The sequence below is a fragment of the Falco peregrinus genome, chromosome 4 (assembly GCF_023634155.1).
Source record: "Falco peregrinus isolate bFalPer1 chromosome 4, bFalPer1.pri, whole genome shotgun sequence".
Taxonomy (NCBI): domain Eukaryota; kingdom Metazoa; phylum Chordata; class Aves; order Falconiformes; family Falconidae; genus Falco; species Falco peregrinus.
The window spans coordinates 90,354,782-90,463,138 of NC_073724.1; the positions used below are offsets into that span (position 1 = coordinate 90,354,782).

At 41.1% G+C, this 108,357-nt stretch overlaps 2 protein-coding genes and 1 long non-coding RNA gene across 14 annotated transcripts; 1 reads left to right on the forward strand and 2 right to left on the reverse strand.

Annotated features, from left to right (window-relative positions):
* Window positions 1-29,908: 29,908 nt before the first annotated feature.
* On the reverse strand, window positions 29,909-79,367 carry ZC3H13 (zinc finger CCCH-type containing 13). Of its 8 annotated transcripts, none has more exons than XM_055801485.1 (20): window positions 79,072-79,295; window positions 72,917-73,039; window positions 72,373-72,482; window positions 66,797-66,908; window positions 60,323-60,431; window positions 58,163-58,302; window positions 57,267-57,418; window positions 55,756-55,953; window positions 54,194-54,367; window positions 50,704-51,014; window positions 49,302-49,766; window positions 48,146-48,328; window positions 44,491-45,040; window positions 43,276-43,379; window positions 41,841-42,872; window positions 40,215-40,724; window positions 36,835-36,984; window positions 35,712-35,912; window positions 32,238-32,401; window positions 29,909-31,624 (listed from the first exon to the last, which is right to left on the reverse strand). In XM_055801485.1, the coding sequence occupies exons 2-20, from the start codon at window positions 73,031-73,033 to the stop codon at window positions 31,454-31,456; spliced, it is 4,953 nt and encodes a 1,650-aa protein (XP_055657460.1). In that variant the 5' UTR covers window positions 73,034-73,039; window positions 79,072-79,295; the 3' UTR covers window positions 29,909-31,453. The 8 variants fall into 8 exon arrangements, with proteins under 8 accessions (XP_055657460.1, XP_055657457.1, XP_055657456.1 ...); XM_055801482.1 differs by having other exon boundaries at window positions 36,829-36,984; XM_055801481.1 differs by having other exon boundaries at window positions 36,829-36,984; window positions 72,917-73,042; window positions 79,072-79,212.
* A 1,023-nt stretch (window positions 79,368-80,390) lies between these two features.
* On the reverse strand, window positions 80,391-98,573 carry CPB2 (carboxypeptidase B2). 2 transcript variants are annotated; one of them, XM_013301434.3, is made up of 11 exons: window positions 98,460-98,572; window positions 94,379-94,454; window positions 91,618-91,742; window positions 91,418-91,526; window positions 90,777-90,878; window positions 90,122-90,226; window positions 87,413-87,529; window positions 86,339-86,429; window positions 82,675-82,877; window positions 80,761-80,845; window positions 80,391-80,640 (listed from the first exon to the last, which is right to left on the reverse strand). In XM_013301434.3, the coding sequence occupies exons 1-11, from the start codon at window positions 98,537-98,539 to the stop codon at window positions 80,456-80,458; spliced, it is 1,278 nt and encodes a 425-aa protein (XP_013156888.2). In that variant the 5' UTR covers window positions 98,540-98,572; the 3' UTR covers window positions 80,391-80,455. The 2 variants fall into 2 exon arrangements, with proteins under 2 accessions (XP_013156888.2, XP_027646481.1); XM_027790680.2 differs by lacking the exon at window positions 90,122-90,226 and having other exon boundaries at window positions 98,460-98,573.
* On the forward strand, window positions 80,526-88,219 carry LOC129784335 (uncharacterized). Of its 4 annotated transcripts, none has more exons than XR_008746926.1 (3): window positions 80,526-80,662; window positions 83,530-84,808; window positions 86,534-88,219. It is a non-coding gene; the product is annotated as an uncharacterized LOC129784335 (long non-coding RNA). The 4 variants fall into 4 exon arrangements; XR_008746925.1 differs by having other exon boundaries at window positions 80,536-80,662; window positions 83,547-84,808; XR_008746924.1 differs by lacking the exon at window positions 80,526-80,662 and adding an exon at window positions 80,852-82,663 and having other exon boundaries at window positions 83,547-84,808.
* Window positions 98,574-108,357: the final 9,784 nt, after the last annotated feature.

Sequence of the window (108,357 nt, forward strand, 5' to 3'; positions counted from 1 at the left end):
AGAGCACTCGGATATCAAAGCTAAATGTAAGGCGTAGGGAAGAAGCCCACCAGTGAAACTGTTAGGAAGTAGCAAAAATAGATTAAGTAGCCTATGTTTTACTGAGAGAGAAAAATCAAATATGCAAAGAGAGTTGCAGTTCCTTGCAGGGGTTAAGCAGAAGTAGAGCTCGCTGTATAAATAGATTCACGTCTGTGCATTTGCAGGCTTTGATTTGGATTTTCACCACTCTGAAGTTTTCTGAATTTTATATTCTGCTACTTCACAAGGGTCCCAGCACACAAATGACATTTTCCCCACCACTAAAAATAGGAGACGTCAGGTGTTGGGTCTGGTGTAACTTGGAGTAACTCCATTTAAAGTCAGAAATATTTTCCTGATTTACACTTGCCAGTGGATCAGGTCCGTTGGACACAAAACATGGTAATTACTGGATGCTGGAACTATGAGAGCATAAAAAGGCACAGAGCATGCTTCTAAAAATAATGAAATACATGATGCATGAGAGCACACACACAGAGAAACTTGCACTGAGGGAAAAGTGGCTTCTAAATCAACAGAATAATTAAACATGCAGAAGGCTTTTGCTTGTCATTCATCTGCATATCGGTGGCCAGGAAATTACGAATTAGCCATTAGATAGTCCTAGGCATTAAAAAGGAATTAGGGAAGTGCAAGGAAAATAACATGCTCTTGCATATTATTACCAGTGCGTATTTCTGTTGGTGGGCAGGGATTCTTCTCGAGCCATTGAGTCTCATTAAACTTGAGTCCCTATAACCAGGTTTTCTGGGAGGTGTCTGCACCGAAGCAGCCGAGGGAATCAGAAAGCACATTCATTTCATGGGACAATCCTGTGTGATATGTTGCTCTGCTTGTTAATAAATCAAAGAGGGTTAATTTAATTAGCTCTCTGCCAGAACTTCCTATCAGGGTACTATTTAGGCTTGCTAGCTAAGTACTCAAATGGCTTATTTAGCCTTGGTAATCCTTTTTCCTTTCAAAGCAGAACAGATAAAAGTAGCTTTTCTTTCTTCCTTTTTTTTTTTTTTTTTTTTTTTTCCTTCTTTTTAAATATGAGCCCCATGCTGGGGGTGAGGCTGCTGCTCTGGGCAGAGCAGCCCCTGTACAGTGCAGGCTTCAGCCTGGGACTGGATTGCCACAACTGCCTCTTCCAAAATCAATACTGCAATACTGGCTTTGCCAGACTGCAGAAAGCCTGTGCGTAAAAACAAAATAAAGAAGCCTGAGTAGATAAGTAAGTGGGAAATTGTGAATGTTGAAACAGCTGACAAAGCAACCCCCCCTGAAAACATTAAAGATGGGAGGCATATGTATCTCTCAGTTCTTAACATTTGCTTGTAAATGACAACAGGAGATAATTTTTGCAGCACTGAGAGACACTTTGAGAATATTTTCAGACAGACTTGAGGACAAGTGAGTGAACTGATTTGCTTAAATGTATCCTTTCCTCCATTCCCAAAGTAAATACAAACATCCAGCTATTTATTATTTATTTCTTCCTGATTTGTAGTTAGTAGCTGCACAAATACTTTATGCCAGCAAATTTCAGTCTGCAAGTTATCAGTGCAAGTATTCTGCCATCAAAGCCCTAAATGAGCAAAAGGTCCTTTCTATTTTATGTTGGTTATTGCCACCTAAATCCCCTGGGATTATTTCTGTTTGACTGATTCACTCAACTGAGTGCCTGGGCTTGGGGAGCATGACCACATCTGTGGGCAGCAGAGATGGCACTTCTCATGCCTGCTATCCAGCCAGCCTCGGGGCTCTGGCAGTGCTGTGGTCCAGCCCACCTGCAACCCAGCTGCCTTCCTGGGGGGGCAGGAGAAGTGTCCCTGATCCCACAGGGGCACAGAGATATCTTCAACCTGAATATACATCCCAGCTTCTGGGCTGGTATATGAAAAGGACTGCCATTTTTGCAAGGAAAAGACCACCTTCAAGGGTGGACAAGGGGACATTTGCAGTGCCTAAATCACCGTATGAATCTGTGCCCATCTCGCATCCTACACGTGACCTTCTGAGGAGCATCTCTGCCAGCAATAGTTGTGGAAATACTGCTCACTGAGCATTCGGTGCATCTGAAGGTAACTCCTGCTCAATGTGCAAGTTCACGTTCATGGCGACACTTTCGGAAAATATTTTATTGCTCGTATTGTTCATGTCCTGAGACCCACGTACAGCAACCCCTTACTGCATTTCAACACACAATTAAAGCCCTGGCTTGACAAGGGACCCTATATCTGCCGAGCTGCGGCAGCTGGCCGCTCACGCAGCTTCGCTTGCAAACAAAAGCTCAGCAGCGTGGTCTGGTGTGTGGGTGTGGATCCAGGTCTTTTGCTTTCATACAGAGCGGCTCTCAACCAGTGTAACTCTCTTAATTTGACTTTGTGGTGGTCTCATCCAGGCTTGAGGATGCAAGGTCTGCTGCCCTACCTGGCCTCAAACCCTGAGGCAGGTCCTCAATGGCATTACTTAGCTGTTCGGATGCAGCCAGAGAGAGGAGGAACAAGTCCACACGCAAGGGGCACTTCATGAATCCCATTTAAATGCTGGCTGGAAATTTCTGGTGACTGTAGCTGTTATTTCCAAGACAGTTGATTCTGTAACATGTAAGTGTGACCTGGCAAAAGGCCATAGGCTAAATCACCGTTAGGATCCAGATTTTGCCAGTTTAGCAACTCTAGTGGCACCCCCGTAATACACATAGGATTATAAAGCTCTAACAGCTCAGCTGCAGGCGCGGCTGTGTCAGGTTAGCACTACAATAGGATCAGCTAGACAAAGAAACTGGCCACAGTCATGCTAGCTTTCCAGTTTTCCCACTTTGCTTTCAGTCCAAGTTGCAGAGGTGAAAGGGAAATGCTCATGAGAAACCACAGGTGTCCAGGCACTGTGGGACTTGGCAGGACAACAACCTGGAAGATGCAACACTCAGTCCAAACCCAACATTAAATCGCAGGGCTTGGGTGTCAATCAGATTTCTTTACCTTTCTGACTGGGCACTTTTGGGGGTGACCTTCCTACAGGCTGCTCTCTCCCCCTTCCTGCCCTTTCAGACGCTGCAGGTGTAGCAAACCCAAGTTCCTTCTCACCCCTGCCTATGCATCCTGCTGATATCCATGGGATGATTCCCATGCAGGTGGCACCAGGCTGCCCTCCATAACTGACAGCCATCAGGGAAACCTAACCTGCCTGAAACACTGGCACTAGTCTTCATCTCAGTGACGGGGATGTGGATGCTGTTCAGGGCATCATGAGTATCCATTCAGCCTGCTTGCACAGCCATGTTTCTGACTGCTGGTAGGATTTCTGGCAGGGCTGGCTGACATGGGACGTCCTCTGGCTCCACTATTTATATTTCCTTGAGGAAGGAGCCAGGCCAAGCTAACCCGTAGCTGCCCTCTAGCAGGGCCAGCCCCCATGAGTGCCTTGGGGCAGGAAGGACACCTTTTCCACCCTTTTACAGTCTTTTACAGCCCTCCCTTCTAGGGATGCTAGCTGGCTTTTTAAATGACTCACTGTCCCCATCTAGCTAGGGTTCAAGTCCATTTTCTGCCTGGCCAGGGGCTGGAGGAGTAGGATCCATGCCAACTAAGCACCTCTCCCGTGACTGTCTACATCTGAGTGCACCAGCCCAGCTCCCTTTATAGTCATGGGAGGAATGGGTCACATTGAGGATGCATCTCCCCTGATCTGGCTGGAATGTCAGGCAGTTTTCTGCATCCTTTGGATGAAAACAATGTGTGAAGTTTCATCTGCTCCTGGGTCTCACAGCAGGTTTTAGGGTGAGGTGTTCACACTGTTGAAAATTAGAATTATAATTTTCCTCTGTTGTCCACCAGATCTTTTAAGCAAGAACATAAGAAACATCTCTCTAGCTCAGTGCAATGGTCTCTCCAGCCTAGCACCCTGTCCCCAGAAATGACTACAGGACATGGCATTTTAAATTGCCTCACAGGCAGGGTCCAGCACCTTGCTGCCCATTCTCCTGGTATTCCCTCAGCACCTACATCTGTTGTATCAGGGCACAGGAGGGCAAGTCCCTAGGGAAGCAGAGCCAGCAGTTTTAAAAACTGGGAGGACAGTTGTAGCCCTCCAACCTGCCCCCTGTAAAGCACATGTGACTTCATACCGACTGCTTTGTGTTTTGTTCGGAATTCATCCTTTCCAAAAAGCCTGGCTTTGATGTTTCCCATGAAGGAGACCAGTGGCACCTACTGGTAAATTCTTCCAAAGGTTATTTGTCTTCACCACTAGTATTTTTTGTCCTATTTCCAGTCTGAATTATTTTTCTGCGTAAGCTCCTGCCTGCAGAAAGTCATTGTGCTTTCCCTTGCTGAGCTGGGGCAGCCTCTGCCATCACAGACCTTCTCCATCCAAAGACACAGCTTTTGCCTGAGATCTACTTTAGCAAACCCAAGAGACAGACAGTGTTTCCTTTGCAAAGCACCTTTCTTGCCCAAGATCAGGTCACTCTTGCAGCTTCTCTACGCATTTTCTTTACCTCCTCCTCCTCTCTTCTTGATCCTGATCTGCTGCTCACCTCTGATGAGTGCAGAAGCAAAATGGCCCATTGGGCTCACGGCATCACAGTGCACGGGTTGCAGATGTGACACGTCCACTCCTTTAGGTCCCCATTCCCACACCTTCTCTTCGTTTGCAGGGCAGATTGACACCACTTCAGCACAGCCACATGGGAGCCAGAGCTGCCTGTGGGCAGGGAGGAGAACCACAAACCTCCCTGGAAAATGCACGGAGGTAATCCCTCCTCTCCTCTTCTCTGTGTCTATGGCAATGAGAGGCAAGCACATCAGCAAATCTTGTTTCCTCTTTTAAAAAGTGATCTATTTTTTTCAAAAGCAAAGTGCTGTCAGAAGCTGTTGACTTTACCAAAGTACTTTATTTGTGGTGAATTATTTTGCCAAATGTGTTTTCAAAAATCCATTTTGGCTCCATGCAGCAATGTAAGCAATAGCTGCACTGGAAATGTACGGATGCTTTAAGAAGAAGCTGATCTTAAACATCTTAACAATTTTCATTTTCTCAAGAGAACAGCTTTTATTGTGCAAGAACTATCAAAAGCAGTCTTGAAAGCGGTTAAATAACATGTCAATTAAGATATCAGTGATAAATGCCACAGATAATCTACAAAACTAGGAAGAAAACAGGATTTGCTGAACTGGAACCTATTTCACAATTCTGAGGCTCTTCACGACATTTCCTCAACACTGACTTTCTCCTCCCTCCGGGGAGCCTGCCTCGAGCTGTGCATGGTCCTCACCCCCAGAGCTATTTTGCAATGCTGCACACCCACCACCACTGCCAGAATAAACGGGGATGCATGCAGCTGTCGTTCACACACTCGGGCCGCCTCTCCCCCATCTGCTACAGGGCAAAAGTCACCTCTGCACCCCCTGGCCACCTGCAGAGGGGCTCGTCAATGCACAGCTGCTGCGCTGGGCTTTCCCTGCTAATCTCCCCTCTGCAGTAACTTACATTTCCCTCTGGTATTGAAGGACACTAGTATGGCAAGAGGTGTTTTTCTTTTATTCCTTTCAAAGCCATCCTTTCCTACACTATTATTAGCAGTACACGAGTTTTCTAGTTGCTGGGTCAAGAGGGGAATTCTTCATTTCTCCTTGGGGGACTTCTGCTGCCTAGGGAAAAAGGTTGCTGCCTCCACCTTCTTAATTTTGTCCCTTCACACCGCTGCATTTGGTATGCTCTCCCTTCCTCTGCTCGCTTATTAACAAGAGAGTTTATGGCAATATCTCATGCCACTTCTCTCTGCAAACGTTATACCCAAGAGAGCATTTCCTTTAACTCTCACCAGCAAGCCAGCAGCTCAATAAAGACACTTTACATTTTCATGCTGTTATTAGATAAAGTAACTGCCATCATTTCCTATTCATAGTGGCTGCCTGGTGCCCACATTACCATAAGGATGTATTGCTTTCAATTGCCAGCCTAATGCAGTGCCCAGCGGAGAGTCCTGCTGCCCCGGGCCATGCCGGCACAGGGGGTGGATGGATCGTAGCCACCTCGATCTCCTTGTGTTGGAGTGAAAAAGCACCAGGAGCCAGCAGTGATGGATGGAGGAGGCTCCTTTTCCTGCCAACAGCCCAGGCAGTGGCTTGTTCAGAGACAGCCTCTAATTTTGAGCAGGTTTTAAAGGCTGGAGAGTTTCTCATTTGCTGGGGAGCCTGCCTGAGAGGCTGTCTCTGGTCATGCTCTGCGGGCTGGCGTTTCGCTCCTAGAGCTGCGCTCAGCCGAGGAAGTGGCAGCCAACAACGCAGACCGGCGGCAGCGCTGCTGTCACCCTCCAGTCTCCTTAGTGCGCTCTCAGCTCCAGAGCTGGTTTGTAATCAGGATGCTGGAGGCCTCCCTAGGAGCCTGCCAGAGTCACGATGGGCTTTTTTTGGGTCCGGCTGCTTTGAAACAGACACAAAGACACATGCACGGAGATGTGCGAAGGACAGACAGGTAGCAGGGCTGAGACAGACTTGATGTGCTCATGTCTAAGTGTGAGCAGCTTCTGGGCATGCAGACGAGCCCTGCTGAACGAGGTCTTGCTGCTCCTGCCTCATCCGCAGAGGAGGAGGGCTTGGGCAATGAAAGGTGGAGGGCTATATGCAAATGACCCAGAAAACAGACGGAAGTCCCTGCTCTTCTGGGTCACAAGAATGATAAATAATTCAGGCTTGCTTCAGAGCTTCGGATCCGATGTTTATCCTGGTCTTGGACTTTTCTGTCTTCAAAATCTGGTTGAGGCAAATGGGAGATTTTCATCAAGGATTTTCCAGCCATCAGAGGTGGCACACATCTTCCTCTAGCAGATGCCTATGCCTGAGTTAGCCAGCCGTGCCTCCTGAGACAGTGGGGAGAAGCGGGTCTGGGGCATCTCAGGTTAAAGGAGATACCTAAAATAGGTTAGATGACTCACCACCTAAAAGTACCAAATCGCCTCCACTGACTGTACACCCGTGACTCCGCAGATGTAGCACCACGCTCCTCTGTAACCAGGTGAGATGAACACCAAGCCCAGAAAGCTGGGCATTGCCACACAAGCAGCAGCTCTAGTACATGACATCCTGCAGCCCCACAGAAACCCCTGCACATCCCACCCAGACAGTGGGTACCATGGCAGGGACTGCTTCAGGGAGGACCTGCTTGCCACCAGCACTGCTTGGCCAGCACTGCAGGAAGGCCAGCCCTGGCCATGACCAGGGTGGGAGTGGGTAGTCTCTGCAAGGGGTCCTGCTTGCTGTGAGGGTATGTGAGCAGCCCATGCTGCTCTCCCTGGACCTGGCATCTCCCTGGCCTGGCCCTAGTGAAAGCCCCAGAGCCCAGGTGACCCCAAATTAGTCTGGGTACACACCAGTGCAGAATTCTTTGTGTCCCCTCTGGTCCCCATCCTGCTTTGGGCAGTGAAGCTCCCCATTGACAGCCATACCCCTTGTTGACATAAACATGGGCAGGGAATGGTTGGACAAGCACCAACTAGGTCCAAGTTTCAGATCCCTTTTCTAAAGTTCTAAACCCTCTTCATGAGAGTTCCTGGGACAGAGCCCAACAGTAGCCTCCCATGTGGCCTCACAGGGGCTGTCACCACTATCTGAAGGTTTCATCAACTCCTGCTATTGAAAGGCTCACAGATCCCACTGTTGCCCACTGGCCAGGTGGGACATGTAACCTCTCCAAATCTGTATTTAGTCATTTGAAAAACATGCCTGCCAATGCTAGTGTTGCTGAGGTATTGCTGTGAAACTCAATTAGCTAATGGCACAGAGATTTGGAGAGCGACATGGATGGGAGGCAGTACTTAGTGCCAAGTGCTGTTAAGATGATTACCATATCCCAGTGTATCACCAGAGGTATCCATCCCTCATGAGCTGAATGTGGCAACAGCTTGCTTGGACCATGCTCTTTCACATCTGTACATGCATCAAAGACATCCTGGCAGCCAGTGGCATTTTTTCAACCCACAGATAGCTAAGGTTGTGCCTACCTAGGTCAGAGCTGGTGCAGGGACTCATCTGCCCAGAAAGTGTGCACAAAAAAAAGATGCTCAACAAGAAGGACCTCATCTAGTGCACCAGATCCCTTCCCACATTCACACGTGGTGCTCCCATAACACCAGTGGCATTTGTAGACAGGTATCTAATGGCTGAATTTCACTCTTAGACTGTTTATTTCACCTTCAGGATTTTCTCAGGAGGAAAATCCAGAGGTGGCTAGTCCTCTCTGAAATGAATTTTTGGGCTGTCCTTCAGCTTAATGTGCTCTTACAATTACGCTGAGGTCAGCAGAGATGCAGACTGATGCCTGCCATCACCAGCTGGCCAGCACAGTGTAAGCTACCCAGCTCCCTCTGGGCTAAGTCCTGCAGTGACCATTTCTTTCTCTGCATCCGGACTAGCGCCCCATGAGCTAGAGACAGGTTGTGATGTCCAGGACCCATCATATCTGTCTTGCCTTGACTAACACGGCAAACACCAAGGCGAGAAATGCTGGGAAAGACTGTCAAAGTATGACCTCTTTTTACCTCCTCTTTGCATCACAAAGTGATGTTGTGCCATGCTTCAGATGTGGCTGGAGTCACGGACAGGGCAAGGGGTGTTGGTAGAGCAGTGGAAAGGCGCAGGGGGAGAGGAGCAGGAGGTAAGAGTTAGGGGGCCAGAACACGTGCCTGTAAATAATCTACCTTCCTTGTGTGGCAGAGGGAGATATATCTGGAGTTATTAACCTTGGTTATAAACCCTTAATTCGTGATTTCCTCGGAGCAAGATGGCACAACTCCCCTTCATACTGGTGGGCATGTCACTCCACTGGGTCCCTCTGGGCAGGTGGCTTCTCACCAGTATAGGTTTTCAACAGTGCTTGAAATAGATTTAAAATATGTAGCACTGGAAATTACAACAAACAAATAAAGGCTTGCAGCCACATGGCACTCTTTGTTTCCCTGGGGAGAGCAGTTTTAATAGTGACAATGTTGCCTCTGTTCTGGGTCACAGCCACAGGACAGACCTTACTGGTTTTATTCCTGCCTTTGTAAATTTAACTAAATTGATTTGATTTATATAGCAAATAAACAGGCACTTCTGTCCCCTGCTCTCAGATGCAATTGTCAAATGGACTGCTCCTGCAGCCACCTCTCCACCAATAATAACAATGTCTTTAAGTAAAAAATAATTATTTAAAGGAACAACTGTCCTAATTGCCTAATGGCTTAATTCTGGGTCTGTGTTCCAGAGAATAAGTAACGTTTTTCATAATAAGATCGGTTATCATCTCTGGGGATACAACCGCCTTCTTCCTGGAATGCTTTTCATGCTGGGGGATGCGCACTGAAACCGAGCGCAGTATCGCCAGTGAAAGTCCCAGCTGATGCTACGTGTTTCTGACCGCGATACAGCTGACTCCCGAGAGGCGAGCAGAGCCTGACCTCAGTGCAGCCAGCAGAGAACAAGGCTGCAAGCTCCCAGCCTGGCTGGGATTTAGCTCTGCTACTTTATGCTGAAGGGAAAACTCCCAGAGCCTGCTCTCCAAGAAGATTTTTCTGGCAAAGCGACTATTTTGAGTTAAATGTCTTGATGTGAAAACATCCCTCTGCTGGCAGTAATAGCTGAGGGAGAGTTCCCAGGGTGATTTGTGTGTAATAGCACTGGGACTAAAACTGCATGCGTTGCTAATCATGGCACATCAAAGAGCCAGGCAGTAATTCAAAGCTTGATTATTTTTTTTTTTCAGGGACTCAGTGTTTCAATTGCTATTTGGCATTTATTACCAAAAAAATCTGCTCCTTCCATAAAACTGAGCATCCAGATAGCTCAACACAAACCCTAAAAGTAGATTGTCGAGACCTTCCTGAATATATCTTGACCCATTACTAGAAAATAAACAACTCCTGTGGACCTTTCGCAACTGATTAGCTAGCAGGCAGCAAACCACTCCTCCCCAAGCCCTTCCACCACTGCCACCCACCCACCCAGCTATTGCCCTCAATCAAGGAAAACCCCACTGAGCAGATGAACCCTGACCTGCGGCCTTGAGGCCATCGTGCTCTGGCTCAGGGCGAGGGGGACGAGACTCCAGAGACTTCCTTGCAGAATGCACACTGGTTTACATTTAAAATGGCAATTTATAAAACCAGGACACAGCTAACACTGAAAACTCAACTTGTTTGAAAGCAATCCCTGTCGCACAGCATGACAATGGCATGCCTCAGGGTTTGCCTTCTTTTTTTTTTTAATGTAAAGATATCAAATGATCAGCAGACTCTCCCAGTGTTATTTCACCTCTCTGTATGAAGCAAGCCCATCAGAGACACTTTTCTTAATTACTCAGCAATCCCACTGAGATTCATTTATCTCCAGGGTTAAAATATGCCAGGCATTTAAAGTGCAAACCAAATGATTGTATTAAAAGTTTGCCAGAAGGACTATCAGCATTTTATGTCTGTAACATCCCTGTTCAGATGATTCAGAAGGTGGCTGTGATATATTCCATTTAATTATTTCTTTTGATGGTTTTATAAATGTGCTCTCTACGATCTACAAGCAGTGTACATCTCGATTATATATGACATGTTTGCTTTTAACTAAAAGCAAATCAATAAAGTGACTCTATTTTTTATTTAATGTTGCTATTGGATGGCTGCTCACGACAGAAAACCCACAAATATTAGTTGAATCATAAAAATCCAAACAGGCTACTTAACAAAACATAAAAAACTAGATGCCAAGTCTTAGTTTTGGAATTAGATTATAAACCATGCCCCTGCATCTGAAATGCAAAGGAGCAGAGCTTGGAGGATAAGGGACAAAGCAGCACCTTTGCCGCTCTGTCTGCTGATGTGGTGGCTTTGAATCAAAGGTCAAAAGGAGCCACTTTGCCTTGGAGAACACTTACCACCCTCCCTGACCCCACAGCCCATCACCAGAATTATATAATCAGAGAAACAGAATAGTTTGGGTTGGAAGGGACCTTAAAAGATCACCTAGTTCTGACTCCTTTGCCATGGGCAGGGACACCTTCCACTACACCAGGTTGCTCAAAGCCCCATCCAGCCTGGCCTTGAGCACTGCCAGGGATGGGGCATCCACAGCTTCTCTGGGCAATCTGTGCCAGCGTCTCACCACCCTCACAGGAAAGAATTTCTTCCTAATGGCTAATGTAAATCCACCCTCTTTCAGTTCAAAGCCATTCCCCCTTGCCCTATCGCTACATGCCCTTGTAAAAGCCCCTCCCCAGCTTCCCTGTAGGCCCCTTCAGGCACTGGCAGGCTGCTATAAGGCCTCGCTGGAGCCTTTTTTTCTCCAGGCTCAACAACCCCAACTCTCTCAGCCTGTCTTCACAGGAGATGTGCTCCAGCCCTCTGATTATCTTGGTGGCCTTCCTCTGGGCTCACTCCAACAGGCCCAAGTCCCTCTTATGCTGGGGGCCCCAGAGCTGAAGGCAGTACTGCAGGTGGGGTCTCATGAGAGAGGGGCAGAGGGGGAGAATCCCCTCCCTTGACCTGCTGGCCATACTTCTTTTGATGCAGCAAGTGCACATTGCCAGGTCATGTTGAGCTTCTCACCAACACTCTCAAATCCTTCTCCTCAGGGCTGCTCTTAATCTGTTCTCTGTCCAGGGTGTACCTGGAGGAGCTGTGACAAATTGCAGTCCAAGGTTCAGATCAGGAAGTTTTTTGCATTTTTTTGGATCCAAACCTCATTCAGCCCCTAATCCAGTGTACAGCTCAGGGGTTGCTGTAGAGGGATGAAGCTGGATTAATGAACATTGATAATATACAGCTGTGGGCTGGCTTCAGGGGCGGTGGGTTGGCTGATGTGGATAAGGTGCAGCTGTGGCTGGTTCCTGCTAAGTAGTTAAATAGCTCTTTAGGACTATATGAAGAGCAGCCAATGAAGAGAGATCTGGAAGATGCAGAGTAAGGAGAGGGACTAGCCTGAAGAAACAGTAGATGGATCTTTGAGACCTCATGGGGGATTGGTGGCCGTGCCAGGGCAAGGTGTGCTAACTACTTATTGAAGTTAACCTGGTATGTGGTGGTAAATGACCTTGATGGAGCTGGCTAGTCTTGAGAGCACTGTGACAGGTTGCCACCTTGTCTGCATGTCTGCTGAGGGTGAGATGCTCCAATGCACAAGTGGGACAAAGCCATGATGGGAGGACCTGACCTCTCTCATGTTCTTGGGTGCTAAACCTGTTTCCCTCTAGCAAAGAAAAAAATGCACGTTTTGATTCCTCTGAAACATCACTGGAGGAGACTTGGCCACCCTGTGTCTCTTGGCCCTTTGATCCCTGGCTGAACCCATATGGGACTGCAGCCCCTCCACAGGAGGGCTTGGGAGTGGCAGCAGCCAGGATGCAGGGCCTGTTCCTGTAGTAAAACTGGGCACAGAGAGAATCTGGGTGCTCCAGGGGAGACAGGGCTGGGGGGAACCCATGGCACCCCAATCTCAGCTGTAGGGGTACTCGCAGCCCAAATGGGTGTCCTCAAGCCCCTTCAGGAGTCTTGCCTTTCCCAGCCCATGCATTTTCCTGACATGGGTTTCAATATCACAGCCCCTTTTACCTCCTGCCACCAGCCTTGGAGCAGTGGTTTCTTGCCTCCTGTAGCATGTCTGGAAATGGTCACATCTGTGGATGAGATGGACTTCTCCACCTCAGATGTCAGGGCAAGTAGAGAGTTAGGGGAGGAAAACCGCATCCAGATGAATTTACATGTAGCGGTTATTGTTAATATTATTGGTTTTCATTACGAAAAAGGTGGGCAAAGAAAAGAATTTAAATGGCTTTTGTTTCTTGTACATCTGATTTTTTTCCACTGTTTGGAGATCCCTTCACTTAATTTCTCCTGGAGAAGAGAAATCCCTTCTAGATCATTTTCCAAGGCTTTGTAATTAATGTAAGCGGAGCCCTGAGGAGTGTTCGATTTGTGTTAGTGTCGCTCTCATTTACGGTTAATTTGGGATGGATCCACTCCACTTTGCTTTGCTGGACTGTAGCACGGAGTCAGATCTGTTTATAAGATGCACTTTATTACCAGCAGAAGTACCCTCAGGGCACTACATCAATTTACAAGTACTTAGTAGTTTCTTTTAACCCTCTGACTACCAGCATATTTGCATTTTGTAAGTTAAATAAACAGTGTTCAGTGACTGAATGGAGTAAATAGCAATTTCTTTAACTAGTGGATCCTAACTAACAAGATAGGAGTAAGGCAGACACCCGTCTCCTAGTAATACTGTCACTGCACCATCATATTTCAGCTGAGGATCCCTGGAGTCTTTATGTGACAGTGAAGGGGACAGAAGGGGCATGGGGATGGGTTGGTAGTGAGTACAAAAGCCTCCCTCTGCAGATGGGCACAGGGGTTAAATGACCCATCACTCCCTGCGCAAAAAGTCTGGGCAGTGCCTGGAAGAGAGCTTAGAAGAAAGCCCTTGAGTCCTGAATTTCACAGCTCTGCTCCCCTTTCTGGCTTCAGCTTTCTCCTGCTTCTTAGAGTCAGAAGTAAATGGGGGATCATTCCAGTGGTTTCACCCTGACACCAGAGCACCCCAAAATCCCACTGGTCTCCTGGATATTTAAAGGATACTGTGAGCGTCCCGTGGGGGCTGAGCTGGGGAGTGCTGACCCTTTGACCATGGCACTGTCCCTGCCAGTGACACTGGGGGAATCTGGGGGAGAGAAGGCAAAATAAACAGAAATCAAACAGTGTAGAAAAGGTGCTCAAGCACAGGGGTGACTTGAGCTGCTAGTGGAGAAGAAAATTGTTCCTGACGTTTTCCAGTGAAAAACAGCTTTTCCACTCAATACACATTTTCAAGAACATGCTACTTTCAATAATTTTTCATGATCTGAAAAGTTTTCGTTGCCAAGAAACTCCCAAATATTTCAGTGGGTTTCTCACGGAGAAACTTGAGAAAACATCAGCATGGACAACAAAAGTCCCTAATTCCATGGGGGGTGGGTGGGAATCCCCATCAATTCTGGCTGCAGTCTAGAAACAGCCCTGCAGACAGGACCCAAGAACAATTTCCCACCCTGTTTGCTCACTTCAGTGGCAAGGAAAACTTTTTCCTTGGTTAGTGCTGCAGAGCAGGCTTTCTCCTACATCCTCATGAGAGGGAGTAATGGTCACACCATGTAGCACAGGGCAGAGGTGATGACTCGGTGTCCTGTGTCAAGGCCAGTCTTCTAGATAATGTGAGAGGAGAGAAATGGATCCCCCGTTGTAGCAGCTTTTGAGCCATTTTTCTGCTCCAATCACACTTCAGTGAAAGTTGGAGCAAGAAAAGCCCAGAGGAGAGTGGCAGTAAAACAGGGATCTGTAAGAAATGATAACAGAGAGAACATGTCAAGAGGGTTTAAACTGACAGCTTACATCAGATGGAGGAGTAAATGTGGTTAACACAAAGCATTTTAAAGCCAATGGTAAATGACAACTATGTTCCTTTGTGTCTTATTATTAAATCGTGTTGGATTAATCTTGCATTAAGTGGTATTTCTGTCTCTCTCCTCTGTCACACAGATGCATCGTTCCTGTGAACACTGGCCATGATATGTTTCACATGAGCTTCAACCAGCAGTGTGGGATCGGCCTGTGTTTGCAGAGGTTAGAAATGGATTCCTCTTCCCTACTGCTCTCATAGACTGTTTTTCTAGATATTAGATGGGGAAAAAAATTTTTGCAAAACTGGGGTGTTGACTGTTCAGATTCAGCTTGGCTGGTTCTGTTCTTCCTAATCAAAATTTTGCTATCTTGGACAAATTGTCTCCTTGTGAAAATTATAGTGTACTGTCACCAAACAAAACTGTGATGTTCCACCTTGGAGAAGACAGTAGTGAAGAGGTCACCCTCCAGGATATATTTTCTCAGGTGCTTTGGGATGTCTTGGGAACTAAGGAGTGATGGGCTTCAGCTACACACCAAAACAACCAGATCCTTCCAGAAAGTCCACTTTTCTTACAGCCACACTGAGTGAAAGGAACAGCCCTGAGAGCTGTGTTGCCTCCTGTGGAAGTGGCCCTAGGTCTGTAAATAAATAGTCATGGGTTCTTTGCAAGATTTTCCGCTGATCTCTCAGGTCATTTGGACAACTTTCAATTATTTTCTTCTGGACCTCAAAGCTGAACTTAAAAAAAAAAAAAAAGTGAAACCAGCAGCAGTTCCTGGAAATTCTCCTGAGCTTTCTGGTATGGTCCTAGTAACATGTATCGGGAAGCAGAGAATGACTGCATAAAGCATTTGGCATTGATTGAATATATAGATTGGTGATGTCTCAACTTCTGTTTTAATCTTTCCATTACCCATGGTATTTTTTACAGGGAAAGCCTTATTATTTAGAAAACAATTTCTATCAGCCTTCAAATAGATGAGAAGCTGCAGCATCTTAATGGAAGGTAAATTACTGGTGCTTTCACAGCCAGAGCCTCTCCCTGGTCTGATGGAAAGGTTAACTGTTTAGCACCTCCTCAGTCTGAACACTGTTTTCCAAGTAAATGAGAATTTGGCAGAATTTGTCACAGTGTATTCATTCAATAGTGGGACAAGCATCTCCACTTTTGCTGCATCTGGCAGGGGAACGACTTGCAGGGACACATGCATCAGCAGGCTGTCCCGTGTACCAGGACCAACGTCCCCAGTCCTGGCGATGACCACTCCTTGGCTACTAGACCGGGGCTTTTGGCCACTGGAGTAGTTCAGGTGATCTGTTCCCACCTCCCTCCCCTGAAGCAAATGAGCAATTTCACTTGAGCACCAAAATCTGATTCCAGCTGAGGTGCCTAGGTGGGGAAGGCAATTGCTTTAATCCATTAAGCTACTTTAGCTCCCCGGCTTTATCTGAAACTCACAGACAGAAAGTGTCAAGGGGAACTTGATGGACTTAACTACTTAGTGCAATCAGCATTCCCGGGTGCAAATTAGGGTTTCTTGGTTACATCGCTTAAAAGGGAAACAGCCAAAAAGAAAAAGCTCTATTACAACCTTGCATGCACCATTTTGGAACCAAATCCTCATCAGATAACCTGGGCCAGCCAAAAAGCGTCTCAGAAGAGGATGGGGACAGAGGCAGTGTGGGGCTTTTGCTTTGAAGATGGCTGCAAGCCTGGAAGTCCATCTGTTTTTAAAAGGCAAGCAAATCCAGCAAAAATGCTAAAAAGCATGGAGCCAGTTAAATCAGTTGGACTGCCAGCAGACACTGGTGTGACATGTTGATTTTCCTGTCTCTCCCTGTTATTTGGTAAACCACAAAGGCTTCCCACACCTCCGTGCTGAATCCAGCTGTCACAGATCCATAGTTCAAGGCATACACTGGCATCACAGCCTTTGGATAACTGCAAGCACACTCAAGTGTGATGGATAATGAAAGTGGCTTTTGGCATCAGGCTTTTAAAGACCACCCCCCCACCCCCACCCCCCCGGCTATTACTGTGTTTAGATTTTGAGAAGAGGGAACTGTTTTGACAAAGGGGAATGCTAAAACCCACCCCCAGCTCTGCCTGTGTGTGGGCAGCAGATGTGAGGCTCAGACGAGTCCCCTCCATCCCGTGTCTTTGTACTGCCTCAGCCCCAGATTTCCATGCAAAAGTCATGGAGGGCCACGGGAGAAATTGGGAAAGCATGTGGAGCTGGCACCAAACGTGGGGGCAGCTCCCCAGGCTCTCAAGTGAAACTGCTGCAGCACCAGGACCCTGTCACCCAGGCCAAGCCCCGGGATGCCTCATCCCCACCGCAGACCCCTTTCTCAAAGACATCTTGAAACCTTGACCAGGTGGCCCAAAGCCCGCATGTCCCACCCCCACCACACCAACCCGCTTAAAACAAAACCTAAAATGCTTCATTACCCTTCATGAGGTTATTAAAGGCAATGAAGTGGGGGACTCTGGGAGGTGAAGGCTACTTCCAGTGTCACTAAATCAGGAGGGGTGTAACAGCTGAACAACGTGCCCTTTTACAAGGGTTTGAAAGTCAAAGTCAGAGGCACCAGGAAGATTTATTTTTATATTGGCCTTTATAATCCGCTCAGGCATTTTCTTCCATAAAGCGTCTCTTCTGAGTTTTGCTCTGACACCCTGACCAGATGCCAGGGTGCCCATTTTTCCCCCTTCACTCCCTGGTCAGGAGCTGACTGATCTCTGGTAGCTTCACCCCTGCCTGTGTTTTACTGGGGAACAGCATTCTGCCCTTATGTCCACTGGGTCCATCTCAAAACAGTGGTCATTACCCAGAATTTCCCTTCATCCATCCCTCCTGACTTCTTTTTCCTTACACACTTTTTCTTCTTACTATTTTTTTGACTCTCAATCTTTTTTCCCCGCAAGTTGCCAATTTCTGGATTTTCTGGCCCTTCTTTCACCTTTAGGGTCAGGGCTTTGTTCTTTCTCTGGGTGACAGTCACCACCTTAGGACCTAGCAGGCTGGCAGAAGAGGCAGACCAGCGGTGCCCTGGCAGGGGGAGATCGTGGCCGCTTGCAGAGCAGTTTCTTCATTTATATAGCCCTCAGTCCAGCTCCAGGCCTGAGGAGAGCACAGCTTTCTCTGTGTTTCTCTCATCACCTCCAAAGAAGGTCTCCAACTGTTTCCTAACCCCATGGCTGTTACAATTGTCCCCCCAAAACTAAGACATACCATGATTTAGAGGGTTTTTATTCCACAATCCAGTCTCTGTTCCCCAGACCCAGGGCGCTGCTGGCTGATGGTTAATGGTAATAGCTGCATGGATGAGAACCAGGAGTAAATTGAAGGCCCCCTTGAAAACAGGGGAAACAGATGTTTGGAAGGCTCACACTCCTCATCATTAACTTGCGAATGTAAATGCCTGCTAATTCTTCATTTTATTGCCCAGCCTCATGCTCAATGTCAAAGAGAACAATCCTGCAGGGATGCTTCATACATCAACTCTGAAGGTCATGGCAGTGGTGGAAATGTACCTAAACAGGAGAGGGGAAAGGGGTTGGGGGGCTGCTGTTGCAGCCGGTGGGCTGTGGCTGGGAACAAAAGGGTCTCCTGAACAGCTGTGAGAAAATGAAATACCAGAGTCCAACAGCAGAGAGGGAGCCCTGTCCTGGGCACGCAGGACTACTGGAGTTGAAGATTATCCTTAGCTGGATTCCTGACTACTTTTGGTGTTCAGATTTTTTTCAGTAAAGAGCCATGACATTTTTTTGCCTGGAAGGAATTTTGTGAAGGACAGATCCCTGAATCCAACATGACTGTGTTGGGAGCTGGGTCTGTCCTGGAGAGTGAAAGATTTTTCTCTGTGTAGAGGGGAGCTTTTGACTAGCTGGTGAACAGAGATTTAACAATATCTCCTCACTCTCTTGCTTCTTTTTCCAGACATTTATTCATACTCTTTTCCCCTGGTTTTCCATTTCAGCTTTCCTTCCCTCTTTTCCTGAACACTGTCACTGCTCAGCGCTAGCTGTCAGGGCTCAGGACCAGAAATGTGGTGGTGAGCTGGCAGGGGACAACAGCATTTTGCACTCTCTGACCCTGTCACTTAGACCTCCACACTGAAGCTCACACTCCATCATGATCTAACTCCTGCACAGAAACAATCCTGCAAGAAAAGCATTCATAAGGAGATTTTACTGAGGTCAACACTTCAACAAGTTTGCAGTGGTGTGTCTAGAAGGTTCTCACCCTTACCGCAGCAGCTCAGCTGGCCTCCACTGCAGCAAGAGGGACGGGGCATTGCTTGTGGGAGAAGGCATACTTCTAGCTGCAAGAGCCTAGAAGACACAGGACATGCAATGAGTCCTCTAACCCACAGCACAAAGGAGTGGTTTACCAGATCTTGATGCACAGCAGGGAGCACTGCTGACAATATTAAAGCTGGATTTACAATGCAAAGGCTTAACTAGCGAGCTGTATTTCCTTGCAAATGGATTTCTGTGAATGCATGTACAGAAAACACAGCAGCATGGATGAGTGGAGCAGAGCTGAGGCAGGCAGGTGCATCCAGCATGAGCACTTTACTGTGTTAGTCGGGAGATCAGTGGAAACTCCTCTCATGTTCTCTTAATGTCTAGAGTTTCGCTTAATAAGCAGAGAAAACATGCATATTTATTCTAACCTTTAACTGTGCATACAAAGCATAGGTCAAATATATATTTGAAGACAGCATGACCACAGCGGTATTCCTTGGGGAATCTGAGTAATAAAAAGGCATCTAAAAGTTTTCCACTTAACCAGCCTCTCTATATCATCATGGACACTTGTCCGCACTTGAAATGTGACAGTTTAATAACTATGAAGCAACTGGAAATAATAATTGAGAAGATGGCTGGCTAGAGCAATATTAATTATCTGTAACAAATACATCAAGCCAATATGCTGTTGTACATGTAAGATTAGCTTCGGCTAGTCCATTAAAAGGTCAGCATGAAACGAGGGGTAGGAAAACAACATCTCTGATTTGTGGACTTACGCTGTAGACAGCCAGGAGTGAGGTAGTCCAGCCCACATCCCAATGTTTATAAAAGCACAGGGGTATGTTTTTCTAATCAATCACTTCCCATTTATGAATACCAGCTCATACTCGCCAAACACAAACTGCGTGCACATGTACAAAGACTATTTTTGATTAGCAGCTAAGACCCACCCCTGAAAAGGCCACAGGCACAGAGGGACACCACAGCTGTGCCTACAACCAGGATAACATCTTGGCTGGGAACAACCCTCCTTTATCTTTGAGGAATAAAAAATGCACAGTAATCAGGCAAGGGAGATATCCAAAGTACAGTTAATTTTGGTGAGGCATATTGATCATTTTGCAGTAGTAATGAAGTGAGGCAATATTTAGAGGTCTCCAAGGGTATGCTAATCAAGGAGGTTTTGCCTTGGTGCTTCAATGTGATGCATTAGAGACAGCATGGACAACAGAGAAACCAGTCAACAGACCACTAAGCGATGATCTGTACTATGACCGCATCCCCTAAGTGCAAGTTTCTCATCAATATTCAAGTGTGCATAGCAAAAGACCATAAAATAAACCTGTTAGATGTCAAAGGCTAGTCACAGAGGAGTCAGGAAAACAGGGACTTCACCTTGTCTAGACACGCCCAGGCTTTTGGTGAGGTGGGGGTGTGCAATATATTAAACCTGAAGCCAGCAAGAATTCAGACAAGATAAAACCCTAACATCAAAAATACGGGTATGCATGAATGCATTTTTGTCACATCACTACTTTCATCTCATACATGCTTTGCCTAGTCTTTTTGAGATTGTTTCATACAAAATAAACGTAATCACACATTGAGTATAATATTCATATCATGGCATGCAGGCATACACAGAGTCAACATCTTCAAGTTGGGTGTAGGGATGGAAGCTGGTCTCATGAAGGACAGGGACTAGTGTGGAAGCAACTGTAGTGACAGAGAGATATCTGCTCTGAATTGCTAACACCAGACACTTAAGCACCAATTACTCCTTTCCAGCCTTTCTTTTTATGGAATCTTTCTCTTCTCCCAAAACATGTAACCTGTATGTTAAAAGGGACTTAAAAGACAGTAGGTAACTTCTTGTGCAAGTTTAATATTAAGTATGAGCACCTTGCTCCGTGGCTAAGACCTGAGCGCTCACTATAAAAATGCCATGAAGCACAAGGACAGTCTGGTCACTGCCTTTTACTGTTTCATCAAATTGTATCAAGCAGAAGGTTTATTAAACTCATTAATATGAAGAGTTTTTTTAAAATTTTGTTTGTCTTTTTAGGATAAGCAGATGACATTAGAGTTTGCTTCAGATTCTGTCTTCCTCATCAGGATAACCTGCTTACTACAGAGAAGTGTGACAAGTTTAAATTATGCTGCAACAGAACAGTGGTGAAAAACGCTGAATCTAAATAAGATTTTTAGTACAGCTTTCTTATCAGAAGTAGAAAGAGCACGGTTACTCATACACGCATGTACGCTCACTCATACACATAGCCAATGAATCTTATGACATTATTAATGAAGATGTTTGGCTTTGTTGTTTTTAATGCCTAAAATATCTACTTTGTTGGATGGCTAACTTTAATGTCATATTGGTCTCAGAGTTCCCCCTGAGGGAACTTGCAATCTGTATTAACAACCCAATTCAACAGAGAGGCCCATTTAACACTCTTATTAGCTCAGTACAAAGATTAATTAAGCAATAATCTCTTCTGAACAGCTCCTCATCAGTGGTTGATAACATGTTAGTTAACTTCCTAAGGCTAGATCTAGGATGGGGAATGTTCTAGTGAGCTGGTTAACTGTTTTAGCAATTATTAACAGTTTTATTGCCAATATAAATTGTACTTCATAATTTGTAACCAGAGCAGTGTTCATAAAGAGTTATCTGCAAAAAAAGCAGATTTAACCATGTAGATAGAAAGCCAGTCATTTAACCAGCAGGGGTCTAAGACTCAATTAGAAAGAAGGCCATGCTGAAGATAACTCTCTCTACAACGGTATCTGCGAAGTTCTTTATAAAGTATTTTTAAATGTGCCTAAGACCTTTGTTGGCTTTTTGAATGTTTTTATTTACAACACCTTTCTATTGCTGTCTAATAACCCTTCCGTGATTCCTTTTCCAGCAAGCCTGTGTGGAGCTGCCAGGCTGCAAACAGCAGCACATGCCCAGCAGTGGAGGGAGGAGCAGGGCAGGAGCAACAGCTAAGAAGTAATTGGGATCAGGCTTTGTATTGCTCTGCCCACTACTAATCCAGGTCAAAAGCTGCATAAAATTTAATTTTTGTAAGGCTGGAAAAAAACTTTCCCAGCTCTTGATTGGGAACGTGTGATGAATTGCAAAGGTACCCAAGCCTTGCAGAAGGGAGAGGGAAAAAACCAGCAATTCAATTTAGTTTAGGGTTACACTGGTGTTTCCTCTATCCCTTTATGAGACAGTGTCAGCATTTATCAAAGTAGGTTACAACATTTCCAGATGAGTGGACCTTGTGCTTTTGTGCCTTGCTTTAAAACAGTGATACCATGTAAATCCTCCTAAAGATGCAGATTGCAAACATTTGGGACGCCCTTGCTTATAGGCAGCCCAAAGCGTGATCAGCCTTGCAGGGTAGTGACCAACATGTTGATGCTCCTCCTCAGCGCTGCCGCCTCTCCTGCGCACAGCTGGAAGCACCATGCTGAGCCCACAGGCCCCACCGAGACCACCGCAGAGGCACCTGACACGCTTCTGCACAACAGCAGAAACTCTGCTGCCTGTGTTCATGCAAGTCTAAGGCAGGTGGCCGCCCACACTCTGCTGTCCTGTGGCCAGAACAACCCCTGGAAACTGTAGGAAAAACATATGTATATATTTCAGCAACAATAAGGGACAAAAGCCAAGGAAACTCCTTTAGCTCTGTACCTAATATTCCTTTTTCAATACACAAACCAATACAACAGCTATCAGGTACTTTTAAAGCAACACAAAATATTTCTAAAGAAAAAAAAAAAAAGCCCCCACCTGACAAATTCTCCTCTACTGTTCTCAGGTGAAGAGCTGAAACCCAATTTCTATGGTACAGAAGCAAGCAGGGAAGGAAAACATCTTTCCAGATATTGGATTTATCACTTTGGTAGTATATCAATTTAATCATGTCATTCTCTTCACAGTTCACATTGGTTTATATAGGTGAAAATTAAGAGTTGAATCTCCCGTACATAAATGTGATTTTTTCTTTCTGTCCAGATGTGCATGGCTGAGCTGAGGCTGGAACTGATACATGCCTGTTGCCAGAAAAAGAAAAAAGAAAGTCTGACTCTGAAATTCTCTATCCAGTCATCTTATTTATTAACTACCCAGCACATTTTATTATAGGCTCCAGTAATTTAATGGAAAATCAGGCCGATTTCTGCTCATATGGTATTTGATCAGTATTAAATTGCTTTTCCTAAAATGCTGCTGAAGTGGGACCCTGATTTGAGTGTTTCCTTATGAATGAGCCTTGTGGTTATGCAGCACTTCTGTGATGACATTAACATGTAGATGGTGATGCCATTGGTCCTGTGTTCCAGGAAAAGGCTCATGTGCCCATTCAAACATGTACACTTAACAGAACAGCTGGTTTCACAGGTTTAGAAACACTTTAAATTAAGCAGGGTTTATCAGTCTTTTTTTTTTTTTTAAGCTTCAGATCTGCTAAGATTCCATGCTTCCACCTGGGTCAGAGGATGCCAAGATTTACACTAAGCTGTCAACAGACAGCACTCTCCATTTTTTATGTATAGTTATGAATGCAGCATTAACTAGATCAAACAACAAGATAGAATCATGCATCACGGACCACACACGCCTTAGAGTCTCCTGATGAATAGGCAAGGCCATCTTTATAATTTGTGCACCGAGAAAGAAAAAAAAAAGGGGGGAGTATAGATTATAGCAATAAAAATGGAAATTAAAGGGATGAATACAGCAACTAGATTATGCTATCATTCCAAAGCAGACAGCGGAGAAGTCACGGTTGTCCATTTACGTTTTGACAGTTCATGCATCAGATGAAATTTGCAAAGAGGGGTACCACTGCTTCAAGAAAGTGGAAAGCAGAATAGTTGCTGCTAAGTGTGAATTTAACAGTGCATTTATTTGGGCAACTTGCTTTTGGATAAGCTGGCAAGAAAGTCTTTTGCATAAAGGAAAAAAAAATATTCAGATTGTGCAGGAAAAATGGCCCAGTCAGGTGTGTTATCTGTTAATTCATCCCTCTCTTACAGTTGTCCTAACCAGACACCTCAAAGTAAAATTCAAAAGCCATCAGATGGGGTCTCCTAATTTCTACCAGTTAGACACAGGCTGATGTAGCCTTCTCACAAGGTCTTACAGTCTCCAAGAGATGAGCCGTTTAAGTCTCACATACATTAAGTCCCACATATATGACATCCTGCAAGATTCAAACACGCCCAGGATGGCTCCGTTTGAATGATTCTGTGACCGAACGTGGCCTGTCCCAGCCTGAACGCTTCGCCACACAAATCCCCTATGTAGTTTGGCAGCTGGGTCAGGGGCTTTTCCCAACAGGCAGCCACCTGATTTCAGGAACCAGGGCAGCTTGCTCATACAGAAGCAAACCGCTGGGTACTAGGAGCTCACAATGCCTGAGAGCCTTCCCCATTGTGTATAAATTAATGTAATATAGGCTGCTATAGATGCAGTCTTGGTTTACTTCCCAGGAACAACTGTGTATATTGGCAGCATGCTCAATCCTTTTGAAAATCTTGCTAAGTTTTTAACTTCTGCAATGTCCTTGAACTCTAAGCCTAATTAGGCACTGTGAGGAAGACAAGAATTTCTGTTCTATTATTCAATTATGCCACTCTTTAATTTTACTGAATTACAGCTGAGCTCTGTCATAAGGAGTAGGTAAAAAAGTATTTTCTGTCCTCCTTTTTCTGGACCACTATTTCATATATTTTAATCTTACCTACTATTACTCCTCTCCTTTCTAAGGACATAGTCCCAATCTTCTATAGAAAGTACAAGATCTTCTGTGCCTTCCTGAGTTCTCCCGTTTTGTCAGTAAACTTTCTTGCATTAGGAGCCTACTCATAGCACAGCTTCTACCTTTGCATACATCATCTTTTTGTGTATTCTTCTGGTTTTGCCTTTACACGTATCTCTCTACAACAGATTGAAATTTTCTGTGAACTGTAGGTTTCCTTCTGGCGCTGATATCGCTAACTTATGGCACTATAAGGTATAGACATTGATTAAATTTCCCTGTGAGTGATACGTCAATGTGTCGGGCTGACCCTGGCAGGACGCAGGTGCCCACCAAAGCGGCTCTACCGCTGCCCTCCTCAGCTGGGCAGGGAGAGAAAATGTAAGGAAAGGCCGGTGGGTCGAGGTGAGGGCAGGGAGAGATCGCTCGGCTAGTGACCCTCACGGCAGGGCAGGCTCCGCTTGGGGGCATTAGTTTGTTACGGATCAAATCAGGTCAAGATATCAGGGCCCTTTCTGAGAAAGGCTTTGTTCATTGTCTGGGTGCCAGGTTGCAGAGTGATGATGTCTTAAAATGTAGTGAGGAAACAACTAACACTACATCTGGCTCTCTGAGCTCCCCCGCAAATCAGTTCTGTGCCCACCCGCCTGCAACGAGGGGCTGCCCAAAGCCTCCCAATGGGGGGTGTGCCCAGAGCCTCCCACAGCTTAAATACTGACCTGGGAAGAGGAGAGCTCCTCAGGTGAGCATGGAGGGAGCAAACAGCTCAGCGGTGTGTGAGCTAGCTGCAAGGGTGCTCTGCTGCATGTAGGCGTATTCCAGGGCAGAACTTGGCTGGGTAAGTGATTGTATATAAGCAGTGCTTATGTATGCAGTGGGGGATCTCACCTGGGGTCCATGCCTTCATATGCCACAGGTAAGATAATGAGAAATATATGCAAATCTTAAAAAAACCTTCCTCCACCCCTCCCTTCTTCCTGAGCTCAACTTCACTCCCAGGGGCCGGGAATGTGGCTGGGGTCAGTCCCTCACAGGCTGCCTCTGCCGCTCCTTCCCCTCAGGGGCGGCTCCTCACACCCCTCCCCTGCCCCAGCCGGGTCCCCCCACGGGTGCCGTCCTTCAGGCACAGCCGGCTCCAGCCTGGGTCCCCCCGGGGTCCCCAGCCCCGCCAGCAAACCTGCCCCAGCCCGGGCTCCTCTCCCCGCGGGGCCACAGGCCCTGCCAGGAGCTGCTCCAGCGTGGGCTGCCCACGGGTCACAGCCTCCCTCGGGCACCCACCTGCTCCGGCGTGGGGCCTCCAGGGGCTGCCGGTGGGGATCTGCTCCTCCGTGGGCCTCCCCGGGCTGAGGGGGACAGCCTGCCTCAGCGTGGGCTTCACCGCGGGCTGGGGGGAACCTCTGCTCCGGGCCTGGAGCCCCTGCCCCTCCTGCCTGCCATGGCGGCTGCGGGGCGGTTGCTCTCACCTGCTCTCACTCCCCTCTCCAGCTGCAGGCTGTTGCACGGGTTTTTTCCCCCCTTCTAAAATATGTTGTCCCAGAGGTGATACCACCATTGCTAACAGTCTCAGCCTGGGCCAGTGGTTGGGTCCATCTCAGAGCCAGCTGGCACTGGCTCTGTTGGACAAGGGGGAAGCTTCTGGCATCTTCTCACAGAAGCCACCCCTGTAGCCCCCTGCTACCAACACCTTGCCACACAAACCCAATACAGTCAGTTTGGACATCTTGATTGCTGACTGGCAGAAGGACTTGAAATAAGCTAAATGAGTGTGCCACACGGGAGAAAATGCATCTCCTTAGGGTTTTTCTCTGGTTTTAACTGTGATTTGCAAATTTTCTCATCTTACTTCTCAGTCAACTCCTTCCCAAATCACAAATGTACAGGGAGGTCACCACTGTGAGCTGTTTGTGATGAGATGTGATCATTTAATCCTCTGTTTTACCTTCAATTTCTCAGTTAATTTTTATTCATGTCATTTCTTTATCCTCCACTTGCTACAGTTTAATTTTTTCTAGTAACCTTGTGTGAGACGTTTCAAAAGTCCTCTGAAACCTCTTGCCAACCACAATTTTCTGTGAGCATGCAAGACAGACATAGGAATGATATCCGAGACAGAGGCAACTGCAGTTCTCATGCTGACACAAAGCACCTTTACAATTCAGAGAAAGTAAATCTTCCATGCACCTATTCCAGGTCCTTCGGGGGCTTCCAGTATCCATCTTAAATGTACACATGGACAGCTTAGGCTCACCTGGGTTTTTTTGCTGACCTTCAGTTTTTTCTCCCTATTTCTCACTTTCCCGTTTTTTTTTCAGGAGACGGCATTAATACTCCATGCTTCTCCTGACTCATGGCTCGCTGTATCTGTAGGCTGAATCCAACTTCTGTGAGTATAGAGCAAGGCAGACCAGGTAAGAATTTGTAGGTACTACAGAGAGCAGTAAAAGCACTCCTCTCCGTGCTGGAAACACCCCTCTGGAGCCATGTTAGCTAAGGCTACACTGCCTGTTTCTAGAGCTCTTTCACTAGTGCATTGTGCGCTCATTTAGCGCACCTAGATCCTCCTGTTTCCTTCATTGCGATGAGTGAGCTCCTGGCTTGTAGAAGTGTGAAGTCACTCTCCCAGGCTGACAACTACAACCCATGCTACTCAATTCTGTCCCATTTCTACTACACCCTTCCTCAAGTACTTTGCGCACAGTGCCCCAAGCACCCCTCATACATATATTTTCAAACAACAAATTTAATTATCAGGTAGATGATCCCCATCATGAAGCAGAAAATCCCCATCCAATACTTCAGTCATCCCTCTTGTTCAGGAACTGCATGCTTGCAACCAGCGCAACCCTTTCACATGTGAACTTAAAATCTGGCAGCACACTGCTTTGTGCCACAGCAGTTTGCTCTAGCATGTCTGACTCTTCAGTCTTTAAAGGCAACACCTTGACTTCATTACTAAGCGCGGGGGGGGGGGGGGGGGGGGGGAGGGGAAGCAAGCCTGTGGTAGATGCATCCCTGGCAGTGAAAGGTTATATCAAGAAATTAAACTTCCCAAATACACTTATCTCCCCTCTTTCATAGATTGATTCCTACTGACAGCAAATGATAGTGCCTGTTCATTATAAATTTCTTCCAAACAACTTCAGCTAGTTGTTTATTTTTAACTTTTTTTTTTTTAGACTTTGCCTTTCTTCTATGTTTGAACTTGATTTTGATGGGACAAATTTCCAAATTCTTAGGAGGTCAGTTTGGTTTAAGAAATCCCTTGCACATTGATGCTTGGTTACATTGCTTTACTTCTGAGTTTAGGGCTTCATTTAAGAGCTTTTTGTTGTTATTTTAACAGTACGTTTGCTATTCTTAAGCTGCCTCCTGAAACTGCATCCCAGAAACCTTGGTTGCCTACAAAACAACAAAAAGCATTTGGTACCATCACCTTGGGTTTCCCCTTAGCATTGAAGACCTGTACAGTGGAAACAACTGCTTTGTACAAAGACCCTTTGAAAAGCAGACTTCGTCTGTCACTGCAAAACAAAGGAGGTTCCTGAACTCTTTAAGCTGGTAGGAACTGTACAAATTGAGTATGTCCCGTGCTTGACCTCATATGGGTAGAGCAGCTCCTGCCAGCACCTCTGCTGAAGGGCATCCCTACGGCAGAAAAAGTAGAACACAACTGCATCAAAGCACTTCAAACAAAAGCCTTTGTTTAGTAAAATAATCTGAACTCAGTCTTTTGAGTACACTGTGCAGATGGCCCACTGTCAAAATCTGTATCTCACTCCACTAGCCGAAGTAGTAATAGCCTTGAAATATTATTCGAGATAATGAACGTGACAATATCCCTACATACAGGTCAGTCCCCTTTGTGTCTCGAGGCTCTAAAATCTGCTCTGTCTGTGAATCCGTTACGGCTACAAGATCTGCACATGGTGTTTCACCTGGGTGAAGGCCTGCCACATCTCACCAGTATACATGGCACCTTGCTCTCCTGCAGCTCCATGTTCCAGACAGCACCTCGGGGATGCTTACAACTAATTTATCATCCAACTAGGCACAGCATGGGCTTAGCAGCAAAAAGGGCTGACATCTGCTTTGGTACAGGGACCACTTTAAAGTTGTTGTCACAGCTTAAAAGGAGAAACTGAGTATGGACACGTGCCTCCCCACATTTTCAGACTTGGAGCTGGAGCACACAATGGCATCTGAGGCGCATGTTCAGCCCTGCCCACACACCACTGCCTGAAACATCACAAGCTCCTGTGTCCCCTGCTGAAGCCTTGCAAAATGAGAACTGGACTAAAATTCTTCCATCTACTCTTTTTCCACACAAAATTAAGCTAAGAGGGAAATGGGAAGAAAGAAAGAGATGGAAGAGGCTAAAAGGGCAGGCAGACCCCATCAGGAAAGCAATGAGCAACACAGGGGAGGGGATGGAAGGTCCTAAAGCAAGTTCTCAGATTCAAACACGTTTCATACCTTTTTCTGAAACTGGGATGTGGGCAAATTTCCTTTTTGTAGTTATTCTAAAGTTACCTGATGAGTTTTGTAACTCACATTCCCTGCAAACTAAACACTATTTTTTTGTTAAAATGGAAATCAAAATACTCCTACACAGGAACTTCACACTTCTGGGCTCTACCTGTGCAGAAACTCTTGCCAGGCAAGAGGGGAATTGCTTGGAAAAAGATTCTTACTGCTTCCCACAGGAACAGGCATGTTTTCTGCCAGTACCGTGATGTACTTCTGCACCTGTAAGTGCTGCAAATCAAATCAAAACAAAGGTGTGTAAACGGCAATTTCAGCATTTTTGTGTAATTCCAGTAATTTCAGGGATTGATCTGCCCTGATACGTAGCAGAATGGAAAACCAGTACAAGTCAGCACTGACTTTGCCTTTCAATGGGACACTATCACTTCACGAGACATTCAGAGTAGCCCATCAAGCCTACTTTATTTTGTATTTTCTAGGGTAATGTGAAATATTCTTCTGCAAACTAAGTGCATATATACACCTTGACTGTTTTACAGGAAGAGTGTTTAAGTAAGCACAGTGTAATTAAACGCCACACAGTGAATCTATTTTGTGTACTGCAGTCTTAGACATGGCTGTTTCTAGCTATCAAACATTTTTATGTCTTTTAGAGACTGAGACTAAAACACACTTTAACATAATTGGAAGCAATGATCTAATACTTTCAGCTTAAAGGCAGAATTATTGTAGCTATAAAATAGGTGAGAATGCATTTAAATGCTGGGTGCAACAGGTTTGTTAACTCTTGCTCAGGATAAAGCACTAGTGTGTTTAAAAGACTATTTTTTATAAGCATACATAAAATCACCGATGATATTAAAAATAATAGTCATGAAGTCCCTTAAAAATGTTCAACAAGTGAAAAACTTCAGAAGATAAAAGTTTTGCCTGGATCACACAATTTAATAAGAATCAAACAAATGGTAGAAATTTCTCAAGTCATTTCTATTTGATACAAGTACATATACACTAGTGTGGGCACTTACAAAAATATAAATAAAACCCCCTCACATTTTCTTTAATAATACTTTAAACATAGTATAAGAACATTTTACTGAACACTTATGTACTAGGCATTATAGGAAAGCACTACAGTAAGAAATCTTTGTATTGGAACTGAATTGCTATTCATATTTAGGCCTTTGCTTGAAGCCAATACAACTGTCAGTAATCACAAGAGATGTGAGGCAGGCCTGCTGTTAAAGCGCACAGTCAACATCCCACCTCAGTGTGCTGCTTCCACGCGGACAAAAAAGGTAAGAAATTAATACAAAACAACTGTCAAAAAATGTAGTAGTTCACAACTGATTTTCAACCTGAATGAGAACAATGAAAACAAGCTGCTTTGCAGCAAGGCAGTATCAAGGTTAAACTATGGATTTCGTTCCTACCCTCCACAAGCAGAATTCAAAGCAACACTTCAGGATTAAACCCAGGAAAAGTAGAGAGGTGTATAGAGACTTAGTCTTAAGTTTTAGAAGTCTCATTTTCACATGGAGGACTCCACAGACTACTTAAACATATGTTACTGGTATCACTCAAAGATCCCACACAAGATATTAACTTCTCAAACTGAAAACAATTCTTACAAAATTGATCCCAGGCTTGACAAGTCTCTAATCAGGCCCTTGAAATCTGTAACACCCAGCAAAACATCATTGCTCACTGCCTTTACTGCTCACATTTGAAAACTCTTGAAACTCATCGAGTGTGAAGTACCCTCAGGTTGCTGCATGGGATTGATACTTAGTAGAATGTACAATATAGCACTAGCCCTCCTTTTGTAAGCAGCAGGAATTTTGAAAATGCTGTTAGTTTCACATATAGGCATCTAAACCTGGTCATAAATAATTTCCTGGAAGGTCTTTTTTAGTTCTTTTCATCAACAAAAAGGGGAGCCTTAAATGACTAGACCAGATTTTCGTGTCCAGAAATTAAGAGGAAACTACGTGAAAGATGGCAAAGAGCTAGAGTTTTGTCCAAATCCAGATCCACAACAGAGGCTTCTGTGATAAGAAAGAGATTTGGAAAGTGGAGGAAGACAAACTCTCAGTAAGTGAGCTATTTAAGAAATTCCAGATGTGTACTGAAGGACCAGGGTGATGGTGGAAAACCCCATTCACAATAAGGAAAAAGATACACAGACAGTTTTCTTCAGTTTAATGTCAGGTGGTGTTATAAACTGCTAAACCCAGACATCTTCACATTATTACACTTGATGCACCATAAAAGAGGTTTATGTTACAGTGTAAGATTCAATATTATAAAACTTACAGAGAACTTCACACAGAAGTCTTTATTTTTTACCCCTTTTACTTACATCTAAACCCAGTAATTCTTATCTGTGTACAAACGGAGTTATTTTCTTCCATCTTCTAAGAGCTGCTTTCCAATGAACCAGTTCTAAATATCAATCAGTACCAACACTGGTAGTGGGACATCAACTAGAAAGTGCCACTGTGGTCATTCACTCAAGACACACACGCTTCTTGCTGGATAGCTGGTTGCGGAATTTTACTATCCTCTGTCTTTTCCTGCCCAGGAACCTGGCACACAGTCTTTCGTTTGAATAACCGTAGACTCAACCGTAACAGGTCGCTGTCCATTGCTGCAGAATTTGTGTATGTTTGCTTTGTTGCACCCTGTTGAAATTAAAAATGAAAAATAAAAAATAAAGAACAAACTGAAAACAGTGGCTTTTAACATGCAAACTCAGAAATTAACCTCAAGTACTCTCAATAATTATTAGAGCTTTAATCATAGGTATTCACTAGAAAAGACTAAGAATTAATGATTTTTCTATTAGCATGCAAGATCATAAAACCTACTGCAGTGCAAAAAAATGGCTAAAATATTTTTTCTTTCAATTTTAACTTGGAAGAACAGAATCTTATAATTCTTATAAAAGTACATGGAATCTCAAGCAGAAGAATTATTCAACAATGGTCCTTGAAATTGTATTTTAAACAATTATTTTTATGATGTATTCTCTAAATATAGGAAATATATCTCCAGAATCTAAACCTCAAAATGAGAAAAAGCACCTACTTCTAGCCTCAATCTTAATCTCTCATCCTAAGTAAAAAATAAACACCTTACAACCTCTTCAAAGAAACAGCTGTTCTCCATTATTTGAAGAACTAGGTCTACTTCAGAACAACAACCACAAAAATTATCTCCCTAGAGAAATGCTTTTTTGCATTGTGGAATCTGTGATTCCGTATTTTGACCAAGCACTATAAAGAAAACACTTGCCTTTTCATTCTTCATTAGCTGCTTACGAATTGCAGAATCCCTTCGAAAGCACAGCGCTTTGCAGCAAGGGCCCAGATTACTGAGAAGACCTGCCCTCTCTTCTTTTCGTAGAAGTGCAGCCATGTTCAAGGCCCCCAGTTCATGTTCAAAAAGGTTTTCTGCATCTACAAGGAATTGATATTTGCATATCACAAGCATGGTATTTTTGAACAGTAATGTACATTAATATGAAATTCCTTAAAGTTTTAATATTTGTATTTCTGCCTTCTAAACAATATCAAGGTTTGGGAAAAAGGATATAGCCATTTATAAAATGGCCTGAATCCTTCATCATTTAAAGGGAAGGATGGGTACCCTCGTACGTAGCTTCAGCACTGGAAAGCAGTATTTAGACAGCGAGCACTGAGAAGCCTAAAAATCAAGTGACAGCTGTGGGACAGACGAGAAGGTATCATTTATGGTCAGACATGTGTGACAAAAGGTATTTACTACTAGCATTAATCAGGAAGTGGTCTAAGTTTCACTTCTCTGCAAGACACGAGACAACTGTACCAGTGTCAACACAGAGTCTGTATGGCTATGCAGAAGTGCAATACGACTATGTAGAGTAATTCTTTTATACATGGTGGATGAACCTGGAGAACAAGTCAACAGATGCTAACAAACTATATCCTCCTACCCGCTCATCTAAAGCATTTGTTAGCAGCACTGAAAGTGGCAGGACTAGTTTTTTAATATATTTATCAGAAGAAACAGTATACAGCTAGAACACTAACCACTTCAAGAAAAGACAGATCCTGGGGTTAGCCTTATTCTGCAACAAATTTGTTTCTATGACATGCAGACAAAGACAAAAAGTGTGCACATGGCCAGACTGCAGCTCATTGATTTATAATCCTTTTACAATAAATAGGAAGATTATGATATATTTGGGAGAAAAAAAAAAAAAAGGTAAGGTATGTAAGCTAAATCTAATCCAGCTGGCTCTCTATATTAAAATACTGGGTGTTTAGCAAAGAATTACTAGAGGCAACAATAAACCTGGGGAAAATATAGCAGCTAAAAGCAAAGACTGCTACAGCAGTTTGGCAGTATGCACACAGAAGAGAACAAATCATTTTTGTACCACCCACCCAGAGAAATCTGGATGAAGCTGAGTAAAACTAGTTTTTAAACAAGGTGAAAAGAAACAAAAAAGTTACATGAAATCAAGGTCAGGCTAAAGAGAACTGCACTGAAGTCACCAGGATGACCTCAATGGACAATCAAGACCACAAATAAGTGACAAGATGCAAAAAGGCCACTTCAAAGGTAACACTGACAGCTTGCAGAGTGTGCCTAGGTGCCAGATGCTGAGCATATCTGACACGTAAGCATGTCCATATCCTTAGAGGAAACAATTGCATTTAACAGATAAAGGGTAAGTCAGCTACAAATCTAATTCTATCATGTATCACAGATTTTTTTTTCCAAATAATTAAAAAAATCTCTGAAACAAGCAAGCATTTCCTTTTTCCTGCATTTCACTGTATTACCAGAAAATTCATCCACAATAAGAACAACGAAGGGAACACAAAACTCAGCAAGTAAACCAGGGAAACAAATTACACTACCATGAGCAAATCTAAAGTCAAAACACTACATTTTCACTGTAACACACTGAATATCTGGCTCAAATCCATTCACTTTTCAGGGCACCACATTTGTGCCTTTGTTTAGAATGTGTGTGCTGTGGCTGTGTAACCACTCTACAAGGAACCTTCGCTTTGCAGATTACAGAAGAAATGCACACATTTGCAAGCCTACTGGCAGTTCCACGTGTAGCAATTCCAATGCGTGAAGAGACTGCACACACCAAAGGCAAATCAAGGAAGGCACTTCAACCCCCCTTCCTCTCCAGAGCAAGTTCTGCTCAATCCGAGTACACTTAAAACAGCCCACAGGCAGTGCTGGAGAGCCTCCTTTTATCACTACGGACTTTCTGTTTATTTCTAGAGAAGCATGCAAGGACTGCTGAGGTTATTTCAGGTATCATTTTTAATAGCCTGGTGGAGTGATCCTGCACTGCCGTTCCTATTGCAAGGAATCCCTAGTAAAAAGTGTTTTAGTAGTATGCAGCAAAATTAAAGCTTACAGGGAGAGAGACATAGTTCATACCTTTACTGTATCACAACAATTTGCTAACTCAGGAAGACTCAACATTATATCAATTACATTGGTTACGTGAATTCTTAAGGATAAGAGCTGAGGGTTTTTTAAAACTAGAAGAAAGCTGATACTGTACAGAAAGAGCTGCAAACGTTGCAGTGGGACATTTACAGTACTTACTAATACCAAGTACACACCTCAAATTATACCATCTATGATGCATTAAGAATGTTTGCATTTAATTTGACTTCAAAAAAAGGTAGAAGCAGTAGCAACAGCCTATGATTAGTAGTTACACAATTAAAATGGCTCAAGCAGGCGGTGACATTCATGGAGATTAACAAGGCTGGGAGAAGCAAGTTTATCTTTTTCCCTCTCCACTTATCTGAGACTCCAAAGTTAACAAGACAACTGCATAAAGAATAACGTTGCAAAAAATTAAAAAGTATTGTTTCAAATTAAGAACTAAAATTTAGGAGTAAAATAAAAAAAATCAGAAAAATCTGCTAAAAACAGAGGCTCCACAGATACCATTATGTATAAGCTATAATTTTCTCACATACAGATCCTGGAATAATTTGCATAGAGATCCTACAGAAAGCAATTGTTTCATAGTCCTAAAAACCTATATCCACCATGCAAGTCCTTGCCAGCAGCTCAGCTGGTTCCTGGGATGCCAAAGAGAAAAAAATCAGTATTCTCCCTCATGCACAAGCCCTGCTTACAGTACAGAATTGTAGTAAACTGCACTGGTACAGTTCACGTCCATCCCACCAATCGTGCATGTCTAATGCCATACACTTTGTCCAAATGCCAGACCTGTGTATTATTTAATTTCCCACTGCTAGCAGAGACATAATATACGAATTTCACATAGCTCCTTCATTCTGACCCAAAAACTCCTATCTATGTGTTCTGGAGAGGACCCTCGGAAGGAAACTAAGAGAACATGCAGAGGACCTTCACAGAAAATAAGAAATCTTAATTCTTTCTTGCAGTATTACTGCTAATTCACTGCAGAAGATACTTAGCACTCAAAAAAACTGCTGACGCTTTAGGCTAGGAAAGCACGAATGCTCTCACAAAAAAGAGTATTCCAACTAGGATGAAAAATTTTGATTAGGCTATTATTCAACACCTCACCACCATGCTGGAATTAAAATACTAATTTGATTGACATGCAGCTGCATTACATTCCTGTAATTTTCACACAATACTCATTATACACTTTCTGTGGCCTTGAAACTTAAAATAATGAACTAATGCACATCTCATAAGGACTTTCACTGAGTAAAAAGACAATTCAATCCCTGCAGAAACAATTACCTTTAGGTTTTTCTAACACTCTCTGGCAAGTCTCTTTAATTTTGGCGAAGAGTTCTGGTCCTGCTAATCTCTTGGAAATGCCAACTCTCAACATAACAGCACCTGGTGTGAATTTTAAGAGTGCAGCCCCAGGCTCACGTGGTTCTTTTGGCTGCTTTGGCATGAGACTGGACCAGTCTACATCTATAACATCCACAGGATCTGCAAAAACATTGACAGAGAATGAGTTACCATGTCATCATCCCTTACAACAGTTGATTAATTTCACATGCTGTGTACATCCCCGTCTCCTAAAAGCAATATATTTTAGATTAATATTGTTCTGCAGTTCTCAAGCCAGATCCTTGGACACTTCAGCTAAGAACGTCAAAACTCACTTAGACTGGTGGAAAAAAGGAACATACAAATATAAAACTCTTTGGATTAAACCCCCAACCTTAATATTCTGCTTCATTTTCATTGCAACTCCTTTGTGGAAAGCTGCTCGGACTCTGCTTAGCCACAGATCTGGACGCACAACTTAAACATGCACAAAAATCCCAGTACAACTAAACATGCTATGACAAATCCAAATTAAATGCTTAAAAAGCTAGTATTTCAACTCTGGATGCTGGATTTTTTTTCAAAGGAGATATTATACTATTTATTGAATAACCATACAACTGCATTTGTCCAGTAGGTTTATCACAGAAAACATAAACACTGCTGATACAACCCTGATGACCCAACAACTAAACTTACAGCAAGTAGAAAATTCCATGCTTCCCAGTGCATTTGGGAAGCATTTATGAACAGATTTTATCCATGCTTGAAAATATCAGTTCCGAAAAACTATCAAAACCAAATGGGATAAATGAAAACATGTTTATAAAAACAAAAATCTTACCCTTCTAGCTATGTAAAACAAGATAAATATTACTTCACGATACAGGTCCCGGTACTCTTTTCTTACTTTATACTTCTCAGCCTTACCTGACTATTACAGAACAAACAAGAAATATTGAAGAGCATACAAACTGCATTCCTAATTCAGAAATACTGTCAACGTCACAACAGCATTATACGCAAACTAATCTAATCTTTATATTCAAATAATCATAAAGGGGATTTGCTATACTTTTACCAGGCATCTTCTCATCCTCTTGTTGATCCTCCCGCTTTTCAGCATCACCTGCCAGAATTTCATCCAGTTCATCATCACTGATTGGCTCATATTCTCCAGCACCAGATGCCAGTGACTGCACATCATCAATCTTTGCTTCTTCATCTCCTCCTACAGAGACAGATAAATACTGTAGCTTTAAAGCAGTAATTCTTGTTTTCTAAACACACTTCAAGCAGCCTGAAAACAAAGAGGTTCAGCAAACTAAACTGTTAGGTTTTGGGGACAAGTAAATTCAACATGAAAACAGGTATTAACTCATGGAAACAGAGAAGTTATTTCTCCCATACACAATGCAGCAGTTCAAATTTTATGTACCTCTGTTGGTTTTTTGGATGTAGTGTTAGTCAAACTGCACATGGAAGGCCATATTCAGAAGAAACATATATTGATCATCTGATATTTAGGTAATAATACAAATCTAAGTTAGCACCACAAAGTTTTTCAGGTGCTTCAGGTACATGAATTCAGTCTGAAGGCTCTACAAGAGAACGAAGTAACAAACCCCCAAAATACAAGAACTTGCAAGATACCCTGAATGAAGCAATTATTCACAGAGTTTTAGACTCTTTGTGGAAGTCACCAGAAGAGCTTTTAGAAAGCCATGCCAAACTTCTTCAGTTGTTATGCTCCTCCATTCATGTACTATATGCATATAACAAATACCTGTGCTGTTATATGTAAACATGTTCCTTAAAATCTGTAAACACAAGACATTCAAACATTGCATTTTGCTGTACATGAAAGGAACATCTGAAGGTATTCTCTCACCTCCAAGACTGAAAGATCTGATTCAAGTATTTAGAAACCACACTGCTCTAAACTCAGGCTTTCTTAGGGTTCTCCACCATGGTACTCTCAATGAGTTGTGCCATACAAACTAGACTGAATTTATAGGGATCCTCCCCTGTGGCCAGCTATTCTAGTATCTTCCAGATCCCTCAGCCAGAAGGGAAACGGCCTCTATTTTAAGTTGCCCCCAATATTTTTTTTGCTTGCCTTTGGAAAAGGTACAGATAGGGAAGAGAAAAAAAATATTAAATTACCTCAACTAACCTAAAAATCAGCATGGAAAAAGCAAGTAAAAGACATGCTAGCAGACCACCTGACAATGCTTTGGAGGAAGCATATAGCATCTTGGGCATTATTTAAGCCTGCTCCTAGAGCAAACACATGAAGGTTCACGGCATGACAATAACCTAGTAATTACGTCCTCACACATTTTGTTAGATAATATACTACAGTAATTTGTCCAAGTAAATACCAGATACCTCCTTAACCTCATCAGATTTGGAAACTGCATTTAGTTTTCTAAAAAGTTCTTCCTTTTTAAAAGGAAAATAAGGTGATCGGTACTAGATTTTATTTTGTGCCTTAGGATTTTAAATATTCACTGCCTGTATGATCCATCTTCTGCCTCCACACTGATCTACTGGATACACTAGCTCACCATAACTATGTGCTTAGACAACACAGATGAACCATTAAAAAAATTACTGTATTAATAATCCATAGTTCTCAATACATGATTAACACAGATTACTTTTTCAATTTTGAATTTCAAATCAGTCTGGTAATTTCTAATTATAACCCTATCATTACCTTTACTGCTTTTTTGCAATAATGTACTTCTACATTAATCCTGCATTAAAAACATGACATACTAGTCATCTAAAAGAAGCAAGGTAAACAGGAGTAATAAAGTCATGGAAGACAATAAAGTACACTAAACCTCAGAAAATCATAAACATGCTACATACATATGCTTTAACAAAATGGAACGCCCTCTAATATTTTACCAAAGACATTTATTTTTCTAAACAAAATGAATCCTAAATATAGCATAACTTCCTACAGATGATAATTTTCAAAGAATTAAGAACATAACCTTTGAAAAATACAGAAAACAATACACACATTCATACACTTACAAGAAGTCTGCTACAAGAAAGGCTAGAACGTGAAGAACACGTTCAACATGCATGGCCTGTTTAGTTACAGATGCCCTCTTGGAAACAGGTAATGTGCCTAGGAGTAGCCTTTCACCAACTCTCTTCTGAAGTTACCACACTGCACTCTCAGATTTATTCCACCATTGTTTCCTCTAGCTTACAAATCACTGAATTCTGCCCATTACAGCAAAACAGAGCAGACTTTCCCATGCGCACTCTAAATATGATCTTTGAAAAGTGCTTCCACTCTACAGATAATCTCCTTAAATGCAATTTTCTCAATTGAATCAATCAACCCTAATGACCACTTTGCGAGTAATCAGGTAGGAGGTATAAGTAGTATTAAATATTCCTCATCATCCTCTCCAGACAACATTTAACTGCTCAAATTAACAACGAACACTACAGACAATTCTTCTTAAGAATACAAATATGATGAGACAATGTCCTGTTACCTTGTGTAAAACTACAAAAGCTTGATTCGTGTTTCTCTTTCTGCTTCTAAAGACTATGGACTTCAGGTCTTACCATCCTAAACAGCCAAAAATTCCAAATCCTACAATGCTTTTTTTCCTTTCAACAGATTTTAGAGAAGGAAACTTCTGCAGTCGCCAAAAATACCCAACTTAACTGAACTTAACTGTAACATACACCAGTTACTCTAGATTCAGACTCTTGCTTCTTCTACATTGTTGATATAGGTGAAAAGTACTTCCCAAACTCCCTATCCATGCAAAGCTCAAGCTGTCTAATCCATGTGACAAGAGTTTGTTATTGTCTGCCTCTTAGTTACTTTATTTATTAATCCTAAACACGTTTTCCCCAGTACAATTACGGCCAGGAAACTGAAGCTGCATTTAATCAGATTACCTCAGGAAAGCCATTTTTGGACTGTTGTGCCAAGCCACACATATGTTTCACCTACTCATCAGACAATCATTTCTATGATAATTGGGCTCTGCAGAAAAATACCCACCACTAAACCCAAAGAACAGATCCAAGTCAACACTTCCCTCCCCCCCCCCACCTGTCACTTCTCAACTAAGAAATAGATCTTACAATGATATAACAAGGCAATCAAACTCTGGCATTATTCTTTAACAAACTGCTTATTCAGAAACACTACACCTTGGTGACATTATACCTCAGATCATTTATGCTTCTTTGCCTCAAGACTTCTTCAGAAATTAACAAATAGCACTAACATAATTAACACTAAGGAAGATGCCATCAGATTTCTCTCTTGCTGTGTCTGCTTCCACAGTAGAGAAGCTGGAGCCAACAATCCTTTTAGTAGAAAATTATTCTAATATAGTTCAGTTCAGCACTATGCTAAAAGAGAAAGAATAAAACATTTGTCAATCCAAGTTATTTCCCAAAATATCTCACCTTCCAAACTCTCTACCTTTTCAGCCTCATTTCCATCTTCATAACCTTGTAAAGGTCCTAAGTCTTTGTCTGTTCTTTCCTTCTCTGATGCCGCTGAATCCCGACAAACACCATCAAATTCCTTTTCGTGATCTCTGTCCAGTTTCGTTTCACTGTGTTTTGTTGATTCTTTTTGAGAGGGGATGTCAACAGTTCTGTCTCTCTCTCTCTCAGCAGTATCAGGTAGTTGTCTGTCTCTCTCTCTGTCCAGCTCTCGTCTTTTTTCTCTCTCCCTCTCTCGTTCTCTGAGCCTCTCTCGTTCCCTGCTCCTTGGCCAGTCTTTGTCAACATCTCTGTCCCAGTCTCTCTGTCTTCCCTCTCTCCTGTCTCTCTCTCGTTCACGATCATGTTCATGTCGATCTCGCTCCTGAAGCCTTTCCCTGCTATCAAAGGACCCAGATCTGGAATGGACCTGACGATCTGATTCAGGAGAACTTCTTCTTGAACTGTGGCTTCTTGAATCTTGACGATCTGAATAAAATATTTTTAATATATAAGTGACTACAGCATGTAAATGTAATACCATTTTACTAGACCAAAGCATTTTGAAGATTCAGGTATGAAAATGTACTTCTCAAAAGCATCATCTTCAAATCAGTAACGCCTTCAGATAGCCTATCAATTTAACCTTACTTAAAAATAAAAGGTATTTCTTCCACTCACGGAAGATTTTTAGTGGTTACTTCCTACTATGACAGAAGCCAAACTAAAGGCACATCATTTTAACTCAGAAATTTAGGCAAGGGAGAGAGCAAAACACCAAAACAAAAAAAAAAAAAACCCAAAAAAAAAAAAAAAAAAAAGAATCATCTCAAAATTCAAAAGATGTCTTCCAAAAGCTAGGAATGTCTTAGATAGCCAATGATGAATTCAGAAAAATAATTTCAGGCATGTAACCCTGAGGAGAACACAGAGCTCTAGTGCTTTAGGAGGAAGATATTTTCCTACTGATGCTGTTAAATTTTAAAACATTTTACCCTTTTTTTTTTTTTACAAGAACTACACAAATAAAACAAGTCAATTGCGATTATTTTGATTTGCAACAAAGATGATTTCCATATGCATTAAAAGCATGCCTAAGAGGAACCATGACAGATTTACCTCAGTGAAAGTAGCTCCTGAGATGATAATGGATCTCTCTTTCAGAAAGAAGAGACATTTTCATTTTGCATAACTTCAGTATTTCCATATCAAAATGAATGTTAGTAATGAATTTAAGAACATTATTTAGATAATAAAACTACCTCAATGTTCTGTTAGCACAAGCATTTTCTCTTTCTAAGAGTTCTTTCTGTCCTACAAATCGCTTTATTCCCCAGTTAGCATTAACTGAATCTGACTGAATGTTTTGGTGTAAACAAAGTGGTAATCCTGCCCGCTGAGAATCACCTTCTCAAATATGGTAACACTTGCAGGAATCTTAATTCACTCTAGTTCTACAATGAATGGCAGAGCACCTCCCTCTCCCTTCACACTGATTACAAATGAAAAGGGAATATTGCCATACAAGAATGATTTGGGATTTGTACCTTTGCACTTTTATACAGAAATTATATAGGTTGGTCTCACTAAAATGTATCTTATTACCTGAAGATGTGCTGCGACTGGGTTCCCCTCGTTTCAACTGATCAATTCTGGACTTTCGTTCCCCAGTGATTTCTAAGCTTTTCTTCTCTCTGTCCCTGTCCCTGTCCCTATCCCTGTCCCTGTCCCTAGAGCTACTGTGCAGGATCCTCTTCCGTCCAGTCTGGTCATCTCCACTGCGATGAGCTGACTCATTGGAAGGGGATCTAAGTCTGCTTGAGGCATGGCTCCGATTACTACCAAGGCTGCTGCTGCGCTTCTGATCCACAGGTTTACGGTGTGGTCCATCCTCTATAGTAACATGAGGTGCTTCCACCTTTTCTCCCCTCGTTCTGTGACTTTTCCTATGGGAATCCTCAGTGCTTCGTTCTGGAACAACAATGTCACCACGTTCGGGAACATCTTCATCTGACCAGTCACTAAACGTTGTATCTTCTCTTTTTGGAGGGACATCTGCCACGGCTTTCTCAGGTGGTGCTTCAACCAATTCTTCTTTTGTTACAGGGGGGGTTCTTGGGCCTTTCTTCTTTTTATGATGTGGAACAATTTCTTCATCAGAAACTTCAGAATCACCCTTGGACCTCTTCCGCTTTTTCTCTACATTTTTCTTTTTTTGACCTTTCTTGGGTGAAAAGACCTGGCTTTCTTCAGTCGTTGATTCATTAGCATACCTTTCCACACCACTGTCATCATCCTTCTTTTTCTTTGTGGCCTTTTTCTGTACTTTAGACTTCTTCTTGCTGTCATCATGCATTCTATCAGAAGCATCTCTTTCTTCAGAGGGATGGTGTCCAAGGTTTTCCTGAATCCTGGAGCGGGAGCCTTCTGAAGCATCTGGTTGCTCTCTTTGCTTATCTGCCGAAGAAACCCTCTCTTTAAACTCTGGTTCTTCATAACGCCGGGAACTTTCCTTTCTGTCCGATTTTCTATCTTCTTCTTTCCACCGACTCTGTCGCTCTTCAGTAACATGAGAGGGGCTCAGTGACCGTGATTCCTGTGGCCGCACAACCTGACTCAGAAGTCTGTGCTTTTCATCTAGAAAACGGGAAAAGAAGAATTTACTTGTATTGCTTAGGGAGTTGAGTATGTGAGCATTTGGTATCTTGTGCATGCCACAAAGTGTCTATTAAAACACATAATCCATTATTTCAGTTACATTTCTTAAGTTTTGCTGCTGCTGCAATAGCAACAGACTATTTCCATTTTGGTAAACATGCATCTTAATAGATGTCGAAGTCACTGTCACCTGGCAGATGTAACATAGTGACAAAACAAAAGACAAATATATAGATTAAGAAAAATGGTGCTGCTTATAAAAATAAGGGGAGGAGGACACTTACAAAAGCTCTCGCCATATTTCTCCTAAAGATTGCAAGTTATTTGCCATAGGTAGAGGGTAAGCCGGATCCAGCTGCAGGGAGAGCTCACTCTTACTTACTTTTATCATCTCCGCTGTTGTAAGCATCACTATCGGGAGAGTGCTCACGGCGACGTTTGGGTGACTGACGAGGACTTGGACTGCTTTCATTTCTGTGACGCTTCCTGCGGAAGAAACACATACAGTTAAATTTCTTCAGGATTCCTTAAAGAACACTATTCATTAATTGAGTTTATCATTAATACAGTGCCTGAAGTTAAGCACCTCATACAGAAGACAATGCATCTAAGGATGCCAGAAAGTTTTGTAGTTTTCTAAGTTGTTCTTCCAAAACAGCAAGTATGATCAGTTTTCTGACCATACTGTAAGATACCTCAAACTAAAACTCTAACACTTACAAAGGTAACTTTTTAGAAGAAGTTATGAAAGACTACCAAGATCAATTTTTCTGTGTGGCAATGATCCTTGCAGTGAGCTGACCCAGCTGGCAGCTAAGCCTCCACATAGACACTTGCTTACTTCTCCTCTCATTGGGATAGGGGAGAGCCCGTATTAGATGATCTATGGGAATCCACAATTCCTTCACACAAAAGAAACTAATCATTTCCAAGCAAAGCAGCTATTCAAGGCAATGCTGTTTTGTTTACTATTGACAGAACAATGAGAATTTTAGTATACTAAATGAAAAAAAAAGAACTGAATCAGTGCTACACACTTAAAGGAAACACCACACATTTATTTGGGATAGTATTCACACCTTCGCTGGTAGCCTTCTGGTACTGAAAATTTAGTAATGCAAAGGGTAATGCACGTTCCACAGAAGTGTAATGAATAAAGTCATGAACCCTGACCAAGTTAGCTGCTATCTGACTTTCCAGGTTTCAAAAGGTACCACAGTCTGCTATTATGTTCCCAAAAACTCCAGCATTATTAAAGGCAAGACCATGCAAGTATACTTAGAAGGGAAAATGACATCATCCAACTCAATTGTTAGCTCCTGAGTAGTGCCATGATTCCGCACTAACAAGGCATCGGATTAACTTCACCAGCATAGCACTGATTGTGGGGCCACCAGTATATGCCATACAGATGCAGGCGAGCCATGGCTCCATACCAGGCCCCTGCATGAACAAGGTATCTTCTTCCTTATGATACTCCCCCTTCCTTACTAACTTAGTGAAATCAACAGTAAAAGACTGCCTTCCCCTTCCCTGCCCCCCTCCCCCCACCCCCACCCCTTCCTCTTTGATGGAAGTAACATTTGGATCCACTCACTTGGATTTTCTTTCCTCATGGATATCTCTTGAACTTCTTTCCTCTCTGGTATCTTCTCTCTTATCCCTGCGGTCCTCCCTTCCTTTTTCTTTGTCGTCCCAGTCTCTCTGGCGGTCTCTTTCTTTATCCCTGTCTCGACCTCTCTCCCTTTCTCGTTCCCGCTCTCGATCTCTTTCTCGCTCTCGCTCCCTTTCTCGTTCCTCCCGCTCCCGCTCTCGCTCTCGTTCCTTCTCCCTCTCCCTCTCCCGTTCCCTTTCCCTATCATGGTCCCTGTCTCTGTCCCGCTCGCGGTCCCTGTCTTTGTCCCGCTCTCTCTCCCTCTCCCTTTCCCGAGCACGATCTCGTTCCAACTCTCTTTCCTTCTCCCTTTCTCTTTCCCGGTCTCTTTCTCTTTCCCTCTCTCGGTCCCTCTCCCTTTCTCGCTCTCTCTCCCGGGCTCTTTCATCTCTCCTATCATCGGACCGATCTACCCTTCGCTCCTCTCTTCTTTCATCGCGCTCGAGGTCATCACTTCGTCCTTGATGTCGTACTGGTGAGCTTGCTCTCTGATCTGCAAAGAGAAGCAGGTTTGATTACCAAGTGCTAAGGGGACATAAAGTGCTTCCACTACACTAATAAAAACCCAAAAGCTTTTGTTTCGACAATCTAGGTATTGGTCTGCATTAAATGAAAAGCAACTCTGCAGAAACATGAAAACTCTCTTTGGGGAGGGAAAATACAAAAAGTGGTATTAATTTTGAAAGATTTTTTCAATATTTAGCGAGTGGGCTCTCCTTATTTTAACCAAAAGTTACTACAAAGATTTTATTGTCTATCAGATTTTTCTGAATGGCTTCAAAAGGTAATTATATGCCTCACAGCCTAGCTACTACCATTGCATTACTCAATTCAAAATCTGGTATAAGATCCCAAAAAGCTCAAAATGACATATACATGAAAAGACTTCTCTACAAAAATTTTACTTCCTTAACCTGTTAAAAAAGGTATGGGCTTTACAGGAACTCACACTAATACATATGTTAAGTTACTGCAAAGTAAGAAATACTGGCCTGTCTCATCACAGGAGAACCCTGCAAAGAAATACACAACCAAATCCATGAAAAAGGGAGAGGCAATGATAAGATACAGGAAGCAGAACTGCTGTATGTTTTCATACATATTCACTGCAGAGTCTCAGTTTTAGAAGCCAAGTTTTTCATTGTTCAGACTGTGGAATAGAGTCAGAGAGAAAACTAAACTTATGTAGAAAACTGCTTATCCAAAAAGACAGTGAAACCTGATTTATCTAGATTATATTTACTCTCCATAGATTTAAATGCATTTTGTTAATTATATTTTGGATATCTTTTGAGTATTTCTATAAATTCAGATCGCTTCATAACAATTTCTATGCTGATGTTAGTAGTACTTGAACCACAACAAATCAATAAAACTATTTTTCCACAACATATATTAAAAGCACTATACAAAAGAGCAAAACCCAGCATGAACAGAGGTTGGTATTTTGTGGTCCATTACTTTGAAGCTCAGAATACACTTCACCGTAAATGAAGACAACATCCACCAGGGGCGAGCCGTGAGAGTTTGAACTGGATTAAATCAATAAAACATGCATTTCCATCAGTTTAATCAATTTTCATTTCTGAGTGAATTAACAGCGACTTAAAGCTCCCCTGTTACCAGGTGAAATTAAAAGCAAACTTGAGCAAAGTGGAGGTAACACTTTATCTTAAAAAAGGCAAATCATCAATCCACGCAATTGGTTCCATGAACAGGTTTCACATTCTTTTGATGATGCCTGTAACATTGTATGATTTACCGTGTGTATTAAGTATTAGATTTTGTACAGAAGTTCTGTAACTCCTATTTGTTACATCAGGTGAAAAAATATCCACATGAAAGTCTTACATTAGTTAAGATACTGGAAGTATATTAGACAACTTAATGTGGATAGTCAGCACTTCTTGTGACTTCATTTTTTGAAGCACTGTTCAGTGGTTGATTGGAAGACTTACTATTTGCCTTAGTTGAATAAACGTGGCCCAAATCTGCAAGCTTGCATTTTAAAATCATACTAAAAAGATTCCTTACATATCAGAACTAAGTACCGACCAAAATGTATCTGGATTTTTCTCTGAATGACAAATGTTAAGACTGTGGTCTAATTATGGAAACTATGACTTGAATTGTGACTCTGACTACATACTATTACAAAATTTGACCTAAATTTTTAAGGAAAAAACCAACAAATCTTATCTCCATTCAAGCTCTTTATATTTCCCCTCTCCAGGAAAACAACAACTCATTCAAAGCAACTTCCCTTCTAGAAATTTATTTTGTTATGATGTCATGTTTTACTTCTAAAGTTTTTTTCTGTTTTTTTGTTGTTGGTTGTGGGTTTTTTTAGTTCTTAATAAATTAAGAACTCTGTATGATATGAATAGTACAAATTACATTATAATATACCTAGGATTTATTGGGGGTGGGGAGGTGGAAGGGATGAAAGCTAGTCTGCAAAAGCCAACCCCCAGGACACATTCAAAGTGCAGGACTTTTCAGGTGACAAGAAAAAGGAAGCCTGCTTTGTTGAAATCCTGCTTTCAAGACAAGAGAGAATCTAAAGCAGAATGTTCCACAAGAACAAGCAACAGACAGATTTCAACAGGCCAAAATGCATCTCTCAAAGTAGCATACAAAACATCCCTTTGAAAAACTCAGTTAAACAACCGCTAGAACATACCTGTCACTTCCCAACTAAAATTCGAGACAGAAAAAAAACCCCACTGTAATTTTGTATTTATTCCTCACAGCTCTTCCTTTCATTTCCATGCTATTTTAATTTCCCTGACTCCTCCTGTTCTCTTAATTGGTAAGCAATACAAATTTTCCAGAGTGAAAGTTGGCACTAGAGACAACACAGTACTCCTTCAGGTGCAGAAGTGTGACATCTTGCATACTATGTCTAAAAGAACAGTCTTTCATACTCTTTCCATGACCACTGGTATCTGCACCAACATTTACTAGCCAATTACTACTGACCACAGTAAAGCATTCATCACTACTAAATTCCCTAGGCAATTAGTTTTTTTTAATTAATCATAAACCTAAACTGTAACTTACTCTAGTAGTAAGTAGTCCATAATTAAGTCAGTCTAGTAGTCAGGCCTTCCCCAAAACACGCGTAAATAATTTACAGTGCAAAAGTACAATGTTTCTATACAGACAAACAGAACAAGTAATGAAATACAATTGTGATTTTGAGCTTAGATTTATAAGTGTGTACATGAAGTTGAGGAAGAGGCAAAGAGGGCGAAAAATATTTTACACTGAAGTTGTACATAGTACAGTGCAATCTCTGGAAAAAATTTAGTTTGTTTAAAGACCACTTGGATTAGTAAAGACAGAAGCTGCCAAAATATAGCCATGGGGAGGGAGAAAGACCATAGCACTCATGTACACTGCCAATACGAGAGATGTTACTACAGAAGGTAACTTAAGGATAGGACTAGTATCAGTGTGCAGTGCCAGATGAGTTATTTATGAATTAGTGGTATAGGGGCAGAACAAGGAAGAAAAAGGAAGGAGAGAGAAATACACATATTCATACATATACATTTGACTACAAATGTATGTGTAAAAATATACATTAAAATACCTCTTTCTCTGTTGTCACGCCTGTCCCGTTCACCATGTCTTCTTTCAAAGGAGGAATCCCTTGCTTGTTCTCGACTGTCATAGCGATCCCGATCAGCGTAGCTACTCCTTGATTCCCAGCTGTCATGGTAGTTTCCACTACTGCTGTGACCATCAACCTGGGATCCTCTAGTCCCCCGACTTCCTAATAGAGATGTATCAATACAAAAGATGAGTTTCCACATGTAAGGAAATCTACTTTATACCAACTGAAGTAGTAACTTCTAATAAACTTGAATTAAGTGTTCATAGAAACAGAAACTGTAGCACTAAACTCTACTTAAGCAACAGCTCCTATTTCATGTTTTAACTGTAAAGTTATTATTTTCATACTGGAGACTCAAGACTTTCCAAATCAGCATCTCCTAGTCATAGCATGAAGCCTCCTGACTGGAAATATAACAGTCCAAAAGCCAGTTCACATTTGTTCTGAGTAGGATGTAAGCTTATAGACAGTGAAGCAGGACTAAGCGGAGAATTACAAATTGTATGGCATTTCCCTAATGAAAACGCCATAACCAACCTGAGAAAGCCAAAATATATTTACTATAGGCAATTAAAAGGTGATAAGTGAAGCTGTTCTACAAAGTGCATCAGACTTTCAAAACTACTGCCACAGGTTAAAATCCCACTTTTTTTTTTGGTCAATTAAGAAGGGGCAGGGTGGTGAAAGGTGGTTCTGTGTGAAAGATGTTTTGCAAGTACCCAAGACATGCAGCTGTTTCTGAGAACACAAAAAACCTGCTGTCCAGTACATGGAGACAAACTGCCCCCTATGAATCTTCTGCTACACATCAGCCTCTTGTGTGTGTAGCCCATGGGAAAACCTAGGGTTGCAGAAACATTAAATAGAGTGGTGTAAGGGTGGGTTAGGGTTTGTTTTAAAATGGGATGGCAGAATACCAGTGTTATGCCACTTTAATGAATGGAGAACACAGGAGTGCTATAAATTTAAGCAACTGTTCCAATTTAACGACAATGGAATTGAACAAAGCTTTAAAAGCATGCACTGAACTGTTTGGCAGCACTTCCATAACAAATATTAAACACGACAGTATGAATATCAATACTCAGTCTCCAGTGATATGGACACATTAATTTTTTAAATCACGCAATACCCTTGTCAGATAATTCTGGACCTCTGCCTCGACTTCTGCCAGTTCTATCACTTCTGCTCTCATTTCTGGAGTCACTTCTGGAGTCATTCCTTGTTTCAGCACGAGAGCTGTCCTCTCTGCCATGTGATCTTCCATAGCTGCGCAAGTCCTCCTGATACTGGTCATCCTTTTTATGGGCATCACGACTCTCTCTGTCTCTGTAGTCATGGGAATCCCGTGTGGAGCGCGAGTCTCTCTGATCACGGCTATCTTTGGTATCTCTGCTATAATCCCTCGTATCTCTGGAGTCTCGAGTGTCTCTGGATTCCCTTGGCTCCCTCCGATCTCTGTTGTCTCTTGGCTCCCTCCGATCTCTTCCATCACGAGACTCTCTGTCATCTCTGTGATCCCTGGAGGTACTCTGCTCCTGGTCATAATCACGATCATCTCTTGTTTCTCTGTCTTTCTCCCTTTTCCCTCTAGTTTCTGTAAAATGTTTAAAAGAGTAATACAGTCAAAACATACTTCTGACATACACAGAGAAAATAAAAATTAATATATAAGCAGAAGATCATATTGGGTATCTACATATATATTCACTAAGTTTTAAGGATCTTTTTGTGAATTTGAATCTGTACTTTACAAATATTTACCTGTTCAAAAGACAGCAAGTATACTAAAAATAAATTTCAAACACATTAGAGAGCAAGCACACTTCAATAATTTTAAGGTAGGGTCATTTCTCCTCCCATCAGATTCCTTTTTTCTACAGACACACACATTTAGACCACTTGCTTTTAAGACCTCAATGCCCTGCTGAATTATTATTATTTTTTTTTAAATTACATGTTTATAATGTTACTGCTACAGGAAGGCAAGTTTACAGACAGTCTAAAAAAAGCTGACATATATACTCTTTGTAATCTGTCTTTTGAGAGGAGCAGTGCATTTCCCCATTACAAATTACTCAACCAGCTTTACAGATTTCCAGAGAATGATCATTTCTTTGCACAAACTTCAGGTAATGTCAGTTAAAAAGACAATACATCTCACAGAAAAGAGTAACAGTTACTTACAGTATCCTGCTGCCATTCAGCTGATCCACTAGTATATGCCTGACACCAAGAGAAGACCACTTACCTGCTGACACCAACATTGCGTATTACTGACACCACATCTACACAGATGCCTACAGGACCTTTACAATCAGCTGACCCTACATAAGCAGTCCTGTCAGGAATACTCCACTGCACAGTCCTTGAAAACAGCACCACCAGCACAGGAACAATAATACTGCCAGTATTTTCTTCACCACCTAGCCATTGGGATAGGTGCAGATAATGCCACAATCTGAAAATGAAATTTCAAAATGCAATTTGCAAACAAGTAACAATTATTCTGAAGTGCTATTTCTTATTCATACCATCCCGCCTTTCGTGGCGCCTATCATGAGACTGTGAAGTCCGATCACGATCATGTCTTCCTTTTTCTCTTCCAGGAGATCGGTGTCTTGAAGGGCTTCGCTTCCTCTGAGGAGAAGAGGAAGAGTGGGGGGGATAAGGAGAAGAAGATCGCCTTGCAGGCGGGGAAGCTGTCCTTTGATAGGATGGAGAAGGAGTTCTTTTGCGGTGTGGGGAAGGAGAATGTCTCTGAACAGAGGAGCCTGACTGTGATGAAGAGGAGTGATGTCTGGAGGATATGGGAGAATGATGCTGACCTGATGGGGAAGCAGACCTGCAAGGAAAAGTCAAAATAGGCACACATGTAAAAACTTGGTTTGAAAGGTTCTTACCCTGCCCTACAAAAAAAGTGATTAAAATAATCTGTGCATCTCTTCCCTTTGTCTGATGAAAATAAGTGCTGTTTCTCTACAAAATATCAAAGTAGTCTTCCCTCAAGGGTACCAAGCATATCCTTTCAAAATACACTTAGTTTTAAATGGTTACAGTTTATTTAATATCCAAGAGCAAGTCGTCCAATCAAAACGTTTTTTACACAGTACTACACAGCTACCAGAACGCCTTCCTGGGGAAGGGAGGGAGGAGTCAGAAATTATCTTGCCCACCCCAAAACCAAGAACAGTTGTTTTCTTCAATGTAAAATGCTTTTTGGAGGTCATGGTAAAATCAGGCAGATAATTTTTACACAGTGTTACTTACGGGTAATTTTTCTCATTTTGTTTAAAGCAAAACTGTCTCCTTCTTGTGCATTTTTTAACTACTTCCTTTTATTATAAGCACTGATCTTTAAACAATTTAGGCCTGGATCCTTAAAACTCATATGCATATCTACTTCATATTTTAGCGAGCATTAATGTTTACACGAACAGGGAAAACTCGTATCTAATAGAATAAGAAAAAGCATATGAAGTGTCTCTCATCTTTGAAATCCCATCACTTAACTAAAGATCATCTACACAGCAGTACAAAAAATTCCTCATAATACATTATCCCATACAGTCTAACACGGACAAACACACACTTCAAGCCTTTAGGTTCAGTAGTGGTTTTTTTCCCTTATCAGAATCAAAGCAACTTACCAGTATCTCTTCCCATGAAATATGCATTGCCCTTAAGTCCCAACTCCCTCCCACTTCACAAAATTCTCCAAAGAGAAGAACAGGAGTCAGAAAAACCACACATAGATAATACGTCTTCAAAAATACCACTTAATTTTAAGTAAATTAGTCCCTGCTTTTGAATGTCCATACACAGTGTTGGTGTCTTCAAATAAACATCCAGATCAGACAGATGAAGCTCTCCGTTTCAGGTGGCACACAAATGACAGACTACTTCATCAAACGCAGTAGTACCTCCCTGCAATCTTCTACAATAACATAACAGTTGGTAAAGATATATATGTAACGCAGCTTTTGCTGAATAACTTGCAAACATTGCAAGAAATTTTTCTCAGCAAGATAGTTGCTGTCAGTTGAGCTCTGAAGAGAATGAGCTCTGGCATAATTCAGGTTAGCAGACTTGCAACCTGTCATGACACTATCTAAAAGCCAAACAGACAGTTGCCCAGCCGACGATACTCATTAGTGGATCTCCTGGCTAATGCTTCTTAAAGACCCAGACTCCGCAGGTAAACAGATTCTCCTCATGTCAAGAACACAGAACAATGATTCAGCTTCCAAGGAGCAAAGCTTCAGGAATGGAAAATGAAGTGAAATCACTGGCAATCTGAGGTAGGAACTCAAGTCTGTAATGAAGTCTTTTTTAGCTAAAAGACAACGTGGTGGAAATCTATTAGTATCAGCATTTCACCTTTCCTTCTAGTCAATATCAGTGACTCAAGAAAATTACCTTCAGAGCCCCATGGAGTAGTATGCTGATTACCATAGGACCAATCTCGTGAAGATGGTGGTTTTACAGCCAGATTCCATTACAGAATCAGATATATTCACCAAAGAAAGCGTCTTGACTTGATTGTTGAGGCACTTCAGACTTGTTGATTGAGAGAAGTCAAACAAAATTTTTGCAGGACAGGCTGAAATAATACTTGAACTGAGCCTGCATACGTCTAAGATGACAATTTGTACACACGGTCACATACAAACGAAACAGATGGCCTGGAATTAGTAGCAAAATTTCCAAAGCACTCTATATTGTATTCTGTCAGTCCTTCCTGACCCTGACAGAATACAATATAATTTCATGATTTCCAGTCTTTAAACTAAGACTACATTTACTTTTCGTCATGAAAACATTATTATGAAACACGGGGTTATCAAAATTGGCTTGCATGGAAGGCTATCAATGGTTTGGAGACAAACAAAACATTCTGAATATTCTTTCCTGCTTCTAGCAGAAGGCCCATTTATCTTCCCTACTTAACATTCCCTTGCACAACACCTGATACATTTGCACAGAACCTCCAAGCAGGCAGTAATGAGCAAAATACTGGAATAGGTCAGAAAAAAATGGGGAAAAGGGTACTGCAGATGTATTTTTCAGTCTCCTTACTACTGCCAGCTGCAGGGGGAATGGGCTGCTCTAATTCCTTTGCTATAAACATTCTAATTTAGAGAAAATGTCTATCAGTGACATCTAGCTTGAAACAATACAGTTTTTCCAGCTGAACTGAGTCACCACAGCAGCAAAAGAGCTTGCTTAAGACTCTTAGGACTGCTGAATGGATGGGTTTTATTTTGCTTGTTTTATCAGCATGCAGATATATGTGACATCTGGCGTCTTCCCCTCATCCTTCAACAGAAGTGCAGGAGATAAGTATGCCTCCCTCTCCATTATACGGACATAGGACTGTAGCAGTATTTAGCACTGCCTTTCTAAACCTAAGCTTACAGACTCCTTCAGCCCAAAATAAGAAGCCTCCTTCTTTCTTTTTAATGGGTGGTAAAAGATTTTTTTCCTAAGGCCTCTAGAACTAGCAGGATGATATCTTCCCTGAAGCTTTCTGCAAGAGTGGTCTCTGAAATTGTCCTCATATTGTACTGTTTAGCCAGCTGTGCTTGATTTTCAGGAAAGATTTGTAGAGGCAAAATCTGTTACCCATTCTAGAATGGAGAAACCCTGCTCCTTCCCCATCTCCAAGACAGAAGACTTCTCATATTTTCTACTTTTTAAGAAGGGGGAAGGTGAGGAAAAGAGAAAAAAAAAAATTCCAAAGGATCATAGACTATGCCTCATATCAGACTTCTGAAGTTCCACCTGAAGCTGAACAGCTGAGAGGAACTGATAAACGGAAGCCCATATCATGACTTGTGTTCTTGACATGACAGGTACTCTCAACATAGTAATTTGGCAAAAACCCGAAAGTCTCGGAGCTCAAGTGTTTGAGGCACACACATACCCACAACAGACACACATAAACAAGTAGTCAAACCAACAGAAGAAGTTTCTAAATTAGAACTATTCATGGAAATAAAATACATGCAATTGACCTCCTACCTGCGAGAGGGTGAGAAGTTATGTTTGTGAGTGGTTGACTTGGCTGGAGCTCGGGAGGTCTGTCTTCGCCTTGCAGCAGGTGGTGAATACTCCCTGGAAGGGGAAGAATTACTGCCAGAATGATCTGCAGGACTAGGAGAACGCTTCTGTCTATGGGAGCTTTCAGAGGGATCCCTGGGAAACATAAACAGCAGGTTGTTTAACAGGTGTAATACGGCATTAGTACATTTCTAAGAAATTACAAACAACTTCAAGACAGAACCTGTTCTTACAAGATCAGGAACTATCTTAGAGTCATTTGTTCCATCTAGAATTTCACATATGAAATTACTTTAATCTAGCAAAACTTAAGAGTGCAAGATATACACTAAAGTTCTCGCTAATCACTGGACTGTAAAATAGAAAACTAGAACATGTAAAACCAAAAATATAGTCTTTTAACTTTACCTAATACTTAATGTGGCCATGAAATGGAATCCCTATCAATGGAGAATTATCTTGCAACCCTATTTAAAAAATTTTGTAATGTCAGAACTTTATTTAAGAAGCCTCAAGCTCACAGACATTTTCAAACACTCACCACAGTTGCAAATGGATGAGAGATCTGTCGGAACCTTCAACTATTTCACTTACTGTACACCATGAAGATTTGACATTATTTCTTAATTATTATTATTATTTAGGAAAAAAGACACAAAAATCCAACACTGAAATAAAAGGCTGTAGTCACTACAGCAATATCTGATTATAGTACGATAAGCCAAGTACTCTCTTAGTCCTTTCATCAGCACTACCTAGAATGTTCTTTTCTACTGCTTATGACCTCCTTCCAGTAATGGAGTGTTAAAGCATGAGGAAATAATATATTTTAAAGTATGGTGTAACTTATTTAATCAATTAAAAATACACAGTTCAGCAGTCTTCCACTCCTTAGTCTTCACTATACATTAGAAAGCAAACCCATATACCGACACATACCCTATTTTCATCAAGGGAATACAGGACTTAAAAATGACGATGATCTATTTTTCAACTTAAATAGATGCTTATGCTTCAGAAAATAATGGGAATAGTCATAGTAATCCACCATTTGAGAGAGAGAGAGAGATAAGCAAAAGTGAAGTAATGCTAAAATGGCAGTAGTCTTTGACTGCTACAGAAATACTTTTAACTTACTGATTAGGGAGAGTTTAAACATGCCACTGCCAATTTAGAAAGATATTAGTCCTCTAAAGATTTCAGAAAAGCAGGCAAGCGGACAAGTGAACGACTCTGATAAAGATTTTGGCAAATGAATTGCTCCATTGGTGAAGGTCCAGCTTCCTGAGAAGTAGTGAATCTCTCAAAAGGGCACTTTACAAGCTTACTAAGTTATGTAATTAAGCCTACCAATCTGATAGTTCTAGTCTATCAATCTACCTAACGCACATAAAGTATTTAATGAGTATTGAAAAGGTTCTTGGCAGAGCAGGTATAAATCCCTTATTATTCAGTGTTTAAAAAAATAACCTGAAAAGCAAGGTTACGTTAACGTTAGAAGCTAATAAAGCAATATAACTTACCTCTGCTTCTCTTTTTTCTCCTTGTGCCTTTCAAAGTCACGCCCTCTCTCTTTGACCTCCCTTGTCTTTTCTTCTGAACGTTCTTTCGCCTTATGTTTTTCTTTGTGTTTTTTCCCCAGGGGAGTTTCCTCTTGTACTGGAGGAGGAGGACTAGGGGTACGAGGACCCTTCTTTTTACTCTGGTTACTTTTAGAACTCCTAGAGATAAATTAACAGCAGGGGTGGGGGCAAAATGAAGGACTGTCAACTATTTCAAGTAATTATTTCTCCAGTATTGGCAGGAAAGTTACAATGTAAAGGACCTTGGAGCTTTTATGATAGGAATCACCACTCCATTAGCACCGAGTGTTCAGTAACTGTACGTGACTGAAGGGTAAATGCAGACGGTAAAAACTCACACTGAGTTCTTCCATTTAAAACCTTTATTTCTAAAGCAAGTGAACAAAAACAGGAATTGCTCCTGTTCAGACAGAACTAGTGTTCAAACTCAAAATGCCCTTGCATGAACTGCACACATCAGAGGACCAGAACTCTGCAGAGTATCTTGCCTGTTCAGACTCCTGTTTCTGCAATGCAATACCCCAATCATATGCACAAAATGACTTGAAAAAAATCATGTCTTCTTTTTAACGTTAGCTACCTGACACAGGATAGAGCATCCAAATATTTTTGAATATGCATCTCACAATATGAAATAGTATACATCTTTCCATATAAACTACTGCTGACATAAACCCTATAAACCAAATATCACTGCATGCTGAATGTCAGTAGCATTCTAGCCCATGCTGTACACTCATGCAGCAGGCACAACATAGTTTTGTACCTATTTTAAAGGGTTTTTTTACTTAGCAAATACAAAAGTGTCTGCTTACACTGCTACAGTACTTACTTTCCTATCTAAAAGCTGTAAGCAGTGACTGAAAAGGTCCTGCAGCCAGCAAGAATTATAAACAGGTTTTGGAGATTGACCTTTTGTGGCAAGGTGCCCAGTTTCAACTTCCTGTGATTTTCACGTACCTGGGCCTTACCTTTCCACCCCACCCCACATCCTCCACTTCTTTTCCCCTCCTAAATTCTGAGAAATTCCCTGCCTTGAAAGTCAAACATTATTTCCTGAACATCAATATGCAATACCAAAAGAATCTGCAGTCAATCAAATTTTAAACATTTTACTTCAGTCTACAGGAGCTACTTCACAGGTTGAAGCATCTCAAATAAAACTGCTTCCCACTTTGTAATGGTTTGTATTTCCTTATCGCCTGCCAGACTCTAGATACTCGAAAAGACCTGCTTGTAAACCATGAAATCAATCAACTGACAACTACATGCATCTAACAATTTTTTGCATAAGATGATTCAGAGTGCACAATTTAGAGACCTTCCCCTAAAGTTATTTAATCAAAGGCCTGAAAGCAAGGAAAATGAAAAACCATATTAATTATGAAAACCCCAATAATAAAAATCCGCATCATTCTGTTCTTTCTCACAAGATGCATCGACATACTGACCTTTGCTGATCCAAAAGTGGGGAAGACACAGTAGATGCTTTCTTTTCTTTCTTACTAGCCGAAGATGATTTGGGACTGGATCTTCGTTTTGGAGATTTGCTAGACTTTCTTGGTGATGGTGATAATTTAGATCTAACCACCTCTGGAGAAATCTTGAGGAAAAGAATATATTAACTGGTAAGATACTGATGCTCAAAAGCTTAACTGTATGTTGATATGTGTGTCAAATACGTAAATTCAGTATCATCCCACATCCGAGATCTTAACCATGTACACATCTACCTCAAATAAAGTAACCACACTGTTTTCAAAGAACACCATAAAGGGAAGACAACAGGAAAATGGTGGGGGAAGAGAAGATGCACTCTGTAATACATTACAAAAACTGTTACTACAAGTTTAAAATCAGTACTTTCCCATATAGCACTCAAGTTTGAAAAAGAAAGAATTCCTTTCAGGGTTTTGGTTTTGTGGTTTGTTTTTTTTTTTTTTTTACATCTTCACCAAAATGTCAGGGTTTCTAACACTTACAGCTTTGCCTTTGTCACTCTACTCTGTTACTACAAGACATGTTGGAAAAGCAGCTTGGCAAATGGCTTGTGTTTTCTTCTACACATCTTCTCTGTTAAAGGTTAGCTTTTTATCATTAACATGCATTAAATCCTACTCATTTTATAGCTAACTTCATAAAAAGAAAACTTGGTTATGGTGCTGAATGACTGTCCGAATACTCACAACTAATATCCAAGTCACATACTAAGTTATACACCTACATACTTGCTACTATGTAACACAATAGCACATTGGTAGCCCAGGAAGCTCAAGTCTTCCAGGAAACAATTTTATGAAGCAGCTGATGACTTATTATTTTAATTTCACATTTACGTAATACAAACCTCTTTTTTAATGACTATTTCTTCTCGTTTCTCCATGTTTTCCTGTTCCAATTTCATGAGTTCTCTCTGAATCTTTTGGCGCTTCATTTCCAAAGACAGCTCATGATCATAATCATAATTAACATCTCCATTATCAGAGTCTTTATTTAAAAAAAAGAAAATAATTAGTAAACAATTACATATGAAATAATAATATGTAGCATACTGGATACCAAGCATAAGTATTTCTGTGACTTTTAAGCAGTGTATGAATGGCTCAATGAAGCTAAGCCAATCTTTTCTCTAATTATGTGTGTAAACCTGAAATAACTCCAGTTAGTTCCATATAACCTGCAGTTAAATTTATAAGCTTTATTTAAAAAACACCTTAACTTTTTTCAGAGACCTGCATCAATTATTAAAGCTGAGGTAGCAAGGGAAACCCAGGAAACCATTTATTTATATTTAAATAACAAAAAAAAAATTAAGAGTGTGTCTTCACAAAGATCAAAAATATGTAGAGCACTATTTAATTGGGAAATCTCACATGGAACAGGTTTAAATAGTGATGCTTGATACTAAAGAATTTTGTTTAACAGAGCATCCCACAAATCAATTGATACACTTGATTACATCTACAAATTGATTTTAAAATAAAAGAGGTCTGTATGACCTCTTTCACTGGATAAATGCATATCTTAAGAGTTTATTTCTGGTTTTACAACATTATTACTGTTTGGTTTTCACATCAGAAAAGGTGATTATTTCACTTACTTCATTAAGTCATGGCTAGCTTATACCATACGCTTCAAGCCTTGAAATCTTACTGAAAATTACAGCAGTTTTACTCACCCTGTTTACATGTATTTTGTTAATGGTTATTTAAGTCATGCTCAAAAAACACTTCAGGAAAATAACTGTCAGAGAAAAGATGACTTCATTAAAAAGTCATTAGCTTTCACTCCCCTTCCTACACACAGGAACTATATAAAAGGTTTTGCAATAACTAAACTGAAGTCTACAAATTCCATTCATATGTCACAAATGCACGGGAACAGCTTATAGGGAGGTACATTTCCTAACAACATAGGTTCTTTCCCAGACCACCTGTCTGCTTACATAGCACTCACTAGAACTTTAAGAGACAGTAATTCTACTTCATCCACATACCTATGATTAACACGATCTTGAAAAAAACCCATAATCCTCAAGCTGAAAGCCTCAGTGTCTAAGAGTTAAGACATTCATACTATATATTTAAATAGAACTTGAGGGTTTTATATTCCAAATTTTTTTTTTACTTCAATTCTATTTCCATGCATACATATCATAGGTCAACGCTTCTTAAATCACGCTGAACACAAAATTTAGAAAGGAATGAAAATATATTATGGCTACTTTTCTGTTCGTGTATTGTGCTTACGATACAGCAAAACAGTATTCACAATACTTACAGCACATACTACAGAAAAGCTACCTACTTAATGAGATCTATGGAGGAGCTCCATTACACAAACAACTTGTATATACTTTCTTGCAAATCCATACATTTTAACTGAATTCACTCAGAATGTATCAGAATTCCTATCTTCTCTTGCAATATTGTAACTACTTCTGAAATACTGAACACTTAAACCAAACAAAAAAACACCCAAACAGAAACAACAGAAAGTAATGCAAGATTCTTGCTCTCCTTCAAGTGTTTTCAGAACATAACTAGTTCAATTTTATCTTCAGCTGTTGTTATTCTCATGAAACCCTTGTTAATGAGACAGGTCACATCATTACAAATTATGCAACAAAAACCTGCTGACTTTTTAATTCAAAGAAGCTATGCTCTCTCCTCAGACTGACCAGTTTCCAAAGTACTTTGGATGTAATGTGGATTCAACTAGGGATCTAAATGTGAAAGGTTCAGCCACTGAGTAGCCTATGGCCAAGTTCCTTGTTGTCCCAGGAATCAAGAAAAAAAAAAGCTTATGTTTTTAAAGTAAGTTGGTTTTACCACTCTTAACAGTCCAACTCAGATTGCTCCTTTGCTCTCCTCCAAAAATAAACATTAATGGCTACAGTGTAATAGTGTTCAAGAGACCAGATCTTCAGGCATTCTGCTTTACACACAGCTCAGTAATCTTGCAATTCTTTGAGCTGTAGGAGGACTCCTAGTTTAATTATACTTACCTTCTCTATTTGTTTCCCAATCCCCATTTTCCTCTTCACTTTCTGGTGTTCTCTCCTTCGTAATTTTGATATCCTCCTTTTCTCTATGTCTTCCTCGTGAAGACTCTTTCTATAAAGGGAAAAATGCTGCATTAGAGTAAACAACTTTATTTTAAGAGAAGCCTGAAGAAGCAGGTATGTTTTACATGGTATTTTGGCTGTTTCTTTTTTATAGTACAAAAAGCATTTTCCCCTTTAGGCTGTTGAACAAATACCTTCTTAAATAAGCAGAGACTCCACAGGCAACATGTTCTAATGCAATTTCATATAATCAATATGCAAATAGCAGATGGGGAAAAGAGAAGAGAGTATTCATAAGAGGGTTTAAAGGCAGGGCAAGAATCAAGCATGTATCAGAGAATAAAGTTTAAAACACGAACTGAAAGAACAGAGCAGGTTCTTGAGACCAGAAGTTTAATGAACTTTGAAGAGTATAATTTTAACAGCCTGGGTAAGAGTTCTCAGCTGTAAGTAAGAATATTTATTGGCAATGCAGATGAGCCTCAGAAGCTGAGCTGTTTAACTCTCCAAGGATTAAGAAGGGGGGTGGGGGGGAATAATGAAAAAAAAACCCACAGAGACCCTTGGCTGGCAGAAGGAAGGGGAAAAACATCTAAAGCAACACACTGGAATCGAGTTTTGTTGATAGCTTTATATTTGACCTTTCACTGTCCCCAAGCTATTAGACAAGTCTAGCTATTGCAATAGCACCCATTTTGCATGTGGCAGATGGTCCCACAGGCACCTGAGGAAGCCAGAGACTATTATTACAGGAAAGAAGGTAATTTCAAAAGGCAACTGAACCTGTGCTGCTCTTCTCCCCCTGCTAAATTCCAGTAGTAAAGCTGCACAACTGCATCATTGCCTCTGCTGAAGTGACATTCTCTAAATAATCAACCTAAGCTCCAGTGGAGTACAGGGCAAAGTTTTTCCACTATTTGCGGGGTGGGGTAGGGAAGAACATTCAAGCTTAGCAGTATCTCGGGTTTATTTATTAAGTAGGAAATCAGAAAGAGCAAATAATGAAAGTCTGTCCCATATCCCTTTCGTTCTCACCTCCCATAGTGCCTTCTTTTTGGGATTCATCAGTGTTGGTATGTAGGAACCTTTGGTTTTATGCCAAGAAAAGGAGATGCCTGAAAATTTCACTACCTATTCCTTAATGGGAGTTAGATCTTGAGTAAAATTAAATCCTTAATGTCACCTTAGAAATACAGTAAGGAAATAACATTGTGGATAGTCACTCCCAAATGAGTAAAATTCAACTATTCCTTTTTATTCACTAACAATGTTAAAATCTTATCTCTGGTGTAATGGCGTAAACGATGACAGAACAAGTACTGCAATTATTTTACCTAGTGAACTAAACCAGATGCTTCAATGCACAGTTATCTTCAAGCTTCTCATCTTGATACATTCAGTATATCATATTCAAAACTTTAGAAAGTTTGGAAAAAACTGACCAGTTGCTATGTAACATGAAGGAACTTCACATTAAAGAACTAATTTGTGTCATGTTTAATTTAAAGCAGCTTGCAGAATAAGGAAAAAAAAAAAAGTTATTTTTTTCTCCATTTCATGACAGGATCTCTAAAATGTTGCATGAGATCCTAAACTATCAAGTCATGTTTGTTGCTCAGACAAGTCTACACATCAACTAAGCCATCATCACAATAAAGGCATTTCAGTCGAAGAGCAAGAATTGTACTACGCTTTAAAGCACACTGCTTTACCAGAAAATTACTCTGATGAGATCTGCAAATCTGTAACTTTATCAACAAGCCTCTCCTCTAACCATTTTTTTTAAGAGTATCTTTATTTTTCTAGACTGCCCTCCTTGAAGGCTGCATCTGTTCTATTAAACTGTGTACTGCTATATACTCCAACTCATTCCTAGAATATAAACAAACAATAAACAACTTCTTAAACACAAATACTGGTTTCTATTAATTCAACACTATTTGTTACTAGCAAACTGAAATACACGTTAGGACATCCTCTATATACTGATTTAAAAAAAACCTTCTCAAAGCCAGTTCCCCAAATAAGTTGTTAGCAGAGAATGTGCAGGTAAGACAGAATACTTCAAGACCAATTTAATAACCCATGTTAAAAAAACTGCGTAGCCTGTATGTATCTCGCCTATTCTCCAGACTTACAACCAACCACAAGCATCCTGAAACAGCCTGTATTTTCTCCTTTCAATGGAGAGATTCAGTAGTGGCACAATCATACTTCTGCAGAACTGAGAACAAAAACATCTACGAAAAGATTTTTATTGCATTACTGAATATAGGGGAAAGGAATAGACAATTTTCATACAAGCATGCTATTTTACAAGTCAAGACAACTTGATCCGAGCCCATTCATACACTAAATCACTTCAGTTTAGTTATCAAGAAAAAAGATCCTGGTAATATTGCATCTTGAAAAACAAATCTCAGTTTAGAAATTGAGTATATTTTCCTGGGGCAAGTAAATGAAGAACTTAAGTTATGATGGTTTAGAAGTCATATTTGAATTTTCTCTTTGAAAAATCTTCAACATATTCCTTTTATTGTACTTGTTCCACTTAGAACACATTTAATCCCCTCGTACTATGGGGAGTAATTTTTCCTTCATATCCTTACACAGGCTTTTTTTCGCCTCTCCCTTAATAAGCCAAGAATAATATAAGACAAGCTCCTAAAGGCCAATAGCGTGTCTTTCACTTGCACTTGAAGATGCTGTATCCACTGCAGACTCTAAAAAGTGCCATTTACTAGATGAGAAACAATGAACTTTTATAATATAATTTTTTACTGAAAAAAACATTGTAGATTGTCCTAAGAGTAAACAACAACTTAGTAGACTTTGTCTATGCTGTTTTCAGGTATGTGCTCACAGTTAAACTATTTACATGTGCTGGATAGATGATTACAGTTTCATGTTGACATTCAGGAGAAATGCTACTTAAGATCAAGAAGTGCTATTTTGCCAACACCAACGGAGAGAATATTTGTAAGACTCTTACAGCCTACAATTCTTAGAAGGCAGAAGCTTCAGTTTCAGCCTTAGTACACGTACACGCAGCAGCAATATTAACTAACTCAAAAGCACAGCTTCCTTTAAATCTAGAATAAGCTATCACGTATTGCAGCTAGAATCTTTTGGGCAAGCACAAAACTATTTTACTCTAGGTATAACACCTTTATAGCGTAAGCTACTACCACCCTACACAAACATAGAAGAAAATGGACCTGAAGTTTCCCTGAAATGGGCAGGTATTGTTTCCATTTCAGAGATGCAAGACAATGCTGACTATCCATTTCCAGTGGAGATACTCAAAAGCCACAGTGACAAAACCCACAGACATGAAACAAGTGGTAAAGATTCCTTACAAAAACCTTTCCTAAATGTACATTCAAGTTCTTCCCACTGTTTCTCCCAAATTACACACAACTCCCAGGTAATACTTCACATACTGCAATGTAACTGTCTTCTCATAATATGGAGAAAAACGCAACATAAAAATTTCCGACTAAACACAATAAAGGCAGTAACCTTATCTAATTATTTGCATAATAATTGATATACTAACATACAGTGCTGAAATAATTCTGAATACAGATCTGAGATTCACAGAAACAACTGAGTTCAATGTAGTTGTCCACGTAACGCAGCATATTCCCTCTGAAAATAACAATACAAGATGTGAAGAAATAGTAAGGGATATAGTCTACAAGCTGTCCATATAGGAAATTTCTAACTAAATATATACAGATTGTACTAGTTATGTTTCCAAAAACCAAGAAATCTCTTCTAAAAATATTTTATACTAGTTACACTGTCTCAACTTTTTGTGGAACCTATTCAGGTTTTTGACTGTATCTTCTGGCAATCAGGCAGAATTGTCATATATAACATAAAGAGTATTTCACCTTGTCATTCTCAAATTTGCCACTCTTTCTACTACGATAAAGTATGAATATGACGCATCTAATTTACATTCTCTCAACCACACATTACATACATTTGCCACATGTCCTTTCTTCTCTGCAGTCTTTCTCACCTCCTTGCCCACTTCAAAAAGACCTTCAACTGTATTCTCTTGCACACAGGTGATCACAACCAACCAGCATTTCAAATAAAACGGGACCATGAATTTCTACAGCATAATATTGATCTAATTTCATTTTTATATACCTGAGTGTGTGCTTCTGCAGCTGTGACTGCACTTTGAACAGATGGTTTCATTGAGCTGTCCACAATAACTTCTTTTTCTACTGGATAGTTTCAGTTACTTTTAAAATATTCATTCATGATTTTTTGTTTTAAATGCTTTCTTCATTGTGCATTACCTTGCACTTGCCAACAGCAAGTTTCATCTGCCATTGCTGGAAACTATCTTTCCCCAACCCCTATGGCATTCCTCAGACTTCAGTATCTCAACTACTGTTTTCATATCTTCTGCAAAGTTTGGCATTTGGGATGTCCAAAAGTTTTTCAAGATTCTTAAAAAGTTATAGGTCTTTAGATAAGCACCACAGCATCCTCTGTAACTTCATCATTTGAAAATAATCTAAAATTTTCCCCTTAGCTGGCTGATAAGCCCGACAATATTATACCTGCTATTCTGACTACCTACACACCCCCAAAAACCTTGCTTCAAAAGCAGCTATTTAAGTTTCACCTGTATCAGACAGTTCTCTTAGCCACTACCCTCTATTAAAGTTTCAGGCTAGTAGACTGGTGAAGCACAAACTTTGTCTGAAGGAACAGTGCTGCTTTTTTTAAAAAAAAAAACAACCCACAATTATGAAACTTTTTATTGAACAAGCTACTTGTTATTTCAAAACAAAGTTAAGATTTATTATCCAGCTCCTCTGTTATCCCAAAAGCTTTAACAAGAGATGGAAACATCAGATACTACATCTCCACCATAGTAGTAGCTGTAACAGTGGAGCAAGATCTATGTTAACAGTTCAGTCACTTCGGTCTTCTGTTTGCTTAGATATCCTGGTTCTTTGCAATGCCAACTTCTGACGACTGCCCCTCTTCATCTACTTTTTCCAGAATATTTCCTTTGGATAGCCCGTATTTTGAGAGTTGCCTCCGCGCAAATAATACAAAAGCTCAGTGGTTTCCTCAGCCTTGTTTTATGAGATTCAAGCAAAGCATTTTTTTTCCTCTGTAGCATGCTTATCCTGTAAATACTTATTTGGTACTTGAACAGACCCACTAATTCTTCAATTCCTTTTGATTCCTGCTTCCAGTTTCACCTTTACTTGGGATTTAGTTGTTTAAGAGTATTTTATTATTACATTAATAGAACACTATAAAAAGCAGGGTTAACTAACCAAAAGTAAGAATTACATCAAAATTAGAGTTGTACCAGGACAGAAAAAGTTACAGTAAATTTTTAATAACGGTTGGAAAAAACACTTTTCCCACCAACCACGTACTCAATAACTGAACAGTTTATTCAAACTATTAGAAAATAAAAGGAACACATTCAAGAGTAAAAAGATTGAAAGTTTACACAAATTAACAGCAACTGAAAACATGATCGGAAGGTAAGCCATTCTGTTAATTTAACGATAACAGCTGCTGTTGATTTCTTTACACCTGACAAAAATCCAGTTTACACAGCAAGTAGGAACCGACCGAGGAAAAAAAAAAAAATGCTGTTAATACCTGCAGAAGCAAAACCAATTTTTCACAAATAAAAACTTGTAATCATTATTCATATGAAGATGGTCTTAAAAAAACATGACACAGGAATAACTGGTGCTATTGTTACACAGGTGCAGGGTCACACTACAAGCTTCTGCCCCTATTTTTTTGTAACAAAAGGAACAGATAACACAAATTAAAAATAAGTTAACTTCTGATATTTGAGGGGTATAGGGCTGTAGAAGGATGATTAAAAAATGAGAACAATAACGAATGAATTTTATGCAAAATCCAAAAGTGAGCAGCTGGGATGCCTGATGAGTATGGGATGAGGGCAAAATGAACCAGCACAACAGTAACTGCATGGTCTGATCAAAAGCAAATTTGAGATGAATAACTGGAGTCGGGATGCATGTAAACAATGGACATGAATAAGTGTTGGGGGAAACAGTGGATGATTGGAACAACAGTTAATACACTTTCTTGGTAATAATCAAAGAGTCTGCACTGTTATTAAATACCTGTTTATCAGTGTTTAGAACATATCTTAGTCTGCTGGATTTATAAAATCTTTGGGAACCAAAAGACCAGAAAGTGCTATAAAATTGCAAAATAATACAATCATTAAGACACTTCATAATAAACATGCCACATGCTATGTACAAAATGATCAGTCCATTAAAACATTTTAAACATTACAAGTCACCACAATCAGGTTTCTAGGACACACTGCCCAACTGCTACTGAGGGATTCTGGAGTTCTGCAAACTCCATTCTTACCCTAACAGGAGAGGATGATTCCTCTGTACTTCGTTTCTGTGGCTCTGACTCAACATCTTGACGTTTGTTCTTCATTCTTTCCCGAAGATCTCCAGTGGGTCTTTCTGGCGACCTGTATAATACAGAAACATAATATAACCAGTTCTATGGGACTATTTTTAAAGGAATACAATCTGTCTTTTAATTATCTTTTTTATTAGTATATATAGAAAGATCTAAACCTCCCACCCAGAAACAAAGTGGATGAATAAAAAAAGATTCCATTTTAATGAGCTTAAGCGCTCTAAAAATCGAGCTCTTTCAGAACACCAGGAAGACTTGACTCTAAGAAGAGAAATTACTGCATGTATATATGGCATGACTCAGGAACTATAGATCAGCTTCAGGTGGTCCTATCCAGAACAAATCTTTTTCTGATCATCATGCAAATGTGTTTCACAAACACTCCTACCAAGTCTTTCAAGATATTCTTTACCCTTCTCCACATTCTAAGCTGTGCCAATTTTTAATATATTTTTTTTTAAATATATACATATATATATATACACACAATTAACACAGAGTCAAACTAGTGTAGACTAGCAGTGATAGTCACACAGAAGCACAACTCTGAATACAGATGAAGTCTGCAAGTGGAGATAACAGGATCTAGGTGCCATCCTCCCATGACCTTGCTGAGTGCCACAAAAAAACCTGTTGCAGGACTATGCACCAGAAAATCACTCTTGGAGGCCTCTTCCATTTTCCATCTTGCAGTAACATAATTATTTCATTATTTAATTAAAAAAATATTGCATTAACTCTACTCTAAAGTCACACAGCTAAGGTATATTTCCTGTAAAATGTATTACTGTGATGTGGAGAGGGGGAACATCTTACACTACCACAAGACATCTATACAACTTTGTCACCTCTTACTATGGATTCACAAGTTCATTTACACTTATGCACTAAAAGAGAACAACCCTTGCATTCAAACTAGCTCCTAAGCAAAAGGGATGCATGAGCTGCTTCAAATGATCTTTCAGTTCAAGAAAGCAAATTTTCTCTTCATGTAAGTCTGGCTTGAACCTGAGTCTGGTATTTCTGTGATGACTGTTAGCCATAATTACAGATTCTTCTGTGAACTGGCTGTATGAAAGTACTGGATATGTACCTGTCAGTTTACACTAAAGAATCAAAGAGATGCTGATGCTGCCTTAGTTGATTAGAAGAGTTATATATAATACTTAAGTAATGAAATTTACATTTGTTGTTTTTCAGATTGAATTAGGGTTTCCATTTAGAAAGCGTTCTTTCTCCCACCCTTCCTGTGTCACATAATACACAAAGGGTAAACTGTCTTTCACAGCTTATGCATACAAAAACCTGAATTAGTATGATGTCATTTCCAACCTGTGCATTTTTGAAACAGTAACTGGTTTTCACTTCCTCCTTTGCAAAGTTACCTATATTGAATCCTTTAAACTGCATCACATTGTTAAGTGTTTTAGGATCTAAGAAGAAAAAGACCAATGACTGCTCTCATTTTTAAATGCATTTAATTCTTCATATAGTTGTAAATACAGGTCAATCTAGATCAGAGGAAAGGTACAAAACAGTAGCGTGTTGCTCTTTTCAGCACTAAGGATCAAATAATATCCAGCATATAAAGCTAAACAAGTCATCTTCTTTGCACACATGATTATATCCTCTTTAAAGTGACTGGCTTTAGCAAAGGTATCTTTTTTTCCCCTCTTTCCATCTTAGAAAGATAATTCCTTTGCATTACCAAAACTCTCTGAAGCATACCATCAGCTACCTAAAAAAATAAACTGTCCTTCAACATTAAAAAGGCAATTCAATGCCTTATTTTTTAATAATATTTCAGCTACGGCACAAAGGATTTGGATCTGTGAAACAAAGTTAATTTAACAGGCAAAAAGATTATAGATAATGTACTAGAAACACTGTTCCTCAAGAGGAGCAATTTCAGGAAAAAACCCAGTAGCTGAAGGAGAAAGCAAGAGAACTTATGCTGAATGCAGCTCATGTACTTTCTAAACATCTGATATTTTAATCTTTTTTTATTTTTTAAGTTATATGCTGGAGTGAAAAAGCAACCAAACTATTTCACCCTCCGTTAATACTTTTTTCAGTATGGGAAGGAAGAAAAAACCCATTTTGTCAAAACATTATTCAAATCTACTTAAAGATTACAAAAGTTATCAAAAAGAAACAAAAGATACAAAAGAAATCACAGAAATTAAAAAAGCTTCAGAGCTGGGGTTTGTTTGGGGTTTTTTTGTTTGGTTTTGTTGCTTTGGGTTTGCGGGTTTTTTTCAGCTTTATGAGAACGCTGGAGCAAACTCATGGTAACCATCCTACCCTTCCTTCCCCAAACACATCATAACCCCCCCAACTGTCTAATAAAGTAAGATTGAAAATTTGTCAAATGTTAAGAAATAACTACTCAGAAAGCTGTGAGCATTTTTAGATACTTCAGAAAACAGTGCTTAATGCACTGAAAAACAAGCTGGTCTACTACCTGTAGTAGTAGGTACTGCTTTCTTTCAGGTGTACCACAGTTTTAATTTTTACACAATGGCTTCTTTTCTACATAACTTTCCCTCTGCTTCCCTCCGAAAGGGATCTTAGGTTATTCCTGGTAAAATGCACACTGCTGAATTTCAACAGATAACTACAGTTTTACCTCTACAGTTTAAGATTATGTGGTTAGACTGCAACTGGTAGAACCTTTCACACAAAAGGCTCCACAGTATTATCCCTGTACACTGAAAGAAGAAAACTTCTCAATGAAAAATTTCTCTTCTATGACTTAACATTCTGCGCTGGGCCCATCTTTTAAGTAAGGCCTAACATGCAAAATTTCGTAATTTGAAATTTTAGCAGTGCAGTTAAGTGATTTTAAACAGCAGCTCTTTCTGCAACAGTTCAGTCCTCCATATTCAGTGGCTTGGTTAGGAAAACGCACTTTCATACCAGCACCTCCATTTGCTTCTGTATCTCTTAGTGTCAGGAACAACCTACAAACAGGCACACATTACAACACACTTATCTGCGAATACCTGTGTGTATGTGCACACACACATGTGTGTATAGGCATTGACAATTACTGGTATATAATGTATGCATTATTACTGAATGCTCAGGAAACATCGTCCCATTTTTCAGTTTCTCACACAACAATATTTGAACCCTGCACAATCCATGTGTTCTTACCTATTATTACTGCTGGTTTGTTTTCTAAATCCAGTGTAATGATCCAGAATGAAGAGGACTGGACGGGCTAACAGAGGGATGCTACGATGGCATAGATCCTTACAAAAGTATAAGGGTACCAAGCAGGAAGCTGCCAAGCAACTACCCAACAATCTACAAGTGGAGCAAGAGAGCAAAACTCCTTGTGGGATACCATGTTTATAGACAGCTCTTTCCTTGCTAGCTTCTCCTTACTTCAGATACTTGGAAGACTGGCATGCCTACTCTAAGTTCTTAATTATCCTCATCAGGAAAGCTTTATATGTAAAAACATGCTAGGTTTTATTTTTGTAACAGCAAGACTAAAATTCATGCTGACAGCATTAATGCTGAAACAGTGTTATAATGAAATTAGATTTAAGCGTCTTTTTCACACTTTAGAGTCAAGTTTTCCTACTGTCTGGTGATGTTCTGAACTCTGGAAGGCATTATGGTCAGATAAAACCATTAACAATGGTATTTATTTCAGACAGGTATGGAATTGAAGGGCCAAGACAGAAAGGCAGCAAGACGTTCTTTGTCCTACCAAACTGCTTGCAAAGCAGACAAGAGACTTCACCAGCAGGCCTGGCTGAGCTCCCAGATAATTTAACAAGGGTACTGCTTGAACTCAATTGATGTGGAAGCAACGTTAGCTTGGCTTGCAAGAAGCCAATAAAACTGCATTCAAAATACTGGGACAACATTTGTAAAACTCTCTGTAACGTTAAATGGCATGAAAATGCCAACATTTTATTATGTACATAAACCAGCTTTTTCTGTGCCTGGCCAAGAGCTATCAGTAGAAACTTCTAAAGACAAACACGGGTTTTTTCATTTGACTGTTTTGGTTGGGGGTTTTTTTTGGTTGTTTTTTTTGTGTGGGTGGTTTTTTGTTTGGTTTTTTGGGGTTTTTTTTTTGGGGGGGGGGGGCAGGGGGTGCAAGTAGGTAGGGGCTTCCACACCCTTTTTTTTTTTTTTTTAAGAACACCTTTATTAAATGCTGAATGTCAGGCAAATAAGCAGCAAGATTTGTCGTTTGACTTTTTCATACAGTCCTAGTAAAAAAAAAAAGTCAGCAATAAAATGAAGTAAATCAACATTACTCTTAAATGTCAGTGGTGACAGTGAAGCAGAAACACAGCTTTAATCATTAAATGAAATGTCACTTTTCTTGCAATGACCAAGCAGAACTACACACTGAGCGTTTCAAACATTGAAAGCCAGGAGAAAGTGACATTCTAACAGCTTTAAAATTTAATTTCTATCAGTAAATCACTCATTTTTCCCATTTGGAATACTCAGTACAGAACAGAATAAAATCTTTTCCACACCTAAAGAAACATTACACTCGGTGATATATTTTGTACCCCAGCTGCTACCACCCTAGAAGCAAAGAAAGATCAAACAAGCAAAGTCAAGATCATCCTCAGAGTATGCCACAGGAACAGGAAAAAGAACCAGAAACAGAACCCTAACCTCATGCCAACCTTCCTGTTGTTGCTTTATACTTTGATGCTTCAGTGTGCCCATCCATCATCTAGAGGTAACATTGACATTACTGTACCATTATGAAGCACAGCTGTTTGTAAAATGTGAAGCCTTCACACAGAGGTACTATGCTAAAACTGTACTATCTTGTCCTTTATAGCAAGAATATTACAAACTTACTGCCACATTTAGTTTCAGTTAAGTGTTACGCTACACAAAGGACAGTTGAGAAAAACATTTTAAAATTATAGTAACACACGAAGGGGCAGATAAAAAAATACTCTCTTCAGAAAAATGAAGTAGCTTTTTGGATCTCCTATGGTACAGGGTATTTGTTCTATATTTGAACAGAGAAAGTCACAAAACTATGTTTTAAAGAGAAGTGTTTTCTCACAACAGGAGAGAAAGCATAGACAACTTATTCATCAAACAATATAGCGAAGGCAGAAGGGCTGCAAGTATGTGAGTACTGCTGTAAGTAGCTTCAAAACAGCAATTTAGTAAAGGACAGAAAGGCATATCAGAAGCTGCAGTGACACTACGCAAAAAATTAAGGTACTTGAACTTCCCATTTCGAAGTAATATAAGAAATTAATCTGTATCCAGCGGACTCCATTTTATAAAGCTACATACACACAAAAATCCTGGGAAAACCCATGGCAAGTTGCCAAATTAATTGTTTTGAGCAGCTTCACAATGCAATTGGTTATTGATGAAACATACCATTAGGCACACCACAGCATTTCACTTTAAAAAAAAAAAAAAAAAAACAAAAACAGAAGACATAGTTGCAAAAGCTATTTTCCTACAGCATGTGAAGAATTCAAAGTGAGTTCTTGATTTACCTTCTATAACTGCTGCTATAGCCTTTACCTCGTGGTGAAGGGCCATGTACGAATCTACATGTGTTCCCATAGAGGCAGTTGCCAGTCTTCAGCCAGTTACGGCACTGTGTCTAAGAGACAGACATTACTGGGTGAATTTCACACTCATTTCTGGAAATACCATTGGTGTGAGTGTGACAGAACAAACAAATGACTCCACATTAACTCCCATTTATCTGTAATTTCTGTCCACCAGTAATATAACTAATTAAAAAAATAATCAACAATGAGTATCAGGTCTGGCAGAGAAAAATTTAGGTTGGTGGAAATACTATTATATGTACAGTACTACTGCTCCTCTCCAGAAGCTGGGACAACACGCTTTATTTGAAAATTCTAGTATTAGTATGTCGAACATCCATGTGTTAAGGAGTTCTTTTCACCTTTACTAACATCAGTGACATCTGAGTATTTGACACTTGTGAGCTACTCTTTCCCACCACCTAAATCCTGGAAAAGAAGATGCTGGGATGGGGAGGAAAAGAAGAACGCTTTTACAACTCACCTCTGCAGTACTTCCAGTGCTGGGTCCAAGCCTTTCAAACACACTGGGTCTTCGGGATGTGCTATCGGATATGGTCTTGGTATTTTCCACTGTGACCTTCCTTCTAATTTTTGACATTTTGTACTACTTCAACCAAAAAAAAAAGCAAAACTGTAAAATCCTTCAGTTTGGGGCTATCGACACTGAACTCACATGAATAAAATAGTATGATAAACGTTGTAAGAGTTGCTGCAGAGGTGATGAAGAAAGAAAAAGAAGTCATAAATGAGTGAAATGTATCTAATAACAAGGAATGTCTCTGATTTAAACTAGTCAGCTGAACATCAGTAATGATAATTTTTCATTTTGTTTTATGACCTGCTTTGGATTCTTCAGTTTCCCTTTGGGAAAGATCATATGACATATCCATTTAGGTAGCAAACACCACAGAGAACAGATGCTTTCCTTTGTCATAGATGTTTTGTACATGAACTCAAGTGACTTCAAGTGAAAAGAGCCTTTCATGTTACTTCACCAACCTCTCAGAAACAGGTTCTTGACTACAATGGCTCCCATTTTCAGAAACAAATCTCCAAAAATGAGAGCTTCATTTTTCTCCTCCTCAGTAGTATGTGACAACCTACCGAAAAACCACCTTGATATCATCCACAGTCTGTGTTTGTTACTGGTTTGTATCCTGTGACTATTTGGAATCACCCGAGTTTAGAAAAAAAACCAAAACCAACAAAAAACCCCACACCAGTGACACACTTCTCAAGTAACTCCTTTTCATTAACAAAAACAAATTTTAAAACAAATACAGTGTAAGTCTGATAAATAAGAAGTTGCAATTTATCTTACCTGAGAAAGGAAGGAGTTACTGAATATAGAAAGTAAACCATTGGTGTTTTTTTATTTTTTTAAAAAAGGGAATATATATATATTTAGCACTAGAGATAAGTTGTAGAAAAAGGGCAAAATAGGCTCCAAAAACTACTGTCCATTCTCAAAATGCTACTTGATCTACACAGAAATAAAATAATTTTGGGGAAATCTGCCAGTTGCTGGACTATTTAGATACAGCTCAAAAAAACCACCTCTTTGTCATATTGCAAAGTGCCATCACCCTAGAACTCTTTAGTCAATATAACTTGATTAGCTAAACACCAATCTCCTGCCCTACTGCTCTCTTCCGCTCCTACTCAAGTATCACTGCATTTAGAACACACACACTTAAGCTAATTTCTCACGCACAAAGAGGTTACAAATGGCAAAAAGCTCACCCATACAGTCAGAATAATACAAATTTAAACTAACACCCACCAGAGTGGACTAATACAAATTTGCACTGATCTGATGAGCAATATGTTCCCATAGCATTCAGACTGGAAGGTTCCATTCTACAGCAAAAAAATGTATAATGTATAAATGTGGACAAATGCACATAAAATGTAATACTGCTGTAACTTACATACTCGATACTTCGGTAATACCTGGTTTCTCTCTTGTACTTTGGTAAAACATCATTATCTGAATTCTGTGGTTACTTCAACGGGACCTCTCCGGAAGTCTTACACCTGTGCACTTTCTACAAATAAAACTCTGTGCTGAAGCTCTTGCTGAGCACTTTAGCTCCTTTATAAACAGAAGAAAGCAAGCTTACACTACGTACTTGAAAGATTTCTCAGCTCAGCTCTAGCGACTACTTCTCCAAGCATCGGATTATCTGAAGAATTTTATCTCATAAATGAGGTTCAGATAACCAAGACATTAACCAAGATGCTCAGAGAGGGTAGAAGTTAACCATGTGGTTTATACCAGACATTAAAAACAATGGTTAACATCAATTAGTGGAAGCACACAGTGAAACAGTAGAATTTGCCAGTAGTAAGAAATTATGTGGATTAGTAAAAATTGAGGAGAATAGAGATTTCTAGAAAGATCTAAATGAGTTAGAAAATTGAGTAATACAACAGCAGATGAAATGCAAATAAATATAATGTAATGCACACAAGGAAAAATTATTTTATCTAAATACTTTATGAGTTCAAATTAGTCCAGTCTTCTGAGAAAAATAATTAGGAGTCATTGTGGACAGCTCAATGTGCAGCAGTAGTTATAAAGTCTGACAGGATAAACCATTAAAGTTAGAAAGCAAAACAATACCACATCTCACCTAGCTGAGCACCCTTCCATTTCAGGATTGTTTCCCAATGCATTTCAGCAAAAACCCCACTAAATTTCTATGTTTTCATGCAGCTACACCCTTTAACAGAGGATACAAAAATCGACTGACATATGCAAAAGCATTTTTAATAAGACGATCATATACCAAATACTGATTTTGGGTTAAATATTTACAGTAAGAAAAGCCATATCTGAAACAAAAAGGGTTAGAAGAACGGCACTGGCAATGGCATAGGAAGAGGGTTCAACACACAAAGGACAGATAAAATGAATGCATCTAATATGTAAGTACAGTACACACTGACATGATAGCCGTATACAAATGCCGAAAATTTACATTCATTTTGCCTCCTAATTTGAATGTCCTTTTATTTTCAAAGAAACAGAGGCAAAACATCTTTATGTTTTTAATGTTAGTTTTCACCCAGCAAATAGTAGCTTCTTGGAATTAACTTCTATAGGAAGTTATGATGATGATTAGGCTTAAAAGAATAGTTATAAATATGGAGAGGATAAAGGGGGTGACATCATCATAACTCAACAGATAATTTAATTCCGGCTACCAACTTCCCTGTATTTTAGCTGATAATTTCCTGCAAGGAAATTAAGAGAACATCACCCAGCCCTGAATCTTCTAAGGTTTGTAAATACCCTTATTTTAAATAAATTAAAAACTTGGAATGTGAGACAAATAAATGTACTATTTCAAGAATTCTATCCCTACATTCTGGCTCATATCCACCAGTTTGTAACTAAGAACAGATAAATTATTAATACAGGAGATATTGCATGAGAAATTATTCTAAACAAACAAGAACTGCATGCTGCAGCTGCACAGCATATTACTTTCTGTATGCACATATTATCACATGAGGGTCCCACGCCTGCAACCAGAAGTGCATGAGATTTCACCGTTAAGTGAATACAGCTGTTTTACAGGCTGCAGGATAAGAGTCCAGACACATTATTCAGAGGCAAACTGAGGAATTCTCACTATGTCAAACATTACAATTGAGAGACTGTATCTAAAAATGCAATCAATCCCACTTTCATTTTTCAAAGACCAATCAAGTTGAAACGTAAAGACTATTAAAACAATACTGCTGTTGAAATCTCGGATACATAATGGCAGTTTTATATCAGCCACGCTTCCTCGCTTATAAAGAAGTAGTGTGAAGGGCAAAAACTTTAAGTGAAATGTTTAATTTCCAAAGTTTTTCAGACTGCACACTAATGGATAATAAAGAACAATTTAAATGGAACATCCCATAAAAATTCCCATGATTTGCTCAATTCTCCCACATTTTCCTCATATGTTGCTTTACCCTTGATATATCACAGTCCTGCTATCAACCCCACACTGATGGCCAGGGCAATGATTTTCCTTTCCACCAAATGCTTGTGTCTCTGAACTACCACCTCCTTACCAAAGACTCAGATGGATTAGACAGAACTGAGTATCAGTATGGACTGAGCCTGAGCATTCATATTTCAACATTTCAAATAATTACTACCAAGTTTTCTTTTATAAAAAGTTTCTAAGTAGAAAATTATGTACTTCTCTATTTCAGGTACCTGACATTGCATTGCTAAATCTACTTAGGGGCACTGAAGTTTCTGCAACTTTTGCAACAGCTTACTACCACTAAGTGAAATGAGCATTGTATTCCTGAAAGAAATCTTAGCTAAGGCTTTAAGTGTAAGGTATCACTTTCCCGTACACAAATAAGATCCAGGGGAATCTTTAAAAATAAATTTGGTATTTTAACACTACATTTACTTATTCACAGATGAATCAGATTAATTTTTTAATCAAGGTAACTTTTCCAGGGTGAGAGACAGTCTGTTCATGACACTAATTATACTACCATTTGAAGTAAAATATATCTCACTGTTACTTCACAAATAAATCTAAAATGTAGACAGACTTGAGAGAAGTGAGTATAACTAGTGGTCACTAACCAAGTAATTGGAATCAATGAAGTATGATATGATTGACACAATATTCAGTGAAATTCTATATTTTTTTATTATCAGTACTCCTACATTTTGGTGTCAAGCATGCTTAATATTTTTCTTCAAGAGAAGTATGACATTACATAAGCCATGATCGAGAGAAACACATCTGAAACACCTGTTTTTCTGTTAGAAAAACTTAATCCAGTCCTCTGTAAAAAATAATCCTGCTTCTCCAGGAAAATTAGAAACTGAGATGTAACAGAACAAAAGCAAAGTTCACAAAATACTGTAAGGAGATATAGATCTCTTTAAGAAGTTGAAGACATCACTAGTAAGCATGTCAATATCTGTGCATGCATATGTGCATACCATACACAGGCTAAACATTATGTCACTTACAAACCCCTACCTGTGAAGTGATAAATATGCTATTTAAAATAACAAGCAAAATTTTAAATTTAAAATCCTATGTAAGTTGAGATACAAACTGATTATAATGCTCTAGGATAAACTAAATTCCTGCGGACAACTAAAGAACAGCTTAGAGGAAAATGTCAGCGCTTCCCTTCACTTTGCCAAATGAAGAGCTTTTACTTGAAAAGGTTTTGTTTCTCATTACAAAGTTAATGTTTCCATGTCACAATACTAATACAGTAGTGATATCTGAAGGAGCTCCACAGGTTTACTACCTAAAAATAATGCTAAAAATACTAAAATACATTGTTAACCAACTTTAAAAAAAACAGTCAAATATTGGTTGCACACTTATGTGGTGTCAGTCTAGCACTCTTCAACTCACACAAAGAAGCCTGTTTGACAGAAAACTAGAAGTTATTCCAAGTTTACTTCAACAACTCCGTGCTGTTAACCCATCACCACATTAACTTGTACCTATCCCTCGAATTTAACATATGCTATTTCTCCATTAGTAGTGATAAGCAACTGCTAATTATGTTTTCACAAGTATAAAATCATGATTGGCTTTCTACATGTAAATAAATAAATTAAACCATCAGGCCCTAGTATCACAAAAGAAAGTACACAGTATTCCATATCTTGTCTAACAGAGTCCTCATACTCAAAGAAGATGTTTCACCAGACTAAGTGACAGTCTATGCAACTGGTGTGGACAGATCCAAGCTCACTCAGCCTTCATAACATGTATCCCAAAAAACCCTTGGTATCTCCAATCTGTAAATTGGATCACCACATTAGCATACTGTCACACTCCAGCAAGCATGCTGAGAAATGTGGTGCATCATCTCAGGCACAGCCACATATAGACACACTTCTAGTTTTCAGATACGTTCAGTTCATGGGCTGAGCTGTCCACTCCCATCTGCACAGAGGAATCATAAGTATTTCACCATCAGAGCAAGATCCCTTTTAAGGTCCTGGCTGCTAATCCAGTATCTGTCAAAACCTGTTCTTCCGTCTTGCAGAAGGTTGACAAGAAATCAGTGCTGGAGTGATAATCCAGCAGAGAAGTCAAAGGTGAGGACCTAAGCGAACCACCCATAACAGTAACCCACTATGCCCAGTTTACAAGTTCTGGAAGGGATGGGAGTTAGCTGTAGCCACTATCTAGAGAAATGGTGATGAGTGAACTTACACAAGCGAAATTAGTAGTTCCTCTAAGCGCATAAAGCAGAAACTATTTTACTGCCAGAAAGTGGGCCAAGAGCCTCATTGAAGTGGAAAAAAAAAACCCGAACAGCGAAGATCCGAGTATATGGGAGGCAGACTCCAGAGCGGCCGCCGACTGGCGGAACCGCACCCCAAGCAAACTGCCGGATGACCGGCACCTGCGCTGCGGCCCCGCGGCCGCCGGCGGGCCGCCCCTACGGCGCACCGCGCCGGGCGGGAACGCGGCCGCCCCGCAGCTCCGCTCCGAAGGCCGAGCGCCCCCGAGCCCCGCCGCCCCCGGGCAGGGACCGGATTGGACTCGCCCCGCCTCTCCTTCCCTCACGGCCTTCCCCTCCTCTCCCCTCCCCCGCCCTCCGCGCCCCCGGCCGTACCGCCGCACTCACCTGCTCCTTCCGCTGCCGCGCCGCTCCCCGCCGCCTCCTCCGCCGCCGCCCGGGGCGGAGAGGGTGGGAGGGGGCGAGGGGGGAGTCCGTCCTCCCGGGCCTGACCGCGGAGCGACACGGAGAGGAAGACGAGGAGCGCCACCCGCTCCCGCAGCCGCACGGCGCCCGCCGCTCCCGCCCTGCGCACACGCGCCAGGGCCGCTGGGTAACCGCCGCCGCCACCGCCGCGCGCACCCTTCCCGGCGGCCCTCGCGCCCCCCCGCCGCTGGTGATGACGTCATGGGGAGGAGGGCGGTGCTGGCGGGCCAGACGGAAGCGGCAGAGACGCCATGTTGGGGGGGGCGGGAAGGCGGGGGGCGGGGAAGGCGGGTCGTGTGCGCCGCGAGCGCCGCGCGGGGGCTGCCCGTCGGCGGGGACTGCGGCGCCTCGGGGGGCTCCGGCCGGGCCGGCGTTCCCGGCAGCTCTGAGCGCCCCAGGCGGGTTTGCCAGCCCAGAGCCTCGGCCTAAGCCGGTCAGCGTTGCGGGGATGATAAAACTGTGCGGCTGAGGTGTGGGAAAGACTCACAGAACGGCTTGGGTCGGAAGGGACCGTTGAAGGTGATCCCGTCCAGCTGCCCTGTTGCAGGCAGGGACAGCTTCCACTAGCTGAGGTTGCTCAGAGCCCCGTCCAGCCTGGCCTCCAACGTGTCCAGGGACAGGGCATCTGCCGCCTCCCTGCGCAGCCCGTGCCAGAGTTTCACCACCCTCATCACAAAAAATGTCTTCCTTAGATCTAATCTAAATATTCCCTCTTCACTTTAAAACCGTTGCCCCTTTCCCTGGCACTACTGGTGCTTGGATTAGTCTTCAGGCCTTAACGTGCCGTGCAGGCCAACTGGGCAGCCTCCACCGGGTGCAGTGGTCTGGCCGCCTGCTGCCCTTTATCAAAATGTGCAGCAAGAAGTTGTCAGGTGAACATCCTTTTTGTTTGACAGTGGAAACAATGAATAGGGTTGTTTTCTTGTAAGGAAGTCCTATAATAGTCTGAATGACCATAATTGGGGAATTTGTATGGATGGGATCTGGCCATCATGCTGCATGTCAGTCAGGGGCCCATTAGATGCTAGATCACCTGGAGGTCCCACCATCCAGAGAGACATAAGATTATCTATGCTATTCTCCCCTTATAGTGTGCAATACATATATATATGTAGTGCGCTGAACTACCATTGTAGGTATAGGTATATAAGTATGGTTGGAAAAAAACTGATGTATTCTAAAATGAAGTATAGGGGCTGCAATCATACTTTATTTTTTGGCCTATATATAAATACTTCTAATAAAGTAGAAAGCTTTTTTATTATTGAGCTGAGTACAGTCATGCTGAAATAAGTTATATTCAACATCACAAATTTTCAAGAACGTGTTGAGCTATCTCTTTGACAGCAGAAAGTGCTTCTAAGCAAGTAGGTTTAATTTCATGAGGAGGAAGCAAAAATCCGTAAGTTCCTGTGTCCCGAAGCTCAATGGTAAAGGAATATTTAATGCCAAGATCATAAGCCCAGTCATCTGACCCTCCAGGAGCTAAATCTGTGTGAGGAAGGGAAAACAGGTAAGTTACCTGAAACCAGAACTTCGGTTCGAAAGCTGTTTTCTGATGCTAGCAAGGATACACTGTCATGCCTACTGTTGCAGTAAAATCGTACTTACAAATTGTTCGTGCACCAGCACCAAGTTTGTAAGTTTTCATTGTTGTCCTCTTTATAGCTGTAGCTGCTTTCTTTGCCAGACTTTCCTGAAATTAAACAAAATATTAGTTTTATAGCCTTGTGATAATAGTTAATATGTATGGATTTACTTACACTGTATTCTGGATCTCTCATTTGTTAAATACACTTACAAAAAGGCTTTAGAAAATCCACAGAAGCTGGTTAAAATTTTCAGCGTATGTCCATGCTACCAATTGCGTTTCTGCTATAGCTAGGTAAAAAATACAGATGGGACTGTACTACCACTTCAGGCAGCAAACTGTTGTCAAACCATTTGTTCCCACTTGTATTTTTCCTTTTCTACCACAGTATTTAAGTCACTGTTGATTTCTATAGTAGTATTGAGAAAAATGGCAGAAAAATATTTTCATTGAGGGAATTCTACTCTTAAGCCATGAGGAAGACTTAAATGCCTAGAATTAGTGCAATCTCTTTCTGCCTTGTAGGGAAGGAGTCACAAATGCATTATTACTGTTCACTCCCAACTGCATTTTATTGCAGTATATAAAGCAGTTTGTTTCAGGAAATTAAACAGCATCTGAGACAGCGTAGGAATGTATGTTGTTTGGAGTTAGTTTGTTCTGTATTTACGTTACTCAATTTTTTTTGTTTCTTCTGAACTCACTGTCACTAGTTACCAATGGAGATGCTATACTGGACTGTCTGGGGTTTTGTCTAATTAAGTAGGATGTTTCCAATGTTTTAACTGTGCACTTCTTTACAGTCCTCTTATCTCTACAACATATGTTTCTTAAAACGTTTTTTAAAATATGGTTTTTAAAAATAGAGTGTTAGGTAAAATGGGAGATACATGAAGTTGAAAAGCAGAAAAAATGACAGCAGTGCGTGCAAATGTCAATCCTGTATCTTTATAAATTCTCTTACTGCCTGCCCTTATGTCATGTAGCATATGAAGTGACCTGTCCACCTCAGACATGTGCTGTCTTCCCATATGGCAAATCCTAAGCCTGCAAAGCTGCTTTCTGGTCTCCTTTACATGATTTCTACTCCTTTCTGCTAGGGAGGAGCTCTTGCTGCTAATAAAAGAATTAATTGCTGTGGCACTTGGAGCTTAGGAAATGACAAAAGTGGGCTGGGAAGCCCAGGAGAGGGAATTCCTTGCTCTAGGGAATTTGATGGCTTTAGGTAAAACAAATATGACTGAGCTGTCCACCTACTCTGACAGCTTAATTTTTCTGTGTTAGCAAATCCCATTTTAGCCTAGGTATCCTTTCCAGGTCCAGACAAATTCAGTGTTACAGTCAGTAGGAAAAAGCAGCAGCTACTTTTTCTGTTTTGACCTCTGCCTGTCTTCTAGGAGAGTTTTTACTGTGGGATCTGGTGGCTCAACAATTAAGCGGGATACATTTTCCATCCTACCATTAGGACCATTTTAAATAAGTATCCGTGGCAAAAACCTTAATAAAAGTAGCAAGTATCCACCAGAATACTTCATTGCTTAGGTATGTGGAGGATATTTTTCAGTTATACACCCAAGTAATTTCAGAGTTTGTGTAAATCATACAACACAATCAGGAATTTACAGAAGTGTCCAAACTTTTCAAAGTGTCCAAAAAAACCAAGATACTGCTCTTCTAGCAGCACCTTCAACATATCAGAGGTTGGAATATCTAGAATGGATATTTTCATTTTTCCGTGGTCTTTAGAAGAAGCTTGCTGTCTTACATGCTGCTAGACCAGCCCAGACTTCTTTAAGATCTTGAGAACATAAAGAGAAATCTCTTTTCCTAATTCTTGATCCTTAGAGCACTGTAACTCCCTCATTACAAGCCTAACCAAGCAGGATAAGAAGTTCTGAAATAAATGTGAAACTTCAGGAGATGGTAAGACTTACCAACTCATCATGGTCTTTGCTTTTGTCCATAGTGTAAGAATATGGAAACAATACCAACTGGGAGTAAGAGTGCATGGTTATGTAGGCTTTAATGATGTCCTTGTGATCTCTGATAAAACGAGCCACTGCCTTCACTTCAGGCTCAGACTCTGGGTAGGGTCCACAGTATATCTCGTGACATTCATAGGGAGATGCTCCTTCCCCTGTAACAAAAAAGCACACAGTGTTACTCCTTGACCACTTCCACATTTCTGTTGGTCTAATGAAAGAGCAGAGTATGGTACTAATATGCAAGAAATCATGGACTCTGCCATGCTATGGAAAAAACTTGCATATTGTAAAAATCATTGTGAGCCTATTAGGGTTTCTCACCTACCTCCTGAAAAAAATATGGAGAAGGTGAAGAAAAATAAATATTCAAAGACTGGATATAAAGTATTAGAGGAGAGGATGAATATGCTCCCTTTAAATTCATCAAGAAAAGGCTGTGAGATCCCTTCTTAAAATCTAGAAGTACTACAGGAAAAAGGCAGTTCTAATCTCAGGGGGAAAGCAAACTGCCAATTGGAAGTTGAAGAAACGCAAATGAAAATGAAGGGTTCTAAGAATGAGGAAAACTAGGCACTGGAATAAGTTACCGAAAAGACAACTAGGATTCACCATTTTTGCTATCTTCAGAATAAGACCAAATAACTTTCTGGAAGCAGCTTGGTTCTTTAGTATTAAATGTCAGCTTTTCATGTTTTAATAAATTTTGTAAGTTTTCCCCTTTGCTACTATCTGTAGTTTAAATGGTTATTTATCCTTAAGTCTTATGCAGGAATAAAGCTCACTGAGTGCTTTAACACCCACAAGACTTTCTTCATCCACAGGCACTGGGAGACTTTAAGAGATGTCCGTCTTCCACAAATCAATAATGCCAGTTACATCTGCAGAGTAGCAGCGCTGTAGAAGCAACACAAGGTATTATCATACGGTACAGGAGAGAAGGAAATGTCTTCTGGTGCCGGTGATATCTAGGGGAGATCTATAGCATGCCACAAAGTAGTGGGGAGCGTATCTGGACACCAAAACAACTTAAAAGTTTTTGATAGATATATATTTTAGTTAATTAAAAGTTGCAAAGCTCTGTACAGGTGTATATGGATGAAATGTAGCTGTGATAGACAGAAAAACTAGGTTTGTAGGTCATGTTACCTGGCTGTCAATGCTAAGAATAAACCTGTATTTTCATGCATTCAACTGTTGCACAGATACTGCAAGCCCCTTCTTAATATCAGTGACTGAAAATACATCCTCATATGACCTACACCCTTGTGTGACACAGCAGAAGAAGCAGAAATAATGTAGTGAGGAGAGCACGCTGTGGGGGAGAAGTGTCAACAGAGACACTGACTCTGGGAAATGTAGGCTGGGGGGTCAGAAACAAGGGTAGTGAGGCAGAGAGGGCTGTGATATGTTTATGTTCTGGGATACATATATATGCCTTAATGCTTCTGAATTGAGGGAGATTTCACAGACGGTCCATGAAAATTCATACACATGAAAACAAACAATTCCTAGCATCTATATGAAATCACGTGAAGGTGACAAAATGACAGTGTTAAATTTTACACTGTTGTGTTTTGCAGAGAAGTGAGTACTGTTCAAGGAAAAAGGCAATGAAGAATCTCTTGGCTGGCAGTCTTGGATGAATGTTCTGTCTGCTTTCCTATATTCTTGGTCGTACTCAGAACAGCCAACTAAGGAAATAATGTAGAAAACGTGGAGAAAAAAATTAAGTCTTGGTTCCAGTGAAATTCAGTTCCACAGAGCAAATTCCAAGATTGCGCATTGCTTTTAGTGGAGTAATTTTTCTTTTTAATGGTATAAAAGAAGAGCGTAAGGTATCACTGCATTTAGTATATTTTGCTCTTCATAGAAGACATGAAGGCATTGTTCATAAAGTTCATAGAGTTGCTATCTGAGCAGCTGAAGGGGAAGAACAAATAAACACAGCAGTATATTTCTAATTAAATTCACAGATCTAAAACCTGGAATTTAGTGGTGGTACAAAGTATATTCACAAGAGCACTGAAGCCAGTGGATGTCTGAACATTTGACACCCCTGACTAAAACTCTTCACTGTTTAAAGGTAGGTGAGTAAAGATTAAATGGCATGTTTGCATGAATTTGTGGTCATTTCCCATGAACATAATTGTGTTACTGTATTCAATTGGCACAGCTAGTAATAATTACAAGTGTTACAACGTGATAAAACTCCAGGTTGGTTCTTCTGAGGATCCTGTTGAATGCCTGGTGTTTCACACAGCTACAGCTGTGTGAAATAATGGAGATTCTGCAGTTAGTATGTTCTGGATCAAATCTGTTCAACCATTGCTATCAATGGCTAATGCATCTGAATCGGTTTAAACATTATTTTTATGCTAATTAAGAAAACTATTACTTTTTTTTGGCATTTTACTGTCTGTGTAATTAAGAAGTAGAAACCTAGGGAGATCCTTAGCAATCATCTGTTTAAGTTATTTTAAGCCTATTTGGTGCCTAGACTAATCTGTACAGTTGTTTCTCTCCAATGACCTTGCAAGGTGCTGAGGCTTCTCTTTCTTATGTTTTCAACCATGCCTAACTGAGGAGTGTAGCATGGCTGAAAACCAGTATGAATACTTCCCTAGTTACTCAATTAAGATGTTCTGGTTTTGCCTTGTAAGAAGGTGTACATTTTGTCCAAAGGCTTACTTGGAAAGGAAGTACTTTCTAATCTACCTGTATTCTTCTGCTCTATGTAAACTAGAATAATTTCTCCTCTTCCAAAGTTGTTCACCACCCACCAAAAGTGCTTGACAAGTTGAATGCACCACGTTATATAACCTTGCCCTGAAACTATTGTCAGTCTTGTCCAAGTTCTGTCTTTATGACATATTTATACTGAATATCACTTTTAAATCTATGTATTTAGTCCTTATCTTCATAATTCTGTGCCTGAAAAAAGGTATATTTTTCTCTATATAATAGCCATGGATGGTAAGTAAATAACTTTATTCCCAGTTTAGCAATGGACTAAAATGGCTGAAAGTCATACAGGACATCACTGTCAGTAGTGAGTGAAGGCAGGTCTGATCTATATGGCAACATGTTAGTTCTGCAGACTATTAAGTACTAACGTTCCTGCAGTTAAGTAAACATGATAGAGCCTTGACAAGGAACATTCAGAGCGAAAAAATCTTGGTTACCTAGGCATTACTGAAAAATGACTGAGGTGATTAGTTCATGCAACATGGTAGAGCATCTGCTCAACTGGATGGTGCAGTAGGCCTTGGGTGACATGGCAAGGGCCACCTCATCCCTCTTTCCTCCTCATCAACAGTCTGCACCAGGTGTGTCATGGTGTGATGCAGTGGATGGGTTCCAGGGTCCTGGTTCTCTCCTGTCATCATGCTGAGAAGAGATTAGTCCCCAGTGTGGCACCTGGGGAGGAAAAATCCTGAGTCCCAACAAAAAGTGTCTCAAAATGGGGATGTGTTCACTGGTTCATAACGGATATTCAGGTTCATTTATCTGTATATCAACTTTGTGAAATGGTAAATGAAAAAATTTTCAAAATAAAGATTTTTAAAAGCTAAAAGTGAGGCAGGGGTACAATAGGAAGGAAATAATGTCATACCACACCAGCGTGCATCAAAATTCCTGTTCATGTCAGTACCGATGCACTTGCTGTTACCGTGTGATGAGCGGCTCTTTCTCCACAGCCGATTCTATGGAAAGAGTCACACAAGCCATGTTCAGGAGAAAAGCTGAGAAAAGCAATGCACCATCTCACTGGTTAGTTAAATGTGACTTCTCACTTGTGCCTCTACAGGTCACATGCCAATGAAGAGGCAAAGCACCAAGGGAGATTATAAAACTACAGTCTGATTGCCCGTGAGGCTGGCTGAGAAAAGGAGATGTTGAACAGGATAAGAAGTGGACATGTCTGGTCTGATTTCAATGGATTTGGACTGTGGAGGGAGGAGAGAAGACACACAGTTTGGCCAGGTATTTGAGTTTAGGAGTCCAAGTGCAATCTTTCTGTAGGCATTCCTGACAGCATGTGGAAAGTTGGAAATCTGGTGTACAGCTGTTGAGGTGTATCGATGTAGTTATCCAAATGTGAATCAAGCTGGGTTGAAGATCGAATTGAGTAAAAGAGTGGAGGAGATTTATCTTTTTGAAACTTGAGTGAAGGATCTGAAAATCAAAGAACATCTCAACAGCTGGGAATTTCCAACCAATAAATAAAATCCTTGGCAAAAGATACCTTCATTTATCTGAAACAAAAAGTACTCGGAGAACAGGGCTATATTGCAGGAGGAGGAAGTGAATTATTGGCTGTGCTCTATGTGATGCAGCACACTATTCAGCTTGTGCTGGATTGTGCCATGTTTGTAACCTTGCTGCTGCAGGCTGGCACAGGCATTCCCTGACATCTGGAAGTATTAAAATCCCAGGATGAGGTTCTGTCATTTCCAAATGTGTTTCCAGCAGCTTGGAAGACACAAAAGTACAGTGACTCAAATGCCAATTAGTTTCAGTATTTTTTGTATTTAAATAGGGCAGAGACGCAGAAATCCCAAGCACAGATTAAGAGTTTGGGGTGTGCAGTTCCATGATGGAAATGATGCCCTAAGCATGCACACTGATAGTTTCCATAAACAGCACATCAGTACGTTGCACAGCCTGTCACAAAAGCTGTACGTACAGAGGGATGGCTCCACGTGTACACGTAGCCGTCCACATTCACAACAGGCATGACGTAGAAATCAAAGTGCTCCAGAAGTCTTGTCATGGTCCGATCTCTCTCACGCACATGGATTGCCTATAAAGCACAGGGGAAACTTAAAAACTTAAAAGTTTTTGTAATAGTGGTTTTCTTACCTTCCTAGAAAGGCACCTGATAGCATATGTGAAATAATTGTGCAATTATCAGACCAGTCTACCTCTTGATAGAGGCACGTCATGTCACAGAAATTGCTTAACAGCAAAGCAGCTCTTCGTTTAGAAGTGCCAGGGAAAGGGTAGGAATCAAACTGATACAGTCAATCAGATATACTGCAGTCTTTTAATGTTGGTCATGACATAGAGTTGAAGCCTAATAATAGGAAGGTTTGAGTTTTTGCTGCTTGTATAAATGATAGGAACCCTCCCTGTCACCGCAAATGCCACAAAGGCAGCATAAAATAAAGCAAGACCAAAAATAGCAAGTAACATTTCCGACGGCTGCTGTATGTAACATTTTCTCTTCTGGTCGCATTGTAAGTTCAATGCACTTGTATGCCAAGTCAGTAAGATCTACATTGCTAACTTTGCCTCACAGCCTATTTTGAAGGTGTTAGTGATACTAACCTGGTTGTTTGTCCACAACACGGAGGGGGAAATTTTAACCTAGATAAACAGGTTTGTTACGAGTGGAATAGACTAAGTCCTTAATCATATCTTTTTCTTGTTCTTTCTGCCTTACTTAAACCACCCTCTTTCATTTAAAATCCTTCCTAGTTTTCCTAAGGCAATGGACTTTCTCTGACTAAATGAGAAATGTCAATCTTTCTACAATCTTAATGACAAAATTAGATGATAAAGTGGACCCATTATAAAGAATGCCTAGCATTTGCTAGAGAGGGCTCATGATTTTAATGTGTGTGTGTGTGTGTGCAGATGTGTATTAATGTCAGATTTTAAAACGTTACTTTGTGAATTGTTATAGAAATAAAATTTGAATTTAAAACACGTCAATTAGATCAAGGGGATGGAGAACCTAAATGTTCAGCTTGTTACTTCTGAAAAATGCTGCAGGGATGTGTCACTTGGAAAGTGGCAGCACAGCTGGTTATTATTTGGAACAGAATGAAAAGGGCAAATGCATTTCTCTCAAAGGGAACCTTGGAGGCTGGGATTATCAGTGGGTCACAAGTATATTCAGCTGTATCTGTTCCTAACTCCTTCAATTTCTTTTCAAATGTTATAGTCATTGAGGTTTTATAGTTGTGACTGAGGACAGAAATAAACACATTTATCATCATCATTATTATTATTATTGTTGTTATCTTCACCATCATCATCCATAGTTCCATCATGGCCAAACCATAATTCATGTTTCAAGGACTCATCTATGTTGTTTCTCTGGCTATAGTACTGGTGATTGTGAAGTCTCCATCTCATCCAGCTTTTTTTTACTGTGAACTTTGCTTCTGTGAAAATGTAACAATAATATCTCGGGATATTTACTGAGCAAGCTGGACAACCTTGTCTGAGACAGAAAGACCTTAGGAGCATTTTTCTGTTCCGTACTAGGAACTGGGCCATCAGCTCAGCATAATGAGTTGAGCAGAGATGCATTAAATTCAAAAAGATGGAGGCAACATATGTTAAAATCCAGGTGCAAAAAATGGGTTTTGTATCTTTCGGTGTACCTTTGTTCACTATGCTGAGCAGCAAAGATATTAAAGATACTAAAGATCAGATGTGACCATTGGTCTGTGGCAGCTCATCAAGGCTGGTCAGGCTAAGCCCATACATACTACAGTTTGATCCCACCTACTTGATCCCCAGATTTACTAGTTTCCATGAACTGTTAGTATGCCTGTGGCTGGCAGTTATTGGTCATGTTCTGGAGGTCTGAAAGGAGGGTGTCTGTACAGGGGTACCTTCAGAAGAAGGTGACTTGTGTGACCTCATTCTCTGAATGAGGCAGATCCAGAAAAAAACAGGAGCACAAATAGAAAATGCAGAGCAATAGCAGCAGGTGACTCATCACAGCAAGTGCTGTATAGAGATTGCTGGCGTGCATGCTGGTGTGGAACTATGCCATGCCTGGCACAGGCAAGTGTGGGGTACCTATTGCTCTAGGAAGGCACATAGGGAAGAGCCAAGGCTTGTAGGACATCTTGAGGTCACTCTGGGTGTCCTCTGATCTACTCCAGGCAGTGCCAGCTGCAGTAATATGAGCATGAGCCACCATGTGTTGTATGACCCAGAGTCAAGGTAATTGCTCAGATCCATGTGGCAGTTTAAACATATCCTTCGTAGATTACCAAATACTTGCTTTTCTTGGCATGCCCTCTGCATCCCTGACTGTTCATAATTATAAATGTCTCTTGAATTTGCTGTACATACTTCGGGGTTTATTTCATACTTGAGGATACATCTGAGCTCTTTTGCATTTGATCCATGTGACTTTCTGTCTCTCTGTCACACACATACACTGCCCCCCCCTCCATCTAGTGACACACACATACATGCACATACACTGCTGTGTATGCAGCTTAGACACAAATCCCATGTGTTGGTGTTATGGAAGTAAATGGGTTAAGACTTTATGGAGCTCAGAGTGCAATTGGACAGAGAAGGTAAATGTCATAAAGATTTTTTGCTATGATTTGAAAACAGTAATCAGATGTGATTATCTACTCACATGGCCTATGAACCACAGGCAAAAAGCAGGAGAAATCCATTCTCTAGCATGGATACCACAGTCAATCCATATGGCACTTTTGGATTTTTCCTGGTTTTTAGAAAGCTAACAAAAGAGAATTTGTATTAAAATGTCATTGCTGTAAAGTGTACCACATAAAAGTGAAAGTGAAAAGAGTAACCAAGATGGAAGAAGTATCTGTCTTCTAGGGAGGGCTTAGACTGATCCTGGGCCAGGATACTGTCTTACGTTCACGTACAGTCAGAGAGCCACATTCAGACTGCCTGCAGCAAGCTCCTAACATAGACACCAAGACTACAGCAAGATCTGAGGTCAAGTAAGCAGATGGCCAACTATGCAGGGCAACAAACTAGGTTGGCTTCATAGTCAACAGAGGAGGGTATCCACCATGCCAGTATTTCATGCCTTTGGATGATGGCCTAGATGTGATAGCTTCTTTGTGACCCAAAAAGGAACCTAATGTGGTCAAATGCCTTTGCAAAGGTGATGCACCTTACCAGAAGAAAGTAGGAAACTTCTAAAAACCAAAAAATCGCCATAGAAGTATAGATTTAAGAAAGTATTCTGGCCAAACCCAGTCTCACTTGCTTACGTTAGGACTTGGAAAGTTTTTGCATTTAAGTCACAGCTGTACCTTCAGAATATAAAGTGGTCGTTTTTCATATGATGATCCAATATATATTTTCTGGAGGAGGTCAGAATGGAATTTCACTGCTTCTTCCATCCAATGATATATCTGCAAGGATGAAGTTAATAAACAGATCTTCTCCCTATTGTTTTCCTTCATCCCTGAAAGTGGTCTAGACTTAAATTCATTCTTCCTCCCAAAATCCTGCCTCTTTAGCTGATGGGAAAGAAAAACTAGCAATTCAGCCCACTTACCACTTGGCCTGACTTTAATTTCTTTTAAAATAGTAAGGTAAGATACAGTCACAACACACTCCAAGTATAGCCCTGAAATTCCTCTTTAGTTCTGTTTGGCTAAATTATTATTCATTTAATTTTAAAAATATTTATATGTTGTTTTGTGATTTCATTTTGCTTCTGTATTGACTGTACTTGAAGGGCAGTTTGAGGCAATACATGTATGAGAGATTTTGTCTGGTGCTTCATTCTTTCTCTATGAAGCCATTACAGTAAATACGACTCCCAGTGGTTAAGCAGTACAATGACAATTATTTAAGTGTTGATGATTTCTTTCCCTATCTCCATTCTCAACCATAAGACAAATTTCACCCCTTGAATCTACAGAGGATTATAACAAAAATATCTTACTTCTTTCATTGAATGGTAGTGTTCATAATATGATGAAGAGCTGCGTGGGCTGAAGGTGTCATTGATAGTCTGGTTTTCAATAAGTCCTCGAACATCTTCCACCAAGACTCTGAATAACAAAGAAAGAGCACAATCTCCTGTTAAATAAATGATGAACAACTTCACAGAAACATTCATGACAACAAATAAAAAAAACGTACTTGTGTTGGATGGTCAGTTGTCTTAACTGAGCTTTTGTGCTATTTATGCTGGACTCCCTGACATAGAAATGGACGTCTCTGTCCTTCTTGATGTTTTCAACCACAACAGGTTGCCAGAGAATGACCTGCAAAGTTTTCAAAACCATTTTATTTTTTTTACTGAGGAAAGAAAAACTATTCTTACTAGTATTTAGTAAGTATTTTGAAAATAATCAAAGCATATGTTCAATTTAAAAGACTAATTGTAACAAGCAGTTTAGCGTTCCCTGTGTTGTGTTATAGCTTTCTGCTACTGCTGGAAATTAAACATGTATTTAAGAAGTGTTTATAATGACTTCTGCACATAAATTCATAAATCAAGAACAAAGACAGGAACATAACCTTTTCTGAGAGAGTATTTCTGGTATATGTTTAGCTGGTTATTATGTTACATGTTTTCAGGTCTGCTGAGAGTTATTTTCCCTGAGGGTATTTTGAGAATTAATGAAGATCAGACCCGTCTTTGTAGTTATTGTATTTGCTGATGACTTTGATCAGGGATGAAATAAATGCCAGAAGGGGTTTGAAATAAGTCAAGTTGAAGCAGCAGTACAGAGATTAGAAAAGGGAGGAAAATAAGAAAATGAGATTCTTCTTGGTAAAATTAAATCTTTTTGCAATAATAAGATCAGAAGCCAACATATTCAATGCAGACTGAAACTTTAGAACCAGTAATACCAAAAGATCTAGGGGTAACAGTAAGCAGAAAATTAGGCATGAATTTACAATGTGAAAAAGGTCAACATAGTTCCTGGATGCATTTTAAAAGGCATAGAGCATGGAGTGACCAGACAATAGGGTTTATTTTTTTCTTTTCTGGTGCAGTTGCACCAGGAATATTATACTCAGGGCATCATGTTTCCAGGCATGTATGACCTGTCAACTGTTTACCTCATTAATTTCTCAGAGAACATGTCTGCAAAATCATACAGAAAACTCATCCATGCTTTTAATCAAGACTTTGGAACAACAAATGGTAAAACATTTGGCCCCTGGATGTATTACTGCAATGTGCTATACAAAAGGCTGAGCTAGTCTCAGTGTAGCCTTCTCAGACATTATTGGTAGGGTAGCAACACATCAAACAGCATTGTTTGGAAAACCCATCCAAGAAGCAAGCTCAAGGCTTAGCTTGCCAGCGCTGCTTTCCCTGTTGTCCTGACTAGTTTGCTGTCTGCACTGGTGTGCAACAGTTCAGATTTAGTTTCTCTTTGGTGTAGGCATTTTTTGAATTGAGAGTAAGGAAAACTAAGGAACTCTGGATTGACACAGGTGAGGTGTCAGAGGAGCAATGAACGGGCGTAAATGGGAGACTTTGATAATGCATATATGGTTATTGGTCTCTTTACCCGTCATCAGCAATGGTCAATACTGCCCCAGGGCCACTACAAATAATTCTGTTGTAGGTGTGCACTGTCTGGGTCTTCTGATGGATACTACGTGCAATGTGTGTGCTGCAAGAACAAAGGATTTCCTTTGTTTTAAGTTTTTGCTTTCCAGCTTTTGCGGGAGTAGCACCTGTAATTAGCCTGATAATTCTTCTTGTAAGATGATAACTTTCAGTTGCTTCTTTTTTGCTAGATTGTAACCATTAAAATTTGTTGGGAGGTACTATTTGTGTCTTCCTGTTCCCTTTCCTATTCCTATTGCCCTTCGTTTTCCCATTCCCTTTCCCTTTTCTTTTTATAACTTGCCCAGTTTATAGCCATGAAAAAAATGGACAGTTTATAACCCTTGAAAAATTTTCAGTTCACATATTCATGGAAATGACTTGTGAATTGCTCTTTCTGCACTGAATGTGCTGCAGTTGTTCATGACTTCTTGGGGCTCCTGTGTACAAGAAAGTGAACAATGACGGTGGTGAGGAAAAGATGGAGGAGGGGAGATTTGTTTTGGTACAGCAAAGGACATGGGTTATGTGAGTTGACTTGTGAAGGTGGAAAAGAGCAAGGAAGGTTATCGAGGTTTGTGAGAACTGAAGGGAAGGATCAGAAGATGCTAGTAGGGACAGCAGAGGAGTAGCAGGATTTTGGCGTGGGCATAAAATGAATAGGAGCTGAGAAAGACTGCGCATAGGCACCATTAAAAGCTTGAAGTCATCTGAGACACATCCTGGTTCATCCTGTAAATTATGTTGGTCAAGGGAACGGTTACACCTTTGTCGCAGAGTGATGGCTTCATACTGGGAGAGTGTGGTTGAACAAATGTTTTTGAAGAGGGAGAGATGCCTCATTTAAATTAAATGCTCTATTATTTAGTGAAAGATAGAAGCAATTAAAAAAAAAAGTATCGCTTAAGAGATTCTTATTTTCTAAATGCTGCTTTAAGTAAAATGCCGCAAAAAATCAGTCCTGATCTTCAAAGCTGTGCACGTCATATAGGTCAGGATTGCATTGGTCTAAAGTGCTGAGGGTCCCTAGCAAATGTATTTCTACTTACTGTGTGTTAGTGCTTTGACAATTTAGCGGTGTCTTAAAACACAAAATCAGTTGCAGAAATCTGAGCTCTGATATATGCACTACTATAACATTGTGAAGGAAGGGTCTTCTCATGTAAATCAGAAGGCAGCAGAGCAGTGAAAACCAAGCATTTGCTGAGTTGCTGTTTTAGAACAAGTGAATGAAAGTGGGCTAAATCTTTCTCTGTGGGGAGAAGCAGTATTAGTGCACTTGGGGGAGAATAATTTGTCCTAGAGACCGGAGAGACAGAAGGATCTGTGTACCTCAGTTGTGTTCAGTAAATCCTGAAGGGCTTCAACCTGTTCGTCTGTTTGTGGGCGAGCGCACAAAACTTCATCCCTGAAAACCAAGGGTATTTAGGTAAAGCACAGGTACTTGGAACTACTCTAGGTCATGCAAAAGTAGAGAAGCAGTCTTGGCTTTTCTTGTCTTCCCTGGCTTGGCTGCCATGAACTCAAAGAAGATTCAATAATGAAGATGCTGAGCCCCATTCCAGCCTCTGCTTCTGCCAGTCGGTAAAATCCATAAAAGACGTGATGCAGGGCTTTGTTAGCCAGTATCTACTGCTGAACTCTGAAACTGCTCCTGGGAGCTGGCACCAGACGGCAGCGACCAGCCCCAGCTAATCTGGAGTGCAGCAGCACCTGTGGAAAACTAGCCTAGACCAAGACGACAGCTGTCCTGTTCTCCCCCGAGTTCTTGGTTTCAGTCACTGTTCAGCAGAGGCATGAGTCCTCCCAGTCTGGGAAAAGCCCTCCCAGTTTGGCAAAAGCCAAACATGATAGTTTGTAGAGGTGCAGAGGCTGCTACCATCGTTATTCCTACTCCAGTCCAGTTTTTCTGATCTCCTCATTTCTGTCCTCCTGCCAGGTATGGTTTCCGTTGGTCTGTACCACTGTCCTCCCCCTCTGCTGGGTAACTAATACTCCCCTTCTACTTAAAACCCATGGTCTGGACATACTGTACACGAGATGGTGCTTCCCAGCTACTCCATGCCTGACCCCACCATCAGTGACAGAAGTGAAATTAGCTTTCTGGAAAGAAAAAATACCACTTTGCATTGTAAATCCAGCCTCGATCTTCAGTGCCCTGCAAGCCACGTAGTTCAAAATTGCATTGAATTAATATGAATTAAAATAATTTGTGTTTGTAGAAGGAGGAGACTCAGGGGAGTGTCAGACCTCTATTTCCATTTTCTGGGTTGGGGTGGCTTTTGGCCCTCCCATCATGTGGAGTTGGTGGCAGTGCGTAAACCAGACACTGTGGAAGTCCCTGCCAGCCCTGTCTGCAAACACTGTCCTGAAAAGAAAACAGGCAGAGCCCTCAAAAGTAGTGTTTTCAAGCTGTATACCATGATTGTCATAACTTGTTGTTGTGACTGATTTCAAGCAAAGACCTGACAGCATCTGGCAACCAGGTGATTCATCTTTTCTACTTTTAGCCCAGCTCCAAGCAATCACTGTTGTTTCTCATGCAGAACCAACAATATGCCATCCCTATTTTTGCCTCCACCATCATTTGACAAAGCATCAAAAAGTCATTAGGGATAGGCATAGCTGGCAGTTTGCCTATTTCTTTAGGCAAGTGCACTCCAAAGTGTGTGTTTGGGGCTACTTTAAAAATGAATTCATCTTCCTGTATCTGGGGAAGTCTTTTCACAGGGGAGACTAGAAAAGGGCTTCTGCATCTGGTTTCGTCCTATGATTCCCACAGCCTGAGAGTACCATAATGAGGAAGCTGGTATATAATTGTACCGCACCATTTGTTGCACAAATATTTCAGCTGAGTGTGGTAAGTGCTGGACAGGTGGTAACTAGCAGCAATTCCTCTATAGCTTGTGTTGGTAGGACCTGAATACACCGAACAAACTGATCCAATGTCTGCCCTTGCTTTTGTAGTCATGTTTAACATGGGGAGTATTAACAGACAAAATTGTAGTCGTTAGGCTTCTCAGTTCCTCTGCTTTGATTTGGCATTATACCCCCTTTCATCTGTCTTCTGCCCCAGCCCTGTTAGAAAACACCCAGACAAAAGCTCTAGTTACTGCCTTTATACCAACCTTAGAAAGAGCCCTCCACCCCAGCTTCCTTGCCCTGCCTGCTGCTCTGGTACAGCTGGACTTGAGCACACCTCTTTTCTTTCACTTTCTGCCCTTGTGCCCAGCTTCCCTGGTTGCTCTTGGAGTTTGTCCTTAAGCTGATCCCTCTCGTTCCCCTCCTCCAGCTTTCTGCCGGGGTTCCACTGGAGTCTATCGCTGTTCCCCATCTCTTTTTCCTCTCCCTTTTACTTCTGGATAAATAGAAGTCCAGCTGCTGTCTCCACACTACAATGTTCAGGTCTTATCTGTAGCTAAGACAAAGAGAGTGGGATGCATTACGGTTCATTTTGGATGGTTCTGGTATCTTCACCTGAGCTAGTCACTCTCTTAATAAAAAAACAGGCACTTTCCAGGCCCAGTTAACCTGAGCTGATTTAGGTGTGTGTGCTGAAGTGGAATGTATTATAACCTAAATACACATCTTTTTCTCCACTAGCTGTACAGGAAGGTGAAGAGACTTGCTTCCATGCAGAACTGCGTAGAAATCCCATACAGTCCGATGAATCCCACCCAGGGGCCCTGGCCACCATCTCACAGGTTGACTTAAATTAGTGCCGGCTCTCAGCAGGCATTTCTGTGTCTTCATCCCTCCTTGCCACTGTGTTCCTCAGTCACTAGGAAGGCCGTCAGCATCACATGTCACACAGGCCCTCAGAAACAAGGCATCAGCATGGATGTGTCTCTCTGTCCTCGTAGCCTGGCTTGGTTTAAACCTTGCGCTTGTTCTTTCTGACTAACATCACCTGGGGAGAGGCCTCCCTACTTGTCTCCAGCTGAATGCCTTGCTCTGGCTCTAGCAGGTAGTGTTACTAAAGGAGTGCTGCCAGCATCGTCTCCTGTTCTGGTCCATGTAAGCTCTTTGTCTGCCTGGAGCACAGATGTCCGCTGTGGGCTCTCTTTCGTCCCACCTTTCTTTGGCTCTCAAACAGCCTCCAGCCTTGCCCTTTCCCTACAAGCGATCTAGGTGCCTTTCCAGTGTTATCGGCTCCTTCACAAGTCTCACACGTTCGGTATTTTCTTAGATGTCCAGATGCAGTAATCACACTATGACCTTGCAAAGGGAAGCTTTAATACATGACCACTAAATCCTCCAACAGCCTTCAGATAAAAGTAAAAAGTCAGATATAATGTATCACCTTTAAAATCTCATTATTTTAGCTCATAACTGGGGCTGAGAGGGTTAGACTCATGCTTTCCAGTGGGAAATGCCATATACTTCTGTAAGGGTCAGATAGTCAGTGTTTTATTTAAACACGAAATAAATGAACCTTCAAGCAGCACAGAGCAGTACTGCTTCACTGAATTCACCTAAAAACATGTTTAACTGTCCCCCTACTGTAACCCTCACACCGCCATAGCAACCTACTATAAAATGCGACTGCAAAACAAACAGATCAAAGATTCTCTTTTTAAGGCGTGAACTCAGTGGTGTTCACCTGTCACAGGTCTGCCGCTGGTGTGTGATGTGGAGTCACAGAAGAGCTGTGAGACATAATTCACTATTATTTATGTAGGTATTTCAGTCCTGGGAGGAGGTTGTTCAGCTTGCTTGATACCAAAACAGGAGGGGCTTATCCTTTTAGTTGTAGCTATTAAAACATTTCAGGTTTTTAAACCAGCTGTACATGTGGAAAATAAAAGCACTTTGCCTGTCTTCATCTCTGACATATGTTCTCATGCTTTAAGAAAGCATTTGGTTTCAGGGCATTTCTGAAGTTTATCAATAGGTAACAATAAAGCTGCTTCTGAAACATTGTACAAATGCAAAATGGTTATTCAAAAATGATTTATGACTGGAAAAACAATCATAAAAGCTGCTTTAGAAAGAAAACAGATTGTTAGCACTTTCTGAAATGGTTTCTCTTTCTACCTCAAGAAGTAATTCATTTAAGATCTTGTTTTAAGCCAAATGAAGCAAATTATTTTTTCCCATTAAGTTTCAGAATGCCCTTTATTGGCATTCAAAAGCACTGAATGAACAGAATTGATTTGCACTTAGACCGAAAAGAATAGTTTTAATATGATTAAAAACATAGGATTTATGGATGCAAAGAAGACTTGGAGTAATTTCATTTCCTCCACCATCTATATGTTAAATTGAACCACATATCCAATTACAAGAGCAATAAATAAATGTCAGCCTTTGCCAAATGTTTTCTTATGCATCTTGGAGTTCTTTTGCCTCAATACTTTCCCTGTCCCACACACCACCCACTAAAAGCCCAGTAGCACCAGCAGATACTTACTGTGCAAAACTGAAGAAGACATGCTTCTCTGGAATCCAGTTAAATAGGGTAAAAAAGAGCAGGTAAAACCTCATCTTCATGGCATCCACAGTGAAACAAAATGCAATTGAAAAACTGAGGGTTCAGGACCCACATTATTGATTTCAAAAATGTTATTTAAAGAGTAGTTAAAATTTAATACTGTCTCTCACCTCAACTCCAAACTCCCGGCGGCTAAGTCAATATGACAGAGCTCCCTGGGGAGGTCCTGCTTATATTGATGTCATCCGTGTAGGAAAGGATAAAAGTACATTTTGGACATTTTCATGTTGACAAGTCACTTTGTAATCTCAGCCTTTGTGTCATTTCATTGTGGCTACGAACTGCAGACATAAGAAAGAACACCACATGCAAAGTTTTTCTTTGATCCTCTAATAAATACAGAGGTCCAGCAGTAAGCTCTGTGTTCAGCACTCCTGTAGCACATCACAGCTAAGCATGAAGCAGGGTGAGAGGAGTGAGACTGAGGTTATTAAGTCCAAATGGAAAAATTCTGAGCAGGAAAGCTTATTTTGCTGGCATTTGCTAGCAGAGAAAACAAGGAGCAAGTGGGACATGATACCTACTGTTTAGGGCCATTCCTCTAGTTCAGGATGAGCACATCAACTGGGTGTCTGTCTTCCATAGCTGGCCTCTACCTCTTTGGTTAACACTGAATCCATCCAAGGATTTCAGATTGCTTGTGCTGCTCCGTGTCCTCTTTTCTGTGATGTTTTTACATCCATGTATTTTCCACATATCATGTTGGATTAGCTTTTTGAGAAAAAAAGTACCAGTGACTCTTCATCTCATTATTATTAATTTTGGCATGCCCCAAGATTTGCCTCCCATATTCCTATCCAAAGTTGTTCAGACAGGACATGCCGAAAAGCTGAATGAATTTGACATGTCCAGAATAGATCATCTCCATCTGCATTCTGTGCCTGAACAGTAAATGCAACTCGGCTAGCTTGTTGTCATGGTAGAAGTCCTCTTCTTCCATGCACCGACATACCAATTCCAGGCATGACACTGGTTAGAGAACACCCCAATGGCAGCCTTACGTGTGGGAGAACTGCTCACTTACATCTCCACCATCAGATCCACCCGCATTTTAGCTCTTGGCTGACCCTGTTGTATAGGTGCAGAATGATAAAACCATACCTGCTGTCTGATATAGAAGGTTTTTTTGGGTGAGTAGTGCCCAGAAACACAACATGGTTTTCTTCCAGAGGTAATTCATTCCGGTTTTCTTCCAGAGGTAATTCATTCCAGAGGAGGACCGAGGAGTAAATCAGTGTAAGCACAATGGGGGCACCAGGGAGCCGAGACCTGGACATGAATGGGGGAAATAAATTATTTGATGCTGTAGGGTGTAGCTTAGGGTTATAGCTGTAGAACTGGGTGAAAAATGCCTGGAGGCAAGCCCTGGAGCAGAAGTTAAGTAACATGGACTAGGCCATATCCACCAACCTCATCTAAAACAGCTCTGAAGTGGTCTGGATCAGAGCCAGTGCTTCAGTTAGGCAGGCAATCAGGTCTTCAGAGCTCAAATTCAGTCCTGGCTTTTTTAAATTTTTATTTTTATTTAGGAGGGCAGACCTGCCCTAAGAACCTGACAGCTAAGTTTTGGGTGGCTGAGGTCAGCAGAGGTGAATCATGCTCCCCAGTGAGTACCCTTGGGGTTAATGTCTCTGTGAAAATACACCAACACTGAAAATCCCCAAACTAGAGTTTAGCACAAACCAGACACCAATGAGAAAGAAAGAGGCTCATGGGAAGCTAAACCACTGATACCTTATCTAGATTTTGTAGCTCCTATTTATCTTTTCTAGATGTTGTTCAAACAAATAGGAAGTTGTGGTGAGGTACAGAGGCTGTTCCCGGCAGCGCTTTCAACAGGGGTTGATTTTTAAACCAGTGGTTCAGACGCTCTTCCCTCACGTAGGCAAAAGGAAGCTGCCGACAGAGGATGAAATGCAGGAGGCAGAACTTGGTCACCCAGGCACACTTTTCATCTGGAGATGTCTGATGCACAGATACAAATTTAAAGAATAATTGGATCTACTGAGATAGGTGTAACAGAGGAGATGGAAAAGCTGATGGAGGGGGGTTGCTGGTAACAAAGGAACGAAAAGGATCATATTTCTCTATGTCTTAAAGTGTTAATTAAGTGGGAAAAGGGAACGCTTCTTGCTATCTACCTGAGAAGGATGTTTTGGACAAATGGTAGGTGTCAGACACTTTTGCATGTTGATTGCTTTTCCTGTGAGTTCTCTGGCTTGTTGCAAAGAGATGGTTCACACGCTGTTTTCTACTTGCTTTTTGGTTTCTGGTATGCACTGGAAATATTTCACACACACACAAAGAAAAAAGGAAAAAAATGAGTGTTTGAGGAAACTAAAGGCACTAGAGGAAATTCTGAGGGAAGGAAAAACCAGAGTCTTGTGGTGGTTAATGCACTGCACAGCTTAAAACACAATAAATGGAAAAGTAAATGTAGGACGGAAGGTCAAAAAATAACCAAAAAGTAAAATGGAAGATGTGACTGACCAGGAGGCAAAAATTTATAACCCCATGCCTCTTGCTTGTCTGAAAGCCTCAGAGATCTTGCGACCCAAGGGAGCACAAAACCCCATTGCCTCTCAGATGTGTGCTGGACATTGCTTATTTGGATCAATGGTCTTTTTGCTTTTTTTCCCTTCCATTAGTATTTAAATAATGCAGATGACATCCTCCTCACTGTCTTTGCTCACTGTTCTTGCATGACTAAATGGCAGCTCCATACCCACTGCAGCCCCTAGCTCCGTCCCAGCACCACCACCCCACCACCAGCAGCCAAACTGTTTGAATCTGGGTGCCTAGAATGAGGTTCCTTGTCAGTAAGCACCTCCATAAAGAGGGCTGATTTTTGAAAGCATGGAGGTTCCCATTTGAAAGATATTTGTGCTGTGACACACACCACACACGAAGACAAGTTCTGTGGCAGTTCAGTGTCTGATTTCCTTTCCTAACATGATATATTTATACTGTGTTGCTGTGGTTTGCTATAATGAGCAACCAGCTATACACTGATTACCTCGATGCCCTGTGAGCTGCTGAGGAGCACTCTAGCTGTGTTCAGGCAGAATATCAGTAAAAAAGCCTGCTGACATAATAGAAAGGGATGGGTATGTATTTAGACCCCATCCTTAAGCATTAACTTCCCTGCTTCCACCCAGCTGCTAGGGGTTATCATTTGTCCTTTGGCTTATGTTGACATTCCCCCTATCTGCTCCTCTTACCTGCTTAGGAAGAGAGAATCATCTCCTCCAGTGTTAGCCCTTCCCCATGCAGACCACTGTACCTGAGCGAGCCGCCTCGTGTCACTTGCGTAGGCGCTGCAGAGAGGTGAGCACTTTTGGGGAGCAATTAATCCATGACCTCCTGTAGACATCTCAGAGGGTAATGAAATGCCTAGTCCTGTTCATGGCCACCAGAACTGGGGGTGACTCGCTTGGAGGTAGGAGGCTGCATTTGTTCCAGTGAATCCCATGCGTTCTGTTTATCTCCCTCCATCAGCTTGGACACTTCAGGTCTGTGTTATGGTTAGAAGCAGTAAGCAGTGTTCTGGGCTACAAAAGTCATAAATTAAGATATACTTGCTCTACCTACAACAGTAAATTGTTTATTAGCCTTCAAGAATTTCTGAAAACCTGGAAAGTATTTCCTAGATAAACTGGAAAGAAAAACGAGGTCTTAAATATTGTGAATGGCAGCTATAAAAACAATTGAGTTATTAAAAATGTTTCATTTTGATAATTTCAGCTGTTGTTTGATTTTTAGTCGATTTCAAGGCTTTTTCATGATTCTATTGAAAATTAGCTTGCATTTCTATGCTCTTTTTTTTAAGACCTGGAGGAAATAGCATTGAATTTAAGTACTGTTGCAAGAGGAGATTTCAGCCATTTGAAAACTTTCTTGAACAAATATATTTTTCTCTCAATGGGAAATTCATCAGAACTGATCCTTTCCAGCAACCCTTTTTGCTTTTGATGAATCAGCATTCCATGACAAAGAGCTACTTGATCAAAAATTCTGGCTGGTATGGGCTATGCTAAACTGGTGCCTGCAAGTGTTACCGTAGCAGATGTGACCAGAAGCCTTGCAGTAATGGGGGACAGTTTGATCTGTGTTGGTTTCTGTTAAATTTTAGAGTAGCTTTGGGACACGCACGGGCTTTTATTTAAAAAGGGGTGATCAGGTCCTAGTTTTCAGAGCAGATAATTTACAAAGTAGTCTCTTGATTTCTTTGTTGAAAACTACACGTGTGGGAATTAGGACTGGCGGTATATAAAGCCTCCTGGTGCCATTACTATATTGCTTTTAAAACTGTAATCACACTTTAAAGGCAATTCTAAAGAGATATTTCCACTCTTCTGGCTGAAACTGCTGTGTCTCCCCTCCCTCTACAAATTCACATATGGTAACACCAGTGTCCTCTGGACACTGCATAGGTGTTGTACCTCACCCAGACCAGGCTCTGGCATATATTTGCGTGGTGGTTTGAGATCTCAGTGCCCAAAAAGGTGGCAATTGAAGGGGCCAGGCACCCATGTCCCAGCTAACTCAGGGTATCTATCATTGCTCAAGCACCCTCTGCATCAGCATAGACTGAGATGCTGGGCTGGCCATTGTGCTGGGCTCCTGTAGCTGCTCTTGCTGGTGAAGGAGATCCAGACCACAGAAATTTGTCAGATAAAACAAGTCAAAGGAAGAACTGCTTGAACTCCTGCAGCCAGATGGTCTCAAGCAGCTGCAGCAGCAACACCAAGTAATCCCCCGTGACTCCCATCCACGGCACCCTTGTTTTTCAGCAAGTGTTACGAGATTTCCTCTAAGCTCAACCAGGAGTTAAGTGTGGCTATGCTCTTTGATCCTGGGGCTTGCACAGTGTCCAGCAGCAAGATTTTAAATAACAAGCCTCATCCTGCATCAGGATTCTCAGATCTGCATATGCCAGAGCCCACGCTAGGCTGGTACTGTCTGTAACAGCAAACCTGTTAATGAGCACACAGAAAGGGCAGGAGGAGGGGAGGTCAGCTGTTAGCAGCCCCATCCCTCAGATCCTTTTCCCTGTTTGAGATTAGCATATTCTGCTATTGTCTTGATCCTCCAGAATCCTCTTGTTTCCAGTTATTCAGCAACGAGTCCCTCCAAGGATGGGTAATCACACCAATGGATCCATGCGACTGAAGCAGAACACAAAAGTCACGTGAGCCTGTGCTGTCCTCCTTGGTTCCTTAAATTCAGATTCGAATGCAAAATTAATCTCCTGAAAAATATTTACAGGCTCTTGCCCTTTTATGTGTGTGTTATCACTACTGATGAGGCCAAAGGTAGCCAGATAGCATCCTTCCTACATGAGACAAAAGATGACTAAAATCTAACTAAACTCTGATCCCTGATGCTTGCGTTGCGATACAGCTGAGTGCCATTGCTCATGAACCACACAAGGATGCAATTAGTTTAACAGCTCTTTATTATGAATGCGGCAGAGCAGAATTAGAACTCAATTTACAAGTCTCCCTTTCAAACCCATTCAGCCGTTAAGGCCGCATCATCTTTCAGTTTTCCAAGGCATATAATTGATAAATGATTTCTCCCTGCACACCTCAGCTCCTCATCTTTATTCATGAACCAATTAATCTCCGTAGGACACTGTGATCATTTACATACATGGCCAATGTCACCAACCTCTGTCATTTCATTCTGGAAACAATTTTGCAGCCTGTGAAACCACCAGGAGGGGAAAATCTGAACTATGTCTAAATTTCTTTGGTTCTGTCATTTCTCCCTCATGTCATTCCCAAGTATAAAAATCAGATGCTACCTGTGCTAGAAAATGGGTTAACCTGGGAGGAAACAGACCTCTCATCCCCGGGTGAGTGCTGTACAAGCAGTATGTTTCAGTCGTGGCAGACAGGTGTGAGCAGAGCTGAAAATACATGTTCACTTCATGATTTTGAGTACTCAGTTATGCCAACCTACTTTATTCATTTTTTATTCTACTCTCCTTGCTGTTCAGCTTTCCAGGGTCAGCAGAGAGAAATATGCTGTAGTGTACGTGCTGTTTTGAGGAGGTGAGGATGTGTCTGTACTGGTTAAAAACTTTCCTCATGAGCTCTGTTTCCTGAAGGTTTATTATCGACTCCCACCCAAACAACATGTTGTCCAAGTGAGTCATGTTTTCTTATTGCCAGTAGATATGATTTTTGTGCCAGTATCTTAACAAAGAGCACTCGCAAAGCAAGTTCAACTCTGTTAAACAAAGAATATCAAAGGGGGGCACAGGAGCACTCCAGGCACAGCTACTGAGCACTTGAGAAAGGTGCTCCGAGTACCACCTACAGAGAGCATACTTCAGCTAAGGTGCAAGGGAGTGGATGCACACCAGTCCCCCTCCCTGTTTACATAGGTTTGTATGTACATATCAGGAATGCAGTTAGCCCTGGAGCAGTGATGAGTTCTGCCTGTCTCTGGGTGTGTCAGCAGTATCTGCTGCTCTTCTCTGCACTGCTTGCACTTGCTCATATTGCTTGCATGGCATCTGGCAGAGGTTGGAAGAGTGGGCCCTTTCTTTGGGCTTTTGGAGGATGCCAGGACCTGTTTGAGGCTGCTGGTGAAGAGAAGCTCCATGGAGCAAAGCTCCTGCCCTCTTTCATTCAACTCTCTTGGCTGGTGTGGTCCCAGCCTGAGAGGCGCATCTCAGTCAGCCCATGCTGACCATCAGTCTGCACAAGCGGATTCACTTAGTTGTATGGCTGCTGCTGCCCAGGACCGTGTGACTGCTCTGGCAGCTGAGAGCATCTGTGCTGAAAGCTTCTGCAGTCTGCATCTAAGCACCATGCTCTGACAGTCCTGTGATTCCTGTTTGGGGTATCATTTCCAAACCTTTAGGAGATCACTGCAAGATACAGGGTCTGTCACAGAGAACACTGTCATGGTGCTGGGTATCCCTCTGCCCAGAGCCTGTATGAGAAGTGCGGAGTAAAATGACCTTAGGAGAATTTGTTCCTTTACTAAGCTAAAAGCTTCTGAGTGCTCGCTAATGGATGCCAGTAGGTCAGCAGAGGCTGAACCTGTATTAGTAGGTTGCTCCCACATGTTGCAAAGCTTGGCAAGCCAAGGAGGTTTCTGATAGTACAGGTCCCAGTAGCACTGTTCACAGCCTCTAAGGTGAGTAGAACCTATGTTCCAAGAAGTTGGCTCCAACAGTGAATTTGAGAAGTTTCCAGAGACATTTGACCGTTCTGCAGGGTCTGATCAGCACATGGGCAGCATTGCCCCATGTTGGTCTGAGGATTGTGACTGAAGCGTTACGGGGCACTGCGGCCACATTTCCCTAACGTGAAATGTAATTTGAGAGGGCAGCAAGCAGTGGAGGCAGGGCTGGTGGTGAGGGCCTGCATCCCTCCTGAGAGATCTCGATTACTTTTCACGGATAGAATGATATCATTATTTAGGTTGGAAAAGACTGTTAAGATCATCAAGTCCAGCCGTTAACCCAGGACTGCCAAAACCCAGGACTGATGTGGCTGACTGAGCCTTTCACTGCCATGTTACTTAACCACAGGACTGTTTTACTAGCACACAAGCAGGTGCAGGTCTTGAGGAGTAAGGCATGGAGAAGTTGATGCACCTAAGGTTTATCCGCCACCTCTCAGACATGCAGGGTGTTCTGCTCCAGGGCTGCAAAATCGAGGGAGGACATGTTACTCAGGGGCTGGTCAGAAGCCATCTGCTCACATCAGTGACAAACTGACATGTGCTCTGAGGTGTCTGGTTTTCTTGACTGCAGTGAAGAGCCAGGACATATTTGTAGGCTGCCAGATGTGCCTGGCAGTGGGACATGGCTTTTCTGCCTGTGTGAATCAAAGCAGCATCGTGCATGTCAGTCACCTGCTAGGAGATATCCCAAGTGGATGTGTGGGTTCCCCTGCATGCTTTGTGTGTTTACAGATATTCATTGCTGTATTCCTTTAGATCCTTAACAGAAGCACTAAATGACTGCCTGCCCTGAGGGAGTTCAGTGCTTTTCTGCATGGTTGGTTATGTAGCTTTCTGCTCTGTTCATAATTTCAGACACACCACCACCTGTGAGCACATGCCTGTGTGATTCTGGCCCTTCTCGGCTTTGGATAATTTATCATGGATCTGTAATAGCAATAGTAGCTTGCACACTAGGAGCAGATTAGGTTTTCTGTAAGACACTGTTGCCTTTAAAAAGTGATCAGGACACAAAAAGTAAATAAAGTGCAATGATAAACAATGCTCTAAAAATATCACCATTTTACTAAATGATAATGAAGACTCGAAGCTGTGTGTTACTTTCAGAGCAGCAAAGGAACTGCTGGGGGAACAACAGTTTTCCTGGTAGCAAAAGAGAATCGGCAATGAGAACAGACATAAAAAATAGGAACAAAATGAGAACATAGCCAGTGTTGTCGGTCCTAATTCAGACTTTGCCCACACTAAGCTATAAAAAGTGCACAGATATCACCTTACCGGTACACAGAGCTCCTCTATTTCCTGCCTTGCTTATGAACAGCTTCTTAGGTTTGTGGATAAAATTTAACTTTGACGTTGCTCACCACACAGCAGACAATGAGGCTCAGGCATTCAGTGGCGCTACTCTCTGCTGCTCACCTTGTCTGCTTGCCTGAAAACTACTGGACTTAAAGCAGCTGAGCAGCCTGGAGCAAAATACTCCCAAAGTCTTGACAAGTCCATTCTCCAGATGGTGGAGGAGATGACAGAAGTGACAGAAGATGGACAGCTGTAGTGTCACAGTAGCAGCTCAACACATGGGTTTGCAAGATCAGAGGCACCATTTCTCCATCAAACTGAAAGCAGTGGTAGCCGAGTACTTGCTGTAGGACCAGTGCTGCTCATGTGCTTTTTGCAGCCATCTGCCAGAGACAGGGTTCTGTTTTCCAAGTGGGAGCCAGACCGAAGCTGCTGCACTGTTAGGCAGCAATGGACAGCAAGACCTGAAGTTTGTGATCAGGCTCACAGCAGAATTAAGCTGCACTTGGAAGGAGGAATAATGTCAGGTTGGGGTTTCAATTCAATTCCATCTCTGCAGGAAGCAGAAACATTACTTTTTCTGTACAGGAGCACAGCAACCAGCCATACTGCTTGCTGTCTCCTTTCTAAGGCCAGAATAGATGATTTCTAGCCAGGATAGATGATTTACAAGAAGGTGTAAAATCCTCATCATGCACCTAATTATGCTTTACTACACTATGGGGAGATATTTCCTTCTGAGTCCATCTGGTGATCAGACTGTACCCTGAAGCATGTGGGTTGATTGCCCTCATGGTTTTTTTCTGCTAGATATTCTAACTGCTGATGCTTTATTTTTATTCATATGAACATCTAAGCCTTTTTTAAGCATTGAAAATTATGATTAATTGTGCAATGAAAATCAATAATGGAAGTGCTTACAAAGCCAGCTTGATTTGGGAGTGAATCCCAAAGGCAGCTGCTTTCTCTAAGAGTGGTGGAAAAAGTTGGAGAAAAGCAATAGCAAAAAATTCCAGATCCTGGTTTTGTGTGGTGTTTGTCATGGCTTTAACTCATTTAGCATCTGCTGGGAGCTTTATTACAGGCTCCTGTTACTAGTTCATGAAAGCAAACTCTCAAATCCATCAAATAAACAAGAATACCTGATTGAACAGAGGTGCATTGAAAAGTGAAAATGTTTATACTCCTGTACCAGTATGCAGCTATTCCCACACCTTTGGGTCCCTGACAGATTTATTTTTCAAGGGAGATTATAGAGATAAGGATGAAGATCTGGTAGGGCTTTTACTATAGTACCCCTGCCAACAGCACT

What these genes read in the sequence shown, in the direction of transcription:
- CPB2 (XM_013301434.3), bottom strand. Translation starts at nt 98,539, where the DNA reads ATGAAGATGAGGTTTTACCTGCTCTTTTTTACCCTATTTAACTGGATT. An exon ending in GACCACTTTATATTCTGAAG is followed by an intron (nt 90,227 to 90,776) that starts GTACAGCTGTGA and finishes CTCTTTTGTTAG; the next exon opens with CTTTCTAAAAACCAGGAAAA. An exon ending in GCCTGTGGTTCATAGGCCAT is followed by an intron (nt 87,530 to 90,121) that starts GTGAGTAGATAA and finishes TGTGCTTTATAG; the next exon opens with GCAATCCATGTGCGTGAGAG.
- ZC3H13 (XM_055801476.1), bottom strand. Translation starts at nt 79,352, where the DNA reads ATGACGTCATCACCAGCGGCGGGGGGGCGCGAGGGCCGCCGGGAAGGG. An exon ending in CGCGGCAGCGGAAGGAGCAG is followed by an intron (nt 73,043 to 79,071) that starts GTGAGTGCGGCG and finishes TTTTGGTTGAAG; the next exon opens with TAGTACAAAATGTCAAAAAT. An exon ending in GCGCCACGAAAGGCGGGATG is followed by an intron (nt 49,767 to 50,703) that starts GTATGAATAAGA and finishes AACATTTTACAG; the next exon opens with AAACTAGAGGGAAAAGGGAG.